Source organism: Tamandua tetradactyla, chromosome 22 (assembly GCF_023851605.1).
Source record: "Tamandua tetradactyla isolate mTamTet1 chromosome 22, mTamTet1.pri, whole genome shotgun sequence".
Taxonomy (NCBI): Eukaryota; Metazoa; Chordata; class Mammalia; order Pilosa; family Myrmecophagidae; genus Tamandua; species Tamandua tetradactyla.
In genome coordinates, this window is record NC_135348.1 from 47,052,767 (window position 1) to 47,196,945 (window position 144,179).

The 144,179-nt window shown below is 43.1% G+C and overlaps 1 protein-coding gene, 1 long non-coding RNA gene and 1 pseudogene across 5 annotated transcripts; 2 read left to right on the top strand and 1 right to left on the bottom strand.

The window, feature by feature from the left end:
• The first annotated feature begins 955 nt into the window (after positions 1-955).
• On the top strand, positions 956-29,805 carry LOC143666380 (uncharacterized). 3 transcript variants are annotated; one of them, XR_013167581.1, is made up of 5 exons: positions 956-2,832; positions 23,253-23,378; positions 26,138-26,286; positions 29,026-29,149; positions 29,371-29,805. It is a non-coding gene; the product is annotated as an uncharacterized LOC143666380 (long non-coding RNA). The 3 variants fall into 3 exon arrangements; XR_013167580.1 differs by lacking the exon at positions 956-2,832 and adding an exon at positions 16,488-19,552; XR_013167582.1 differs by lacking the exons at positions 956-2,832; positions 29,026-29,149 and adding an exon at positions 16,488-19,552.
• Positions 29,806-30,640: 835 nt separating this feature from the next.
• Positions 30,641-60,895, top strand: ANXA5 (annexin A5). Of its 2 annotated transcripts, XM_077140164.1 has the most exons (13): positions 30,641-30,783; positions 30,912-30,953; positions 47,794-47,878; positions 49,099-49,193; positions 49,456-49,569; positions 50,559-50,649; positions 52,641-52,720; positions 53,142-53,198; positions 56,295-56,388; positions 57,234-57,329; positions 58,858-58,916; positions 59,150-59,272; positions 60,384-60,895. In XM_077140164.1, the coding sequence occupies exons 2-13, from the start codon at positions 30,945-30,947 to the stop codon at positions 60,441-60,443; spliced, it is 963 nt and encodes a 320-aa protein (XP_076996279.1). In that variant the 5' UTR covers positions 30,641-30,783; positions 30,912-30,944; the 3' UTR covers positions 60,444-60,895. The 2 variants fall into 2 exon arrangements, with proteins under 2 accessions (XP_076996279.1, XP_076996280.1); XM_077140165.1 differs by lacking the exons at positions 30,641-30,783; positions 30,912-30,953 and adding an exon at positions 47,677-47,695.
• A 63,163-nt stretch (positions 60,896-124,058) lies between these two features.
• On the bottom strand, positions 124,059-132,237 carry LOC143666148 (RNA polymerase II elongation factor ELL2 pseudogene; annotated as a pseudogene).
• Positions 132,238-144,179: the final 11,942 nt, after the last annotated feature.

Sequence of the window (144,179 nt, forward strand, 5' to 3'; positions counted from 1 at the left end):
CTTGCACTGGCTGGAAATCGTTGGTCCTGGGTTTTTGGACCGGGAGAAGGGGTGTGTTCCAGGCCAAATGGCAGGGGACTAGAATACCTGCCTCCAGGGGTCTTTTGCTATGGACTGCAATGCCTCTTTTACCCTTTAAGCCTATTGGGTATTGTCAGACTCTGATTGGGGTGGTGGTGCTAGTCAGCTGGACAACAATGGGGGGCCAGCGGGCAGCTAATCCTGGTAGGTTAGTTTCTGCTCATATGCCTGGTATTTTTTCTTTAAATTCCCGCATATATGGGCCTGGGCCACAGTGCCACCTCTGCAGTAAGTAAATACTCTTCCTATAAGGGGCAAGTGAGGAGGATTGCTGCGGGGGTTGTACTGAAGGAGAGCTCAGTTGAATCGTTTTTGAAAGAGATGGTGGCTTCTAATTTCTGGAGAAGGTCTCTCCCCAAAAGGGGGTAGAGACACTCGGGCACCACAAGAAGCGAGTGGGTGACAGTTCTGTCCCCAAGGTTAGTGATCCTAGTCTTCATCCATGGGTAAGACTTTGTCTCTCCCGTTGCTGCCTGTATGGGGATTTTTTCCTTAGATCTGGGCCCTTCTGCCTGCTGGAGGACGGAGAAGGTCGCCCCAGTATCCACAAGAAACTTTATAGGCTTGCCCCCAATTTCTAATGTGACCTTGGGCTCCTGGGGGCTCAACGGAATGGAGCCCCGGCCCCATCAATTCCCCTCTTCAACTAGAACAGGGGCTGGTTTCAGTCCTTTAAGTCCTCTTTTAGGGCATTCATTTTTCCAATGTCCAGTCTCTTTGCAGTAGGCGCATTGGTTTGCACCTAGGCCCAACCTTTTCCCTTGGTCTCCCTTTCTTTTTTCAATGGTTCCCTTTCTACCTTTTGTTTTTCCTGTTCAGCCATTGTGGATATTAAAATTTTGGCTCTATTTTTTCGACTGCGTGGTCCCGGGGTCATCTCTGTTACTAAAAGCCTTTTGGGCAATCTCTATCAATTCAGACGGCACTTTATCCTCAAATCCTTGTAATTTCTGTAATTTTTTTCTTATTACAAAAATAAGGGGGCCGACTGGGTGACAAATGCTGTATTTGTGGCTCGCCTGTTTTCGGGTGCCTCTGGATCTATCGGGGTGTACAAGCGGTTTGCCTCCAGGAGGCGCTCAAGGAAAGCGGCTGGAGATTCGTCCGGCTTTTCTACGGTTTCGCTTACCTGAGACAAGTTGGTTGGTTTCTTGGCCGCTGCTCGTATTCCCCGGAGCAGAGTCTGGCGATACCGATTGAGAGCCTCCTTACCTCTATCAGTGTTGGGGTCCCATCCGGGACGGGTGGAGGGGAACACAGCCTCTAATCGGGTTGATTCAGTAGTAGGTTGTCCGTCAGGTCCAAGAATGAACTTCCTCGCCTCTCTCCTGACTCGGTCTCATTCCTCGGAGGTGACGAGGGCCTGGAGGAGCTGTTGGCAGTCATCCCAGGTGGGCTGGTGGGTAAAAAAGACAGCCTCCACCAGGGAGACGAGCCCTTGGGGCTTTTCAGAGAAAGAGGGATTCCGGTTTTTCCAGTTATACAGATCACTGGAGGAAAAGGGGACATAGACCACGAAAGGTGGGCGGTCGTCCCCCAGGGCGGGACCCACCTGCCTCAGGGGTGAAATTGGGGCCCCGGAAGTATCCAGTGATTGTAAACGAGAAGAAGGGTGGTGAGCAGAGCCTCTTCTGGTATGGGGGGGACTGAAGGTCACCTCCCGGCTATCAGAGGGGCTGGCTGCCGCCTCTTGGCCGTTTCTCCCCTCTGGCCTTAGAGGGGTGGAGGGGCTGCTGGGTATGAGGGAGGGTCTATCGAAAGCGGATCCTCCGGTGGTCCTGTCAATACTGGGACCCCGTAAGTCCTTTCTTTTCGAGAGGTTTTTATTAAGAGGGCTGTTTTGGCTCTGGGGTGGGGGTGAGGGTTCTTTTTGGGACTCCAGGCAAGACTGTAAGCATTTGGGTTTTTTTTGTTAAAATTTCAATCCAGATTAGTATATAGGGGATTTGGTCAGGGTGGTCTGGATTACCAAAAATCCAAAAATCATCCTTTGGACTGTATAAGCTATAGATAGGTCTGTGGCTCCCTCAGGAGGCCACCCAGAACCCAAAGCTGGCCACTCCCATGAGCAGAATTTTTCCAAGTTGAAGGCGCCGACAGGAGCTCCGTAGTCTCCGGCCTTCTGCTGAAATTCCTGGAAATTTGTCAAAAAACATTGAAGGGGAATACAGACAGATGAACTTGACTGACCCACGGCAATTATGACAAGAACGACAATGGATGTGACGAGACAAACAATTGAGAGGAGGGACAAAACGAGCCAAGACACACAAAAGCCTTACCTCTAACTGATTCCTAACCAGAATCCCAGGCAACGTCTTGCTCTGGGACTGACCTTGGAAGTAATGCTGCGTCCAGCCTTCCAGAGGTCCTCACTGGATCCAGTAACAGACCTGTACTCGCCGGTGAGGTTTCCAGAAACAGGTGACTCCACCAGATTTTGTATAATTTTGGAGGGTCCTGTAGGACCGACCCGGTCCCTGGTCCTTGCCTGGGGTGGAGGAACGTCTCTCTGAGGTCTTCCCCTAGGCCGGACCTCAGTTCCGGGGGCGATCCCCAGGACCTGTGGTCACCAGATGTCCCATTAGGGATGATCTTGCTGGGGCCTCCAAATGTTATGGGGCACACCGAAAGAAAGACCACATAATTCAAAACTGCAAGCCAATTTGGAGTCTTTATTAGCCGGCCGGCGACTGCCTCAGAAACCTCCGAGAAGGAAGATTCAGAGAGCAGCCCCTAGAGGTTTTTAAGGTGAGTTTATAAAGGCTAAAATTATTTGTGGTTTGCAGTTGTTAGCAAGCAAGCATAATCATAGAAGCAGAAAAATGCCGTTGTCAAAACACATTCCGTTCCCTCAGTTCCCTAACATTGGATGTTGTTTAACTCTTGGGGACATACCGCCCCAATGTTGTGGGGACTCTCCCTGCTTGGGCCTGACTGATTGCTCCTGGCCCTCCACAAAACCTAAAAGAAAAAAATCACATGTTCATTTCGATTGACGCTGAAAAAGCATTTGACAAAATTTAACATCCTTTTCTGATAAAAACACTTCAAAAGGTAGGAATTAAAGGCAATCTTCTCAAAACGATAAAAGACATATATGACAAACCCATAGCCAGTATTGTACTCAATGGTGAGAGACTGAAAACTTTCCCCCTAAGATTGGGAATGCGACAAGGATGCCCTCTGTCACTTCTATTATTCAACATTGTACTAGAAGTTCTCTGGTAGAGCAATCAGGCAGGACAAAGAAGTAAAACTTTAATTATTTGCAGATGACATGATACTAAACTTGGAAAATCTGGAGAAATTGTACTGGTTTGGAAGGATGTATATCCCCTAGAAAAGCCATGTTTTAATCAAAATCCCATTTTGTAAAGGTAGAATAATCCCTATTCAATACTGTATGTTTGAATCTGTAATTAGATCATCTCCCCGGAGATGTAACCCAATCAAGAGTGATTGTTAAATTGGATTAGGTGATGACATGTCTCCACCCATTTCAGTGGGTCTTGATTAGTTACTGGAATCCTATAAGAGAAGAAACATTTTGGAGAATGTAAGAGATTTCTGTCTACCAGCCAGCGACCTTTGGAGATGAAGAAGGAAAACGTGTCCTGGGGAGCTTCATGAAACTGGAAGCCAGGAGAGAAAGCTAGCAGATGATCCCGTGTTTGCCATGTGCCTTCCCATTTGAGAGAGAAACCCTGAACTTCATCTTGAACCAAGTTATCTTTCCCTGGATGCCTGTGATTGGATATTTCTATAGATTTATTTAATTGGGACATTTTCTCAGCCTTAGAACTGTACACTAGCAACTTATTAAATTCCCCTTTTCAAAAACCATTCATTTCTGGTATATTACATTCTGGCAGCTAGCAAACTAGAACAGAAATCTACAACAGAGTTACTTGAGCTAATAAAAAAATTCACCAAGGTGGCAGAATACAAAATAAATGTGCAAAAATCAGTAGTGTTTCTATGCACAAACAATGACCTAACTGAGGAGTCAATTAAGTAAAAAATTATGTTGAAAATAGCAACTAAAAGAATCAAGTATCTAGGAATCAACTTAACCAGGGATGTAAAGGACTTATACACAGAAAACTACATAATATTGCTAAAAGATCTCAAAGAAGATCTAAATAGGTGGAAGACACTCCCTGCTCATGTATAGGAAAGTTAAACATAGTTAAGATGTCAATCCTACCCAAACTGATCTACAGCTTGAACACAGTACCAATCAAAATTCCAACAACCTGCTTTGAAGACTTGGAAAGGCTAATTTAACAAATTCATCTAGAAGGGAAAGAGACACTGAATAGCTAAAAGCATCCTAAAAAAGAAGAACAAAGTAGAAGGATTAACACTTCCTGATTTTAAAAGTTACTATAAAGCCACAGTGGTCAAAACAGCATGGTACTGGCACAAAGACAGAAGTATTGACCAACGGAATCAAATCAAGAGTCTGGAAATAGATCATCAAATCTATAGTCAACTGATCTTCAACCAGGCCCCCAAATCCACTGAACTGGGACAAAATAGTCTTTTCAATAATTGGGCATGGGAGAACTGGATATCAATAACCAAAAGAATGAAGGAGGACCCTTACCTTACACAATATACAAAAATTAACTCAAAATGGATCAAACACCTAAATATAAGAACTAGCACCATAAAGCTTTTAGAAGAAAATGTAGTAATCTAGTAATACGAGGTAGCTTCCTAAACTTTACACCCAAAATGCAAGCAACAAAAGAAAAAATAGATAAATGGGAATGTCTCTAAATCAAATGCTTTTGTGCCGCAGAAGACTTTGTCAAAAAGGTGAAGAAGCAGCCAATTCAATGGGAGAAAATATTTGAAAATTACATCAGTTAAAGGTTTGATATCCTATATATTTAAATAAACCATACAATTCAACAACAAAAGAGCAAACAACCCAATTATAAAATGGGCTAAAGATATGAATACACATTTTCCAAAGAGCAAATACAGATGGCTAAAAAGCACATGAAGAAATGCTCATTTTCATTAGCTATAAGGGAAATGCAGATCATGACTACAATGAGATACCACCTCACACCTCTAAGAATGGCTGCTATTAAACACACAGGAAACTACAAATGTTGGAGAGGATGTGGAGAAATTGGGACACTGATGCACTGCTGGTGGGAATGTATAATGGTGCAGCCACTGTGGAAGACTGTTTGGTGGTTCCTTAGGAAACTAAATATCGAATTGCTCTATGAACTAGCAGTACCACTACTCAGTATATACCCAGAAGAGCTGAAAACAGTGACACAAACAGATATTTGCACACCGATGTTCACAGCAGCATTATTCACAGTCACTAAAAGATGGAAGCTATCCAAGTGCCCATCAGCAGATTCAAGGATTAACAAAATTTGATATATACATACGATGGAATATTATGCAGCACTAAGATGAAATGACATTCTGAAGCACATGACAAGATGGATGAGACTTGAGGACATAATGCTGGGTGAAATAAGCCAGACACAAAAGGATAGATACTGTATGGTGGTTCTCTACTGGATCTATAAGTAATATTACCATATGGAAGGTGAACATGATTGAAAGGGGTTGTATAGACCCACGTGTCCCACTGATGCACACAGTGTTTATATTAACACTATAAATATAAATAAGTTCTTGCATGAACTACTGGAAAGATATGAATCTTATACAAAGAGTGTATAAGTTAGGGTTATAGGAGGAAAACTGCTATTGCATGCTATGAGCTATGTTTAACGGGAAAACATCAACAGAACCACAGCAACACCAGGGGTAAATACTGGGTGGAGGGACAAGAGTTAAGGGGAGGTTTGCATTTTCTATTTGGTGAGGGTGTGTTTATTGGTTATCTTTCTCTTGGACACAATGAAATTATCTAAAATTGAGAGTGTTGATGCACTATTGACTTTGGACATTGCATATGATGCCCAGTGAATGGAGGTGGCTGAAGGATGCACTGCCTGAGAAGCAGATTAGCGAACAATGGTGTATACAAATGATTGAATATTGTGCTACAAAAAGGAAGGAAGTTGTGAGGCATGCAACACTGTGAATGAATCTGTGGGACATTTGGTGAGGAAAATTGAGCCAAAAGCAGAAGAGCCCATATTGCATGAACTCACTTAGAAAACACTTATAAGAAGAAGGGGCCTAGATTGTAAACTCTTACAGCAGCCACATTTAGTCCAGAGCAGTATCTGTCATCTCTGGACTTGTTATATTTCTATAACCTGGTATTTAGAGATAAGAATGAAGCCAACCAAGTCACAAATGAGGCAATTCAGAACACAGGGCTAAGGAAGATATTGTCTGTATTTTAGAACTTCACCTATTCTTTGAGACCAAAAGAAGAAAGATTTATTTTGTCTAGAATCAAAATTTTCTATAGCACATAATCTAACTCACCCTGTCTGGATAGATCATTTAAACAACCCAAACACAGGGAGCCCAGAATGAGAATGAGGGCCTTTAATCCTGTACAGATTAATGTAATGCCTGCATACATCCCAGAGTATATTAAGCAGATAATCAAAAGTATTGGCAAGATCCCTTGAGGGATGGGAGAAAAAACATGGAACTATTTAACTTCACCACGGGAGATACCCCAGATAATGCGTCAAACAGTAGCGATACCTAAATCAATAGGCCAAGTCCTTGATCTTGAGGCTGCTCTTGTGAAGCTTGTATAATTATGGAGAAGCTTGGCCTCCCTATAGGTATGCCTGAGAGTTATTTCCAGAGGACCTCTGTTGTTGCTCAGATGTGGCCTCTCTCTCTCTCTCTCTCTATGCCCAACATGATTTCACTTCTGCAAATGAAATCATCGTCCTCCCCCCTATATGGGACATGACATCCAGGGGTGAAAGTCTCCCTGGCAGCATGGGAGAGGACTCCCAGGGATGAATCCAGACCTATCACTGTGGGATCAACAATTCCATCCTGACCAAAAGGGGGAAAAGAAGTGTAACAAATAAAGTATCAGTGGCTGAGAGAGTCCAAATAGTCAAGAGGCTACTCTGCGGTCACTCTTATGCAAGTTTCAGTTAGACTTTGCTACTTATCATAGCTCGCCCAACCCCGACGCAAACCATTCCTGCCAATCCTGAAGCACACCTAGGGCAATATATAAGACTCTGCAAAGGTTCCAGGCACTAGAGTAACTTTCCAGAAACCTCCAACCTCCAGATGGCTCCCTGGTCCAGATAAGTCCTGAAATGCAGAGGGGCCAGACTCTCCACAACATCAGCTAGTCCCATCCCCTTATCCCACATTATTAACAGCCCCTTCCAACGTGAAAAAGTCATGATGGGCATAGCCCAAACACCCCTGAGGAGTGGGAGAACGATCCAAGGTGATGGTGGAGTTATACAGAGAAGGTAGGGCTTAACAAATGAGTATGATTGCTGAATCATTATACTGATATTTCTTTAGTCTCCAGAATCTTAGAGCAGCTAGAAGTAAAAACCTAAAATTGTGGAATTGTAACCGATACCAAACTCTGAAATATGCTCTGCAACTAATTGTTGCAATGTGCTTTGAAATGTATTGCTTTTTTTGTATATATATTATTTTTCACAAAAAAGAAAAAAAGGTAGATTGTGATGATAAATGCAGAGCTACATGTGATGATACTGTGAACCACTCATTTATACACTTTGGATGATTACATAGTATGTGACTATATAATAAATGTCTATAAAAATAATTTTTAAAAAGTCCCACCCACAATAGGTCTGCACCCACAGGAAGGATTAAAAGAACCTGGCATTTTCTGGAATGCATAAAGCGTCAGACCAACCCAGTATCTAAATGTGAGCTTTTGTGGACTGGAAGCAGATACACATGTTTTCTCTGCAAGCCCCTTGAGGGAAGAGCTAGCAGAGAACCTGGCCCAGCGCCTGACAGATTCCCCCCCCCACACAGCTTGTTCGGCTGTCCTTATCCGACGAGTGGATTTTCTCTGTCCCTCCTCCTGTGAGCACGGAGAGCCATCTGTTGTTTGAGTGGGCAATCACCTCTTTGTGGAACTGCGTTGGTATTTTCTCTCATAGCGAGGATGAGTCTGTGGCAGGAGAAAATGTACATTCTGGAAATAAGGTCACAGCGGGAGAGACGCAGGGAGACTCTGAGCACAGTGCTCGGACCCGGAAAGCACTCAGCCGTGTCGACGCTGCTGTGTCACTGTTAAGTAAACAGTAGTGAGCGGAACAAGGAAACATGGTAACTGTTGGCTCTTGCCTCACTTCGCGGACGTAGGCAGGGCTCTTAACACTTCTGTTTATTAAGCTAATCATTAATGAATCGATTCTAAGTCATTTCAGCAGTTCTCAGGCCCCCTGACCCTCCTGGCTGATTATTTTCTCAATGTTATCTCTTCCGTATTATCTCGATCACGCAAACAGTCTTTCTGCCAGATTCTGAAACAAGAACAGGTGCCGATTCCTCTGAAATTTAGCCACCTGTACCTGTGGTTTGATCCTCTGGGACTTTCTCCTGACTTACCTGGCGGTTCGTGGCACACAGGCGGGCTTTCTCCGCCTTGGCACTGTTCACGTTTTGGGCTGGGTAATTCTTTGTTGTGGGAGGCTGTGTTTTACCATAGTCGGGTGTTCAGCAGTTTTCCTGGTTTACCCACTCGATGCCACAACACAACTGTGCCAGCTGTGACAACCAAAAATGTTTCCAGACATTGCTGAATGTTTTCTGGAGATTTCAAAATCACCCCAGTTGAAAAACCACTACAATAAAGACAAAAGGCAAAATGATAGTTTTGACTGTTATCCCTGCAGTCGCTTCAGTGAAGTGAGATTATGTATAAATGTACACATATATATTAGAATGTATTGTATAGCTATGCTTAAAGTGTACGTTTGCAAGGTTTGTCACTATTTTATCATGGAAAGTCTGCTCCTTTTAAAATGCGGCAATCATCGGGAAATCACTCACCCTGTTGGCACACGCCGTGTCGGAACACTGCCTTCTGCTCAGAACGCACCTCACGTCCTTGTCTGTGGCAAGTTATGCCGCGGTCCTGGCACCCAGATGTCACGTCTCTTCAAAAGCATCCCGTGTGTTCCTGTGGCATTCCTACACATCTTCTCTCAGCATCTCTGCATTTCTTTGTAACTACTTAGGGGCCTGTCTCTGCCATAAGAATAGGCAGAACGTCTTCTTCATCTTCCTAGTTCCAGCCCCTGCAGGTGCCCGGCACAGGGCAGGTCCACGGGGGTGGCTGAGGGCTGGTTGCAGAGGGCAGCGTGGAGGCTGAGGGACTCCGTTTCACCCCCTTCCTCTCCGCTCTTTATTAGCTGTGTGGCCTCAGCTGAGTCCTCTCACTCCTCAGAAATTCACTTTCTTCATCCTGCAATTAAGATAATCATATTTCCAATTTGAGGGGCAGTGCTGTGATTTCAGAACACCCAGTTACTTTGATGTCTCTTGGGAATGGGATGTGCAGTGCACAGCGGGCAGTCAGGGCTGGGCCCGGGAAACCCACCCTCAGCGTTCTGCGCCCGCTCAGCCCGGCTCTGACAGCTGGTCTCCGGGCAAATTTTATGTCCTTAATCATTTGATTATGAATGCATAATTTAATAACTACTCGCATTTAAAAATATAAAACAGGACTGAGGCTTCTCTGCCCGGGGACTTTATTCAGGGCAGGAGGGAGGCCCGAGAACCAGCATTCCCGGGCCTCCTTGGTGCCGCAGGGTGGGGGTGGGGGGCTGCGACACTGGGTGTCCCCTGGGAAGCGGGCGGGGGACAGGAGGTTCAGCTGCGTCCCTGCCCCCCAGCCCCGCGCCTGCTGCCCGGAGGCCACGCCGAGCCGCGGATCCGTGCTTAATCGCTGGCTACTCGTTTCACCTCTCTGCACCTCACTTTCCTCATCTTTCCAAAACGGGAATTGCGGTCATGGGCCTATCCTACATCATTGCTTTGGAAGTGAAATGAGGTCATAAACATGACGCCATCTGCCTGGCGCACGGCGAGCGTGGCCCGCTGGCAGCTGCGCTTCGTGCACCGGGGCACGGCCCGATGCGCTCTGCGCGCCTGGGCAGCCCGTTTGCCTCCTCCCCATCGGAGGCTCCGTGCACAGAGCCACGAACCCATGTCAGCATTCCCCCAGGGTTATCAGTACACGTGTTGTTACTATCGCCTAGCGGGTGATGATAACCCGACAGTGACCACGGATTGAGCAGGTGTGCCGGCGTCCGTACACGCTGACTTCACGTCCACCGACCCTACGTGGCTTGTTCTAACCCCGGGCTCCACGTACACCAGCTCAGCAGCCGGGAGGAAGTTCGTCACCACACAGCAGAGTAGCTGAGGCACAGGTGGGCTGAGGAGCTGTGCGGAGTCCCACGGCTGGAGACTGGGGAGCCAGAATTGATGAAGGACAGGCTGCCGCTGGGGCCCCACCGCTGGGCACCCGGCCCCGCCGTCTGCTGGCCACCCCTCGGGCTGGCACACTCAATCAGCAAACGCCTGTCATACAGCCCTGTGTTATGCTCCAGCACTGAAACTCTACACCTGAACAATACTAACTTCCAGCCCCCAAACAGCGCACAATCCGTGGGAGGAGGCAGACGTGCAAACGGATGACCTCCACGCCAACAGAATTACATGTTAGATACAGTGGAAGCATCTAAGTGGCTGTAGGTGACTTTCCAGGTAATTTCCTCCAGAAGGTGAAGAGGACCCTTAAATGAACTAAGTGACCCTGCTACAGAAATGAGAACCAAGCGCTGGTTGGCTGGACTGTTGAAGGTTACCCCTGCTAAACTCAGTCCGAAACCCACCTAAACTTTATTTAGGTGCCACTGGTCACGGGGCCCTTTCTTTTACTGCCTTCATCACCTTTGTCTGAGTACTGAGCTGTGACCTCAGGCCAGGCTCACCTGTGTTCTCATTATCAATGAAACTGATAAACTGTGAAGCAGACTCTCAGCTGTTCCTAAAAAAAGAGAAAGCCGCGTGGTTTGAAGTTCGTGTTTTATGATAAGAATGTATTTTCAGTGTCAGACCTCAAGAAGGTAAACCGAAGGTGTGTTCTGAACAGGAGGAAATTAGAAAGACACACTTTAGATGAGGCCTTTTCTCTCTGAGGTCACTTTTTAGGTTGGGTGCTGGTTTTCTTTTTCTGAGTTCTGGAAAATGTGAAATGGCAAGACTTTTCTTCAGGAAACCTGCCCATTGAGCATATGTTTGTGCTTTCCCGATTTCCACTGATGGCCTAAAAGAGTTCTGTGGTTTTGCAGAAAAAGCCATTTCAGGAACGCCCGTTGTTAATGCATCTTGGCTTTCAACCAATTCGTCACTTAAGGGATGGAAAAGGGGTGTGTGCGCTCAGCATGTGACAGTGTTACTGGCTTTCCAGCGGGGAGAGAAATGAACTCCTCTAGCTTATAATATCACCATGTGCAAACCGCTCCCCGCCTAACGTCTGTGCATTTAAGGGCGACTCTTTACCCAGATCTCCTAGGTACGTGGGTTAAAATGTGTAGGGGGAATTTTAAGCTTTTAAAAAAAAATTGTGCCAGAAGCCAGAAAGAGATGATTCCAAGCCTGACGCTGCCTTCACTGTGAAAGAATGTCTGTTATTCCACAAAGAGATACTGGACTGGGATGTGGCAAGGAGACTGGAAAGAGGAAGGGGTTCTCGGGGAGAGGGGACCCCTGAGCCATGGGGTTAGGCAGAGCTGATGCTTGCTGTTGGGGCTGGAGATGCTTTGAACTGCAAAGCACTCTCAAGTTACCCAGATCAGTGCATCTCAGCAATACATCTGTCCCCCACACAGTCGAGGGGCAGGGGTGAGAAACCCAGATTGGGGTAGGGGTTGGCAGGAGAAGGGATGAGATGAGGAAGGGAAGCAAGGCAGCTTTGGGGAAGGAAACAGTGCACAGTTATAAAAACAAACAAGCAAGGTGAGTAAAACATTGCCTGCTCTGCCATGAAGACTCACCCCTGGCCTTGTGTCGATTCTGGGACCTGTGTGACCACAGCCGTCCGTCTGCATGGACGGGCTACCCTGGCTCAGAGGTGCAACATCCCCACATAACTGCTGGCCCTAACTCTGATCTTTGGGTTTTCCCAGAAAGTCCATGTGACTGCTGCTGTCCCACGGGGTCTGCTACCCCCTCCCTTGTGACTGTCTGCAAATGCATGCAGTCAGGTCTCCTCCAAGACCTCTTTCTTTCTGGGTTAAACTTCAGCTGTTCTTTTCTCACCCATCCTATGCCGTTTCATCTCAGGGGACTGGTCTGTGCCAGGCGAGGCAGGGAAGGTGAGAAACAAATCCATGAGAATCACAGTCTCGTGTGTCTACAGCCATAACACAGGAAGAAACCTCTGAGGTCGGTGTTTTGGTTTCTCGGATGTTAAAACAAACACCAGGCAATAGGTGGGCTTAAATCACACACAGGACCTTATCGGCTCCCAGATTTGAGGCCAGGAGAAGCCCAAAGTGAAGGCATCACCCAGCAGTGCTTCTCCTCGGAAGCCTGTGGCGTCCGGGCTGGCTGCTGGCGATCCTCGGCCCCGGGCTTTCCTGTGACGTGGCGGTGCCTGTGGCGGCTCTCCTGCCTTCTTTTTCTTCCAGGTTCCAGTGACTGTCAGTTTCTCGCCACTCCCTGTAGCTTTCTCTCCATGTGTCTGGATTTCATTCTGCTTATAAAGGGCCCTGATAATAGGGCGAAGGTCCTGGTTCAGCTGGGCCATTTCTCCACTACAGTAACCTCATCAGAAGGTCCTGTTTACAGTGAGTTCACCCCAGGGGAGTGGATGGAGGGAAGAACACGTTTTTCTGGAGGTACATCCAGCTTCAATCACAACACCCCGTCACTGTGCCCGCAGTCAGCTTGTTCCAACTCCATATTTACACGTGGAGAAAAGTGGAGGTTCCATGTCACGCAAGATGTTCTGTAAATTAGGACCAGAAGGGAAGTTTCTGAACACTCAGTCCAGCTGGCCATATGCCACACCAGCTTCCCAACAAACACTGTAACAGGCAACAAATTAAACAGCCCAGGATAAACTGTGGTGCAATAAAGAATCCAGCTGGCTCGTGGCCTTGCCCCTATTTCAACATACTCTGTGTCGTTTACATTTCACAGAGTAAAGTCAACCCCAAATCACTGGGACTCCTATGGATGCTTCCTAGTATTAAGATCATGAGTTTTATCATGATCTTATGATCATTATACTTATAATAATGAAACGTTCACACACATAAAAGAGTGAGGTGCTTTGTTTTTGTTGGTGGCATTTTACCTATAAAGATGTAATTCTGTGGATGCAACTTATTCCCAATGGAGGGATCTTTAGAAGATCAAATAATATTAAAGGATAAGCTTCTTTATGTAGCAACTACTTCATTTACTGTGCAGAAAGGAGAGAAAAAAAATTTAATATTAATATCAGTGTGAACGTTTGCCTAGAAATACACTAACAGTTCATGTGATATTTTTAAAAGAGACTTTCAATTTTAGAATAATTCTGGATTCATGATAACTTGCAAGATGGTACAGGGATTTCCACATATCGCACACCCAGTTTCTCCTATTATTAACACCTTACATGAGTATGAGACATGTGACACAACTGAGGAACCAATGTAAGTACACTGCTCTGAGCTAGAGTTAACACTCCATTCAGATTTCCTTAGTTTTTTACCTAAAGTCTTTTTCCTCATCCAGGACCCCACTCAGGAAGCCACATAACATTTAATCACCATGTTTCATCATGTTTAAGTCAGTTTTGGCTCTGATGGCCTCTTAGATTTTCCTCGTTTGTGATAACCGAGACAGTTTTGAATACGAGTCAGGAATTTTGTAAAATCTTTCTCAATTGGGACTTGGCTGATATTTTCTCAAGATTAGAATGGGCTTATAGAATTTTAGGGAAAAAGATCTCAGAGGTAAAGTACAATTCTCCTGAAATCATATCAACCTGACTTATCACTGTTGGTGTTCACTCTAGCCAACTTGCTGAGGCGTTTGTCAGATTTCTCCACTGGAAAGTTACCCGTTTTTTTCTCCTGTCCATGCTGTACTCCTTGGAAGGAGGTCACTCTGAGCAAGCCATGCTTTTGGAGTGGGAGTTATGCCTCCCCTCAGTCCTGGTTTGCCAGCTGCCAGAATGCAATATACCAGAAACGGAATGGCTTTAAAAGGGAATTTGGTAAGTTGCTAGTTTACAGTTGTAAGACTGAGAAAATGTCCCACTAAAAGCAGATCTACAGAAATGTCCAATCACAGGCATCCAGGGAAAGGTACCTTGGTTCAAGAAGGCTGATAAAGTCCAGGGTTCCTCTCTCAAGTGAGACAGCACATGGCAAACACAGTCACAGTTTCTCTCTTGGCTGGAAGGGGACATGGTGAGCAAGGCGTCATCTCCTCGCTTTCTCCTGGCTTCCTGTTTCATGAAACTCCTCAGGAGGCATTTTCTTTCTCCATCTCCAAAGGTTGCTGGCTTGTGGACTCTGCTTCTCGTGGCTGTATTGCTTTGCTCTCTCTGAATCTCCTGTTCTCCAAAATGTTTCTCTTGTATGGGACTTCAGAAACTAATCAAGACCCACCCAAATGGGTGGAGACATGTCGTCACCTAATCCAGTTTAACAACCACTCTCGATTAAATCACATCTCCAGGGAGATGATCTGATTACAGTTTCAAACATACAGCATTGAATAGGGATTATTCTGCCTTTATGAAATGGGATTTTGATTAAAACATGACTTTTCTAGGGGACACACATCCTCTCAAACCAGCACACCCTCCCTGAGGACGGAGTACCTACATGAATTGTTTGGAATTCTTCTCCATGGGAAATGTGTCTATTCTCTCCACTCATTTATTCAACCATTTATTTATATCACTAAGGACTCATGGATACTCTTTCATACTTTGGTAAAATACTACTTTATTTTGTTGCTCAAATTGTCCTAGCTTTGGCCCCTGGGAGCTCTTTCAGTGGTCTCCCGGGTTTCTTTGACACACCCTGTCGTTGCTGGTATTGCACTGGGTGTGGCGTTACTTGTTACTTTCTGGCACTCCGCGATGTTCCAGGATCGTATTGTAAACTTCCCTTCCAAGTCTGGAATCGGCCATTTCTCAAGGAGCTGTGGTTCCTTTTGCTGGGAATGTACTAGGAAACGAGCTCTGGGCCCTGGGTGTGCTTATCGCCGCTGGGGGTCACTGCTCTAGGTCCTCTCAGCGGACAGGACAAGGAAATATATGTAGGTGAACGAATCCATGTCACCCATGCACATATTATATACTTATTATATCTTAGCCTAGGTTATATGTATCTTACACGTGTCTATAAAAACGTCTGTATGTAACCATCCACATCTATCTAAAGCTAAACATGAATTCATACCGCCGTCTCCAACTCTAATCCATTACCACATTGATCACTCTTGTCTCCTTCCCTTGCTTACCTCCTACTCCAACAGTAAGAAATCTTTTTCCTGCCATCTGCCACCCATTATCTTAATTGTTCATTTCCAGTATACACATACAGTAGCTTCAGAATTCCTAAGCCGTATTCCTGTGGGAAAATTCTTTATCAACTAGAGTACAGTACTTATGTGTTGTTCCTTTTGTTGGTAATCTTATGGACCCCTTGCAATGCTATTCTGCTTTCTGTCTCTATGAATTTGCTCATTCTAAGTATTTCATAAAAAGAAATCATAAAATATTTGTCCTTTCAGGTCTGGCTTATTTCCCTGACCATATATCTTCAAGGTTCATACATGTCGTAGCATGTTTCAGCACTTCATTTCTTTTTATGACTGAATAATATTCCAGGATATATCACATTCGAATGTGTACCCGTTTATCTGCTGAAGGGCACTTGAGCTGCTTCCACCTTTTGGCAATTCTAAATAATGCTGCTATGAACATAGGGTTACAAATACGTGTTTGAGTCCTTGTCTTTAATTCTTTTAGATATATACTTAGAACTGGAATTGGTGGGTCATGTGGTAATTCTGAGGAAACACCAAACTGTTTTCCACAAACATCCTTGCCAGAACTTGTTATTTTCCATCTTAAAAATAATAGTCATCTAGTGGGTGTGAACCATCTATCTCTTTATGGTTCTGGTTTGCATTTCCCTAATGGCTAATGATATTGAGTATCTTTTCATATGCTTATTGACCAGCCCAGGTGGGGCTGGGCTGGGGCTGGGCTGGGCTGGGCTGGGCTGGGCTGGGCTGGGCTGGGGCTGGGCTGGGCTGGGGCTGGGCTGGGCTGGGGCTGGGGCTGGGCTGGGCTGGGCTGGGCGGGGCCAGAGTGGGGCAGTCTCCTGCTTGGGGTTGGCCGCTGCACCGCGCTTCTTGCTCGGCTCCTGGCATCCCCACCTCAAAAATTTATTTTGTAAATGTGTTGCTGCCTCCCTGGAGCTAAGCTCTGACTCTCTTTTGGAGGAATCTTCTAGGTCTGGGGGAGGCACAGAACTAAGCTGCACAACGTCTTCACAGCATTCTGCCTCAATATTTTGCTTATGCTGCTTATGCCGAATGTCCTCTCCATTTTCCTCACAATCTGGGCTTTTTTTTTTTTTTTTAACTTTTTTTATTGTATAGTATAACATATATACAAAACAAAGAAATAGAAAAGCAGTAGTTTCCAAAGCACTCTTCAACAAGCAGTTACTGAACGGATTTCAGAGTTTGTCATGGGCTGCCATATCATCCTCTCAGATTTTTTCCTTCTAGCTGCTCCAGAACATTGCAGATTAGAAGGAATAAATATATTTTTTATTATCAAAATCGCCTTTTTTTTTCTTTTTTGTGGAAAATAACATATATACAAAAAAAAAGCAATAAATTGTTCACAGCAGAACAATTAGTTGTAAAACAGATTTCAGAGTTTGGTATGAGTTACAATTCTACAAGTTTAGGTTTTTACTTCTAGTTGCTCTAAGATACTGGAGACTAAAATAAATATCAGTTTAATGATTCAGCGATCATACTCATTTGTTAAACCCTACCATCTCTGTATAACTCCACCATCACCTTTGACGTTTCTATCCCTCTCTTTAGGGGTGTTTTGGCCATGGCCATTCTTTTTCCATGTTGGAAGGGGCTGTCACTAATATGGGATAGGGGGATGGAACTATCTCGTGTTCTGGAAAGGCTGGGTCCTCTAGGTTTCAGGACCTGTCTGGTCCAGGGACCCATCTGGAGGCTGTAGGTCTCTGGAAAGTTACTCTAGTGCCTGGAACCCTTGTGGAATCTTATACATTGCCCTAGGTGCTCTTTAGGATTGGCTGAAATGGTCCTGGTTGGGGGTTGGCAGGTTATGATAGGTAACAAGGTCTAACTGAAGCTTGCTTAAGAGCAACCTCCAGAGTAGCCTCTTGACTCTATTTGAACTCTCTCTGCCACTGATACCTTTAATTACACTTTTCCCCCTTTTGATCAGGATGGAATTGTTGATCCCACGGTGCCAGGTCTGGATTCATTCCTAGGAGTCCTCTCCCACATCACCAGGGAGACTTTCACCCCTGGATATGACCTATGCTTTTGAAACTCGAAAAACAGGAATAGTTTCCTTTCTGTTGTTCTAAGCCTTCCCTGTGGCAAAGGGGATAGATTAGTCTAGCTGAAGAGGGAGGGAGTAAAATACTGGGAAGAAAAATAAGGCAAACCTTGGTTAATATTTCAAAAACATCTTTGGGTTCTTTGTGTATTCATTCAATAAACATTTACTTACTTATTGAGCTCCTAATATTATGCCAGGGAATATGCTAGAAACCAGGTTGTGATGACGAGTAAGATGCAGTCCCTACCTCAGTCACCTTTGGATCTGAGAGGGAATAGATACAGACAAGAAAAGAGGCAAGACTTCTGGCTTCAAGATTTCTGGTTAAATGTGGCAGATTAAACACGTTTCTGATCCTATCTCTCAAAATCGCCTAAAAATGACAGAAAGGTTTTGTTTTGTTTTTCAAAGGCACAAACCCATAAAGAACAAAAATGAAAACAACTGATATGAAATACTTGAAATAGGGAAGATGGCGGCAAAGGAATTTTGGAAACGAGAAAGCCGGGGGACTAACGGTAACACTGACCTACAAGCCAGGAAAACGGAAACCTACGCTGGCCGTAGGGAAAGCCGAGAAAAGGGCTGATCCAAGCCACAGACACTCAGAGGTGCTTAGAAATTAAAGTAGGGGTGCAGATGGGGCTGGAAATGAGAGGATGAGTTGCGAGTCTGCGTAAGAAATAAACTTTTACTTCCCAGGTTGGGGAGTGGTTAAGTCCTCTCTAGAAAACTAGCTAAAACCAAAAGCAAAGGGGGAAAGAAACAAGCATAATGCCCAACACTCCCTTTCTGGTCTAGCTACACTCGCCTCTTGCCATCCTGCAGCCCGGATCTTGCTGTGCAGCCCAGGTCTGTGGGTTTTAACCCCTCTGTTCTTCTCCTTTTGCCAAACCCTCTGCTCCCCGGGCCTGGATTCCAGGCCGCTGAGTCACACGCGGAGCTCAGGCTTGGCCCTGGTCCCCGCGGGCCCCTCCCGCAGCGACAGCCTCTTCCTGCTGGGGCGGGTGCGGGGCAGAACCGCCTCACAATTGGGCAGAGCTGGATGGATGCGCCCAGCCCAGGCTGATTTGAGAGCGAGGACGGGGTTTGTGGTGAGGGAAGGTAATCAATGGATATTTACTGTGATTCAGTGGCTGAGGTCTACTTTTCTCAAAGAGGTCGTTTTCTTGAAAAATATTTGGAAACATTTACTTTGATTCACTTGTGTGAGGGTGAATTTGGCCCTCTTAAAACCCTGTTCATGCCTTCCAGAGGAGTGCGGGAAAACATGATGCTATTTTGGTATTTATAGGCTTTTAAAAATGTTGTCTGTTTAAAATTGAGGTACTGTTTATATACAGTGAAGAAGCTATGTGAATTCAATGAGTTTTGATAAATAGATACATCCACATAACCCTTCACCCAAATCAAAATGTAGACCCTTCCCATCACCCCTAGAACGTTCTCGCATTTCGCCTTTCCCTCCCCGCACTTCCATTGAAAATGCTACGATATTACCACCAGACAAAGACAGTTAACTCTCCACCCAATGGCTAGAGTGACCAACCCCTGAGACGCCCTTGTCAGAGAGAACTTATCCCTAGGTGTGGCGCAGGGGAACGGATGGCCTAGAGGCCCCAAAACTTGTCTCCCCAAATCTGGGGGCCTCAGGATTTTTATGGCTCCAAACAAGGGGAGGTGGAGTTGATACCTTTACGGTTGTGAGCCCACAGAGGCCGAGGCGAGGCTGGAAGGACTCGTTAGCAGGACGCCTGTGCCCTCCCCAGCGACTCTGAGGAAGAGTCGGACGAAGGCAGGACCAGCTCTCACCATCAGAGGCCAGGAGAAAGGATGCCCAACATCCTCAGCCATCAAGGCGGCCGAACTGCAGTTCAAAGATCTCAGGTATTTCCCTCTCTCTACTCCAATCAACAAAGGAAGCAAAACGGAATATTTGTATAATGATTCAGCAACCATAATTACCCCTTACATTTTAAGGTTTCGGATGCAGTGTTCGGACTTCCTTTACTATAGCTTTGTTTCCCTGTTCTGCACGTCACAGAAATGGAATTAGATAGAATGTATCCTTTCGTGTCTCATTTCTTTTACTCAACACAGTGCTTTGAGATTACTCTACATTGTTGTTTCCTTCTTTTCTTTTGGTTTAACATTCCATTGTGCGAAAATACCACCATCTGTTTATCTGTTTCCTTTGTGATGACAATTCCAGCGGTTCCTACACATGGTCCAGAATTCAAACCCAGGTGCCCTCACGGAAGGCGAGCATTCTACACTGATCACCCTGCGTACGCACTTTTAATTTATTGTTTGGCACGGCCAGGCTCGGGGAATCGAACCCGCGTCTCTGGTAGGGCAGGCCAGAACTCTGCCACTGCACCACTGTTGTCCACCCTGCACTCATTTTTTTTATTTTTGTTTTTCATTTTTAGTGGGCAGGCTCCAGGAGTCGAGCCTGCATCTCCGGTTTGGCAGGTGAGAATCTGTGCCACCAGCCACGGCTGCACCCACTGCGCTAATTTTTAAAATGAGAAAAATCTATAGAGAGGTTTTGACTTTTTCTTTATTGTGGAGAACTTTCTTTACGAAGTCAAGATTATTATTTCTACCCGATTATCTAAAAAGCTGGTGTAGGATTCCCTTTCTGTATCCTCTGGACTATGATTCTTGGAAAGGTAGAAGTTTGAATGTCAAAGGAGCGTGTGCCTTGAGGCTTCCTCACTTCCCACTCCAAGTCTTTAAAAATCTATTAAATAATGATAGAATTTTGAAACTCTTCTTTAGTATGTCACTCTATGAAGATTGATGAGCTAATCCACTAAAAACCATCCTTTCACATAATTATTTTTACTGTTTTTCAAAATGAAACTAGAGGAAGAAAAGGCAGGACGTAGGTACTGTTCAAACGTAACTGAGGCTTTAGTTGGAATGACTGAGCACTCGAAGTGGAGCTCAGATCTAGAATTTCACTCATGTTGATCTCCAATTAGAGAGATCTAGCTCTAATTAGAAATTAGAGCTAGCTGCTCTAAGACACAGGGGATGAAAAGAAATATCGACACAATGATTCAGCAGTCACACTCGTTTGTTGGATCTTATCTTCTCTGTATAACTCCTCCTTCTCCTGTGATCTCCCTCCCAGTCTTTAGGGGTATTTGGACTGTGAGAATGGGCTGTTGATAATATGAGACGGGGGATGGAACTAGTTGATGTTCTGGAGAAGCTGGCCTCTCCGCATTTCAGGACTTACGTGGCCTAGGAGCCCATCTGGAGGTTGTAGGTTTCTGGAAAGTAATCACTTTCCAGATTGCATAAAACTGCTGTAGAATCTGAGATACAACCTTAGGTGTTCTTTAAGGGTTGGCAGGAACGGTTTTGATTGGGGTTTGGCGAACCATGGTAATTAGCAATATCTAGCTGAAAGTTGTGTTAAGAATAATCTCTTCAGTCTATTTTAACTCTCTCAGCCACTGATGCCTTATTTGTTACAATTCTTCTCCCCTATCTGGTCAGGCAGACATTGTTGATCCCACAGTGCCAGGGCCAGGCTCACCTCTGGGGTTCACATCCCATGTGGCAAAGGGGGCCTTCACCCCCGGATGTCATGTCCCACGTAGCTGGGAGGGTCATGAAAAATCCATCTATATTAAGCCATGGAGCTAACATGATCAGAATTGGTTAGAAAAAAAGTAAATCTTAAAGCAACTAGGAGGACAAATTTGAGGAAAAGTTAAGGGAGCAGTAAAAGACGATTGCAAAGGAAAAGAACCTGGGTAGAGAGGAGCTAATACAGGACCAGGAAAGGACTGTCAGGGTGTAACTCCTCAGAAGGGACATTGGGCGAGAGTGTCGTTGAAGGAAAGTGAAGGATGCAGAATTATTTCCAAGTTTCTGGCATGAGTGACTGATCAACACTGATGTCCTTAAATGAACAGGGAATATGGAAGGAAAAGCTGGCCTTAGAAGGGAGCAGAGTTCAGTTTGGGCATGCTGACTTTGGAATATGCTGGCTGAGAGATAAGCAGCAGGCAGGTGGATATGCAAGCCTTCGGCTCAGGAGAGAAGACTGAGCTGAAAATGGGCATTCTGGAGTGTGGTTTTGAAGAGTGGTTTGCAACAGGCTTGTTCAGGTTAGGTGACACAGTAACAATGTAACATGGACTTAGGGCACAGCAGGCACCCCTTTTACAGACCAATGGTTCTCAACGGAGGTGATTTTGCTCCTGTTCTGATTTGCTAAAGCTGCCAGAATGCAATATACCAGAAATGGAATGGCTTTTAAAAAAGCAATTTATTAAGTTACAAGTTTACAGTTCTAAGGCCATAAAAATGTCGAAAATAAGTAAGATACCCTGACTGAAGGAAGGCCGAGGTCTGTCGCATGGGAAGGCATGTGGCTGGTGTCTGCTGGTCCTTGTTTCTGGTTCCAATGCTTCTAGCTCCTGCTGCCAGTGGTTTCCTCTCTAAGCCTCTATGGCCTTCACTTAGCAGCTCCAGGACATAACTCTGGGTTCTGGCTTGCTGAGCATCTCAAGGGAAGGCACCTGGTGACATCTGCTGGGCTCTGCATCTCCAAATGTCCATGTCTAAGCATCCGCTCTCTCTGTTGGCACTTCAAGCATCTCCAAATGTGCCTCTGTCGGCTCTGAAGTCACTATTCTCCAACCATCCAGCTTCCTCCAACATGCTTCCCCAGTAAACTAATCAAGACCCACCTTGAAGGGGCAGAGTCACATCCGATCTAACCAAAAGGCCACACCCACAACTGGGCATGCTACATCTCCATGGAAACAATCCAATCAAAGTTTCCACTCTAAGGGTAGGTCTGCTCTCACAAGATTGGATTAGGAAAGAAAAACATGGCTTTTCTGGTGTACATAATTTCAAACCAGCACAGCTACCCAGGGTACATCTGGCAGTATGGAGACATTGTGGCTGTAATCTGTGTAACCCAGGTGTTTCCATTTGCTTGGCTGCTGAAAGCAAATACCATGAAATGGGTTGGCTTTAAGCAATGGGAGCTTATTCTCTTACAGTTTGAGGCCGTGAGAATGTTCAAGTCAAGTCCTCATCAAGGCAATGCTTTCTTTCTAAAGATCAGCTGCCAGCAATCCTTGGCTCCTCTGCCACATGGCAGGGCACATGGCAGCATCTGCTGGTTTCTCTTTCCTCTTACAGTTTTCATTGCTTTCAGCTTCTTGCCTCTGTAGCTTTCTTTTTGAACTTCATTGTCTTATAAAGGGCTCCACTAAGAAGACTAAGACCCAACCTGAATGAGATTCTAGGTTTGACCTCTGCCCAGCACCAGTGGTGCCAGTGGTAGGTTTTCACTGGAGAGATTGGCAGTGTGATTTAGGCATTGCTCAGCCTGCATGGCCACTGAGCCTGATTTCCTGCACTGATATCTTTTAATAATTTTTTTTTTGCTTAAATTAGAGTGGTTCTGCTATTTATATTTAAGGATCCTGAAAGATATATCTTAAAAAACAGGCAAACCAAAAAAATCCCTTTTAATCAAAGCTAGCTTGAGTTGGGTTTTTGTCACTTGCAACTAAGAATCCTGATGTATAAACTTTGTTAATTTAAGCTGAGTGAAGGAGCCAGTGGAAGGGAAAAGTTTAAATACAGATGACAGCAAGATCATGATCCTGGAGGATAAACCTTACAGTTTGGATAGGAAGAGGGACGTGTCTCCCTCTGATCCAGAAAGGAGGTAAGAATGGACGTGGGCAAAGGGAATTCATGGGTGTGGGATTGGAAGTTGGGGCAAATATCCTTGTTAAGTAGGAGCTAATACCAACTTTTGGGAGAAAGGGGATGGGCTACCATTTAAGAAGATCAGTCAAAGTTCAAAATAAATCTTGTGAGGGATGGAAAAAGAACTGGTAGAGGGCATGTTGAATGGTTGCTAAAAAATGCTAAGGTTGGTGGGGCCACGTTTTTGTATGGCCTATCTGGGGTGGGGTGTGGCTGTGTCCAGCTGCACTGAGCAGCCTGCCCAAGGAGCAGGTGAGGGTGGGCTGGGGGCCAGCAGGTCATGTGGATTGGAGACTAGGGTGAAAGGGTGAGGGTAATGGCAGGACGGCGACTAAAATGATTTGCTTCTTTGACCACAAACTGCATAGAGAAGAGGCTAGCGGCAGGAGAAAGGGTGGTAGGGTGGGTGAAAAGAGAAGGTCTGGCAGTTTGGATGAAGTCTAAGGGTAATCACAGCAGACTGGTGACAGAACATGGAGGAGGAAGCGGTCAGGAAATGTGAATTCGATTTTAAGATTTCAGAGCATGACAGTACGAGAGAGTGACTGTTGCACATTTTCCTCCACTATTCCTTAAGAGGCACATCCTTTTCATCCCCATCCCCAGGAAAAATCCCTCCTCTGTTTCCTTCTTCCACTGACCCTTATTCTCAGCCCATTCAAATAATAAGATTTACACAAAAGGAAAAACTAAGTGGTTGATGGGACAGGAAATACATGGAAATGATGATGGAAAGTTACCCCAGAATCTTTGACATTTTAGAGTTGAAAAACTTGATGTCACAGTTTAATCTCTTCAGATGTTGAGGAAACAGGGAACAGGAGAGATGAAAGTGTCACACCCAAGGGCATCCTCCAAGTTCTCCGCAGGTTTGAACCTGGAGGGCAGAAACCCTGACTCCCAGGACGGAGTCCTTTTCCTCACTCACCTTGCTCTCTGTTCTACAGACTTCCTGGATGGACTTGCACAAACACTGACACACACGCACACTCCTTATGAAGCTCTCTTGCTGTATTTGTTTGTAGTTTTTACACAGCCGCATCCGGAAGCCCCTGCCGCCTGCTCCCTACTCTCTCCTCCTTACTATAAGGGCAACAGAATTCTGCTGTGTCTACTCATTTGCCCCATTAGACTGAAAGCACTAATTGGGCAGGTTTCAGGTATCTATTTTTTTTAATCACTGTATCCTCAGTGCTTATCATGGGTTCTCATTCACAATAAATGTATTGAATAAATAAAGAAAAACCATAGATAAAGAAACCAGCTCTGAGAGGGTCCCAGAAGTGGGATCAGGGTTGGAGGAGGGGCTGAGAAATTGGCTGATGGGGTCAGGACTGCAAAAGTAGAACAGCGGAGGTGGAGGGCTTACTTACTTACTTAACTAATTTTTTTGAGTGGGAAGGAAGGGGCTGGACTATTAGAAAGGAAACTGAGGGTGGAACTTAGTACTCAGAGTTTTTGGAAGGAGAAAGAGGAGTGAGAAATTGAAAGCAATCTTCCTATTACTTTTAGACATTAAACAAGTCAGCTCACTTAATTCCAACCACCAACCCAAGATCAAAGGGAAAATCAAATAAATTGTCCAGAGTCACACATCTAGTTAGATCATAGAACAAAACTCTATCTACTCAGGGCAGGTTCTATCCAGAATTCAGAAACCCTAGCTGAGGATACATTTATTTTTCCAGCAAAAATTTTCTCTTACAAGGATTCCTTTTAATTCTCATACTTCCGGACAATTAGAACTATCCGCGGTTTGCAGCGAATAGCAATCTTCATTGAAAAGAAAAACAAAGTCCCAAATCCCTGTCCTCACAATACATGCATTCATTCATCAACTCACATGTTCATTCAAAACATTTTATGAGCGTGCACACTGTGTACACGTACCTGTGGGGACCCAGCACCCGTATTTCCCCATCTGGGGGGCAGGTCACTGCACGTGGCTGCCTAGATGACCAGCATGGGCAGTAAAGGACACTGGACATCCTCAGTGGGGAAAGAATGCACAAATGGCATCGTAAACAAGGCACTGAAACTCCCCTTTTCCCATCACTGCTGCCAACAAACCTCTAAACCTGTGTCGTGAGCCAGCTGGAACTCCGTTGTCACAACCTATGAAATCTCCTCATAAGCCCTTGCACTTCTCACCCACTTCTGTGAATTGCCAACTTTCACTGCCCATGGCCAGCCGCCATGGGAGATCTCCTGTTTGTAAGTCCCAATAAATGCATGTGTAACTCCGTGCCTGGAGGGTCCTTTGGTCTCAGAGCTGCCCCGGCCCACGCCCTGCAAGAGCTGGGACAGAGCAGCAGCACGTGCGGGACTGAACCAGGTGCCGGGGATTCAGGAATACTAGGAGAGACGGGCTCACTGACCTTCCAGGGTGGGCTGACTGTTTTCATTGCTCCTTTTGTTGATTGCTCTGAAAACCTTTATCAAGCCAAAAACATAACGTCTGAAAGACTCCCATGAGATCTAAATATTTACCCAAAAGCTACATTCAGGTCTCCTGCTAGGGAAGTTGTTTCCTTTTTATTGGAGCTACAAATATTGTTTTGAATAAAACAACGGAAGGACATCTAAAGCTAAAAATCTCCTGAGGAGTCTCTGCCTTTAATTTCTGGTGAGCACATGGATTCGGTAAGGGGTCATTTAGCCCTACCAGTCCATGACCGTGCTCTGAAAGTACGTCTGCATCTGTTCTTCCTCAAGAACATGTCACCACTTTAAAGGGCAAGGACGGAGAAGCACCGCATTCCAGCATCTCCATCTGTGATGTGGCGGCCATACAGAGAGACAGTGTCCTGTGGAATGCAGCCTGCCCTCAGCTTCTCATCCCCGGACTCTCAGGAGTGACCACGGTGAGGCCAGGTGGGCTACTGGGACTAAATTCCCAGTGGGGCTTCTGGAGTTCTGGGCACTGGCAGGTGGGAAGACTGGAGCCTGCCTAGGTGGGGGTGTGTGGGAGGGGGCACCTAAATTAGCTGTATTCTGAAAGGGGCCACTGATGGGAGACTGACAGGGGGAGGATGCGGGTGGCAGAGTGGTACCAGGAGCATGGGGTTGGCCCCGAGGGCTGGGGTCTGCCAGCCTGGAGAGGCGGGTGACCGGGTAGAGCTCAGATCTGAGGTGGTGGGTTTTGTTTTTGTTTTTAGCGTGAAGGTGTGGGCGGAATCACCAGAATGGGGGGAACTGAAGGTGTGGGCAGAAGTGAGAGTGTGGAAGGAGGAAGAACCGTAGGGAAGGGAACCAATCTTCCCATGACTTGTTAGTCACTTATTCAGATGAACCCATTTTATCTTAATGGCCACTTTAGGTAAGGCCCTGAGGGCCAGAAAAATCACATAACTTGTCCACGTCCCACAGATGGCATGCAGGAGGCCGAGCCACGACTTGATCCACTTCTCTGTGACTTCTCTCCAGGTCTCGTCCGGAGGGCAGAGCCTTCCCTCCCCTTTACCCCTTTACCTTACCTCCCAGGCGTTTTCCCTCCTGCCTCTGCCTCCTGCAATTCCCTTTCCTGTCTTCTTTCATTCTAGTTTAACCACGCTCTGCAACAAATATATTTATTAAATAAAATACATTTTAAAATTAGATTAGTTGAAAATTTTATGTTCCTCCTAAAACAAGACTTGAATCTCCTAAAATAAGGAGAACGATGTTGTGTACTTACTTATGCAGACTTTTACCCATCCCCTCCTCTTTATGGGTCAGTATAGTCAAGGGAAATGGTTTAACATTTCTGCCACAGGGCAATAAATAAATGATCCAGAATATTAGAGTTGAGAGATGTAAAAAGTAAAAACTGCAACACAAAAACCTCAGTGAGTTCGTTTCCTGGATGATGCACCCAAACAAACAAACAAACAAAAACACACACAAAAAACTCAGTGACTTAAAAATCAGTCGTTAGTTCTTGAATGATCCAAATAATTGAGGGAAAGAGTGAAATAGGAACAATTCTGAGTTTACAGGCAGAGTTCTCGCCTGCCATGCCGAGACCTGGGTTCAATTTCCGGTGCCTGCCCATGCAAAAAAAAAAAAGTGGATTTGTCAATCAATTTTCTGATGTTTCAAAAATTTTCCCAACGAAAATAACATTTTTGGTAGGGAAGAGACCTGATTATCTCATCAGAAAATAGATGAAATCCATTATTTGTACCTAGGAACAGAAAAACAAAGAAACCCAAATTATTTTACAATACTTATTATTAATGCAACCTAAGGATAGTAATACTGAATAAGAGGGACTTTAATTTTAAATGCATAAAGTTTAAAGAGTTAGGAGGTGACTCTGGTGCAGATTCTGAAGATAACTTTTGGACATTGATCTGGGACTTTTGTTCAAGGGTAATGGACACTTTTTGGAAGTAAAGGAGATTTCCTAGGTCCATTATCTATGCACCCCAGCAGGTAAAAATCATCTGCCATTCAAAATCCATCAATTCACAACTTTCAAAGAAGAGCCTTTATGTGACAGTCCACTCTGGCCACTTTAGAAAGTTCAATCCATATCCCCACCCGACAGAGGCACTTTCTCTTTTGATCTTGCTGTCCAGTTTCCCTTCCCCCCCCCACCTGATAAAATACCCTTTGTCAAAGCCTAATTCAAATGCCACTTCAATCCATTTTCCTACCCCTCGACTTAATATTATCAGTCTGTCCTCTGAAACAGACTGCATGGTAACTGCATTTCTTTCATGATCTCTTATTTCAGCATTTGCATACATGCTTTACCTATAATATTAAGTGCAATCTCTTACGTATGCATTTTCCACATGCTCAGTAAGCAGTTATAAAACACAATGAAATTGCATCACTTTGCAGAGAAATGTGTTCTTAAACTTAATTCACGCCTGGTGGGTGTGAGCCCATGTGAGAGGGACTTCTGATGACAGCACGATCAAAGGAGAGAGAGTCAGGTCAGGTGTGACCCACCTCCGTCAGGCCTCCATCCCATTACAGGGATCCTTTATAGGAGGATGGAATTCAGACACACAGAGAGGAAGCCATGGGAAGCCAGAAGCCGAAAGTCAGTGGAACCTGACAGAGAAGAGAGAGGGCAGGGGCCGTACGAGGGGACACAGGAGAGACCGGGATGGGCAGCAGCTGGTCCAGGGTGCCACAGTCTGTAAGAAGCATCACTCTGATGACGCCTTGATTTGGACTCCTAGTCTCAAAACTGTGGGCTGATACATTCCCACTGTTTAAGCAAACCCATTGCATGGTATTTGCTTTAGCAAAGAGGAAAGCAAAGCATACTTTCTAGGTTTTGGCTCAAGTCCTCTTGGAAAGGCAGTGTTCCCCCCCCCCCCCCCCCATTCTCTAGCACTGCTGTATTTCCTTTATAGCACATGCTACACGGGGTCTATTAGAGGTTTTTTTTATTGTCTGTCTCCCCCACAACAATAAGGGACCTGTGATGGCGGGGCTTTGTCTCATTACCCCCGTGCCCAGAACTGTTCCTGGTACCTGACAGTGTGTCATACACCAACCTGGTGTAACAAGGCCCTCGGACTAATAGTTCTGCTGTTCTCTCACTAGCTGTGGGTTCAGAGAGCAAGTCACTAACCCACGTTGGGCTTCGGTTTCCTGAACAGCCCATGTGCTGAGTATAGGATCGCTGAGGTTTTGTGAATAGAAAGAGAAGCAACCGAGAAACGCAGTTCACGTGGATGCATATGGGAAAAGAACGCTCTGAGCGGATGAAGGAAGCTGCTCTAGGTGAAGGGCAGAGAGGCCCAGGAGGGGGAGGCATGAGGCGCGTGTGAGCCTGGGAAGAGCAAAGGGCTGTGGGGTGCCCCGGGAGGGGCGCTGAAGTGGGGAGCCTGAGGCCTCGGGGGGGGGGGGCTCTGAAAGAGGGGGCTCTCCGGGAAGGGGCGGTAAAGTGAAAGCCGGAGGGAGGGTGGCAAGCTCACGTATCTGCAATTTCCCTCCCTTTCCAGAGAACCAGCACTCTGCTTCTGGGGCTGGTCAGGCCTGAGGAAGCACGTGGCTCACAGCTGAAGGCAAAAGGGCCTTTTTCTACAAAATCCACAGCTGTTCTCCACTTACCGCAGTGCTCTTCCTGATGCTGTAGGATAGCTGCCTCCAGCAGCCGTCGCCACGAGGGGCCCCTTTCTGAGACAGGATTTACCAGAAGACAGTAAGAACTGATCATCAGGCACTTTCTGGGAAAATGGACTGCACCTGCGGTTTCGGTCCCACATGGACAGTTCATCAGAACGGACCAATATTTCATCCTAGTGAAGGTCTGGCTGCCCCCCATTTTGCAGGACTCCCCTCTCCTAGGTCAAGCAGAAACTTAGCGTCACACCACCAGAAGCTCTCCCTTTCCAGCTGCTGGTGGTGCTTCCTTCCTTCTGAACCGGGGGGGGGGGGGGGGGGGGGGGGGGGCTGCCGTCCATGAACCATCCAATCCATCCCTGAGAGCCTAAATGTCATGAACCGCTCTCTTCGAAAGCCCAAGGAAGGTCAGCTCCGTCTGTCTCCTGAATCAGCCCAGCACTTTGCACTTCCCATCCTAGAGCATCTCAGGGCCTGCTGTCCCCAGCTTTTGTCCTCCGGCCTCGTCCTCTCTCCCCCACCCGCTGAGGCGCAGGACACTGGCCTTCCACCCTGGCTTTGCCGGCTGGCGGTCCCCTGCGCTGGCGCACACTCCTGTCCGCGGGCCTGGTCCAGCCTGAAGCCGGACGCCACCGCACAGCAGCGAAGCTCCAGGTTGGCCTTGCAAAGAAACCGATCGCGGGCAGGGGCCCGGCACACCCCATCTGCTCTCGGGGGTGCCGGTGAGGCGGGGCGGACTTCGGGAGAGGCCGTGGAAGTTCCCGCTTCTCCCGCCGCCGTGCGAACCGCGTGCCGACTCGCAGAGCAGCGGAGGCCGGCCGCGTCCAGGCCGCCGGGCCCCGCGGGCGTCTCGGCCACGCGCCCGCCCCACCCGGGCCCGCGGGTCCCGCCGGCACCCGCACCGCTGCGGACAGCCGAGGAGGAGGCGCGGCCCACGCAGGCGCCTGAGGCCCCCCGAGGCTCGGCCGCGGCCGGGCAGGGCCCGCGAGGGTGGGGGCGCGCGGGGCGGGGCGGGGCGCGGGGCCCGCGAGGGTGGGGGCGCGCGGGGCGGGGCGGGGCGCGGGGCGGGGCGCGGCGTCGTGGGCGGGGCGGAGCGGGGCGGGGCGCGGCGCCGTGGGGTGGGCCGAGAGCTTCCCGCGCCGCGCCCCGTCCGCTCTGCTCCCCGCGTCCCGTCCGCGTCCCGTCCGCGCCCTGTCCGCTCTGCTCCGTGTGTCCGGTCCGCGCCCCGTCCGCGCCCCGTCCGCTCTGCTCCGCGCGGCTCCCGGAGGCCGGACGCCGGGTCCCGTGTCCCGGTGAGTGCGGCCGCGCTCGCGGAGGGGCCTGCCGGGGAGGCCGAGGTGGGGCGGGCGCGCGTGGGGCGCTGGGGCGCCGCGCAGGGCCAGGGGCCGGCTCGCTCACCTGGGCTTCCGCTCTCTCGCAGCCTCGCGTCACCTCCCCCACCTGAGACGTCGCCATGGCGCAGGTAAGGCCCCCCGAGCGGCCGGGACTTCGGCTGCGCCGGCCGCGCGCGAACGCGGAGACCCGGGGGCGCGGGGAGGAGTTTGTGGAGTAGCCGAGCCCGAGCGGGGGGCCCTGGCTGCCCGGTGCCCACCGCTCCGGCGTCCTGGCGCGTCCTGGCCGTGCAGCGCCGTCGCGCAGCGCTTGGTGACGTGGCGACTCTCCGGCGCTCCCTTTTCTTCTCGTTTCCCCCCTTCTCATTTCGTTCTGTGCGTGAGTTTGCCTGAGCGGTTACCGACCTTGGAATCGGGCCGCATCCAAACCTGGATGGAAAGGGACTCCCCAGGGCCGCCTGTTCTTGGGAGAAAGAGGGAAGGCGGCTCCCGAGTGCGCAGGGAAGCTGACGTTGGAACCGGAGCGGGAGCGCTTGGGTGGGGTCCCCGAGGCCGCCGCGCCGTCTCTGTCGGCTTCCTTGGTTGTGTGGCCGAGTTTCTGCGTCCTGTGCTGCGGGGGGGCCTTGTTTCCCGGAGCGCCCCTGCAGCTCTGCACAGGCCCTGAGCCCCACTTTCCTGAAGGGGAGTGACCCTCAGCATGGGCTTTGTTTCTCCGCGCAGAGTCTTCCAGCGAAGAACTGTTTTTCTTAAGAAATGAACTTGTGGGACGATGTCTGAATTTGTCCTGGGACTGTGTCAGAGTTGATTACCTAATATTGGCTTTGGGGGCGGCGGTTTTTAAATATTTATAAAAGATGTAGAAAGAGAAAATTATTTGATTTATATAGCGGTCGTTAACAAGTTCTCCGTTACGAAATCTTTGTTAATAAAATGATCCTGTGTTTGCAAATTCCACCCCAAAACTAGTTTACAGATCTTGTCAGTGTAACTGGCTTGTCAGATTTTAGCTTATTTTTTTTAAACAAGTGTTTTACCTGGTCAAACAATGCCCTTCTCATTGGAGTTCTCTTTTTATCAGATTGATCAGAGCTGAGTAAAATTCCACAGTCCATTCCAAGACAAAATGGACAGAGTAAGATGAGTTGGTAACTTTATTAAATTTATACAGTACTTCCATTCTTACTTCCTTTTTTGCACTTAAGAAATCTTAAAGTAAAACAGTTCTCATATTACTTCAAGTGGAAACTTTGGTTTAGATTCTCTCCCATATAAAGGACACTTTTATGTGGAATTAACTTTCTTAGCCTAAAAAATATTTTTCTTCCCTTGACGTACTGTTGTGGTGATGTACATGGTGATTTAGCAGATGCCTGAGAATAATTTCATTCATCCTTGGCCATTTGCCTGTTTCTTGAATCTCTTTTGCAAGTTTACCCAGTGACTTCTGAAGTTTTTCATTCAATTCCTTTTAATTATGCAGACTGTTTGCCAAAGTTAATATTATTACTTTAAATGAACATATTTTCCAATTGTGACATTCATATTAATAATTTCAATCAATGTTAGTAGTGTAAAGGCCCTTATAGATACAAAACCTGGGAGAATTGGGAGCGTGCAGTATAAAATTATGTACCCGATCTCTATCACAATGTAATACGAGGACTGTTTTCTATCAAAACCGCAGTTTTCAGTCATCATAAAAGTTACAAGTTATGTTACAAGAGATAGTGTTGAATTTTTAAAATGCAATTAAAAAATATTTTCATTGACAGATCTTCACACACATACAGTCCATACATGGTGTACAATCAATGACTCACAATATCATCACATAGTTGTGTATTCATCACTGTGAACATTTTTTAGAACATTTGCATCACACCAGAAAAAGAAAAAGAAAAAACTAATAATCCCATATTCCTTACCTCTCCCTCTCTGACTGCTATTATTTCCATCTACCCAATTTATTTTTAAATGCAATTGTATTGAAATATATCACATACTAAATAATAATCCAAAGTATATAGTCAGTAGTTCACATATCATGATATTTTCATTCCTCCAAAAAAAAAACCAATAAAAACAAAAGTAAAAGTAAAAAAGAACACTCAAAACACCCCAAACCCCTGACCACCCTATTATTTGTGTATTTTTTGTTTTTATTTTCTTACCCATCTCTCCATACACTGGATAAAGGGAGTGTCAGCCACAAGGTTTTCACAGTCACACGGTCACAGCATAAAAGCTGTGTGGTTATACATACATCTTCAGGCATCAGGGCTACTGGATTACAATTCAACTGTTTCAGACATTTTCCTCTAATTACTCCAGTGCACCAAAAACTGAAAAGAGATATTGTTCTAGTTTGCTAGCTGCGGGAATGCAGTATACCCGAAACAGAACGGCTTTTAAAAGGGAATTTAATAAGTTGCTAGTTTACAGTTCTAAGGCTGAGAAAATGTCCCAATTAAAACAAGTCTATAGAAATGTCCAATCTAAGGCATCCAGGGAAAGATACCTTGGTTCAAGAAGGCCGATGAAGTTCAGAGTTTCTCTCTCATCTGGAAAGGCATGTGGCAAACATGGCATCATCTGCTAGCTTCTCCTGGCTTCCTGTTTCATGAAGCTCCCCAGGAGACATTTTCCTTCTTCATCTCTAAAGGTTGCTGGCTGGTGGACTCTGCTTCTGGTTGCTACATCATTCTGCTCTGCTCTCTCTGAATCTCTCATTCTCCAAAAGATTTCCTCTTGTAGAGGACTTCAGAAAACCAAGTCCCACCCAAATGGGCGGAGACACGTCTCTCTCCCCTGATCCAGCTTAACCACTCTTGATTGGGCTACATCTCCAGGGAGATGATCTAATTATAGATTCAAACATACAGTATTGAATAGGGATTAATCTGCCATTACAAAATGGAATTTTGATTAAAACATGGCTTTTCTAGGGTCCATACATCCTTTCAGACCAGCATAGGTATCCATATCATGCATAAGAATAACCTCTAGAAGGACCTATCGACTCTCTTTGAACTCTATCAGCCACTGAAACTTAATTTTGTTCCATTTCTCTTCCCCCTTCTGGTCAAGAAAGCTTCTCACTTACGTGATGCCAGGGCCAGTCTCATCCCTGGGAGTCCTGTCCCACGTTGCCAGGAGATTTATTTAAATCCTTGGGATTCATGTTCCACGTAGGGGGTTGGGCAGTGAATTCACCTGCCGATTGACTTAGATAGAGAGAGGTCATTTGAGCAATGGAAGTGGTTCTCTGGGGATGACTCTCAGGTATCGTTGTAAGTCCGCTTAGTTTATCTTTTGCCAAAATAAGTTTCATAAGGGCAAGCCCCAAGATCAAGGGGTTGGCCTGTTAAATTGGTAGTCCCCACTGCTTACAAGAATATTAGGAATTCCCCAGGTGAGGAAGTTTAATATTTCTACATTTTTCTCCAGTCCCTTGAGGGGATTTTGCAAATACTTTTTTACTCTTCTGGCCCAGGTTACTCTAGGATGTATCAGGGCATCACACTAACCTGTACAAACAACAAGATCTCACTCCCTATTCAAGGTTACTTGTAATTATGGTGTTCAAAAAAACTGACCATACACGTTAGTGTGCTACAGAAAATACAAATTTTGCACCAAATAAAAATCTCTTTCTTTGGTCTCATACAAAAGTTGAAATTTTAAAACACAGTTGCTATCATCCTTTACCCTTTAGTGTGATGTACCTCAGTCCTGACCAGATGAGTTCATCATACCCCTAGCTGAAGTCTGATCTCTTTTTCAGCTTTTTGATCATTTCCTGAATGGAGTAAAGTTGGCTTTCATAGCTGCAGAACTCTAGCTCTGAGTGTCAGGTGTCACAGACACCTGAAATTCCAGGGAGTGACCAGGTTATCCACAAAAAGCTCAGCACCTCGGAATTTATAAATAACGTTACAACTCAGGAATAGCTGTGACTGCTCTAAGAGCTTACTACCTAGGAACCTTTACAATAAGCCTCCCCCTGAAAACCTGTGTTCTTGGATCCAGTTCTCAGAGTTTGTGCGTTATAGTTAGTCCATATTAGTGAGACACTGTAACACCTGCCCTTTCATTCCTGGTCTGTTTCATTCAGCACGCTGGCCTCAAGGTCCATTCGCCTAGTTGCCTCCCCCACAGCTGCCTTCCTTGCAGCTGCTCAGCCGTCCATTGTCCGTACACACCGCTGGTTTGCCGGTCAGCGTACCCTTAGGCCACCTCGGTCCGTTCCAGTCATGAATACTGCCACCATAAAGACCAGCATGCAGGCGCCCATTCATTTCCCTGCTTTCAGGTCTCCCAAGTACACACCTAATAATGGGGTTGCAGAATCAGATGGCCACCCCGCACTTAGCCTCCTGTGGGATCCCCAGTAGCCCTAGAGAAGCTGCACCATTCTCTTTCCATACTGGCAGTGAACAGGTACATGTTTCGCGCCACATTTTCTCATGCACTTGAGTCTGTCCATCTTTAAACAGTTTTATTCGGATACCATGCAGTCCATCCTAAGTAAACAGTCATGGTTCCCAGTGTAATCGCATAGTTATGCCTTCGCCCCTACAGTCTATATGAGGACATTTCCATTTCTTCTACAAAGAAAGAAGAGGAAAAGAAAATAAATACAAATAAAGTGAGACGGAGAAACACCGCGACCGCCACGGCTTCCATGCCGCTCTCTCACTGACGTTTAGCCCTGGCGCACTGCCTTGTTACATGTGATAGAAGCACATCACGGCGCTACTGTGGACTTTAGGCCCTAGCTTGAGTTGATTGTATTTTTTCCATGTACCATTGCTGTAATGTTAACATTCATTTGTTCTCCCTCCTGTAAAAGCATCTTACGTTTGTTCATGCAGGTTTTCCGTTTTGCTGTTTAGCTGGTGCCAAATTATTTCATAGATACCAAAAATTGAGTACTTGAAAGCATGTGGACCTGTTTTCTTTGGTTTGAAATAAATCAAGAGTTGGGTGTCTTTCATTGACAGTTCATTTAATAAGTTTTAATCCATTTTAAGACTTTTATAGTTTTCATTTTCATTAAGGTGAAACTAAAATTTTAGATTTTTAGGCAGGCTGACCTTAGCTTTATTTATAATGTTTATAAAGGGTTAATATATTCAGGGCAGCAGGAGTGTCCTGAAGTCAAAATAAAACAACGTAATTTTTTTACAAGAAAACTTCGCAAACATCAGAGTTATCTCCTTGATATGTATTTAAACTGTACGAGGTTTGATTAGAAATTATTTGGTTGGCTTGAAATCGTTGTGTCATGATAGTTTCCACAGGACTTAGGCAGCCCAAGTGAATAAATAAAATGGAGATATACTCGTTCGAGAGGATTTTGATTGCATCTTTTCATGCCACTTACTACTTTTTTGTACCACTCGCTTTTAAGATTGCATCTCTGTGGTATGTGGTTCACTCTTAGACCAGGGTTACCTGTTTTCCCATAGCCTGTGGTGCTTTGAGTTAGTCTTTCCAGGTCTTGATTCTTTTGATTCTTCATTTTAAATACTGGGAGAGAACTTCATTCAAAACTGCTTTGCGAGTCACTGAGCATTTCACTGGTATTCAGCAAACTCAGTTCCCACTTCCAGCCTCCAGCGGCCCTGGGAGACCTACACAGTGGTCACGCTACTTAGAGGGGGCCGTCTGAGGTTCTCTTTTTTTTTTAACTCCTTAGACGTTTAAAATGGAAGAAGTACACCTTTTTACATCATAGATGCATTTCTGAAATAAATTTTATTCATCTAGACTATATACTATAAAATTTCACAAACATCAGTTAATTTTTTTTTTTAAATTAGTGCTCCTAAGATCTTTGCCTCATGTGTTTTTTGGACTCAACCTAATCTAGTGCATTACATATATAAACATACCAGCAATTGGTTAACCAGAAGAGATTTGTGTTCTAGTTGGCTTCATCTCTTTGGATGTCAGTTCCTAACTACTCTTTTTACTTTCCGTTTGTGCGTGCATTTGTGAATGTCTGAATCTTTCAGGTTCCAACTATGTGCCAGTTGTTGTTAGACATGGGAAATACCAAGGGAAATAGAACTAAGATACTGATAGAGCAGGTATATTGCAAACTCAAAAATTCCAAATTGGAGATTCCCATGGTGGCAGTGTGGTGTTGCATTTCTGGGGGCTCCAGAGGTGGGTGGCATGGGGGAGGGGGAAGAAAGAAAGCTGGATGTTGGAAGACTGGTTAGGAAACCATTGCAGTGATCCCAGTGAGATCGCAAGGACCAAAGCTAGGCACTGGCTGGGATTTTAGGTGGGAGGGGTTGTGGGAGAGAGTGGACAGACTTGGTGGGTCAGTGGATTAGCTTGACTTGACCAAGTGGTTGAATATGTTTTTAATTGAGAAAGGAATGCAGGTTTGAGATGGGAAAGAGGCAGTGATTTAGTAGTGGAGTGGATTTATTGAATTTAAGTTCTTTGTAAAAATTTCCAGGTATGCTGTCTAGTAAACAGCTGGTGTGTGTGATCCCTGAATCCTCTTGCCTCTCTGCGGTCAGCCATGTGTACTGCTTATCCCTTCCTAAAACTAAGAAGGGTTTGAAGCTGACACGTTCCCTACCTTTGCCTGGGGCTAGCCATGTTTGTTAAATTCCTGCCCCTCATGATGGAGAGAGTGCACAGATTCGAGAGACTGCTTTGGAGGCTGCTCTTATGTCAGCTTCAGCTAGATAATGCTCATTACCAGGGTTTGCCACCCCCACCCACTATTCCTGTCAACCCCAGAGAGCACCTGGGACTCTGTCTGAGATTCTACACGTTTCCTGCACTAAGATTGCTTCCCAGAAACCTGCAACCTCCAGGTGGTTCCGATAAGATCAGTCCTGCAGTCCAGAGAGCATCCTATCTCCAAGAAGGTCAGCTGGTTCCATCCCCCAGTCCCATATTGCCGACACCCCTTTCTGGCATGAGTGTTAGAAGGGCATGGTTCCAAATGACCCTGAAGATTGGGAGAAGGGTCAGAGGAGAAGGAGGGATTACAATAGAGGAGACAGGATTTAACAAATGAGTATAACTGCTGAGTCATTATATTGATATTTCTTCCAGTCTGAACAGATTCTGAAATCTGTTCTATAACTTCTCACAAAGTACTTAGAAATTTATTGCTGTTTGGCATATATGGCATGTTTCACAATAAAAAAGAGTTCTTTCATGAAAAGAAGAATTCCTGCCCCTTGTTTACGTACAAAAGGACATAAAGTTGGGAAAATGTATATACACTTCTTTAGTATGGGAACTCTATAAACTTGATTGCTTTTTAAAACATTGGTGTGAGTGAGTTGGTTCGGGACATAGCTTTCCAAGTGCTGTTAACGGAATGCCCAGTTGAGTGTCGGGTACGATAGCACTCGCTTCCCTTACCCGGTACCTGTTGGAGGCCCATGTCATTTGCCCAGTAACAGACTCACAGCATCACTGTTGATTGTGGGAAACTTCTAGAGTGCATGATTTAACTTTTTATTTTATTGGTCTTGGCCAAAGGATGACATTCTTAAACTGGTAGGTAGGTAGCCACAGGAGCTTTAAAGAAACGCACCAGAAAGATTTAAGTTATGTTTGTAAAACCTTGACTTAGTTGATTATAAAATCTTTCTTTTCACCCCTTTGCAGATAACTTAAAATCTTTTACAAAATTTATACTTTTCCCCCCTTACACTTTTTTTTTCTTTTGGGTGCATTGTCCGGGGATTGAACCCGGGTCTCCCACGTGTAAGGTGAGCATTCACTCATGCACCTGCCGTACACTCTTTATGTTTAAAGAAATAAAAGGTGGTGGGATAATTATGGCAAATACAAAGGAGCAGAAATAAGAAGGAGCATGAAAGCTATAGGGAGTGATAACTATAGACCAGTTAGGTTTAAGGCTTTGAACCTTAACATTCACCTTTTCTGATGGGATTGGAGTAGGAGTACAGGTCAGGGGTTGAGATCTCATCTCTGACACATGGTATGTGTTTGTGTACCCCTCAGTCCTCTTGGAGTTGTTTTCTGCTGTTTGTTTTGCAGCCCTAAGCTTAGTCATGCCACCTTGGCTTCTGTCTCGTAACCCTCTCTCCCACCTTTTGTTTATCCATTTATTTGTGGATGGACACGTGGGTTGCTTCTGTCTTCTGGCAATCGCAAATAATGCAGCTCTGAATGTTGGTGTGCAAAGATCTGTTGGAGTCCTTGCTTTCAGTTCTTTCAGGTATATCCCTAAAAGTGGGAACACTAGGGCATGTGGCTCTATACTTCATTTTCTGAAGACCCTCCAAATTGTCATGCAGTAGTGACTGCACCATTTTACAGTCCAGTTGGCAGCGAGTCTTCCTATTTCTCCACATCTTTCCAACAACTATGAATTTCCGTTTTTTTTTAATAGTAGCAGTTGTAGTGGGTGTGAAATAATATCTCATTATGGTTTTGATTTGCATTTTCCTAATGTCTTAGGATGTTGAGCACCTTTTCATGTGCTTTTTGGCCGTTTGTGATGTCTTCTTTGGAGAAATGTTCCAATCTTCCCCATCCTTCAGTTAGGTTGTTTGTCTTTGTTTTGGAATTGTAGGATTTCTGTGTATTTTCTGGATGTTAAACTCCTCTCAGAGACATGGTTTCAAAATATTTTCTCTCATTGAATAGGTTGACTTTTCATTTTCAAGATGAAGTTGTTTAATGCACAAATATTTTTAATTTTGAGGAGGTCTCATTTATTTTTACTTTTTTGGCTTGTGCTTTAAAGTCTAAAAAAGCATTGCCTAATGCAAGGTTCTGGGAAGCTTCCTACATTTTCTTTAGGAATTTTACAGTTCTGGTTCTTATATTTAGGTCTTTGAGCCATTATTTGTATATGGTGTGAGGCAAGTATCCCCCTTCATTCTTTTGCATATGGACATCCAGTTTCTCAGCACCATTTGTGAAGAGACTGTTCTTTCCCATTTGAGTGGACTTTGCACCCTTGCCAAAAAATTAGTTTGGCTATAAATGTGGGGGTTGATTTCCGAACTCTCAATTCTATTTCATTGCTCTATATGTTTGTCCTTGTGCCATTTCCATGCAGATCTAACTACTGAGGTTTTGTACGAAGTTTAAGATCATGTGTGAGTCCTCTACCTTGTCTAACTTGATTCTTCTTTTTCACAGTGACTTTGGCTGTTCAGGGCCCCGAACCCTTCCATATAAATCTGATTGGCTTTTCCATTTCTGCAAGGAGCGCTGATAGAATTTTGATTGGGATTGTATTGAATCTGTAAATTGCTTTGAGTAGAATTGATATCTTACCAATATTTAGCCTTCTAATTTATTAATATGGATTGTCCTTCCATTTATTTAGATCTTCTTTGGGTTCTTTTAGCAAAGGTTTGTAATTTTCTGTGTACAAGTCCTTTACATCCTCGGTTAGATTTTTTCGTAGATATTTGATTATTTAATTGCTATTGAAAAGTAGAGTTTTTACATTTCTTTTTCAGATTGCTCATTGCCATCTATAGAAATATTAGTGATTTTTACGTGTTGATTTTGTCCCTTGTGTTTTGCTTTTTTTTTCTTTTCTATTCGTTCCAGTAGCTTTGCTGTGAAATTTTCAGGATTTTTTATATTCAGGATCATGTAATCTGAAAATAGGGCAAGTTTCACTTCTTCCTTTCCAGTTTGGATACTCTTTTTCTTGCCTAGCTCCTTAGGTTAGAAGTTCCAGTACAGTGTTGGATGACAGTGGTGACAATGGGCATCTTTGTCTTGTTCCTGATCTTTGAGGGAAGTTTTCAGTTCTTCACCATTGAGAGTGATGTTAGTTATGGGTTTTTCAAAGATGCCATTTATCATGTTGAGGAAGTTTCCTTCTATTCCTGGTGTTCAAGAGATTTTATTAAGAAGTGTTGCTAGGTCTTGTGTAATGACTTTTCTCTATCAATTAAGATGGTCATTTGCATTCTTTCCTTTGCTCTGTTAATGTAGGATGTTACTTTCTTTGTTTTTCTTGTGTTGAACTACCTTTGCATACGTGGGATAAATCCCACTTGCTCATGGTGTATGATTCTTTTAATGTGCTTTTGGACTCGGTTTGCTAGTTTTTGGTTGAGGAGTTTTTGTGCTGTGTTCATAAGGATATTGGTCTGCAGTTTTCCTTTCTGGCCTTGGTATGAGGGTGACGTTGGCCTCATAGAATGAAATAGGGAGTGATGCGTCCTCTTCAGGTTTTGGAAGAATTTGAACATAATTGGTGTTAATTCTTCTTGGAATGTTTGGTAAAATTCCCCTGTGAAGTCATCTGATACTGAGCTTTTATTTTTTGGGAGGTTTTTGATTATTGGTTCAATCTCTTGAGCTCTTCTATTTCTTCTTGAAGTAATGTAGGTCCTGTGTGTGTTTCTAGGAATTTGTCCATTTCGTCTAGGTTATGTAGTTTGTTGGTGTACAGGTGTTCTATTGTATCTTCTTATTACTTTTTACTTCTGTGGGATTGGTAGTAATGTTCCCTTTTTCAGTTCTGGGTTTTGTTATTTGTGTCCTCTCTTTTTTCTTTCTTCTTTTCTTTTTCAATCTAGTTAAAGGTTTGTGATTTTATTGATCTTTTCACAGAAACAACTTTGGGTTTTGTTGACTATCTCTCTTTTTTTATTCTCCACCTCATTAACTCCATGCTAATTTTTATTTCCTTCCTTCTGCTTGCTTTGGGTTTAGTTTCTTCTTTTTTATAGATCCCTCAGTTTTGAGGTTAGGTCTCTGATTTGAGATCTTTCTTTAATGTAAACATTTAGAGCTGTTCTCAGTACTGCCTTTGCTGCATCCCATAAGTTTTGGTATGTTGGGTTTCCTTTTCACTTAGCTCGAGATATTTCCTGGTTTCCCTTGAGATCTCTTCTTTGAACCATAGGATGTTTAAGAGTACGTTGTTTAATTTCCACATATTTGTGAACATTCTGTCGTGGCTGGAGAAGACACATTGGGTGGTCCTGCACGGGACAGCGTCCTGCAGGCCTCTGCTCTTCTCCTGGGCTTGGGCTTGCTGGAGACCGTAGGAACTCCCCGTTCACGTTGTCAGGAGCTCCGTGACTGTCCCCTCTGTTCCCTTTGGAATAGACCTGCTCCCGTCCTGGCTTGTTTAAGTGATTTTTGCAGGTCGTCCTTCTCCCCAGGCTGCTTCCATTTAATCCTTTTTCATACCGCTCCAGCCTTCTGCAAGGGGTTTCTCTTGCCCTTTGGGAGGGCAAGCCTTAGACGGGTTCCCCAGCTCTGAGACTTCCATCTGACAGATTGTCCCTGGCATGCATACCCCCAGAGTGCACCCAGGGCCAGCTGCTGCCCGTGGGACAGAGTCGGGGAGCCACGGCCGGAGGCCAGGCTCCACTCTGCGTGGGGAGGGGCCGCCCAGCCAGGTGCCTCTTCTGTGGCCTTTGAAGGTGCAGGCTGAGGCGGGGAGGATGAAACCCACCCGCCTGTGTCACAGTTTACAGGCATCTTCTTCCTGCCCCTCCTTGGGTGCTGCTGTGTCCCCTGGGCTCTGGAGGTTCCCAGTGGTTGATTTGGACGGTTTTTGCCAGTTCAGTTGTTGTTTGCATGGAGGGACTAATTCCTGGAACTTCCTACTCCATCAAGCACAGTCCTCTCACAATTATTGTTAAGTACAGTGATTCTCAAAAAATATTTTTTGCTCATCAGAGGAACCACGCTGTCACAGAAAATGTTATGTAGATTGCTAACGCACACCTTAGTAAGAGCTTCCCTGCCCTGGCGGCAGCCTGGATGTGGGACTGTGCCCACTGGGCTTCTCCTCCCACCTTTCCAGGTTGCCCCTCTGTGCTGGAACCCGCCCTCCGAGGAGCCGGGCCGCAGAGTCACTCTGCAGCTGCTTATCAGTTGCTCTGCTTTTGGGATTTGCTTTGTGATTTCTGGCTCCAAATTAGTATTATGTGGGATGTTGTGTGTGCCTGATGAAGCATTGATTGCATAGAACTGAAAGACAGATGTAAAGGGAGCTGAGTCCTCTCTGTGCTGTGAGAAAGGCTGTCTGTCAAGTAAAGGTGAGTGGCCCAGACAGGTGTGCGTTCTCTGATCTTGATTCTCGAAGTTCGTATCTTTGTACTAGTTTCCCTTTTCTTTAGGTTCGGTGTCTTGAAATGTAACCCTTCCCTTGTTTTTTGGCTTAATTTTATTTTGGTGTGCTTAATCTTATAAAAGACCTTTTCCTTTAGAACAAGACAAACAAACAAATCCGCAGAATTATAGAGCCAGAGGAATGGGTATTTTCGAAGGTGAGAGTTGAAAGAGTGAATTACATGTTTTGACCAAGTATTGTCTCAGAATGTGTAATAATTGTCTTGGGTGAGGCGTTGGTGTCGGGATAAAGGGGATTAAAGGTGAACTGAGGATGCGTGAAGGGAGAAGCACCTAGTTGGGGGTGGAATTGACCGGAGTGATGGCTACCTTTAACTCACGTCTCCAGGGAAGCACGTTTGACTTGGGAGCAGTGGGGAGTTGCCGAAGGAAACAGGGGAAGTCCTCTGGTATGAGTCGTCTGAAGTCAGATTTGCCTGCGTGGGCGGTGATGGTGTCGGGGCGGAGTGACCAAGCAAGCGTACTGCCCTGTGACTCACGTCCGGCTTCTTGCTCCTGGTACGTGGCGTTGCAGCTGCAGCCTGGGGCTCCCCGGTCCCTCGAAAGCTCTCAGAAATGTAGCCAGCAGCTATTTCTGCTTTATTCTCAGTAGCTCAGTTCTGAGGGCACTTCTCTTGCTTCCATCTTTCACTTGGTTTCTCCCAGTCCGAGGGGTCAGGTGTCGCTTCTCTTTAAGGCAGATTTCTCCGTCCTGTTTGCCCTCCCTCCTGTTTTGCACGTCTCCCCCTACCAGCAACTTCCGCATGGCCTATAGACTGGATCAGATACATTTTTCTCCTAAAGTGGGGTGGGGACTTCTTTCATCTTTCCTTCCTGTCTGCAGTTCCCCGTTCTCCTTTCTTCACAGCCTCATTCGTCATTGGTTCTCTCAGTAGCTTGTCTCTTCGTTTGCAAACCGAGGTCTCCACTCAGTGATCTGCCCCTCCGTTCACTCTGGAGGGTTCCACAGTCGGGCTGTACCCCAGCACTCCACGCGCACGTCGGCAGAGGTCACCACGTGCCTCCTGGTTGTCCCGACGTTGGACGCTCTTTGGTTTCCCCTCTTACTTGGCTTCCCTGTGGTGTTGGACGCTGCCTTTTCTTTTCCTCCTGGAACATTTTTTCCTTAGGCTTCTGTGTCATCCCTCACTTCGGATGGGCTCCTTGCTTTTGTAGACGGCAGGGTAGCTGAGACCCACAGTTCCGCCCCCTGTGTGTCAGTCCCAGCTCTGCTGTTGTTTGCGTGCTGGTCCTGGCTGGGTTGCCGCACTTCTAGGCCGGGGTGTTCCCGTCTGCGCAGTGGGATTTCGCTGAGATGTTCGTAGAAGCAGTGCGTGGCTCAGCGCTGCACTTAGCATTTGTTAGCTGCCACTCCAGTCGCAGGTGCCTTTCCCTCTGCGCTGGCCTGTCTTTCTGCCTGATTAGTACTCCATTGTCCGGTGGCCGCCTCTCCTGCAGCCCCACCTTTGGTGTTAACTCACAAGCCTCTTCTCTTCTGTTTGCCGACAGTGGTGAAATGCAAAATCAGCCATCCGTCTAAGAAATGAACCATCCTTCCCCCCTTCAGCCCTGTTCCTGTCTGTCTTTTCCTTTCCATTCCTACCACTCTTGGCTTAAACCAGGTCTTCCTTACTTTTTCCTGTGTTAGTAGTTTTTAAATATTCATCCTGTTTCTACTCTTGCACAGCCTTTCCATTGTCTCCACTGCTGCCAGAGTAATATTACTGTCATAATTATTATTACAATAAAATTGATGTTGTCTGTCTCTGCGTACACATCCTCCCGGGGCTACCTGCTGTCTGCAGGACGTCTGCGCTCTGTAGCATGGCTTTGCAGTTCTTTGTCCCCTCACTATCCTTCCCCTTGTTTGTTTTCCTTTTCAACCTTAGCTCTTGTTCCAGTCTGTTGGAATACTTAGCACTTTGTCCGAAATAACAGATTGTTTCATTCTTCCATGTCTTAATGCACGCTGAAATAACCTCTTCCACTTCTCTCCTTTCCTGAATATGCCTCGCAGATTCACAGGCAACTTTCAAGACTTCTGCCAGTTTGACTCTTCTCTCCTGGCTGTCCCCTAACCCAGCCAGGTGACTACTCCCTTCTTTATGTGCCCATATCACCCTGTCCAGTCTCTGTGTGTACATGTTTAACTGCACTTGATTGTTTCCCTCTCATTCTCTATTTCATAGGGACCATTACTCCTTATTAGTGGTTTATGTAGTACTTGGCACATGGATAGCAACTCAAAATGGTTGTTGAGCGAGTGAATAAATGTTGAACTCCATATGTATTGTAAAAAAAGGACAAGTTTGTCCTACATTCCGTCATATAGAGAATGTGTGGTATATATTCATTTTTACAGATATGCCACTGGTGCTTAATTGATTTGAAGTATTCCTGCTAAAATAGCCAACAGTATCTACAGGGCTGATGGACAGACATTCGCTGGTCTTCACGCCCTGTGTTCTTTAGGTGGAGGGAATGGACACTAGTCTAGTTGGAGGGAATGCCCACTGGGTGAGATGACTCACCCTGGCTTAGTTTCACGACCACTCCCACGACACGGGTGGGAGGGAGGCTCTGCCTCGTTTTCCCAGTTGGCATCGTGTAGCTTGGGCAGAGGGAACGGAAGCAGCTACTGGGCGGGAGTGCAGACAGGGGCGCAGACAGGAGCCCCCTCTCTTCACCGCTTGGAAGCTGTTGTTTGGCCTCATGATCTTCGCGCTTGATCCAAGGAGCGTCATGAGCTCAGGGTTTCCCGAGGGTGTTTGGTCGCTAACTCTGCCTCGTGGCTCTGCAGAGGCCACGTTTCCAGGTTCCTATAGAGAGGAGACCTCTGAGCTGGCATGGGTGCTCACTTCTCTTTTGGTGCCGTGTCCTCTTGAAGTTCTGCAACATGGCTCTGTTGTAATTTTTTTTAATTTGGTTAATTTTGGTGTTTTAGGCAAATACGATAATTGAGGCTGAGGGAGGAATTTTTTTCCCTTGGTGACTTTGCTTTTGTCCATTCATAATAAAACATGTATGATTATAAACCAGACTTGATGTCCTCCCACCCCTTTTAGATCTTTGCTTCTCCATTTCAGATGGTAGCTAAATGGAGGTTTTGAAGAATTTCAAGGAGATTTACTGATTAAAGTAAATGTTGTGAGGATCTTAAAGCCACAACATCATATTTGTGCTTTCTCTGAGCACAAATGGAATAAATTAACGTTTATATAAAAGATAAATTTTAGGTGTTGTAGTACATGATTTAGAAGCACAGGCATTTTCGTAAGGATAGAAATTTAATGTTCAGCATTCGTAAAGCCTTGTGATTCTAAAGATCTAAATACTGTATGCTTGTATTATTAGAAATGTTAAACTAGTTTGATGATTAAAAGCACTGTATATAACTTTAGGTGGCATATCCTCGTAATACTGGAGTCATTGTGTTGAGACCACCGTTTCCTGTGTGTTTTGTGACTAAGCATTCAGTCAGTCTGCGCATGATCAATAATTAGATGGTTTCTGACTTCATCTCACACCATTATACTCGTCACTCGAAGCCCGCCTGCCTCTGTCGGATGCTATGAAACACTCAGAACTCCGTAAAACTCTCAGGGGCTCGCCAGCTCGGGGAGACGGGCTAAGGCTCACGGGCCTCCTGTTCTCTTTGCTTTGTGCTTTGCAATAGAGCTTTTTCTCTCTTAAAAAAAAAGTACTACATATATGTTAAAACAGAAAACATCATGACAAAGAATGTCTTCAGTCCACTTTTATGAAGTTCTGAGTTCAAAGATTTCTATTCTTCTGGCACTTGAACTACCAAATGTCTTTTTAGACCTTGCTGGTTATTTAAAATCCTGCGGTAAATTAGGATTTACCCAGGAGAGGGTGTCAAGGTTGAATGTGGGCTCAGCAAGCCCCGAGGTCAGAGTGGTGAGACCTCTGGGAGCCTGGAGGCGGTGCCTGGTCACGGGGGGCGGTGCCCGGTCACGGGGGGTGGTGCCCGAGCGGGAGGAGGCGGTGCCCGAGCGGGAGGAGGCGGTGCCCGGTCACGGGGGGCGGGGCCCGAGCAGGAGGAGGCGGTGCCTGGTCACAGGGGGTGGTGCCCGGTCACAGGGGGCGGTGCCCGAGCAGGAGGAGGCGGTGCCTGGTCACGGGGCGGTGCCTGGTCACAGGGGGCGGTGCCCGAGCGGGAGGAGGCGGTGCCCGAGCGGGAGGAGGCGGGGCCCGAGCAGGAGGAGGCGGTGCCCGGTCACAGGGGGTGGGGCCCGAGCGGGAGGAGGCGGGGCCCGAGCAGGAGGAGGCGGTGCCTGGTCACAGGGGGTGGTGCCCGGTCACAGGGGGCGGGGCCCGAGCGGGAGGAGGCGGTGCCCGGTCACGGGGGGCGGTGCCCGAGCAGGAGGAGGCGGTGCCTGGTCACGGGGCGGTGCCTGGTCACAGGGGGCGGTGCCCGAGCGGGAGGAGGCGGTGCCCGAGCGGGAGGAGGCGGGGCCCGGTCACAGGGGGTGGTGCCCGGCCACAGGGGGCGGTGCCCGAGCGGGAGGAGGTGGTGCCCGGTCACAGGGGGCGGTGCCCGAGCGGGAGGAGGCGGTGCCCGGTCACAGGGGGCGGTGCCCAAGTGGGAGGAGGCGGTGCCTGAGCCAAGCGGCCTTGGAGAAACCTCCCCCGTGCTAAGGCGGGCAGCAGGGTGGCTGGGGGGCAGCATTGCTCCCTCTGATCTCAGCACAGGTAGCCCCCTTCCTCTTTACCGGCCTTTACCTGATCTTCCCAAATGGTGAGTTTGCCTGAACGGCGAGTGGGGCGTGCAGCAGCTGGCTGGTGGCCTGCGATGGTTTTTGACCGTGTCACTCACCTGGCTCTTTCCTTGCTCAGGTTGTCAAGGGCACGGTGGTGGCCTTCCCGGGATTTGACGAGCGCGCTGACGCAGAAGCTCTTCGCAAGGCTATGAAGGGCCTGGGTAAACTCAGAAAATGTGAAATTTGTGTTTTCAGACAAAAAGTCATTGATTTGTAGTAAGGTTGATTTTAGAATATTTTGATCTGAAGTTTCTAGAGCGGAAAGAGGCATCAGCATATAAAAACGTATTAATGACTGTGCCGCCTAGTCTGTGTCTAGACGTGAAGAGGAGGTTAAACCCAGCTTCTTTGCTGTGGGGCGTCCCGCTTTCCCTGGGCAGCAGCCAGGGTGGTGAGCAGGCGGCCCTGGGCGCCAGCCGCTGTGCGCGTCCCTCTGCTCAGCTCACCCAGTTCTCCTGCATCTGACTCGCTTTCCCGCCCCCAGCCTCCCTTCTGGCCACTGAGAACCTTTCGTGCGAGGGTTTCCACCCCTGCTGACCTCTGCTCTCGGTGCCCCCGTGCCAGGGCCTTGTGTGGGGATTCGCCTTTTTCACGCTCAGCAGCGACCAGCCGTTCTGCATCCTGGACATCTGGGGAGGGTCCCTCTTTAGCAGGGTTAGGTGCAGGCGAGACCTTCCCTTGGTGCCCAGCAGCCTCAGCGGGCTGACCTCACGGGACCCCTTCACGTGCTCTCTGCCCCGGCTACCCTGGATTGCCTGCGTTCACGAAAGCCCTGCATTTCCCCACAGCTGAGGTTGTCCTTCCTTTCAAAAGCTCGACCTTCTTCCGTATATCGCTGCTTGTCAAATCCTTCCATCATTCAAGACAGTTCAGGTGCCAGCTTGTCCACAAAGCTGTTCCCAAACTCCCTTCCACCTCGTATCAGCTAAGGGAACCTCTGCGGGACCCCATTTGGCGCCTGGACCTGCCGATGTGCCGTAGCTCACGGTGGTGTGCTTTTGTATTTTCCATGCTGGCGTGGCTGTGCCTCGCAGCCAGGATCTGTCTTTCTCCTCTCAGTCCCTTGTAACGCCTACCACATGGTGCCCTGTCAGTCACAGTTATTTAAGTAATGACTTCTGTGAAAAACTGTGCACTCAGTTTTTAAAATGTCAGGTGTATTTTTCCATCTACTTCACTATTCATCTAATAACAAATAATGGAAATACAGCATTTTATATATTATGCGCTTAAATACATATGGTATAAATGTAATTTTATTAATGTCTTGTCATCTCATGTAGCGAGATAAGGACCCAGAGTGAGTGGGGGGCAGGTTCCAGAGGTTGGTGGGGGAGAGGGGCCGTCGGCGGTGGGAAGTAAGGGTCTCGTGTAATTGCAGGCACCGACGAGGAGGCCATCCTGACTCTGCTCACGTCCCGAAGCAATGCTCAGCGCCAGCAAATCACTGCGGCTTTTAAAACTCTGTTTGGCAGGGTAAGGCCACACTTCTCCCAGGGTGTATTGTGAGAGCGGCTGTAAATTTTAAGACTAACCTGAAATAAGTGGCTTTGCTTTAGATTTAATGTCTAGTAAAAATGATTAGCTTTCACGTCAAAAGTTCGTTCCGGGCTGCAGAGTTCCGTTAGCCCATGCGCCTTCCTCCTCCTCCTCCTCCTCGGAGATTGCACTCACGTAAAGATCGCAGGGGTCTCCTTAGCGTGCCTGCCCGGGTAACAAGTCTGCACTCTCTGGACAGGACCTTCTGGATGACCTGAAGTCAGAACTGACCGGAAAGTTTGAGAAGTTAATTGTGGCTCTGATGAAACCGTCTCACCTTTACGACGCCTATGAGCTGAAGCATGCACTCAAGGTAAAAGGATGAGTGGAAGGAAGGTTTCTGTCTTGAGGAATATTATTTTGTTTTGGTAATTGTTTCACCTTATTTTTTTATGTTTAAAAATATTTGTTTGAATTATTTTACTGAAGGTTGGTACGAAGACAGGTATGTTGGAGGCAATAAGGAGATCAGGAGAAAGAAAAAATTACGACTATATCATTGAACTGTTTATAATTGATAATGCTGGCTATTTAAAACTTTCATATTTTATGGCTTTTTATATTTTTTCATGCCTGTTTTCGATTTTGAGATGTGTTTTAAAACTGTTACAAATTAGGTATTTTATTTTTTAAAACTGAAGCTTGCATGATTGAGGAATAATATTTCCATTAAAAAGGAAAGCTTCAGGGAGAAGTTTCAAGATAAATAATGTTTTCTAATACCTTTTCCTTCTTTCCTAGTCTTCTAAACACTAAAAACCTAAATACTCACAGGAAGTAGCTGATAAACTTTCTGTAATTGCAATTGTAGCAAACAATGAAATTTGTACTCCCCAGGCTGATGTTTGGAATGTTGTACAAATATGACCGTACTGAATCTTTTGTTTAGACTTGCGGAACAGGAAATAGCTCATCCTTAACAATAAGATTTGGAAAGGGCAAGTTGAGGTTTAACAACAAGGAATTAAGCTCAGAGATTCTCACTTATGGAGTAGAAGCTCTTTCATGTCTTAGAATGTTTTACTTTTAGGCTGTTCAGAATTAAACTGATCATATTACAGATTTACACAATTATGTTGTACACACACATGCAATAAACACTTTTTTATTAGACAAAAAGGAATAAAATTGCCTTTGGAGTGAAAACTTACTTGCAATGTTAGAACTCCTGGAAAAGAAGACCAAATTATTTGGATAAAATTTATGTAGTTGTGCAAATTGGGTAAAATCTGTTCTAGGAAAATAACTTTCCTTTTAAACTTACTGACTTGACTTCTCTGTTAAAAATGAATCTCCACACAGGGAGCTGGGACAGATGAGAAAGTCCTGACCGAAATTATTGCTTCCAGGACACCTGAAGAACTGAGAGCTATAAAACAAGTTTATGAAGAAGGTAGATGTGTTAAATTGTAATTTCCCCTTCATAATCACCACCATTTCTTTCATTTCTCTAAGGCGTATCTGATATAGGAAGAAAACAATATAAGATCATTAATTGAAGGTATGAATGAATGAATGAATGAATGAGTAAGCTACATGTCAAGCTGTTTTTCTCCTTCAGGAAGGAAAAAACCTATAACTATTTTTAGTTTATAGAAGCTGCTGCTGAATACATAATTTACTTTGGCATAAGATTTGTAGTTAGTTTAGGGGTATGCAGGTTGTCTCTCTTTCATTAACTTTAAGTGGCTTTTCTTCCTTCAACAAGGTGCAGTTTTATGTTAGTAGAAATTCAGAGTTTTAAAAGTCACTTTTTTGAACCTGGGAAAAGAAATTAAATGCTTTTCTAAATCAGAGTTGATAGAAACATTTGGTTAAATGTGTGTTGTCTTAGTAAATGGCAGTGCTTGAGCGTTCTACATTCTAATTTTTCTTTTTGACATGCCTTGCTTTTTTTAAAAAGTATTTTTATTGAGGAATCTTCACACACATACATTTCATACATGGTGTACAATCAGTGGCTCATAGTGTGTTCGGCAGAGTTCTCATCATAAGAGACACGGAAGATGCATCTAACAGCTCCTGTCTATAAGTAGCGTGCTGTCTGTTTGGAGTGAATTGACTAAAAACAACTGCAACAGTTAAAGAATAATAAAATTTAAATTAAGATCAAATACCAAAAATGTTCAGTGTAAGCATTTGTTGAGAGTGAGGCAAGGTCATCGCCATGCACGTACTTAGGGAAGTCTCCGTGCTGCCATCGGACACCGGGCGTTCAAAGATAGGTGAGATTTAGGTGGGCGGGGAAGGCATTTAGGTGTGCAGGTGGGTAGGGAAGGTGTTTCGGTGAAGGGGCCCATTGGCGGCTCTGGTGTGGAAACTGGACTGAGGAGAACGTTTGGGGCATGGGGAGAGCTGAGCTTGGCAGAGGATGTCAGCAAGCCTGTCGTGGGAGAGAAATGTAATATGCGAGGTTCGGTGAGTTGTGGGATGGTTTTGTATGACCGGATTACAAGTTGGACTTGTCTCCAAGGCTTTGTGAATTGTGACTGAGCAGTGGAGTGTTGAATCAAGAGACCAGTTGGACAGCTGTTTGCTTCGGGAGGTAAACGAGGCTCTGTGTAGTTAGGTCCCAACCTGGGTGCAGAAGGGGGGAAGAGATTAGACCAGAGAGAAGAGGGGTATTTGATAGAATTTGGTGCTTAATTACATTAGGTGATGGAGTAGAGGAAGGGAAGGTTTTGTATTTGGGTACCTGGTTGAAATAAACATTTAATTTTTGGGCCTTTTAAGATAGAAGTTTCAGGCTGTTAAAGTTTGTGTGCTTTCAAATAGTGGTTAGATATTTAGCTGCCTTAGAGCGTTCCCTCCTTTCATTTGATAGCAGCTGTTTGAGTTCGTGGAACGTGCTTGCTGGCTCTGTAGGTCCATATTCTACCTTTTCCTCTGACCTGCATGTGGAAGAGGTGCAGACAGGTGGAGAGGCTTACCTTGAAATATCACCGCTGCCTCCCAGTCAGCCGTATTTGCTGGAGAGGAAAAATATCTTAGGGGAGGGAATGGCCACCACCGCAGAAAGGAGACTCAGGGCCTTAGAGGAATGTAAGACATTTGCAGGAGAGCAAAACAGAGTTTTAAGTTATTGTTTGTTGTACCTAAGAGACTTTCCAGTACCATCATGCATCTAATAACTACATTGGCTGAGAGAATTTTCAAATCACTGAATCATGATTTAGGCTTGAATCCGGTGCTTTTGGGGGACTTTAATTTGTTTTCATCCGACATCCCACTTAAAGCTCTTGTCTTCTCACAGACTGAGTAGAGAATTAATGTTAATCCAGTAAAATATTTATTCCTTTATGTGTCTTCCATTTGATTAGCGGGGGGAGGTATCTTTTTTAGCTGAATGGAACTGTAAATAAGCGTGAAATTATGCTCTTGCAGAATACGGCTCGAGCCTGGAGGACGACGTGGTAGGAGACACTTCCGGGTACTACCAGCGGATGTTGGTGGTTCTCCTTCAGGTACCGGGGAGACTACTTAGAGCTTGCCTTTAAAATCTGAAGCTGGCATGGCCGGAATCTATTGTAAAGGTCACTTTTTAATCATTTCTGGTGCTTGCTGAATTCTGACTGCAATCTCTGACAGCTCTGGCTGGAAGCGCTCATGTGTGTTTCAGAATACCAGGCTTAAACTCACAGGTGTCTTTTGGATAGCGCTGTCCTCTTCTATCTAAAGAATTTAACATCAAGAGGGTCACATTGGTTTTGGTAAGCACTATATGCGAGGGTGAAACTTAGTAGAAGTGACAGGATTTTGGAAAAATGCTGCATATTATTCCTAATAGAAAAAGCTTTAGGTACATTACCATCAGTTTGAAGCATTTTGTTTTTTTGGTTGAAAGTGGTCATGTAATTCAGTGATGTGACACCCTGTTCTTTATAGGCTAATAGAGACCCTGATGGTAGAGTTGATGAGGCCCAGGTGGAGCAAGATGCTCAGGTGAGTGCAGCCGACACGCGATGGATTTACTGTGATATGCCAGTGGGCAAAGAGCCAGTGGTATTGAAAAGTCAGGACGTGCGCTGTGGTAGCCTCTAACAGTACCCTTAACTAAGAGTCCCTTCCAAATTATAGGAGCACATAAGTAGATTTCTCTGATTTTGATTTGAATAACAAAATATTTATTTTAGCCCAAAGCTGGAATGAGATAAAATATCATTATAGTGAGTTCCACCTAGAATGATGCCTTTCTGTGATTTTTGAAACATTCACAAAACGAGGATTTAATTAAAAGGCATGTATCATTGATTCCATTGCCACTGAAACAGAAGGTCTCTTCCCAGGAGCAGATAAAGAAGAAAGAATGTTTTTGCAGTAAACGGTGTTTTATTATATAATAGATGACAGATTATTTTAGACTTAGGAAATTTCTTAGCATTTTCACTTAATAGAATTCTTAATAGAATTGTATTTTTGTTAGTTGTTTTCCAGTGACTCCCAAATCAAATTTGCTCTTACATGGCTTTTAAATCCCGATATGATCTCAGTGTAGTTTACAGAGTAATGTAATACAGGGGATAAATATTAGGAAATTTGGTAATGAAGCGATACTTGGATTCTTGGTCTAACATATCTCAGCCCTTTTTGTCTCTCTGATCATGTTTTAATTAAGAAAATACATAATTTTTATTGTCAGTCATATACCATTGAAAAAGGAAGAGCCATTTTCATGCTTCTGTCCAGCTGTTCTCTATGAAACATCCAGCGGATGTGATCTGCCTTTGCTGATAGGAAAAATGAGAGCATTATTACTTTAGGTGGGTTAATAGAATGGCTTCAGAATGCAGTTGTCGCCTAGTTGAAAGAAAAAGGAAAAAAAATAATGCTTATTGAGGGCTCAGTGTGGTATTTGATTCTTGCCTTGCTGCCGCCTTATAAAATGCCATCCTATTACATCATATTTCTGTTTAAATCATAAAAACCCTCCATAGTTCCTGCTGTCCTCAGATAAAAGTCCGAGCTCCTAATCTTCATTAACTTATGCCTCTAGTCTCTGTCCTATGTGCTCTCTCCTTGTCCCCTCGCCCATTCACCGGCCTCTTCGAGAAGCAGTCCTCAGGTGCTTTTCCGGCTGCACCCTCCAGCTCCCCAGTGAGAGCCGTGTGCCTGTCACGGGGAAGGGGAGACGTGCCACCCCGGCTTCCTGTCGCAGCCCTTGGTGCCTCGTCACAGCTGCCTTCCCAAGACACACTCACCTTTGTTTGTTGTTCAGTTTTCATCTTCAGCTCCTAATGCGTAGTTGATGTTCAGTAAATAACTGATAACTGAATGGTGCATAACTCTAAAGAAGAGGGATCATTTCCTTTTTATAGATAAGGAAACGGAGGCACAGGGATTTGAGAAACGAGCCCCTGAGCCCCCGTGAGTGTGTGGTGGAGCTGGGACTCACTCCTTCCTCGGCCTGTCTGGCTTCAAAGCTCTTTCTCTTTTGCTAAACAAAATCCTCAGTGTTCTTGGCCAGTGATCCCTCCCTGTCGCTTCTTCTGCCTTAAACAGAGGCTGGACGCACAGATCGAGCTTTCATCTGCCTTTGTGAAGGGAAGGAGCCAGAGCAGCCCTGCAGACCCCTTTTCCCAGCGTCACTGTGGGGATGGATGAGCCTTGCTCTCCAGACGTTAGCAGGGGTGGCTCTGCCTGTCCCGCGCCCCTCCTGCCCAGGCGCTCTGCGTGTCCTGGAGCGGCCAGCCCACGGGATCGGCTCTGCCGGCCCCCGATCACCATGGCCAGCCTGCCTCAGAGTGCAGGAGCTCGTCTCCCCGCAGCCGGGTGCTGAAGGGAGGCGACCGGCCAGAAAACAGCGCTTTTTTCTTCTTTTACCTCACTTTCATTGATTTCTCTCTGAGCCAGAAATTTCACTTCTCAACATAGAATGTGTCCGTGAGTCCCCTGGGGATTTTGTTATCCTGCAGACTCTGATTTGGTAAGCCTGAGTCCTGGCACCTCTCTTCCAGGGGCCGTGTGTCAGTTTTGTGTTGGGCAGCGGGCGTGACCGCTCAGTGTCCTGAGAGGGAAACTTGGTGCATCTGCGAAGTGCCTGGGGGAGTTACTCAGTGTCGCCCGCGTAGATTCCAGGCCTTCCCGAGCCCAGGAGCAGCCCAGTGTGTGGCCCTGGGTATTAGTCTCTGATTCTTTAAATCTGTTCGCGTTATTAATTAGACCTGTTGAAAAGAGTTATTCTTTCAGTGTTATGAAAAGGAACGCACAGTTGCACATTGCTCTGAGAGCAGTAGACTGTTATCACTAATGGGAATTTAAGATTTTTATTGAGAGTAGGCTGAGACAGTAAAGAGCCCTTTCATAAGCTTTTGAATTTTTTTCCCTGCTAAGTGGATTCCTTTTCTTTCAGGGGTTTGATAAGCTACAGGAGTCATCACATGGGAACTGAACATTTTGTTTACAATCCACATTACTTTTTAACATTTCTTTTACTGTGTTAAAACTGATTTTACATTCTCCTCCACCACATCCAGTCTTTGGGGAAGGAAAGTGAGAAAGAAGGGAATCAATGTTTATTGAGCACCTCTTAACAATTTTATCATCTTTTGGAAATGTGAAAACTTTTCACAGCTGACTGATGAAATCTCAGTTATAAAGAGAAAATACGGAGTTTACTTTTTATGATGTGCTGTTTACCTAGAACCAGCGGGACAGAAAACACAGGCAGCTTAGCCCCTAGACAAATTCTTTCCCAGTCTGTGCATGAGGTGTGAACAGTGAGGCAGTGGCACTTCCCCTCTCAGACCTTTGCTCCTGAAAGATTGTAAGTTATGACAGACATTTCGGGAACACTGAACCTTGCCGTTAATTATGTCCTGTTCTTCGGCTCTGACCCTTAATCTACTGTGGGGCGATTCAGTGGCAAGCTCCACAGTCGCTCCGTTCTCAGTGGGCGAAGTAAGAAACATTAGAAACAATATTAAAGTGTGAAATGATGAATCTGGTGAGTTAGTGTCCAGTGAGTGAGAAACAAGTGTGATAAGATCTAGGAACTGAGATGAACGGGTACTTCACTGACCAAGGTTGAAATGTTCACAGGCCTTATTTCAAGCTGGAGAACTGAAATGGGGGACAGATGAAGAGAAGTTTATCACCATTTTTGGAACACGAAGCACATCTCATTTGAGAAGGGGTGAGTGAAGAGATGTGTAAGGACAGATGTTTTGATTAATTTTGGAAGTTCATGAACCAGTTATGCCCAAACACCTGTCACACAGCAGGCACTTAATGAATAAATGCATGTTTGTCTTTCTTTTGGTGACCCTGAGAACACTCGGGATTCTCTTTGCTACTCTTGCAGCTGTTACAGCACTAGAGTCCTCATCCTGCCCTTGGCTATGGGAGGGTGCTGGGGAGGTGAGGGAATCGGCCTCTCAGGCGTTACTGTCATGTGCAGACCACAGACCAAGCATTTCCTCCAGGCCAGTGGAGTCCGAGTCCTTACCTCTGGTTTCCATCACACTTGGGGCATCAGCTGGGATTGAGCTCAGTGGTTAGCAGTGGAAAACTCTCCTCAGAGTAGCTTTAAAAACTAGGGTTTATTTCCGTAGGTAGGGTTTCTGTAGCTGGTTTGGCCAAGCCTGGCCGCCTTTTTTTTTTGCTTACTGTCCCAGTCACAAGATAACTGCTGTGTTGCAAACATACCAACCGTTTCCATGGAAGGAAGAAGGGGGGGGGGGTGAATTAGTCATAACTCTCACTTTTTATCAAGAAAGAGAAAGCTTTCTTAGAAACCCCTCCAGCAGGTTTCCCTTGATGTCTCCTTGGATTTAACTAGTTCCGGGGGCAGGGGAGTCAGCGAGAGCACTCAGGAGCCGTTGCCTAGCGCTGGGCACGGGACTCTAGTTAAACAGTCGGGGACCTGTCAGCGGGGAGGAAGGGGTGTTTGCCTTGGTGGGACATCAGTGGTCAGAGCAGACCCCTCCTTTGGGAAAGGGTGGCTTTGATGTACTTAAGTAGTAACCTTCATTTTTCCAGTGTTTGACAAATACATGACTATATCTGGATTTCAAATCGAGGAGTCCATTGATCGGGAGACTTCTGGGAATTTGGAGCAGCTACTCCTTGCTGTTGGTAGGTAATTTTGCAATAAATATAATATTTAGGATGATGAGAGCTAAAGTATTTTATACAGTGGAGGCAACAGCTAATAATAACCACTGATTTCTTTATGAAAAAAGGAGTTTGGCATGAAGAAAACCCCAACATTTCAATTAAAAAGATCTCTTTTGATGTTGAAAATACTTGATTTTCTGGTTAGTTCATCGAATCCAATGGAGATACTAACAGAACAGTTTAAAAATCATTTTTGAGCTGCATGAAAAATGTTACTGTTTCATTGTGAACTTGTAATGTTGTGGACAAATTTCTGATACCTCTGAAATTTTAGAATTCTTTTGAATACAGTCTTCTTGGCTTTGAGGCAGACTGAGGTATTGGCATCTAGTTTAGAAAAGAATATCTTTGATGTAATAGAGGATGTGATGATTGCTTTCATATTAAATAATTTGGAATTTTATTTTAGTTGAGTATTCAGAATGATCTGGGAACACTGGAGAGTGGTGTGTGACCAGGTGACTGTAGTATTACTTACGGTTCAAATCCAGGCAGGACCAGCAGCTGGTTCCCAGTGGTCCGAGCTGTCATTTGGATCTGAAGTGAATCTCTATCTGCTGCTGGTTCCAAGTATTGGTGTTGAGCTACAATATCTGTGCTTGTTGTTTTCTGGAGAATAAGCCAGAGACGTGCCTGAACCAACACTAAAAGTAGCCTTTCATTTAAGCTCTTATTTAAATGAACTAGGAAGCTTTTGGATAGCACTTCATTAACAGAATGCAACATAGAGATTATAATATGTTATTACTGGTGGCTGTTTTTCTTAAGCATTGGAAAAGGGAGAATTAAAAACCTCCACGATTCAAGAATTCTGTCTGAATGATATTTTGTGTAGTAAGGGATTTTCATGCGATAGATTTTCTGAAGCTAAGCAGACTGGTCTAAGCTCTCATCACCTGCGTTAGCGTCTGCATGTTTAGGAAGTTACACTTTTCTGGTCTCAGTTTACCTGCGTGTGTCTACTGAAGTGGCTGAATCTTGTGATGCCCTCCCTATGTGTATTATGGATTTTAAAGAGGAGGGAGAGAGTAACTGGATTAAGATTACAGGGGGATAATCCAAGATTTGTCAGAGATTGGATAGAATAGAGCTTTGTGTTATTTGCTTGAGGTACATGGAATGAAATCCTCCAGGGTGTTTGTAGAATTTATTTGGGACAAGGGGCTGTGGCACGATTACAACTCAGGATGCCAAACTGCCATGTCAGAAAAGTGCTCCGAGAACTCAGGGGCAAAGAAAGGACGTGGCCCTTTGCCCTACGTGCCATTCTGTGAAGAACTCAGAGCTCCGGGAAAGCTGAAGCCCGTGTCTTAGAACATACGTGGTGAGTGAGGAGGTCAGATCAGCTCGCAGCCGAGCGGTGCCTTCTCCTCTACGAACTTTTGGTGAAGCAGAGTTATAGGCATGTGGTAGGTTTGGATTTTTAATGATTTAATCCTTTTCATATCATCATAGCATCTGACCATTTTATTGTTTATTTTCTTAGTGAAATCTATTCGAAGTATACCCGCCTACCTTGCAGAAACCCTCTACTATGCTATGAAAGTAAGTGGACACCTTGAATCTTCTATCTGATCCGTCTTTCTGGTTTTCTCCATCTGTGGTCATGTTTTAGATGACAGGCTTCAGGGTTTCTTTTTTCTTTGTTGTTATTAAAACAGGTAGCTGGATTACACTGAATTGCTTGCTTGATTGATTCACTCCAGCTCAGGGGCGTTTTGATGATTATTTGAAGGTTTTGAGCAATATGCCTTTCTTTCTCTTTCTCTTTTCTAAAGGGAGCCGGGACTGATGATCATACCCTCATCCGAGTCATCGTTTCCAGGAGTGAGATTGATCTGTTCAACATTCGGAAGGAGTTCAGGAAGAATTTTGCCACCTCTCTTTATTCCATGATTAAGGTAGTACCGCTTTTCTCTGTTATGTTCAGAAAGCCAACGCTGACCAGTCTATCACATGCAAGATGTGACTGGAGAACACGATTTTTGTGTTAAGATGAAAATTCCAGTGTGATGAGTTGAGGGGTGTATCGGCCTGTGGTGTCCCCTGAGGTGGGACTGCAGCTCCCAAGGGCAGCGGCTGCGGCTCTTGAACTCGGAAGCATATTGAGCAGTGACCACAGATGCTCAGCAAACCCATGATGATGATGTATGTGTTCTTTCTTTTATCAGTTCCCGCTATCTTTGTTAGTTACTTTCTTTCTTTCACACTGCTTTTTTCTTTGTTGTATACTGTCACCTTGCCCTGGTATCTGCTCACCGTTCTTAGCTTAGGAAAGAACCAACCAAAGATCACTGTCATTTTTGCCCTTTAAAAGCAGGGGACTCTGTGGCCTATAATTAAGTTCAGGTTAAGGTGTTTGGCTTTTTCCCTTGTATTTTTGGTAAAAGGCATTGTGGGCCATGTGCAACACCTGATTTCAGTGGAGCCCGCTTTCAGTTTGCACGTGTGGTGTGGCTGGGGTGAAAGGTGCCAGCTTGTCCATGGCTCTGGGCTGGAAGCGTTAGTTCATCGTGCATGGCAGGCTGTGAGGCAAGAACAGGCACTGCGTGTCCTGCCGTTGGGCAAAGCTGTCCTCGGAGGTTAGTTCATCGTGCATGGCAGGCTGTGAGGCAGGAACAGGCACTGCGTGTCCTGCCGTTGGGCAAAGCTGTCCTCGGAGGCAGCTCCAGCTCTGACCCTTAGCCAGGCACAGGTCATAGGATAGAAGTTCAGAGTTTACGTAGGACGCTTGATCTTAGCAGGGTTGGAAAGCGACGCAGGCCCATTTCTTCGGTCTCTGGGCTGCTGGATGAAGGGTGCCAGCAGAGTCTTTGAGAGAACTGTAAAGTTAGGAAGTTAAACGTGATAGGAAACTCCCTGTCTGACGTTGCTAATGAGAAAGTCACTCACAGGTTACCCCCTTGGGAGAAAATGTCATATGAGTGCTGTTTGTTGTTAGGATTTTAGTTCTTAAAAAATGTCCTTGACTCCTTTGACTCATGGCGGTTAACCAAGAACTCGTCGTTTCAGAGCGACACATCTGGGGACTACAAGAAGGCTCTCCTGCTGCTGTGTGGAGGGGAAGACTGAGAGCCTGGTGATACCCGCTCTGCCTGCCACCGCCGCCTCTGCTCCCTCCCTTCGCACACTGCGCACTATTCATGCGCTAGTGCTTGACACGTTGCCGTATTCACACAAGCATGCTAGTGACCAAAGCGTACATGTCTTAGAAGTAAAGCGTGCCTCCGCTCTGAGATGTTCAGCTGAGCCCTTTCTGACTATGACTGTTAGACGACTCAAGTGTACTTACGTTATTAAGCCTGGAGTCTGGGCCATGCATATGCACCCTTGAGAGGGCCAACTGCTTAGCCTTTTTATACAACTTCATTTATATTAAGTTGATAACTGTGTTACCTTAATCAGAACATTAGCCTTGAAATTATGAAGTGTTATTAATCAAATTTGCTACTCAGTTAAACCTGCAAAATCATGGCAGTTGCAGTCAAAAGATTAATGAAAAATAAACATTTCCTTTCCCCTGAGTTGTGCATATGTGTATGTTTAGAACATTGATTTAACAATGATATTATCTTTTTTTCAGGCCATTCAGTTGACAGTGGTATTAGTTGAGAACTCATTTACAGCTGTCTCGTTGGGTGTTAAGCTTGAACTGCAACCCATAAACTGAATTTCTCTCCTCCAGAGAATGGGCTGAGAAAAGGCTGCAGGGCCCTGTGTTATCTGCAGCATGTTTAGTTGGGTATCAGATAAGGTGATGCTTATGGTGCTAGTTACTTAGCAGAAAAGCTGATTTTGTAACTTAACCTGAAAAATCAGTGTTACCTTTCTTTTTCCTGTTATAAACTTGTTTTCCCTATTTACCGTCTGCCACCTTCTTTGAGATAAAAAGGCAAGCAGTCGTTAAAAGATAGGAGCAGATTTTGTGCTTCTAATAGTCACCTTCCCAGTCTCTTTGGTGTGACTTTTGTTTCCGTTTTGCACTTACTCCCTTGTAGACCCTTCCCTTTGTTTTAAAGCAGAGTGATTGCCATTAGTAACACAGTATTGATGAAATGAACTATCCTCCTTTTGAAAACTTTTGGATAGTGATGATTCTTTTTCACAGCCTTATCTGCTCATCAGAATAACCAGCAGTATCTCAAGAGTTGTGTGTGTACATCTGCCACCGGATTTTTTTGAGAAGCTCCTTAGGCTGTTTTGATGTGGAGCCAGGCAGAAAATGAACTGTCTGTACTTTTTTTTTTTTTCCTTCGCGTGGGCAGGCACCAGGAATTGAACCTGGGTCTCTGGAATGGCAGGCTAGAACTCTTCCACTGAGCCACCGTGGCCCGCCCCAACTGTCTATACTTTTTAAATGAAAGCTCTTACATGATTTATTTCAGAAGTTCTCTCTCTCTCTCTCTCTCTCTTTTAATAGCACACTGGCTTTAATTATAAGCCCCGGATTATGTATTTGCCATGCTTTAAAAGAAAGTAACTAAAGAGCTTTCAAATCTGCTACATTTAACCATTTTGTGACTCTTTCTGGCACTTAATCTGAATTTATTGTGATACCAGCAAAAATGCCAACATGTTTCTTTCTTTATATGAACTAAAACACCATCAGAACACTATAAGAAAATTCAGAAGGCAAATGAAAATATTTGCATCTTAGATAATAAAGAACTTTTCTTCTTAGTATACGAATAACCCATAAATCAATAAAGGAAAACAAAACCAGTAATCCAATTAAATTTAAAAAAAAACCTGATTTTTTTTGAATATACAAAAAAGATTTGAATAGATTTAAATAGATAGTTCATACAAAAAATAAAAATAAAAATATCCCTAAACATATGAGAAGGTGCTTGGCTTCACTCATAGTACAAGAGATTCAAATTCAAGTTACACTGAGATACCATTTTTCAACTAATCAACAAAATCCAGAAAGTTGGATGACATGCCTTGTTAATGAGTTGTGGCTGGTAGGAGTGAAAGTGGTAAAACCCTATGGAGAGAAATTTGGTCAAATTATGAATGCATTTACCCACTGACCCAGCAGTAGAACTTCTGGAAATGTATCCTGTCTGCTACCTATACATTTATGAAATAATGTGTGCACAAGGTTTAATGTACCTTGTTATAGCAAAAGACTAAAAATCATCTAAGTGTCCATCATTGGAGGATGGGCTAAGTAAACTACAGTGCATGCAAATAATAGAATGTACCATAGCATAAAAACAAACGAAGAAGCTAACTCTGTGCATTTTATAGCAGTGTCTCCAGAATATACACCACTGGGAAAATAAAGGTATAAAACAGTGTCCATAATTTCCTACCTTTTGTGTATGAAAAACTAGAGGGTGAAGTAAAACATATATAATCTTACTTTATTATTTTAAATTTTTTATTGATAGATATTATGTGCTCACATACCATGTAATCATCCAAAGTGTGCAATCAGTGGTTCACAATATCATATAGCTGTGCATTTATCATCACAATTGACTTTTTTTTCTTTTTGCGAAAAATAACATACAAAAAATAAATTTCAACGCTTACTGCTACAATTGGTCGTGGAACAAATTTCAGAGTTTGGTATGGGTTACAGTTCCACAATTTTAGATTTTTACTTGTAGCTGCTCCAAAATACTGGAGACTAAAAGGAACATGAATGTAATGATGCAGCATATTATCTTACTTCTACAGAAAGACAAGCTGAAAAAATACACAGGACAGTAAAATAAGTGTTTCCCTATAGTTAGAGTCCATAGATTCGAGTTTGCCCAGGGCACACCCTGTTTTTTTGTGCCTAAAAGTAGCACCACCGTTTCCTCAAAAAATGTGCCAGTTATTGATAAATTATGTGGTCACCCAACCAATAGGGAGAATGGAATACGCAGCGGTGATGGTGGAAGTCACAGTGTGCACAATTATTGAATGGTGCTTATGTTTAAAATATGATACATTCAAAAGAGTAAAATAATATATCCAGTGGAAAAAGTTAGGGGTAGGGCATTTGTGTCAAAACTGCCATCTTGTAAAGTTGAAAGAAAAAAAGCAACACTATCATATACATTTTTCTTTAAGATACTTTCTAGATGAGATGGGTCTGAGGATCAGCTGATACTTCCCATTTCCAAAGGGCTGGAAGATTTTATAAAATGTCCCATCGCATTTCTCTGCATTCGGGCTCCGAGAATGGCAGTATTCTTTCCAAAAGTGCGTCTGTGTGTGCCCACACTTTTTTGGGATGTGTTTGAGGTTCGTACAGTTTTTGGTGTGTATGTGTCTTTAGAATGAGCTACAGTATTAGAATAGTCTTATATAGGACATTTTATACAGTCTCTTTAAAATTCATGACTCTTGCTGATGGATGTTTTGAGGTGTTAGGTGTGGTCATATTTAGACCCCCTGGGGGTGGCGAGCTGCCTCACAGTGGCACTTAGAATTCCACACTGAGCTAATTGTGGAAAACATAACCAATGCTCATTACCATTTCCTAGCACTGTATAAAGAGTGTGTGTTAGTGTGTGCAAGCGTGCACAAGCATGCTCAGTCTTCAGGCACTTATTTACTGTGCCTTCTAATTGGCCACAAATTTATTTCCAGATTCTCTCTGATGAGTACTATTGTTACTTGTATCTATTTAGATAACTTCTGTTGACTTTTCATACTAATTCTAAATTATAGAAGCAAAGCTTTCCAAACCAAAGCAATATATTTAGTTGGATTTCAGTATGGTAATAAATTCTTGAAACCCTCAATTTATGATATTAACCAACAAGTAAGAATTATGCAAATCAAGAATTAAATCCCAGTTGTGTTACATTATTTTCCTTTTGGCAAAATAATCATCTTTTTATCTTCTTAGCTGGGGCTTGTTCATGGTAGTACTAAATATAAGCAAATACTAAATTAATTCTTGCCCCCTGTACTAACCTGTAGTTAATGGAATTCCCCTTGAACTTAAAAACCATTACTGCAAGTCAGCCATCTTGCTAGGAATGAATAATATTTCTTTTATTTTAGGGCACTGGTTGTGATGGCTAATTTTGTGTCAACTTGACTAGGTTACAGCGTCTCTTGTTTGGTCAAACGCTGGCCCAGCTTTGGGGATGGAGGCATTTTGAAGATAGGATTAGCATCTGCGATCAGTGGACTTGAGAGGAGATTGTCCTCAATAATGTGAGTGAGCCTCAGTCAGTCAGAGCACAGGACAGAGGTTCCAGGAGCAAGAAGTTCTGCCTCAAGGCTATGCCATCTCCTCCTTTCTGAGCTCCCTGCCTGCTGGCTTCCCCTGAGAATTTTGAACTCAAGATTTCAACATTAATTCTTACCGGAAATACCAGCCTGTGGGCCTGCCCTGCAGAGTTCAGAATTGCCAGCTCTCACAATCACGTGAACTAGTTCCTTAAAGTAAATCTCTCAGTACAGAAATACATTATTTCTGATGGTGGTTTTCTCTGGAGAACAGAGAGACAGACCTCTACTTACAGTCTACACAATGACTGATCATACTGCCTGATTGATCATGGGACAATGCTTAGCACAGAGAAAGTTCATAGGAAATTCCTATTACTTCTGGTTCTAGGGAGAAAAGAATTTTTATCTTAAATTATGGATTCTACAAGGGGAGAAGCCGCAGGTCTTACTTCCTTTCAAGTTCCCCGTAATGGTGCTGCTCAGTGACAGGATGCTTGATTTTTGTCATGCCCAGTAGAATGACATGTTTTCTTAAAATCATGTGACCATTCAAACAAATATTTATTACATGCTATTATTAAATACCAAGCACTGGTCCAGGCGCTGGTGACCTGGCCAGGACTAGGATGAGGTAAGCTAGGGATGCAGAGGACAGAGTTAAAAGGTGTGCTCAGCGTTGTGCAAGTATCGAATTGGACCTGGGAGAGTTCCTCTAAGTTTTGTGCTGTCGTGCCTCTCTGGCCTTGCCACAGCCCTGGGATTGCTGGGGATGTAGTGGTGAACACGAAAGAGAAGTCTCAGCTTTTTTTTTAAATATGCATGGGCAGGCACCGGGAAACAAACCCAGGTCTCCAGCATGGCAGGCGAGAACTCTGCCACCGAGCCATTGAGGCCCACCGTGCCCCTGCTTTTTGGACTTCACATTCTAGAGGAGAGTCAACAATAGACACAAATACATAACCAAGAAAATGCCAGCAAATATTCAGTGGCATGCAGAGGACTCGAGGATAATCTGATAGTGAGTAGGGGCTACTTTAGGGAAAGGACCTCTCTGAAGAAGGGTCCGTTCAAGTTCTGACCAAAAGAATCTGTCCATGTGAGCGTTGAGGAGAAGAGCACGACTGCCAAGGTGTCATAGGTGTCATGAGCTTGGGGTATCAGGAAACTGGAAGGAGGTTAGTGTGGTTGAAGCCTCGTTTGCCGAGGGAAGTATCCTGGGTGCAGTCGCGCAGGATGCAGGGACTCCGTTATGTAAAGCTTTGTGCTCAGGGTAAGGTGCTTTATTCTATGTGTGGTGGGAAGCTACTGGAGAATTTTAAGCCTGATCTGGCTTGTGTTTTTAAAAAGAACAGCCTGTCTTCTGTGTAGAAAATGGATTCTTGGGGCAAAAGTGAAAAGAGATCTGGTTGGCCTTCTGAAACTGCACATGGAAGATGGTGGCGGCTTGGATTAAGGTGATACTAGTAGAAACAGAAGAAAGTGGACAGTTAAGAAATACGTTTTGAAGATTGAATCAGTCAAACTCCATGGTAGAGCGTTTGGATATGAGAGTAAGAAAGAAAGGAGCAGAGAGAAGATCTGTGTTTTTGGCCTGAGCGACTGGGTGGATGGTGTGGCCAGTGGCTGGTGTGTGAGGACTGAGGGAGAACTAGGTGTGAGAGTCGGTGACAACCATAACATGCTAAGTTCAGAATGTCTGTAGACACCCAAGTGGCGATGCTGAGTGGACAACTAGAGCTGAAAATGTGTTGTTCTGGGAGGAGCTCAGATGAGTGCATAGTTGGAATTTAAAGCCACAGAACTGATGTGGCTGCCTTGGGAAAGGAGTAGAGGACCAGTACTGAACTCTAGGATATGCCAACATTCAGAGGCTGGACAGAAAAGGAAGGACCAGCAAACAAAACAAAAGGAGAAGAGAGTGAGAGAGGGAGGAATTGTTTCAAGATGGAAAAAAAGCTCAGCAATATCAAATACTGCTGAGAAGTCAAGCAGGAGGACAGAAAAATGACCATTGACATGGAAGCGCTGGTGAGTTTGAAAAGGGAAGTCTAAGTGGAATCATAAGATTGAAACCCTGGATGGATCGAGGAGAGAAAGGAAAGTAAGGGAGTAGAAAAAAAATGAGATAGATTATTACTCGAAAGTTTGCTGGAAAGTAGAGCATGGAATAGGGCGGTAGCTGGAAGCAGAAGTGATGTTGAGAACCAAGATTTATTTAAGAAGAAAAGATGCAATTACATACTGATGTAGTTAAGAGAGAAATTGATGATGTAGAAGAAATAGGGGATAATTATAGGCACACAGATTATTGCTGACATCTGTAATATGATTATATATCAGAATTCTAGTTCTTGTGGAGACTTAAAACTAGTAAGAATAATTTAATGTTGGAAGGAATATTCAAAATTTTCTAACTTGAAATATATTTATTTATATATGAGAAAAACAGAGAGAAGCTATGATTTTCCAATTTAATGCAACTTATAAAAAGAAGATCTCGGACTTTCATTAAGCCTCTCCACAAAGAAATTGCCACCTGGGTATGAAAAAAGAAGGTTTAATTTGCATGCTAACACCAATTATCTGGTAATTGCTGCCTAACAGTAGAGCAGGACTCGAAGGCTATGTCTGAGCTCAGTGAGAAATAGAGTTATAATTAGCAGTTTCTGCCAATAGCTCAGAAGGGAAGGAGCGATTTCAGTGATTGCATGCATACCATCCGTTTACCAGTCCGGTAGAAGTAAGGTCACAGTAGGAAGGAAAACTTGTGGTTTGAAAGTTGGGGTGTGAAAGTCAATATTTCACTGCTTTCTCTCGGAAATTATCTAAAACAACAAAGAGACAAGAAACAGAAATGCAAACTGCGTTTTCAGTGCATCTAGGAGACACCTGAAGCCTTGAATAAAAACTTAATGGGGAGATGCTAAAAGTAGTTAAGTCCAAATTGGGAGAAAGCCGAGATTATACTTGGAACTGCAGATCTCAGAGAGATGGAAGAGTGCAGTTCTCTAAGCCAGAGCTTCTGTTGAGGTCCAAGTCTAAACCCTTTCCCTACTCTGGGACCAGAGGACAGAGCCTGGTGGTGTGTACTTCATTGGATCTGGTTTGAATCTGAGAAGCAGAGAAAGGTTTGAGAAGGAACCACACAGAAAAATCATATTTTTAGAGTGCAGTTAATCATCGAGATGATGGGGCTGGTGGTGGGTGGGTGAGGAGAAACTTGCGTTGTGAGCAGCCTGTCCTCATGGGCCTGGAACAGTAATAGCCAAAATAACTCAGTCAGAGAATGTGGGTCATGAAGAAAACCCCTGCTCGTCAGGAGCAAATAGAAAGGGTGACCAAACGTTTTTCTGTAAGAATACTTGGCTCTCTAGAATAAGAGTGCAAAGAAGAGACATAAGGCTTCAGAGAAGAGGTGAGAAAACAGAAGGAGATAAAGTATGAGTTGCAGCATTCATATAGGAAGAAAAAATAATAAAAATGATTCAGTCAAGAATGGCAAAAAAAGGAACAAATACTTCTGAAAACATAGTAAGGGACACAAAAGGTGTGACATGAGAAAAAAGGCACTTTAAAAAAGTGATAAGGTATTAAAAATTTATAGCTCAGATAGAAAAAATGACCTGCTATAAGCATGATTAGAAAACTTAAAGAAAACAGATACAAAATAATAAAATATATAATTCAATGTACAAAAAATTCTAAATAAATCAATAAAAATTTTATAAATGAAAACTGAATCTATAAATTGAAAGGGCAAATCAGGCCCCAGGAAAGATCAGCATGGATTAGTATATGCCAAGGCATGGCCTAGTAGAGTTACTCTGTTTCCAAAGATAAAGAAGAAACCTTTTGATAAACTGGCAAAAATGATTAGGAAATCTTAGGGGGAAAATTCAGATTAGCCTCAGACTTCTTCAAAGCTAATAAATAGTAGGGCAGCAAGTCCAAATTCTCAACGAAAGAACATGACCTAAGGCAGGCCATTTTTTTTTGTAAAGGCAAAAAAAAAAAAAGTTTGAACATGCAGTAACTCGGTATTGCTTACATGAAAACTTGAAGATGGTACTAGGAAGGTAAACTTCATCTAATCTGGTGACTAGTGGAGAAACAACATCAAAAGGACTCAGACATGGTCGAATTCAGGGAAAAAGAAACTTTAAAAGACGAAAGAGGCCTGATCAAGATGGTGGAACAAGATGCTTCAGGGGCTCTGTCCCCACACAGCAACTTTGAACAAGCAGCAAGAATTGACAGAACCATTTTCCTCAGAACTTAAGAATACAGTTGAAGGACTGCAGTGACAGGGTAAGTGCTGAGTCAAGAAAAAGTCTACTTAAAAGCATGGGTCTCCTGGTCCCCTGGCTGGCCCCTCCTCCACCCTTCATGGGCTCGCACGCACAGTGTGCAGAGCCTTAGTCCCAGATTTGGGAAGGGCAGAACAACCTTCATGCATAGTACAGGGAGTACATATGTCTGGTGCGATCTGTCTGGTGGTGGCATGAGGGACTCACCATCCCAGAACTTGCCTTGTATGGAGAAGGCAGCTCAACAAACTCTGCTACAGAATTCTGTGGGCGAGCAGTCAAGTCTTGTTGCCTGGAGCAACAGATTGCAAGCTGTAGGGCATGGAGTGTGCAATGCCTGGGACCGTGTAATGGGGGAGTCCTTGGGTCACATGTGCATTTCCGAGAGGCATGTGTAGAAAGGGGCGGGGGGCTATGTTTCGGCCTGGAACTATTCTCTAAATTCGTTGTATGAACCCTGAAGGAGATCACTTGCAGGGGTCAATTGGCAAAGTCTGGGATAGGGGTTCTTTTTCCTTGCTGGGATTCTCCTGGCATTCAAGAAAAGCAATCTCACAACACCAGCTGGACACAAGCTTCAGGAACAGATGCATCAGAGTCTAAATTTCAGTGATAGCACATTAAAATATCTGTGGTGGTTTGGAACTCCATGCGCCCAGAAAAACATGGTCTTAACTCTAATCGATTCCTGTGTGTGTATCCCTCGTAAGTACGACCTTTTGATGAGTTTACTTCAGTTGAGGTGTGGCCTACCTCAATTAGAATGAGCTGTAATCCCAGTACTAGAGTCCTTTATAAGAGGATGAAATTAAAACACAGAGAAAAGAAAGCCAAGAAGCAAGAAGTTGAAATGAACGAAACTGGAAGAGAAGCGGCAGACCAGCAGATACTTCCACGGGCTTGGCCATGTGGTAGAGGAGCCAAATTTGGCAACGTAACCAAGAGGTTAGGATTTAACAAGTGATTATGATTACTGAGTACAGATATTCAGGACTGCTTTTTTACTTTTTAGTGTATTAGAATAGCCAGAGGGAAATACCTGAAATTACGGAACTGTACCTCAGCTGCCCTAATCTTTGATAATTATTGTATAAACCTTGCAATTAGCCCCCATTTGTGCTCCCTAATCATCTTTATGATCACAAAGGACAGCCCCTAGTGTTTGTTAATGAAGGAACTTGAGTCAGCCCAGACCTAACCCATCCCAATTCCTAATCCATCTTTCTGAACAGAGATGGATCTTACCAAAATGGGTCTGCCCAGCATGTGCCATAGCTTAGACTTTAGCCTATAAGTGACCTATGCCTTATAATAATACTAAAACTCACACCCATCATCACATTGAGACTGCCATTTTCTTATGTATATTCTGTGACTAGGCATGTAATCAATCTGTGCATGTTCGATAATCAGATCACCTGTAACTATATCATCTAGAGTCATAGGTGCTGATTATCCCACCTGCCCATCTTTTGATATAAAGCTATCAGAGACACTGCAGTTCAGAGAGAACATATTTTTAGGCTGAGAGGCCATCAGCTCTCCTTTGCATGAGCAATAAACTCTTTCTCTAAAATTTTGGTGTCTCAAGAATTCATTATTTGAATGCATCAGACAGAGAACATGCTGCTTAAAAGAAAGCATAGCTTTGATGATACCTTAATTTAGACATTTTCCAGCCTCAAAACTGTAACGTAATAAAGTCCCACTGTTTAAGCCAATGCATTTCATGGTATTTTCTGGAGAAGCCTAGAAAAATAAAACAATACCACATGTCCAGCTTTCAACAAAAGATTGCAAAATGCACAAAGAAACAGGAAGCAATGGCCCAGGTAAAGAAGATTAAAGCACTGGAAACCATTAATGAAGAGCATCAGACCTGGGACATACCAGAGAAGATTTAAAAAGAAAGTTCCTAAATATGCTCAAAGACCTAAAGGAAAATATGAGTAAAGAACTAAAGGAAATCAGGAAAAAGACAAACAACCCAATTAATGAATGGGCAAAAGACACGAATATACACTTCTCAGAAAAGGAAATACAAATGGCTAAAATGCACATGAAAAGATGCTCAACTTCACAGGCTATTAGGGAAATGCACATCAAAACCACAATGAGATATCATCTGACACTCACTAGAATGGCCATTATAAAACAACAAGAGCAGAAGACGACAAGTGCTGGAGAGGATGTGGAGAAAGAGGCACAATTATCCACCAAATGTAAAATGGTACAACCACTGGAAGGCAGTTTGGCAGTTCCTCAGGAAGGTAAATATAGAATTGCCATATGATCCCGCAATCCCATTGCTAGGTGTCTGTGCTGGTTTGAAAGGATTTATGTCCCCTAGAAAAGCCATGATTTAATCCTAAGCAATCTTGTGGGAGCAACCGTTTCTCTTAATCCCTATTCAGCACTATGGGTTGGAAAATTGATTGGGTTATCTCCATGGAGATGTGACTCAATCATTGTGGGTATTAAGTTTGATTAGATAGCGATGTGACTCCACTCATTCGGGTGGGTCTTGATTAGTTTACTGGAATCCTATAAAAGAAAACATTTTGGAGAATGTGGGAGATTCTGAGAGAGCAGAATGATGCAGCCACGAGAAGCAGAGTCCACTAGCCAGCGACCTTTGGAGATGAAGAAGGAAAACACCACCTGGGGAGTTTCATGAAACAGGAAACCAGGAGAGAAAGCTAGCAGATGACGCTGTCCTTGCCATGTCCCCTTCCAGATGAGAGAGAAACTCTGACTGTATTCGCCACGTGCTTTCTCACTTGAGAGAGAAACCCTGAACTTCATCGCCTTCGTGAACCAAGGTATCTTTCTCTGGATGCCTTAGATTGGAAATTACAATAGACTTGCTTTAATTGGGACACTTTCTCGGCCTTAGAACTGTAGACTACTTATTAAATTCCCCATTTTAAAAGCCTTTCCGTTTCTGGTATATCGCATTCTGGCAGCTAGCAAACTAGAACAGTATCCATTAGAGGACATGAGGGCAAGGATATAAATGGACATTTGCACGCCAATATTTACAGAATCATTATTTACAATTGTCAAGAGATGGAAACAGCCCAAATGTCCATCAATGGATGAGTGGCTAAGCAAGCTGTGGTATATACATACAATGGAATATTCAGCAGCTGGAAGACAAAATAAATTCATGAAGCATGTAACAACATGGATAGATCCTGAGGACATTATGCTGAGTGAAATTAGCCAGAAACAAAAGGACAAATACCATATGGTCTCACTGGTATGAACTAACATTAATGAGTGAACTTGGAGAATTGAAGTTAAGAACACAGGTTACCAGGAGATAGAAATAGGGTAGAGATTGGGTAATTGGTGCTGAAGGAATATAGATTGTGCAACAGGACTGATTGCAAAAATTCAGAAATTCATAGTACCTGATTGTAACACAATAAGTACACTGAATGAAGCTGAATGTAAGTATGATAGAGGGAGAAGGGCTGCCGGGATGTATGAAGCCAGAAGGAAAGATAGAGGATAAAGACTGAGATGGTATAATTTAGGAATGCCTCGAGTGTATAATGATGGTGGTTGAATGTACAAATTAAAAAGTGTGATTTGCATGAGGAAATAAAAAGGAATGTCAGTATTGAAGGGTGTCGAAAATAGTTGGTATGTGGAAAAAAGTACGATCAAAGCAAGCTAAGGTCTGTAGTCAACGATAACACTGTAATATGCTTCCACTGAATGTAAGAAAGGCATTATGCCAAAACTAAATGTCAGCAGGTGGGGGGACTGGGAAAGGGGCATGGGTTCTTTGTGGAGGAAAATGTAATGTCTTCAGTTAGATTATGGTGGCAGCGGCAGGTCTCTACACTTAGGCTGGATTATATAATGTGTGAATAAAACTTCAAAATGAACAGAGAGCAACAAGTGCTGGAGAAAATGTGGAGAAAGAGATGCACCTATTCCTTGTTGGTAGGAAATGAGAGGTGCAGCCCCTTCGAGGGCAGTGTGCTGGTCCACAGGAGGTCGGGGTGGGGCTGCCACAGGATCCTGAAACCCCCTTGCTCAGTGTGTACCTGGAGGGGCTGAGTGTGGGGACTCAAATGGACATTTGCACACTGGTGTTCATGATCCACGATGAATGGAAGTGGCCTAAGGGTACAATGACTGAGGGATGGAAAGGGGAACGTGGCATATACAGACAATGGACCACTGAGTAGCCACAAGAAGGAGTGAAGTTGTGAGGCTGCAACTAGGTGAATGAACCTTAAAAGGACAGTATGTTGAATGAAGTGTCGGAAACAAAAATATTATCATGCCTCAATCATATGGACTAACTGTAATACAAAGATTGGAGAACTGAAGTTGAGAGCATGGGTTATCAGGTTGGGGCCTATTGTAAAGGGTCCTAGATTGTCAGCTCTCACAGCAGTCACATATATTCTGGAGTTGTAACTGCTAATTCTAAATTCTGAGAAATGGAGCTATTTGTGTATAACCTGGTTGTTCCCTGAAACTTCCAGTATTTCTGTGACACCTGAGACTCTGAGAGCTCTGAAGCTATGAAAGTCAGCAGTATTCCATACAGGAACTGTTTAAAAAGTTGAAAAAATGACCAGACATCAACTAGAGATATGAACGAAGCTGATCTGGATAGGACTAAGGTATATCAGAAGACTGGGTAAAGGATGGTATCATTTACATGTACAAATATATATATATATATGTATTTTTTTTTTTTTTTTACATGGGCAGGCACCAGGAATCGAACCCAGGTCTCTGGCATGGCAGGCGAGAACTCTGCCTCTGAGCCACCATCGCTCTGTCCTTTTCTTTTTTTGGGTGGGGGTGGGGGTGCGTGGTCCAGGAATCGAACCCGGGTCTCCTGCATGGAAGGCGAGCATTCTACCACTGAACCACCTGTGTACCTGATACCATTCATATTTTAAAACTTCGACTTCTGTGTGAGACTAAAGGGAGAGATGTTTTTTGGATGCAAAATTTCTATTTTGGGTAGTGCATTTTCTAATTTAACTTGTATGGTCAGTTTTTTTTATCCCCCCTAATTTAACTTGCATGGTCAGTTAACACCATAAGTACGTGGAATCTTGAATAGGGAATGAGATTTGGTTGGTTTGTCCAGGTTAGTGTGATGCCCTGATAAATACCAGAGTGATTTGGACAGTGAATAAGGAAGTATTTGCAAAGTCCCCTTAGGGGAATGGGGAGAAAGGGGGAAATATTCAACTTCCCCATTTGGAGAATTTCTGATATTCTCACGTGCAGTGGGGACAATCAAATCAATAGGCCAAGCCCTCAATCTTGGAATTTGCCCCTATGAAACTTATTCCTGCAAAGGATAGGCTAAGCCTACTTAAAATTAGGTCTAAAAGTCACCCCCCGAGAACCTCTTTTGTTGCTCAGATGTGGCTTCTTTATCTAAGCCAACTCAGCAGGTGAACTCACTGCCCTCCCCCTCTACGTGGGACATGACTCCCAGGGGTGTAAATCTCCCTGGCAATGTGGGACAGAAATCCTGGGATGAGATAGGACTGCCATCAAGGGACTGAGAAAACCTTCTTGACCAAAAGGGGGAAGAGAGGAATGAGAGAAAATAAAATGTCAGTGTCTGAGAGATTTCAGACAGAGTTGAGAGGTTATCCTGGACATTATTTTTACACATTGTATAGATGTCCCTTTTTAGTTTTAAGGTGTATTAGAGAGGCTGGAGGACAGTACCTGAAACTGTAGAGCTGTGTTCCAGTAGCCATATTTCTTCAAGATGACTGTATAATGATATAGCTTCTAAATTATGACTGTGTGATTGTGAAAACCGTGTGTCTGATGCTGCTTTTACCTAGGGTTTGAACAGATGAGTAAAAGATACAGATAGAAAATAAAGAAATAATAGGGAGAACAAAGATTACAATAAATTGGGTAGATGGAAATGCTAGTGGTCCAATGAGAGGGATGGGTAAAAGGTATGGTATGTATGAGTTTTTTCTTTTTTCTGTTTTTTCTCTGGAGTGATGCAGATGTTCAAAATAAATGATCGTGATGATGAATCCACAATTATGATGATATTGGGAGCCACTGATTGTATGCCATGTAGGGAATGTTAGTATGTTAAGAATGTCTATATGTTTGTATGCTGAGTTTTATCAATAAAAATATTAAAAACAATTCCCTAGAGGGGTTCAATTACAGATCGGAGCTGACAAAAGAATCAGTGAACTTCAAGGTAAGACAATGGAAATCGTTCAGCCTGAGGAGCAGAAAGAAGAAAGAATGAATGAAAGTGAACAGAGCTTGAGGAGCCTGTAGGAGACCAACGACCACACCAGTATGTGCAATGTGGGAGTCCCAGAAGCGGGGAGAGAGAGGAAGGGGCAGAGAGAATAGTCAAAGAAATAATGACTGAAAACTCCCCAAATTTAATGAAAGACGTAAACATACACATTCAATGTAACCAACAAATTCCAAACTAGAGGGCCACGGTAGCTTAGCAGGCAAGAGTGCTTACCTGCCAGGCCAGAGGACCCGGGTTCGGTTCCCGGTGCCTGCCCATGTAAAAAAAAAAAAAAAAAAAGAATAAATTCCAAACTGGAAAAACCCGAATTGGCCCATGCTGTGGCATTTTATAATCAAACTGTCAAATGTCAAAGATAAAGTGAGAATTCTGGAAGTGTCAAGAGAGAAGCAATGTGCACGTACAAAGGGTTCTCAATGAGAGCGAGTGCTGGGTTCTCACTGGAAACCACAGGAGCAAGAAGGCACCGGATGACGTATTTAAAGTGCTGAAAGCCAAAGATTTCTCGCCAAGAAGACTGTATTCAGCAAAACGGTTTTCTTAAAAGTGAGGGAGAGGTTAAGCCGTTCCCAGGTTAAAGACAGCCAAGGAGTTTGACACGACTAGCCCGGCCCTGCGAGAGATACCACAGAGAATTCTGCAAGTTGAAAGGAAAGGACAGCAGACAGTAGAGCGAAGTCGTGAAGAAATAAACATTTCTGGTGAGGACAATCACAAAGGTAAAAATAAATAACAGTACTGTTGTCGTTTTGATTTGTAACTCCACTTTTTTACTTCCTACAAGATCTAAAAGGAGATGCATGAACTGTAATGACACGAGCTACATGATGGTAAGGGGACAAAGGGTATCCCATTGAAGTTAAGTTGGTATCAAAGCAAATGAAATTGTCATTGACATAGGATGTTAAATTTAAGCCCCATGGTTACTACAAAGAAAATATCAGCAAGTATGTAAACTTGTGGATACGGAAATGAGATGCTGGTTGCCAGGGCTGGGGGTGGGAGTGGATTGATGGGAGGTAACATGTAATGTGCGTACGGCTTTGTCTGGGGAGATGGGAGGTGGTGAAACAAAACATTGATGCAAAGCTCAGGAAAACTAGTAAGAAAGAACAATAGAGACTAATTTTACTTATGATAACACAAAAAACCTACATAAATATTAACACGCAGAGCCAGGCAGGGAATTAAAAGGATAATCTCCATTACTCAGTGATGTTTTCTTCAGTACAGCAATACGATAAAGGGCACATATGAAAAACCCATAACCAGCATGGTACTCAATGGAGAGAGGCTGAAAGCTTTCCCCTAAGATCAGGAATGAGACAAGGATGCCCACTGTCACCACTATTCAACATTGTGCTAGAAGTTCTAGCTAGAGCAGTCAGGCAGGATAAAGAAATTAAAGGCATTATGCTGGTTTGAAAGGATTTGTATACCCTCGAAAAGCCATGTTTTAATCCTAATTCAGTTTTGTGGGAGCAGCAAGACTCTCTTAATCCTTATTCAGTAATGCAGATTGGAAACTTGACTGGGTTGTCTCCATGGAGATGTGACTCACCCAATTGTGGGTATGAACTTTTGAGTAGAGGAGATGTGACTCCACCCATTCGAGGTGGGTCTTGATTAGTTTACTGGAAACGTTTAAAAGAGGAAGCATTTTGGAGAAGGCTTGAGAACAGCAGAGCCACAGAGCAGAGAGCCCACACTGCACAGACCTTTGGAGATGAAGGAGAATGCCTCCGGGGGAGCTTCATGAAGTAAGAGGCCTGGAGAGGAAGGTAGCAGACATTGACAAGGTCGCCATGTGCCCTTCCAGTGGAGAGAGAAACCCTGAACTTCATGGCCTTTCTTGAGTGAAGGTGACCTCTTGTTGGTGTCTTAATTTGGACATTTTGATAGACTAGCTTTAATTGGGACATTTTCCTGGCTTTAGAACTGTAAATTAACAACTTAATACATCCCCTTTTTAAAAGCCATTCTGTTCCTTGTATAGTATATTCTGACAGCTAGCAAACTAGAACAGCATCCAAATTGGAAAGGAAGAGTAAAAGTTTCATTATTTGCAGATGACATGATACTATACTTGAAAAATCCTCAGAAATCTACAAAAAGTCACTTGAGCTAATAAATTCAGCAGGGTGGCGGGATATAAAATTAATGTGCAAAAAATCTGCAACGTTTTTATACAGAAGCAATGACCTAATTGAGGTCACTTAAGAAAAAATTTCCATTCAAAATAGCAACTAAAAGAATCAAGTACTTAGGAATGAACTTAACTAGGGATGTAAAGGACTTGTACACAGAAAATTACATAATATTACTAAAAGAAATAAAAGAAGAACTAAATAAGTGGAAAGGCACTCCCTGCTCATGGATAGGAAGGTTAAATATAGTTAAGATGTCAATTCTCCCCAAATTGATCTACAGATGCAACACATTACCAATCAAAATTCCAACAACCTATTTTGATGACTTGGAAAGGCTAGTTTCCAAATTCATCTGGAAGGGAAAGAGAACACGAATAGCTAAAAAATCCTAAAAAAGAATGAAGTGGGAGGATTAACACTCCCTGACTAAAACTTATTATAAAGCCACAGTGGTCAAAATTGTTATGGTACTGGCACAAAGATAGAAGCATTGACCAATGGAATCGAATCGTGAGTGTAGAAATAGGCCACCAAATTTATGGTCATCTGATTTTGATGAGGTCCCCAAATCCTCTGAACTGGGATAAAATAGTCTTTTCAAAAAATGGGCATGAGAGAACTGGACAGCAGTAGCCAAAAGAATGAAAGAGGACCCTTACCTTATACTCTATTCAAAAAGTAACTCAAAGTGGATCAAACACCTAAATATAAGAACTAGCACCATAAAGCTTCTAGAAGAAAATGTAGGGAAATATCTTTAAGACCTAGTAATAAGAGGTAACTTCCTAAACTTTACACTCAAAGCACAAGGAACAAAAGAAAAAATTAGATAAATGGGAACTCCTCTAAATCAAATGCTTCTGCACCTCAAAAGACTTTGTCAAAAAGATGTGGAGAGCAGCCAACTCAATGGGAGAAAATAGTTGGAAATCACACATTGGACAAAGGTTTGATATCCCATATACATAAAGAAATCATACAACTCAATAACAAAAGAACTAACAACCCAATTATAAAATGGGCTAAAGATATGAATAGGCACTTTTTTGAAGAGCAAATACACATGACTCAAAAGCACATGAAGAGATGCTCATTTTCACTTGCTATAAGGGAAATGCAGATCAAGACTACAATGAGATACCACCTCACACCTGTAAGGGCTGCTATTAAACAAACAGGTGACTACAAATGTTGGAGAAGATGTGGAGAAACTGGGACACTATGCACTGCTGGTGGGAATGTATAATGGTGCAGCCACAATGGAAGACAGTTTAGTAGTTCCTCAGAAAACTGAATATCGAGTTACCCCGTGACCCAGCAATAGCAGTACTTGGTATATACCCAGAAGAGCTGAAAGCAACGACACAGACATCTGCACACTGATGTACACAGCAGCATTATTCACAATCGCCAATAGATAGAAACAATCCAAATGCCATCACAGATGAGTGGATTAACAAAATGTGTTATATACGTGTGATGGAATATTATGCAGCAGTAAGACAAAATGACTTAGTCTTATGTGACTGAAGCACATGACAAGATGGATGATCCTTGAGAGCATAATGCTGAGCGAAATAAGCTAGAATCAAGAGATAGATACTGTATGAGTCCACTTTTATGCCTATGGTTAAGGTAAAATCAGAGGCTTATAATGCAGAATATAGGGGACTTAGAGACACACAGAAACTAGAGATGGGTGAATGGTTAGCTAATGAGGTTGAGCTCAAATGTAAGGGAACAGATGGGGTGAAGGTGGTTCTCTAGTGAGTCTAGAAGTAATATTACCATATTGAAGATGAACAAGATTGAAAGGGGTTGCGTAGACCTACATGTCCCACTGATTAACACTAGAAATATAAATTAGTTCTTGCAAGAATTACTTCAAAGATATGGTTCTTGTATAAAGAGTGTTTAAGTCCAGGATACAGGGGGAAACTGCTATTGCATACTATGGGCTGTGTTCAAAAGGAAACCATCAGCACTACCCCAGAACAGCAGAGGTAAATAATGGGGGGAGGGACAAGGGCTAAGAGGAGGTTTAGATCGCCTATTTGGCAATGGTGTGTTTATTGGTTTTCTGTCTCTTGGGAACAATGAAATTATCTAAAATTGAGAATGTTGATGGACTGTGGACTTTGGGCCCTCTCCATGATGCCTGATGAATGCAGGTGGCTGAAGGATGCACAGATGGAGATGGCGAACGATGATGTATATATCTGATTGAATATTGTGCTGCTACAAAAAGGCATGAGGTCTTGAGGCATGCAACGATGTGAATGAGCATGTGGGACATTTGGTGAGACAAAATAAGCCAGAAACAAAAGAACAGCAATGTCGTGGTCACCTTTAGAAAATAATTATAAGAAAACAGGGGCGTAGATTGTAAGCTCTTATAGCTGACACATTTAGTCCAGAGTGGTGATTATTATTTCTAGATTTTGAGAAGCTGTGTTATATATCTACAACCTGATATTTAGAGACAATGAAGCCAATCAGTTCAGGATGAAAGTAATTCAGAACACAGGGGTAAGGAAGATGTCTATATTTTAGAACCACACCTATCCTTTGAGACCAAAGGAAGACAAGTTTATTTTGTCCAGATCCTAAATTTTCTGTAGCACATAATCTAACTCAACCTATCTGGATAGATTATTTAAACAACTGAAACACAGGGAGCCCAGAATAAGAATGAGTCTTTAATCCTGTATAGCTTAATGTAATGCCTGAATACATCCTAGACTATATTAAGCAGATAATAAAAAAGTTTTGGCAAAGTCCCTTGAGGGATGGGAGAAAAAATATGGAACAATTAAACTTTATCATCAGGGAATCCCCTGATACTGTGTCAAACTTTAGGGACACCCAAATCAATAGGCCATGCCCTTGATCATGAGGCTTAATCTTGTGAAGCGTATATAGGTAGCAGAGAAGCTTAGACTACCTATACGCATGCCCAAGAGTTACTTCTGGAGGACCTCTGTTGTTGCTGAGATGTGGTCTCAGTCTCTCTAAGCCCAGTTCTGCAAGTGAAATCATTGCCCTCTCCCCTATGTGGGACATGACATCCAGGGGTAAAAGTCTCCCTGGTGGCATGGAGATGACTCCCAGGGATGACTCCAGACCTGGCACTGTGGGATCAACAATTACATCCTGCCCAGTTCTGCAAGTGAAATCATTGCCCTCTCCCCTATGTGGGACATGACATCCAGGGGTAAAAGTCTCCCTGGTGGCATGGAGATGACTCCCAGGGATGACTCCAGACCTGGCACTGTGGGATCAACAATTACATCCTGGCTAAACTGGTAAAAAAAAAAAAAGTAAATAATAAAGGATTAGTGGCAGAGAGAATTCAAATAGAGTCGAGAGGCTACTCTGGAAGTTGCTCTTACACAAGCTTCAGGTAGACCTTGCTACCTATCGTAACCTGCCAACCCCCAGCCAGAACCATTCCAGCCAGTCCTAAAGAACACCTAGGGCAATATATAAGATTCCACAAGTGTTCCAGGAACTAGAGTAACTTTCCAGAAACCTACAACCTCCAGATGGGTCCCTGGTCCAGACAAGTCCTGAAACCTAGCCCAGCCTCTCCAGAACACCAGATAGTTCCATTTCCTACCCTATATTAGTGACAGACCCTTCCAATATGAAAAATTTAGAATGACCATAACCCAAACACCACTAAATAGAGGGATGGAAAGATCAAAGGTGATGGTGGAGTTATAAAGAGAAGGTAGCTTTTAACAAATGAATATGATTGCTGAATCATTAAATTGATATATCTTTTAATCTCCAGTATCTTAGAGCAGCTGGAAGTAAAAACCTAAAATTGTGGAATTGTAACCCATACCAAACTCTAAAATCTGTTCTACAACTAATTGCTGTGCTGTACTTTGAAATTTATTGCTTTTGTGTGTATATGTTATTTTTAACAAAAAGAAGTCAATTGTGATGGTTAAAAAAATTTATTCCTTCTAGCCCTCTATATTTTGGAGCAACTAGAAGGAAGAATCTGAGGTGATGGTAAGGTAGCCCGTGACAAACTCTGAGAACTGTCCTGTAACTACTTGCTGAAGAATGCTTTGAAAACTGTTGCTTTTTTCTTTCTTTGCTTTGTATATATGTTATGTTACATAAAAAAAGAGTTAAAAAATTGGTAGAAGTTAAAATATCATGAAATAATCATTTTACTGGAAAACATAAGAGAGCTACTGAAAAAATATTACAAATAATATTAAGAATGAGTAAGATGGATGGGTACAAAATAAAAAAATTTAGAAATAGCGTCATTAGGTATACACAAAAAACTAGAAGAAATAATGGAAGAAAATATCCCATTTAGAAGAGTGATTAAAAACTGTACTAAACCCAGAAATATAATTCACAAGAAATGTGCAGTATCTACATGAAGAAGGCTTTAGGACGTTGCTAAGATGCTTGAACAAAGGAAAGGCACACTGTACTACTGGATACAATGCCTAAACGTCACAAAGAGGCCAATTTTTCCTAAGTGCATCTGTGCATTTAATGTAATCTCAATAAAATAAAATCCCAGAGAAAAATTTTTTAAGTTCATGTGGAAAAAGAGGCAAGGAAAGTTAGCCAAGGAATTTCCTTAAAAAAAATTAGGGTGCTACAAGCCTAAAAATATCAGATATTAAAGCACATTTTAAAACTGTAGTAATGAAAAATGTGTGGCACTGGTACATTAGGCAGACAAATCAATCAAATTAATAAAAATGACAGAAACAAGCCTAAATACATATGGAATTTAGTATAAGATAAAAAGCGTTTCATGTCTGTTCTAGTTTGCTAGCTGCCGGAATGCAATATACCAGAAACAGAATGGCTTTTAACAAGGGGAATTTAATGAGTTGCTGGTTTACAGTTCTAAGGCCAAGGAAATGTCCCAATTAAAACAAGTCTATAGAAATGTCCAATCTAAGGCATCCAGGGAAAGATACCTTGGTTCAAGAAGGCCGATGAAGTTCAGGGTTTCTCTCTCAAGTGAGAAGGCACATGGCGAACAGTCAGGGCTTCTCTCTCGGCTGGAAGGGCACATGGCAAATACGGCGTCATCTGCTAGCTTTCTCTCCTGGCTTCCTGTTTCATGAAGCTCCCTGGGAGGCATTTTCCTTCTTCATCTCCAAAGGTCACTGGCTGGTGGACTCTCTGCTTCATGGTGCTGCAGCGTTCTCTGCTCTCTCTGAATCTCTCATTCTCCAAAATGTTTCCTCTTTTATAGGACTTCAGAAACTAATCAAAACCCACTCAAATGGGTGGAGACATGTCATCCCCTAATCCAGTTTAACAACCATTCTTAACTAAATCACATCAACCAGGGAGATGATCTCATTACAGTTTCAAACATACAGTATTGAATAGAGATTATTCTACCTTTATGAAATGGGATTTATATTAAAACATGGCTTTTCTTAGGGGGCATGCTTCCTTTCAAACCAGCACAACGTCTATGAAGAAAAGGTAAATTATTCAATAAGCGATGCTCAAGCTTGTGTTAACCATATAAAAAATAAAGGGATCCATAACTTCCATCACACAGCGGTCAATGATCTAAATGTAAAAAAGATAACATCAAATAAATACTAAAAGAAACTCAGGTATCTGACTAGGGAAGGACTTTCTAAATGTGTTACAAAATATAGAAGCCATAAAATAAAAAGATTGATAAATTCAACTAAATAACTTAAACTTTAAGAACTGAAAGTTAGTTCATGAGTAGCCAAATCTACAGCAGACACATTTAAAAGATAGACAGTCACCTGCATAAAAATATTTGCAACTCGCAGGTGTGATTTCGCTCATATGCGAAGAGGTCCTTGAAACTGAAAGCACAAGACCGGTGACTCATGGAAAATGAGGCTTCAGGGTATGTACGATAGTTTACGGACACGGCAACACAAGTCATCTGAAGATATTTGGAAATAGGTTTAACCTCACTCATGAAGAATAATGCAAAATAAAACTATGCTGAGGTGCATTTTTTCACTTAGGAGTTGAGCAAATATCAGAAGTCGTTCATAAGGGCCTTGTTGAAAAAGTCATTGGCCTACCAGGATGCTGGCCCCGGGAACTGGGGCATCCTTTTTGCAGCTCATCTGGCGTCATCCATCCCATCTGCAAATACATGCACTCTCTGGTACGACAGGTGTATCTCTAGGAATTTGTCTTACAGACGCACACTGCATACATGAAAAGGTATTGAGGTGAGGGTATTCGTTGTAGCACTGCTTCTAATAGCAAAACACAGAACCTGCTTAAAAGTCTCTCAATAGGGGAAAAGTATTGAAGAATATTAAATGAAGAATTCAGGTTCAGAATAATGGTCATTATATGGTTAACATTTGTGTAAGTAAAGGAAAAATAAGAATTCAGAACCTGCATTTGCTGTGTAAGAATAGAATATATTTGAAGGATCCACAAGAAACTGGCAATGATGGTTTCATGTACGGAAGGAAACAGTGGATGAGGGACAGAGAGAGCAAGATGTTTAAATGTATACTATTTTAGTCTTCTGATCTGTAAATGTATAAGTTTCAAAAATATATATTAAAATTAAATTATTCGAAATTAAATAAATAAAAGCTTCGGATAATTTCTAATGGAAAAATAGAAAAGACCACATAATTGGTGTTACTAAAACACTTTCAACATAAATTGCATCAATGTGTTTGAGCATTTGATTTTTTTCTTTGCTTGATTGGGGGTTGGTCATGTTGATAAAGCTCAGGAATCGTCCATTCAGGGAAATCCTGAAGTTCACAAATGGCCGGCCCAGTTTGCAGTTATTTATTTTCTTATTTTATTTTATTTTTTAGGGTTAGGCATATTGAGGTCAAATTTACACCTCGTTACATTCATCCTTTGTAAGACTATGTTCTTTAAATTTTGACGAATCCATACCTTTGTATGCCCATCACCACAATTAAGATACAGGATATTTCTGTCACCCCAAAAATGTTTTCTTTAATCCTTTCTTATTCAATCTTTTATGCCTTTTTCCAACCTCAGGCAACTAATAATTTGGTTTTTCCTTTTCTAGAGTCTCATATTAATGGGATCATGTAGTATGTTGTCTTTTTTTTTTTTTTTAGTGTGTAGTCTTTTGAACTTTTTGAGTCTGGTCTCTTTCACGTAGCATAATATATCTGAGATTCAACCATTTTGTTGCTTGTGTTGGAGTTTGTTTCTTTTTCTTTCCTGAGTAGTATTCCATGGTATCAACTGTATGTCTATTCATTCCCTAGTTGATGGACATTAGCATCGTTTGCACTTCTGGGTGATTATTAATAAAGCCACTGTGAACATTAATGCACTTTTTATGCAGATGCATGTTTATTTCTCTTCAGTAAATACCCAACAATGGGCTTGCTGGGTTACATGGTAAGTGCATCTATAACTTTGTAAGAAACTGCTAAACTATTTTCCAAAACGACAGAGCCATTCTGCTTTCCACCAGTAATGTTCAACACACCCGTTGTTCCTCTTTCTCACTAGCAGTTGGAATTGTCAGTTAATTTTTTTGGAAATTTTGGTTCTCCTAATAGTTGTGAGGTGTATCATTAGGGCATAGTGGTATATCATTGGGTTTTAATTTACATTTCTCTAATGACTAATAAGTTTGAGCACGTTTTATGTGTACTTCGTTGATTTTTTGGGGTGAAAGATATTTTGCTCATTTAAAAAATTAAGTTGTTTTCTTATTTCTGAGATTTGAAAGTTCTTTATAGATTCTGGATACCGATTCTTTATCAAATATTTGATTTGCAAATATTTTTTCCAATCTGTTGCTTATCTTTTTCAATTTCTTAACAGTGTTCTAATCACACATGTCTTTATTTTGATAAAATCCAGTTTATCAATTTTCTCTTTGATGATTCATTCTCTTTGTGCCCTACGAAATCATTGCCTGAACAGTGGGGACAACCAAATGAATAGGACAAGCCCTTGATCTTGGGGTTTGCCAATATGAAACTTATTTCTACAAAGGATAGGCTAAGCCTACTTAAAATTATGCCTAAGAGTCACCCCTGGAGAACCTCCTTTGTTGCTCAGATGTGGCCCCGCTCTCTCTCTAAACCAACCTGGCAGGTGAACTCACTGCCCTCTGCCTTCTGTGGGACATGACTCCCACGGGTGTAAATCTCCCTGGCAACATGGGACAGGACCCCCAGGGCAGGACCCTCAGGACAGGACCCCCAGGACAGGACCCCCAGGGCAGGACCCCCAGGGCAGGACCCCCAGGACCCCCAGGGCAGGACCCCCAGGACAGGACCCCCAGGGCAGGACCCCCAGGACAGGACCCCCAGGGCAGGAACCCCAGGACAGGAACCCCAGGACCCCCAGGACAGGACCCCCAAGGCAGGACCCCCAGGACAGGACCCCCTGGAAAGGAACCCTCAGGACAGGACCCCCAGGGCAGGACCCCCAGGACAGGACCCCCAGGGCAGGACCCTCAGGACAGGACCCCCAGGGCAGGACCCCCAGGGCAGGACCCCCAGGACCCCCAGGACAGGACCCCCAGGGCAGGAACCCCAGGACAGGAACCCCAGGACCCCCAGGACAGGACCCCCAAGGCAGGACCCCCAGGACAGGACCCCCTGGAAAGGAACCCTCAGGACAGGACCCCCAGGGCAGGACCCCCAGGACAGGACCCCCAGGGCAGGACCCTCAGGACAGGACCCCCAGGGCAGGACCCCCAGGGCAGGACCCCCAGGACCCCCAGGACAGGACCCCCAGGGCAGGAACCCCAGGACAGGAACCCCAGGACCCCCAGGACAGGACCCCCAAGGCAGGACCCCCAGGACAGGACCCCCTGGAAAGGAACCCTCAGGACAGGACCCCCAGGGCAGGACCCCCAGGGCAGGAAACCTAGGACAGGACCCCCAGGACAGGACCCCCAGGGCAGGACCCCCAGGGCAGGACCCCCAGGACAGGACCCCCAGGGCAGGACCCCCAGGGCAGGACCCCCTGGCATCATGGATTGAGAAAGCCTTCTTGACCAAAAGGGGGAAAATAGAAATGAGACAAAATGATGTGTCAGTAGCTGAGAGATTTCCAACAGAGTCGAGAGGTTATCCTAGAGGTTATTCTTATACATTATATAGATACCCCCTTTTCAGTTTATGGTGTATTGGAGTGGCTGGAGGGAAGTACCTGAAACTCTTAGCTGTGTTCCAGTAGCCTAGATTCTTGAGGATGATTGTATAAAGATATAATGTTTACAATGTGACTGTGTGATTATGAAAACCTTATATCTGATTCTCCTTTCATCCAGGGTATGGACACATGAGTACAAGATATGGGAAATTAATGAATAATAGGGGGAACAAAAGGTAAAATAAATTGGGTAGATGGAAACACTACTGGTCAATGAGGGGGAGGGGAAAGGTGTATGGTATGTATGAGTTTTTTCTTTTTACATTTTATTTCATTTTTTTGGGGGGTTCTTTCTGTTTTTCTCTTTTGTTTTGTTTTTCTTTAACTTTTTAAATTATATAGTATAACATATATACAAAGAATAGAAATAAAATAGCAATAGTTTTCAAAGCACTCTTCAAAAGTGGTTGCAGGACAGATCCCAGAGTTTGTCATGAGCTGCCATACGATCCTCTCAGATTTTTCCGTCTACCTGCTCCAGAACCAAGGAGGTCTTAAATATTTTTTTTATCATCACAATAGTCTTTTTCCCTTCTTTTTTTTGTGAAAAATAACGTATATACAAAAAAGCTATAAATTTCAAAGCACAGCACCACAATTAGTTGTAGAACATATTTCAGACTTTGACATGGGTTGCAATTTCACAATTTTAGGTTTTTGCTTCTAGCTGCTCTAAAATACTGGAGACTAAAAGAGATACCAACTTAATGATTCAGCAATCATATTTATTTGTTAAATCCTATCTTTTCTGTATAACTCCACCATCACCTTTGATCTTTCCATCCCTCTCTTTAGGGGTGTTTGGGCCATGGCCATTCTACAGTTTTCATATTGGAAGGGTTTGTCACTAATGTGGGGTAGGGAGATGGAACTATCTGATGTTCTGGAGAGGCTGGGCTAGGTTTCAGGACTTATCTGGACCAGGGATCCATCTCGAGGTTGAAGGTTTCTGGATAGTTACCCAACTGCTTGGAACCTTTGTACAATCTTACATATCGCCCTAGGTGTTCTTTAGGATTGACTGGAATGGTCCTGGTTGGGGGTTGGCAGGTTATGATAGGTAGCAAGGTCTACCTGAAGCTTGTGTAAGAGCAACCTCCAGAGTAGCCTCTCAATCTTTTTATTTCTTTTTCTGGAGTGATACAAATGTTCTAAAAAATGATCATGGTACTGAATACACAGGTAGGTGATGATACTGTGAGCCATTGATTGTACACCATGTACAGAATATATGTGTGTGAAGATTTCTCAATTAAAAAATAAATAAATAAAAGAATCATCGCCTGAACCAAGGTCATAAAGATTTTCTCTCATGTATTTTCTAGAATATTTTGATTTTAGATTTTACATTTAGGTCTAAGATTCATTCCAGTTAATTTTTATATATGGTACAAGATACAGTTCAAGGTTCATTTTTGTTGGCCAGGGTCATCCAGCTGCTCCAGCTGCATTTGGGTGAAGACTGTCCCGTCTGTGTGGACGACCAGGGCACTGAGAGTGGAGACCAGCTGCACACCGTGTCCGGCCCACCTCTGGGACTCCTAGTCTGTTCTAGACGCCACGTGCATCTCCTTGAGCCAATACCACTGTCTTGATTGTCGTAGTTTTATAATAAGTTTTGAAATCTGGCAGTGATATATCCAACTCTGCTTTTCTTTTTTCAAAACTATTTTGGCTATTCTGTCTTTTTTTTTTTTTCTTTTAGACTCAGCTTTTTTATTTTTACAAAAAACCTGCTAAACGTATAGATTAACCTGAGAAGACATCTTAATTATATCAAATCTTATAATCCATGAACACAGTATGTTTCTTCATTTATGTCTTTGATTTCTCTCATTAAGTCTTTGTAATGTTGAATTTGCATATTATTTTGATAGATACTACAAGATCGTATACTATGATCTTGCCCATATTTTAAGAGAATTATATTTAGGTACTTAATGTATTTTGGTTATTATAAATGGTACGGCCTTACTGACCTCCATTTCCAATTGCTCATTTCTACTCTACAGAAATAGGATGTTTTTGTGTATTGACTTTGGGTTTGCTAGACAGACTTACTAGTAACTTCTTATAAACTCTTCAGAATTTTGTACATTAGCATTCATTTTGTCTGTGAATAGGGACAGTTTCATTTTCTCTTTTTCAATCTATGTGCCTTAATTTCTTTTTCCTGCCTATGCCTTAGCAGGACATGTAATACAATGTTAAATAAGGGTGATGAAAGCGGGCAACCGTGCTTGGTAGTTTGTGTATTTCAAAGAATTTGCCCATTTCATCTCTGTTGTTGAATTTGTTAGCGTGAAGTTGTTCATATTATTTCCTTATTAGCGTTTTAATGTCTGTAGGATCTGTTGTATCAGTCTTTTCAAAGAATCAGCTTTTCATTTCATTGATTGAGGGGCTACTGTTTTTTTCTATTTTTAATTTTATTGACATCTGATCTTATCTTTATTATTTCTAATTCTACTTACCTTGGATTTCATTTGCCCTTCTTTTCTGATTTCTTAAGGCGGAGGTTTAGTCATCTCAGGACCCTGCCTGCAAAGTCCCTTTTGCCATGTGAGGCCACACATCGATAGGTTCTGGGGCTGGGACACGGGGGTCTTTGGGGGGCAGTGATTCTGCCCGCCGTAGGTGGGGTGCTGGTTGGCAGTGTGGCCGGAAAGACGTGTTCGCAAACGTAGCCCTCCCTGTGCCGTGGACCCGCTGTCAGCGAGGCCCCTCAAGCTGCTGCTTCAGCTGCGGTGCGGCCCGGAAGAGTCCGACTGGTCTTTACGAGCAGAGTGAAAGCCATGGGAGGAGAAGCCGGTGGAAGGCAGAGAAGTCAGGGGAGGCTGCCGCGTCCACCGCCGCGCGACGGGAAACCGGGGACCAGGGACCGCTGCAGCGCACGCCAGGATGCTGCGCTCTTCTGGGGGGAAGCATCACACCATGAGCCGATGAATTCCCGTGGCCTAAACCAACCCCCTGCATGGAAACCAGAACAGATGGTTTAAGGAAAAGTGGTTTTTACAGTGTATTTATTTATTTCTCTTTGTTTGGGTGGGAACGATGATCTTTCCAGCTTTCTACACCCTTGGTGAAAGTGGAACCACCAAATAATATGACTTTAGTGAATTAATTTGGCTGACATAAGTGGGAAAAACATTTCATTACTTGATTTTGTACTCACACCTGATTTTAATGATAAAAACATCTCTGTAGACAAGTGTTTCCCTTTCTACGTGGTTTTTGAGTGTGCGCGCGCGCGTGCTCTGCAGAAGGAGCGCTGCCGACAGGTCTGCTGCAGTCTGCCTTATGCCCAGCAGGTGGTGCTGTTTGTATAAGTTTATTTTCACATCATTCAAACGATACTATTTACATCAAACTTTCTTTGCATCATCACAGGACACTGTACCCGATCTTCCTCACCTCAACACTCAGACAAAAAGCGAATCTAAAATTTAAACTTGATTACTCATTTGACACTTGCTAGCTTTAGAATCACCCAAATTTCTGGGCTGGAGACATTCTGTTTTGTTTTTGAAAGCACTGGTCCCTTCCTTCCCCACCTTGGCTGCCTAATTCCCACTCCCCTCCTGCTGCTCACCCTCAGGACAGCACGGACAAGTCTTCCTCCTCTAAGGTCTTCGGGTATTTTCTATGCGTGATGTGCATTTCTCTCTCTCTTTCCATTTTTTTAAAACTTGATGACAATTAGATATATACTCATAGGCTCACATAAAGAAAAAGATCCCCCTTTGCTGAGTGAATTTGCCACTAGGAGCTGATATTTGAAATGAAGCAATGTTTCCATGATTTAAAATCACTAATCACTACTATTATCTCCTCAGATGCAAACATCTAAAACTAACTCATCACATTTCCCACAGACAGGCTTATCTCCCAAATTCCCTGTTTTCGGTTGTGACTAAAATACAGTTTCAAAACACTGGAAATATTTGTATAGCTTCTCTTCCCTTCGTCCTTCATGTTAAATTAATTATCAAGCCCACAATTCTCCCCTCCATTATGTCCACCACCTCTCCTGTTTCCATCCCATCGCTACTGCTACTCTATTTCTGGAACAAGTGACTTCATTTGGACTACAGAAATGATTTATTTATATCAAATAAAAATGTCCTTAGTTTTACCAAGGCAATAAATACATATGCTTAGAAAGTCAAATGGTACAGTAAGCTTACAAGGAAAAGAAGGCACCCTTGTCCCCTTATTTCACCACCCCCATTCCATTTTCCCATTTGGTGGAGGGGAAGTGTTTCAGTTTGTTAAAGCTGCCAGAAATGCACCCTACCAGACGTGGGCTGGCCTTTATAAAGGGAATTTATTAAGTTACAAGTTTACAGTTCTAAGGCCATAAAAATGTTCAAACTAAGGCATCCAGGAAACAGATACCTTGACTCAAGAATGGGCTGATGATATTCAGGGTTTCTCTGTTAGCTGGGAAGGCATGTGACTGGCATCTCCTGGTCCTTTGGCTTTTGGTTTCAAACAGCTTCCCCAGGGGCATTTTCTTTTTACATCTCCAAAGGTCTCTGGCTGTGTGGGCTCTGAAGCTTTATCTAAAATGGTTCCCTCTTAAAGGACTCCAGTAAGTGACCCACCTTGAATTGGCGGAGACACATCTCCATGGAAACCACCTAATCAAAAGGTCCCACCCCAGACAATATTGAACGAGGATTAAAGAACATGGCTTTTCTGGAGTACACTAGAGTGTCAAACTGCCATGGGAGGTAAAAAACTTTTAGCATTTTTATCACTTTCCATTTTTGTTTTTTTCAGTTAATTTCATTCATATTTCTAAAGAACAAGCATAAACTTATTTTCTCACTCACCAATTTCAAAATTTTCTGTTGAATTGGTGCAATGATGGCAATTTAGCTCATTTACTTTATTCACCTTTTACCTTCTCTTCCACCCTACTCTCAGGATACTTCTGCTACTCTCTTAGCGCTGTGGAGGGTTGACATATACTCTAACAAACACACATTCTCCATTTTAGTCGGTGTCCTGGTGAGTATGAATCTCACTGTGAACAGGGCCTTTCTGAAGACGTTATCTTAGGTGTGGTCTGCTGAAGCAGGCAGGTCTCACTCCAGGCTACTGGGTGCCTTATGACGATGAGAAACCGGAAGCCAGGGTCAGAGAGGGTTGTAGGGAAAGCAGGACATCAGTGGGGACACGGAAGAGAAAGGAGAGGACATCATTATGTGACAGGAAGGCCAAGGGACCCCAAGATTGTGGCATCCAGCACAGAATGCTACGGACCTGGCCCAAGGAGAAAGCAAGTCTTGCAGCTCCTGAGACCACGAGACTATAAATATCTGTTTAAACCAACACGTTGTGTGGTATTTGCTACAGCAGCTCTGGCAAACTAGGGCAGTTCCTTTCCATGTTTACCCATAAAGCATTAAGTAATATATGTATATTTTTATTTCTCATTCCAGCAACTATAAAAGAATCTTTAGACTCCTCATTTTGAAAGATCAGTGTATTAGAGACTCTACCCTTCATCTCTCCTTTCTTCTTTCCATCTTCCTTTTATTTAATAGTCAGGGTTGAATTCTATTTACATTTTGTTCAATGATCCCATGAGATTTTCTGTGCTCTGTAAGTATATTGATTGTACAATTTGGAAATCAATTAAGGTTTGGATTATCAACTAATAATCTTATCTTGCTGCATTCTATGATTTCGTTTTCTTTCCTGTGTAGTTGCTCCTTCCACTCTCACAACACCTGCCTTTATTCTCTTCTTAAGTGTTTGTAGCATCCACACGCTGTGAGAAGCCTATGGCACTTCCCACCTGCATTAGCCCGGGTTTTCCAGGGGACAGAACCAGCAGGAGATACGTACACTCTACTGTGGGGATGGGCAGGTCCAGATTCCACAGGGCAGGCCATAGGCTGGGAATGCCAATGAAGCATTTTGATGGATTCCGCAGGAGAAGCTGGCTGGTTGAAGCAGAGATGGAAATTCTTCTTTCTGATTGTTTTCCATCAGAGACCTTCCCCTAATTGGATGAGATTTCTCTTATTGCTGAAGGCAGTCCCCGTAGTTGATTGTAGGTGTGATCAGCCATAGATGCAATCAACCGCGTGATGATTGACATCCATGAGACATCCTCACTGTAACAGTCAGGCCAGGGCTTGCTTGACCGAACAACTGGACACCATAACCCGGCCAAACTGACTGATGAACTTAACCATTTCATCATCTTTCTCCTCAGAATATCCTTCCCGGAGCTCCATCTTTGACTGGACTGCTTTCTCTCTAGGCCTGTTGTAGTGTGGTCACTCTGGGAGCCTCTCAATGCTAGTACGTGGATGGCTCTGCTCTGATGGGGGCTGCACACATACTGTAACTGTTACTGTTGGCTGGCTGCCAGAATGCGATAGACCAGAGACAGAATGGCTTTTAAAAAGGGGAATTTATTAAGTTGTAAATTTACAGTTTTAAGGACCTGAAGATGCCCAAATTAAAACAAGACTATAGAAATATCCAGGAAAAGATACTGCGCTGGTTTGAAAGGATGTATCTACCCTAGAGAAGCCATGTTTTAATCCTAATCCCATTTAGTAAAGGCAGTCGTTTCTTCTAATGCTATGAAGTACTGTATGTTTGAAACTGTAATTAGATCATCTTCCTGGAGATGTGAGTTAATCATTAGTGGTTGTTAAACTGGATTAGGTAGAGGCATGTCTCCACCCATTTGGGTGGGTCTTGATTAGTTTCTGAAGTCCTATAAAAGAGGAAACATTTTGGAGAATAAGAGATTCATAGAGAGCAAAGCAGAACGACACAGCCACGAGAAGCAGAGACGACCAGCCAGCGACCTTTGGAGATGAAGAAGGAAAATGACTCCCAGGGAACTTCATGAAACAGGAAGCCAGGAGAGGAAGCTAACAGCTGATGCCGTGTTCGCCATGTGCCCTTCCAGATGAGAGAGAAACTTTGACTGTGTTTGCCACGTGCCTTCTCACTTGAGAGAAAAACCCCGAACTTCATCGGCCTTCTTGAACCAAGGTATTTTTCCCTGGATGCCTTTGATTGGACATTTCTATAGACTTGTTTTAATTGGGGACATTTTCTCTGCCTTAGAGTTGTAAGCTAGCAACTTATAAAATTCCTTCTGTTTCTGGTATATTGCATTCTGGTAGCCAGCAAACTAGAACAGATACCTTGGTTCAAGAAGGCCAATGACTTTCAGGGTTTTTCTCTTAACTGGAAAGGCACGTGGCAAACATGGCAATGTCTGCTAGCTTTCTCTCTAGGTTTCTTATTTCATGAAGCTCCCCTGGGGGTGTTTTCCTTCTTCATCTCCAAAGGTCTCTGGCTGCATGGGCTCTGAAGCTTTTTCCGAAATGATTCCCTCTTAAAGGACTCCAGTAAGCAACTCCATCTTGAATGGGTGGAGACACATCTCCATGGAAACAATAAAAAAGCTCCCACCCAGCAATACTGAATGAGGATTAAAGAACTTGGCTTTTCTGGGGTACACACCAGTTCTGACCTAGTTCTCCTCAGATAGGTCATTGATTTTTTTTGCAGGACCTCTCATTTCCTGTTGGCTTGGGTTGGAGAGAAGAGCTGGAGGGAGGAGTGTTATAGCTCCAGGTATAGTGAATGTGGGCCCTGTCTCATCCGTAGGTCTTCAGTCAATGCTTCTGTTTTAGGCCCTGCAAACCATTCGTATTCTCCATGCTACCTGATATCTGTGAGCCGCATGCTTTTTGGGGGTGCCGCAGGACAGCCTGTCTTTCTCTTCGTTTCTGTGTATTTTTAGTTATGGCTTCACCGGTTTCCACTTCTTTCCATTTCCCAGAAGTTTGATGACTTCTCTCTTTTGTTCCCATTCTCTTTATTGAGATTTTCTTTCCTTTATTCTCATTTGAATGGAATCCAGGGCCTTTAAAAGCTTGTGCTCGATTGCCATCTTGAACCGGATGCCCTGAAATGTCCTAGGTACTGGTGCCACTTAAAGCCTCCTTAGCTTCTCTGCCGCTGTGCCTGATTTCCTTTGTCTTCTGTTCTTTCTCAGCATGGCCAATGCATTTCCTGACCTGTAGACTGAGCCCTCTTCCCGTTATGAGGTGACACAGCTTCACATAGACAGGGAACCAGTTAAACCACCTCTCTCTCCCCCTCATTGAGGATGACCATTAGTTACCCTGCTCGGCCGTGGCTGGGTGTCCTGGCCTGATATCTGGGTCCCAGATTAGCCCTCAAGTAGCTTCTTCTGCCCTGTGTATCCCAGTCTCTTAGGACATAATTCTTCCTTTGTTCTAGTTTCTAGCTACTGTGTAGAATACTTCCTGTCCTCTCAGTTGACCTTCCTTCTGTTACTCAGTCTGACTCCGGGGTCCACCCTGACCTATTGTGTTGTCTTTTGTCTCCATGTGTTTGGGCTGCTACAAAAATGCAGAAATACTTCCCACCCCACTTTTTATATCACCCTCCAACCCTGCATGTAGGTGGAGGGGGGAGCACGGAGGGTGGATGGGGGTGCCCTGGAGGGTCAACCTGGCGGGAAGGGACGCTTGGAGTGGACGAAAGTGGGGGGGGGGTCCACAGGGGGCCAGAGGGGAAGGAATCTTCTTCAGGAGCTTGGGGTGGGAACCAGAGTTTTCTGGAGTTGCCCTTTCACGTGAACCACCCACACCTGCGTGTTTTAAGGGAACTAAGCCGGACGGATCACCACAGAAGACCACAAAACACCTCCCAGGGGGATTGTGTAAGCCCCATTGGTTTACTGTGCGGTACCATGGGAGAGAGCGGTTCACAAAACGGGACTGATTTTGAAATTCCTGTCGGTATGGAAGATGGGGGAATTCAGGTTCAGATTTCATCTGATTTAAGGGAAATAGAATTGTGTGAAATTTCCACATCTGAGTGTTGTGGACCACATTTGAAACATCCACGGTTTTCAGGTTAGCTAGAGATTAGCTGAAGCTGGACGTGAAAGGAAGATTTTAAGAATCAATTTGACACCGCTGCGGAAATTTGAAGTCTGTAAGGTTCACATTTGCAAGATTATCTCCTCGGGAGCGAAGCTGCTGTTTGGGTACATTATTGGCAAGGCACACAGGTGGCCTGACGTGCCCTGGAGGTCTGCGGGTGCCTCCGCGCCCCCCACCTCCAGCCCGCCCCGCGGGGCAGCGTGGAGCAGAGGCCCGAGGCCCACGGAGGCCCCTCTGCGCCTGGGCCTGCCGTCCGCCTCGCCTTCCTCGGCTCCAAGCGTGGGACATATTTAATATACAAAAATACAAACTGGTGCCATGTTAGCCGAACATAAACAACCACGTTTTCAATTTCTCTGTTTGTAAGTGAGACATCGGGCAGAGAAGAGGAAGGGTCGCTGCTGGCTATGCAGAATCGGAGGCTGGTGCAGAGAAGGTGGCTGCACTTGGCTCTCGAGTGAGCAAACGCTGCATTTCACACAACCTCGGTGCATAAGACTGCGGCCAGCAGCGCCATCGCGGGTGAGAGTGACCTTTGCCAGCAGCGGGTCTCAGTTCAAAGTCCTTATTCCAGCCTTTAACCTTCGTTCTTGGGAAAATCACTTTCCTTTAAGGTGGTGTCAATAAACCCGATTGCATAGACTTGCTGTAAGGATTGAAGAAAAAAGTAAATGAAGCATTTATTAAAGCACTTGGAATTATGTGATAAACATTCTGTAATGGTTAGGTGAAAAATGCCAGCTGTGTAACATAAATCCTGACTCGTCAGACGCTCACCCTTACACACCTGGCCTCCCTCCCTCTCACGCGTGTGTCCCGATGGGTAGTACCCACCGGGCCATTCGGAACGGAGACCCCATTTCAGAGCTTGTCTTCCTCTCTGTCTTTGGAGTGACTCCGTTCATTTATCGGATGGGGAGAGAGGGGTCAGCACAAGTGTGGGCAATCTCAGGGACGCCCACCACCGCTGCCTTCCGCGGGCTGGAGCTGCCGGGCGTCTCGGAGGGAGGCGGGCTGATGCGTCTGCTGCGCTCAGAAGAGCAGGTGGCCCTGGCGAGCATCCGATCCGTGGCTTCCATCGTTTGACTCCATTTTCCTCCTCAGTGTTTCTGTCTCCTTCAACTCAGGAGATGTTTCCATTTATTATTAGTTACCAAGTCTAATGCTCTTTCTTTTTGAGGTTCTATTTCCTGTAGGTATTTCTTGTGTAAGCCCTTTTGTTTATGCACTTTCCTGGGAAGATTTAGCAGCAAGTTTGCTTCAAGCCTCCTGAAGAAAATTAAAGAGGAGAGAGAGATGGGCGTGGGGAAGAGGTGGAGGGAGACGAAGAGGGAGCGGCAATGAAACGTCGGATGCGGGCAAGAGCAACTTAAACAGACACTTTCATTCATTCCTCATGAAAGAATAAATGAATGCAATTGTTTTGCAGAGGAATTTAACCAAAGTATTTACACTGTTTGACATAGTAATTTCATTTTGGGAAATGACCTAAGGAAACGTTTTGAAATAAAGATAAAAATTCTCACGTATAAAAATGTTCACCATACATTATTTATAGTAGCAAATAATTTGAAATAACCTATTTATGAAAACCTTAGGATGGTGAAATAAATTGCAGTGCATACATGCACTGAAATGGTGTGCAGCCATTAGACTCATATTTTTGAACAGTTTTTGATAACATGAAAATACTTATGCTATCATGTTAGATGAAAGTAGATTATGGAATTTGGGGGACAGCATAATTCCACCATGGGAAGAAATATTCAAGAAAAATCCTGTGTATAATCCATCTATCTAATTAGAGAGAATGGATAAGTTATTACGTGGCATGCAAGGGAATATTATACAGCAATGAAAAGAGAACCATGCCAGCTACATCCAACAACGTGGATTAATCTTCCATTAATATGGCTGAGCAAAAAAATCAAGATTTAAAATACATATAGACTGCATTTAGGTAAAATTTAAAAACAAAGTTCAAATCATATTTTTTAGTGATACTGGGGTGATAAAATTGTAAAAAAAAAAAAGGAAAATAATTATAACCAAAGTTAAGTTGGTGCTTACTCATGGGGAAATAAGGATGTGATTGGGGGTGGGTAAATGGGAGTTTCTGAGGTTTTGACAGTTACATGGAGTTTGGTTTTTGTAATTATTTATTTAACCCTACATTTATATTATATTCACTTATATTCATGTTACCTTTCACAGTAAAAATATTGGAAAATACTGGAAAGAGATAAGCTAACTCATAAAAGTAATAATGTCTTAATGGTGAAATAGTAATTTATTTTTTCCTTTGTGTTTTACTCTATTTTCCAAATTTTCTACATGGTACATGCTTTCCTTTTATCATTAGAAAAATCATTCATCTAGAGACAATGAAAAAACCCTTGCTGAAATTACCTTCACACTCTTTGGCAGGTGAAAAGTAACTAGTAAAATGTTTAAAAAATAAGCCTAGGAATTTCTGTGGGATTTTAGAAGACATTTAAAGAAGGAATAGCAGGAAAAGATGGGTTTTCCTGCAGCCAGGCAGGTGTGGGGCCAGAGTGCCGGTATCCGGTTATCAGTGCCAGAGTGACCGCTGTTGCCCAGTAGACCGTTGAAACCTGAAATACACAGGCCATCCAAACTACCAGCTTATATTCTTTGGTTTCAAGTAACAGAAATGAACTCAGGCCACCTTATATAGAAAATGGATTGATTGGATGTATATTGGATATATTACTTAGTTTAACTCCAAAGTAAGCAAAATTCAGCTAAATCTGGCTTGAGAGAAATGAACATTTACTATCTCCAGTAACACGCAGTCTGGAGCTTCCAGAACTTGCTAATTCAGTGGCTCAATCAGAGGTCCAGTTTCCCAGTTTTCTGTTCTTTGTAACCATGAACCTCATGCACACATGGAGACATCGAGAGGAGAATATGGGCTTTCCCGACTCTCCCTGGACCACTCTATCCTGCGCTCTCCTCGGAAGCGTGTTCCTGCACACAGACCAGTCAGCGGTAAAGGGAGTAACTGGCTCAGGCCGTGACCACTGCTGGGGTCTGGGGAGGGATCTGGGGGCTCCTACACACATGGCTAATGGGGGCTCCTGCTACCAAGGGAGAGGTGGGCAGGGGTGGCTGCCGGATGGATCAGCACCGATTCGTCTCAAAGAAGCCAGGGGAAATCAGTGAACAACTATAACTGGTGTATGGTAGAAAAGGGCAGTTCTCACCGTAGGAATGTAGAAATAGCTCCTCCCCTTATGTATTGCCATTTCCATGACTCCATATCACCAATTCCTAATCTCTTGGTCTTTCAGTTTAAATTTACAAATATTAAGAATGATAGTATTTGTGTGGCCCAACTTGTGTTAGCTGATCACTCTTGCATCAATAAGCTAAGGCTTTGTATTAGAGTTACAAAGAACAATCAAGACCCCGTATTTTATGCATGATTTTTCTCTAAACCTCTATCTTCTCTAATTAAAAAAAAGAAGGATGAGGGCTGTTGGGCACCCAGGTCTGTAGGAAGCCGATCAAGAGGAGGTGCCTAGTACGTTAGCACTCCTTATCATCTAGTAAAGAGGAAGGTGGGAAGGGGTGTTCATTCCATGATTTATTAATTTTTTGAGTTTTTAGTACTCTTGTATATTTGGGTAACTTCCTCTCTGACACCATGTGATGCTGAGGGACTATCACTCTTCTGGCCTCATTTAACCTCCAGCCCCAGGGAGTTAATCCAAGACCCCTTTTCTCCAGACAGTGAGATTGGTTTAGAGATGGACATGAGAGTGGGCCAACACCCTTTTCAGTTTCAATACGGACCTGAGGGATGCAGTTGATATTTTCTCTGTGCTCAGATGCTTAGAGAACCACATAAACCTGTACCTGCTGGCGTTATCATCCCCACTGTGTGTGGGAGAGCTTGCGTTAGAATGAAGCCAACGTGGAAATGAGCAGAGCAGAGATATGGAGGGAGGCAGAGTCTTGATGTTTTCTGAGCAATTGGATCCATCCTTTCCTGAAGCTAGATCAAGCCTGCTTAAGCTAGTTTCTGTCACAGTAACCAAGAGTTCTGATCGATATACATCTGTTATTTCACTTTGCATCATTGCAAAAAGAAATGGAGAAAGTATGAGGTAGGGGTGATGCCAAAGGTGTGCATACAAAAAATGTATGTATAATCCATATGTATTATACATTCATACAGAACCTGTACTAATTCAGAGTTAGCCAACAGAGCCAATATATCCTACTGTGATGGTTAAGTTCATTTTATACTCCCTATGGCTAGTTCTCTTAAGGGCATAGCATCAGACATGCATGAGCTAATGTAAGCTTAACTGAGAGGGAGAAATAGAAATAAGGGTGTTCAGGTGGTTCCATACAAGATTATGGTTAAGACTTCTCAACCTTTTATGGGAGCAGAGGGGAGGTCTCTCTCAGTCCTTTCAGGTCCTGGGAATCTCATCTTAGTAAGTCTGGTTCTAATGTTCAATGGTACATGGTCCCAAATGAAGAGACGTTGATTTATTCTGAAGCTTATAGAAAAATTGGCTGTTCGAAGAGAGAATTTGTTAGTGAGGACTTGTGGTCGGAAAAATCACATCACAAATGTGACTGTTTTGATGATAACACATCTCTACAAAAGGCTCTTTCTCTCAGATTTCCTGTTGATGAGAGGCGAAACAGAATTCAAAGCCAACCAAGGTTGGCATAAAAATTTTAAAATCTGTTTCAACTTTTAATCATGTGCAAACTACTGGAGAAGCTGCAAAATTGTATTTTGCATGTTTATTCTTTAAAATATATTCAGCATTACCATATATATTATACATTCATACATAACCTTTTCTAATTCAGTTAGCCAACAGAGCCAATATATCCTACTGTGATGGTTAAGTTCATGTGTCGAGGTGGTCAGGTTGTGCTGCTCAGCTGTTTGGCCAAGCTAAACACTGGGCTAATTTTTACTGTTACTGAGAAGATATTTTATTGACTTAAATCATCAGTAAGATGATTGCATCTATGGTTGATTACATCTATAATCAACTGAGGAAATTGTCTTCAACAATGAGAGATGTCTCATCCGATCAGTTTGAGACCTTAAAAGAAGTGATGACATCAGCAGTCAGAAGGAAGAATTTCCATCTCTACTTTAGCCGGTCAGCTTCTCCTGGGGATGTCACCTGAAACCTTCACAGGAGGTCCCAGCTTGTGGCCTGTCTTACAGAATCTGAACTTCTCTATCCCACAGCCATGTGGACCAATTTCTATTTAAAAACTCATAATGTTTATGATACACATATGTCTTGCAGATTCTGTTTCCCTGCAGAACCTCGACTAATCCACCTATTCCCTACGGGGTTATGATTTAAGAGATTTTCAATATAATTCTTGTGGTGTTTGCAGTATTTGTTGACTTTAGAATTTATCTCTCAAATAAGATGTAACTCCCCTGAATTTATCTTAGTAATACACAAAGGCAGTTCTCCCAGTGATTTCATTACACAAAGATCAGCTGTAACTCATTTCTGACTTTAGAGACATCAAAATCTTCTTCTGAGTGTACAGTTTTCATTTAGTTTATCATGAAAATAATATTCTAAAATTAAAAAATAATTAGATCACTTTTTAGAGAATTGAACATATAGCAAAGGAAAAAATATCATACCATGCTAATAATGAATACGTTTGCCATACTCAAAATAGTTCTTCCTGCTCTTGGTGGCAGTCTTTGAGGGACTCCGGTGTGTAGAAACTTTCTTTCCCACTTAGTTCTGACCAAGTTAATAAATTACAACCAGAAATAATACTAAGAGACCTCAAAATTGTTTTTATTCCTGGGATAGGGGTTCTTGGTCTGCCACATGGGTTAGCTAACACAGCACCTCGGAATTAGATGGATAAACCACCTTGTCTGCAAGCCCTGGATGAAGCACGTTTTCCTCAGATGGAGCTGAGTCACTGAAGCACCAAAGAGACATGGCGCCCCTGTAGCCAAAACAAGGCCAAGGGTGGCCAGAGATGAGGATGCCCAGTTACTCTTCTGAGACGTAGCAATCGGCTAATTTCTAGACCTTTCCAGGGTCAGTGTGAGTACAGGGAAGAAGGGTGGATAAGTGAGTGCTTGGAGAAAAGCCCTCTTCATGTTAAACAGGAGTGGGAAAAGGTGTTTTCTGTGTATTTAATTAAATAACCAGAGGAGTCTAATATTTCAAAACTCATATAAATAGAACAAACCAAGAGTTGCAGTGGAGCCAGGATCATTGCTGTAACAAGATGTGTGCAGGAAGGAGGCTGCACAGCGGGGCTGAGGCTGCTCGGTTTAGAAGGGCTGACCTGCAACGTTGAGCTGTGACTGGCATTTGAGAACTTGGCTTTTGAGAGGGTTTCCATCACTCCCAGAACTGCTAAGAGTGCCTCACTGTTCCTAAACTGTTGTACAAACAATATGATTTATGCGGAATATCTGCTTTCCTTCCAGGAGTCTATAAGTTTCGTAAATGATAAGCAGAGGGTGCCCACATGACCAGCCCCCAATCACGGTCTTGGGCATGGAGTCTCAGGGCCTCTCTGGTGCAGGGCATCTCACACGTGTTGTCATCGCTTGTTGGTGGGAGAAACTAAGTGCATCCTCTGAGAGTCCATTTGGAGAGAACTCTTGAAAGCTTGTGCCTGGTTCCCTCTGGACTTCGCCCCCTGCGCCTTCATCTTTTGCTGATGTTGCAGTAATAAGTCTTAGCCTTGGGCAGGACCCCGTGCTGAGTCCTATGAGTCTTCCTAGAGATTCGATAAATTTGGGGGTGCCCTTGGGGATCCAGGAAACAACATGACCAGTGGTTTCTATTGTCCCTTTGCTTCTTGGCCATTCCCTTCATGAGAAGAACGTGATAGGAACCTTTACTACCCCAAAGTGGAAAGCAAGGCTTAAGTATCCTTAGAAGGAAACCAACATGGAGGCCATATGTCCATGGTAGATTGTATAATGTTAATTTAGCTAAGCTAGAACTGTGTTTTCCCAAATCTCCTTTCCTATATAAGGCTGGGTTAGCATGGGGCACAAGATTTGGAAGGCAGAAGCAGAACAGAAGCCACCTTGCTTTCTGTGCTTTAAAGCTTGGTTAGCGCCAGTATAGACCGTGCAGGCTGCTGTCTGTCTGCTGGCCCACCTGTGTGGTGTGGGACAGCGGCTACACCTGCAGCGACGGCAGCTCCTGCCTCATCCTCTTTCAGAGACTCCAACTTCTGGACCAGATGTGTGTTTAGCTTTACGAAAAGGCATCAGCTTGTCTTGCATGACACACCCCTCATCAAAGCTGGAGACTGGAGGTAGTAAGAGATAAGACAGGGTCAAGGCCATCCATTTGGGCCCCACTGAGCGTCGCAGGTGTTCGGGGAGGCAATCAAGCCTGGGGTCTGGGTCCAGTTCTTGCTAAGCATGCCAGGAAGACAAGACTCCATTTGCTGGGGCAAGTCTCAGGGTTGAGTGCACAGTGAGCAACTTTGAGGATGAGCTAATACGTTTCTCTGGGAAAAAGAATAAACTTGGTTATTGCTTACTATAAAAACTGAATTCTCCAAACTCTTAGCTGTGATGCAAATTCACTGTCCATGCAGCACTGGCCCCAGCCCCTCTGCATAGCCCCCAAGGACTTGGAGGGAAAAGGGAACAGAGGCGAACATAATGTCCTTGCTGCTTGCTGCACCATAAATAACAAGTGCTTCATCTCTGACCCAGGAGGCTTGTGTATTCTGCCAGCATCCACGAAACAATAAAAAGCTAACTTCTTAGCTTGTTAAATAGCATAAAATTCTAGACCTTGACAGCAGGTTATGGTTTATTCTCGTTTTCCTCATTTTCTGTCCATCTTCCCTTTCTAACTATCTGCCCTGTGGATTTCAGACTCTGTGTCAGAGCTGGACACAGAGACCATCACACAAGGTGTTTAACCAGATTCCACATTAATGAAAAGATAAATTCCTATAGTGAAGGCCTTTTTATGTGTATTTTTAAATGGTTCTGCTTCTCTGTTTAAACACTGTTACAATTTCCTCCACAACCAGCCTAATCGGTCTCCTGAAGTTCCATATTGTTATAAGTTCTCTGTAGATGTCATCTTTAATGGCTGGAGGACATTTCATATTTGGGTGTGTTAGATGGAATTTATGTACATGAATTTTGGCACAAAAATATTGGAGCAGTCAGTCTAATCAATCCAATAAGAAAAGAGATTTATGAAGTTGAATTAAATTTTTAAAATAATCATTCTCTTTCTGCAGTACTAATTTTATATAAGTATTGGAACACTTTTTTATGCACACTTCTGGAATTTCTATTTCATTTATTTAGATCTGGACAAGCTACAATACAATCTTTGGAGAGAGAAAGAACATTGCATTAAAATATTCTAGGCAGTGGGATCAAGCTATTGTTTGATAGGGAAAAGGATGCTGAAATGATGGGATAACTAAGCCAAGTTCAGTTAGGGCCTGCTATAACCTCTATTAACATTTTCATGCGTTTACTTATTATATGTGTTAATTTTAAGGTCTAGTTAACACGGAAACAAATGCAAGCCTTGGATGTAAGAGGTGCTGGTTTGAAACTATTATTTGAACAAGGTCCCCCAAAGCCTTGTACTTCTAACTCTGATACAATATTGCAGGGTGGGACTCTTTGGTTATATTGTTCCATGGAGATATAATCTACTCAATTGTGGGTGTGGCTTTTTGATTCAATGTCGCTCTGACTTTGCCATTTAAGGTGTGTCTTGATTAGTTTACTGGAGTCCTTTACTGCGGAAACATTTTGGTGAGAGTTCAGAGCCAACAGAGCCAACAGGAGACCCAGATGTCTGGAGATGCAGAGAGAAAATGCCCTGGGGAAGCTGTTTGAAAGCAGAAGTCAATGGACCAGCAAACGCCAGCTGTGCGCTTTCCCAGCTGACAGAGGCGTCCTGCACCCATCAGCCTTTCTTGAGTCCAGGTATCTTTCCCTGGATGCCTTAGGTTGGACATTTTTATGCCCTTACAACCATTAACTTATAATAAATTCCCTTTTTAAAAGCTGTTGCATTGCTGGTATATTGTATTCCAGCAGCTTTAACAAACTAAAACATAAGGCAGTAAGAAGATGGGCTTGGTGATAAATAATAGCTCCCTTCGCTTCCAATTAAAAAGTCACAAAAGCTCAGTTCATTAAATTTGCTCTTTAAAGAGAAAGAAAATCATTATTTTAGTCCCTTGGCAGTGAAAATGGGCGTTAATTTGCTCTATATATTTCTACTTTTGTGTAGGGAAACAAAAGTCCTTTTGTAATTCCCCTGACACAGTGTCCCCACCATATAAATAACTTAATCATTGTACTATAAAAATTAGAACATAAAAACACCAGTTATTTTTAAGTGAACATCATATATGAGAATAGAGTCTTACTAAATCTGGAGTTAAGTGTGTGGCCCAAGAAATGCCTTTTCAACTGGGAAAGGAAACGAAGGGAAAGAACTAGACTGAAGGATCTTTTTAAAAAATTTTTTTATTAATTTAAAAAAATTACAAGAAAGAAACACAAACATTCCCAACACATACACTCAGGAATTCACAATATCATCACATAGTTGCATATTCATCATCATGATCATTTCCCAGAACATTTGCATCAATTCAGAAATAGAAATAAAAAGACAACAGAAAAATAAAACAAAAACAGAAAAAAAAATTTTACAGGCCATACCCCTTACCCCTCCCTTTCATTGATCACTAACATTTCAAACTAAATTTATTTTAACATTAGTTTCCCCTATATTTATTTTTATTCCATATATTCTCATCTGTTGACAAGGTAGATAAAAGGAGTATTGGACACAAGGTTTTCACAATCACGCAGTCACATTATGAAAGCTCTATCATTATACAATCATCTTCAAGAAACATGGAACACAGCTCTACATTTTCAGGCAGTTCCCTCCAGCCTCTCCACTATATCTTGAATAGCAAGATGACATCTACTCAATGTGTAAGAATAACCTCCAGGATAGCCTGTCGACTCTGTTTGGAATCTCTTAGCCATTGACACTTTGTCTCATTTCACTCTTCCCCTTTTTGGTTGAGAAGGTTTTCTCAATCCCTTGATGCTAAATCTCAGCTCATTCTGGGATTTCTGTCCCACATTGCCAGAAAGATCCACACCCCTGGGAGTCATGTCCCACGTAGACAGGGGGAGGGTGGTGAGTTTGCTTGCTGTATTGGCTGGAGAGAGAGGCCACATCTGAGCAACAAAAGAGGTTCTCTTGGGGGTGACTCTTAGGCCTAATTTTAAGTAGGCTTGACCTATCCTCTGTGGGGTTAAGTTTCATATGAACAAACCCCAAGACTGGGGGCTCAGCCTATAGCTTTGGTTGTCCACACTGCTTGTGAGAATATCAAGAATTCAAATTGGGGAAGTTGAGTTTTTCCCCGTTCTCACCATTCCCCGAAGGGGACTTTGCAAATACTTCCCCACTCACTGATCATATCACTCTGGGATTCATCAGGGCATCACCTGGACAAACCAACAAAATCTCATGTCCTATACAAAGTTCCATGTATTTAAGGTGTTCAACCGACTATCTACATAAATTATATTAGGAGATGCACTAGTCAAAGTATAAATTTGTACCGAATAAACATTTTTTGCTTTAGTCTCACACATAAGTTGAAATTTTAAAATATTAATTTCCATCTATTTTCAGCACACTGTAGTAATGACATTCTTTTGTTCTTCCTCATGCAAAAACATTTTTTAAATTTGTACATTTAGTCACTATCATTATACTCTAGGCATTCCTAGATTATACCATCTCAATCTCTCAATCTTTATTGTCTATCTTTCTTAGTGATTTCATTTATGCCCCAGCCCTCCTCCCTCTATCATTCTCTTATGCAGCTTCATTCAGTGTTTTAACATAATTGTATTACAGTTAGGTAATATTGTGCTGTCCATTTTTGAGTTTTTATATTCAGTCCTGTTGCGCAATCTGTATCCCTTCAGCTCCAATTACCCAATATCTTACCCTATTTCTATCTCCTGATGGTCTCTGTTACCAACAAAATATTCAAGTTTATTCACTAATGCCAGTTCATATCAGTGAGACTATACAGTATTTGTCCTTTTGTTCCTGGCTAATCTCACTCAGCATAATGTCCTTAAGGTCCATTCATGTTGTTACATACTTCATAACTTTATTCTGTCTTAAAGTTGCATAATATTCCATCTTATGTAAATGCCACAGTTTGTTAAGCCAACTCTCTGTTGATGAACATTTTGGCTGCTTCCATCTCTTGGTAATTGTAAATAATGCTGCTATAATCATTGGTGTGTAACTGTCCATTTATGTCCTTGCCCTCATGTCCTTTGAGTAGAGATAGCATATAGATGGGTCCTGTTTTTTAATCCATTCTGCCAGATTATGTCTTTTGATTGGAGAGTTTAATCCATTAACATTCAGTGTTATTACTGCATGGGTAGTACTTTCTTCTACTATTTTGCCTTCTGGATTTATATGTCATATCTAATTTTCCTTCATTTTACCTTTACTCATAGTCTTCCTTTCTACACTCTTCTCCACACCTCTCTCTTCTGTCTTCGTATCTGTCTCTAGTGCTCCCTTTAGTATTTCTTGCAGAGCTGGTCTCTTGGTCACAAATTCTCTCAGTGATTTTTTGTCTGAAAATGTTTTAATTTCTCCCTCATTTTTGAAGGACAATTTTGCTGGATATAGAATTATAGTTTGGCAGTTTTTCTCTTTTAATAATTTAAATATATCATCCCACTATCTTCTTGCCTCCATGGTTTCAGCTGAGAGATCTGCGCATAGTCTTATTGGGCTTCCCTTGTACGTGATGTATTGCTTTTCTCTTGCTGCTTTCAAGAGTCTCTCTTTCTCTTTGACCTCTGACATTCTGATTAGTAAATGTCTTGGAGTACGTCTATTTGGATCTATTCTCTTTGGGGTATGCTGCACTTCTTGGATCTGTAATTTTAAGTCTTTCATAAGAGTTGGAAAATTTCCAGTGATAATTTCTTCCATTAGTTTTTCTCCTCCTTTTCCCCTCTCTTCTCTTTCTGGGACACCCACAACACGTATATTCATGTGCTTCATATTGTCTTTCAATTCTCTGAGTCTCTGCTCATATTTTTCCATTTTTTTCCCCTATATTTTCTTTTTCTTGCTGGATTTCAGATGTTCTGTCCTCCTGTTCATTAATCCTATGTTCTGTCTCTTGAAATCTACCATTGTAGGTTTCCATTGTTTTTTTCATCTCTTCTACCTTGCCTTTCATTCCCATGAGTTCTGTGATTTGTTTTTTCAGACTTTCAATTTCTTCTTTTTGTTCATTCCTTGCTTTCTTTATATCCTCCCTCAATTCATTGATTTGGTTTTTGATGAGGTTTTCCATGTCTGTTTGTACATTCTGAATTAATTGTTTCAGCTCCTGTAGGTCATTTGAATTGTTGGTTTGTTCCTTTGACTGGGCCATATCTTCAGTTTTCTTAGTGTGATTTGTTATATTTTGCTGGCATCTAGGCATTTAATTACCTTAATTAGTTTATTCTGGAGATTGCTTTCACTTCTTTTACCTAGTGTTTTCTTGCTGGATGAATTTGTTGTCTATCTGTTCTTTGACATTCAGTTCAGCTTTATCTGGACCTCTAGCTTCAGTTTTGTTTAACAGAGGAGAATTTTTCAGTTCTTGTTTTCTTGTTTCTTGCCCTGCTTGTATGGTGCCTTCCCCCGCCTTAGGAGGGTCTACTTAGATATTATAGACCCCAGCTGGATTTTCCCAGACCAAACTGGCCTCCTATCAGGAGGAAAGAGTCACCTGCGTTGGCTTTCCCTGAGGGAGAGACCCAGCAGGTTGAAAGACTTTCCTGTGAAGTCTCTGGACTCTTTTTCTTATCCTGCCCAGTATGTGCTGCTTGTCTGCCTGCAGGTCCCACCAGCATAGGATGATGTGGTACCTTTAACTTTGGCAGACTCTCCCTGCTGGGGGTGTGGTGGAGACAGAGGAGAGGTTGTAGGCTGGTTTTAATGGCTTCAAATTACCAAGCCCTGGGGTCTGAATTCCTTGATGGAGGGATTCCACCTGGGTGGGGCTTCACCCCTCCCCTGGGGAAGGTACAGGCTCCAGACAAGCCCCCAAAGAGCTCACTTCTGCCTATGCCTGGGGCAGTTGAAGCTTGAAAAGTCCTTCCACTGTATCCAGAGGCAGTCAAGCCTTTGTAGAAACACAGCCACAAAAACCCCTGTTTCCTTCTTTTTTATCCCCCTTTTTCTGTCAGCCCTGCCCCCTTGGCGCCGGGGCAAAAATGAGCAACCTCCGCTTTGACCAGGTTCACCTAAGCTTGGGGCCTATTTTTAGTAGTCAGAATTTGTTAATTAATTCCACAATTGGCATTTGGTTGGGCTCAGCCCCTGCTGCTGGTAAAGTCTCTTTCCTTTCCCTTCTGGGAAGCAACCATGGGGGAGGGGCGCTGGCTGCGGCAGCTTGGGGAATTCACGGTTCTGGGGGGGGCTCGCAGCCAATCCAGCTGGTCCAGACCGGGGTACGCTGTGTGTCCGGTCACTGACGTGGCCCCAGGAGCTGTTCTGCACTATTTCTGGTTATTTAGTAGTTGTTCTGGAGGACGAACTAAAATGCGCACATTGTTAAGCCACCATCTTGATCCAGAACTGCAAGATCTTTTTTTAGGGAAATAATTACAACTATCCTACTTACTGCTGTATTCATAAAACCAAAACCCATCCCTGTCACTAAGGAGATTAAAAATTATTTGCTTACTATTTTGGGTAGATGGAAATATTGGCAGTCAATGAGAGGGAGGGATTGGGGGTATGGTATGTATGAGTTTTTTCCTCTTTTCTTTTTATTTATTTTTCTGAATTGATGCAAATGTTCTAAGAAATTATCATGGTGATGATATTGTGATTTTTGATTATATACCAAGAATGGAATGATCATATGGTAAGAATGTTCATGTTTGTATTTTGTTATGTTTAAAAAAAATTTTTAAATTATTTGTTTAATAGGTGAATGAAGGATGCAGAGAGAAGAGCCAAGTTTTACCCCTAGCAGGCGCTGTTCTCCTGAGCACAGATAATACAAGGAAAGCCTGAATTTGGAGTTTAATTCCACCGGAGGAAAACTCAGTCTTCTTACACATGCTTTCTTGATATTAGCATTCAAAATTTTGATTTATTGTATTGTTGGCCAGTATAAATTCAATTAACTTTTTGAGCAAGCATGTTTGGGGAATATTTTCTAAGTCTATATATAACTGTGAATGCCTTTCTTTTGTCCTCATCCATCAGAAACAATTTGGTTTTATTTTTGTTCAAAAAGCTATATATTTGTTTTTCAGTTAGCACTGTAGAGGAAAAAGGCAATCTGTACGTGGCTTCCACATCTCCTCCTATTCCCATCAATATTGTAATTTATAAGATTTTTTCTTTATTATTTTTTTACCAAGATGTGTCTAATTATACATTTCTTTTAGTTGAATTTCCCTGGAATGAGCTTAACTATTTTAATCTGTGATCCCAAGGCTTTTTAAAAAGATGATTAGATAATTTCTCTTATACCTTTGAACATTTCCAATGGTTTTGTCTTTTTAAGGAAGAAATTATAATTATTAAATTGAATCTTTCTGTTCTGTTCTTGATTTCCATTTCTTTATCAGTTTTCCCTGTGCTTTGAGAAAACATCTCAAATTTTTCTTTTGTCTTATGTTCTCAATTACTTTGCAATTTTAATTCTGATCTTTTCTTCTTCCAACATGAATTGTGTTATTCGATGTTTACTTTCTTTTGTAATCCTCTTATCTTGTTTCTCTCCTGTTTTCCCGTTTTGTTTCAGAATGCAATTTCTCTATGCCAACGGAACCTTTTACATGGAGGTCATGACAGCTGACCTCTTATAGAGGCTACCAAAAAGGGTAATCTCATTTTCTTTTCATTTTGTCAGGCTATTATTTTCAGAAGACTGCTGAATCTTGTTCTTCCTGAAATAATTACGAAAACAAATGAAGAAATAAGAAATGTATTCCCGCAAGGAGGAATTAAGAAAACAAATTAAAGCTCCACAAAAATTGTTCCTGGCTGGAACTAACAGTGCCACCACTAGAAGATTAAGTAAACATTTTGGAAAGACTGCTTGTAGGGGTGCCTGGAAGACTCACCTGTCTCCTTACAGCCTGGCCCGAGAGACACTGTGGTGGGAGGGAGGAGAGGGCATGGATGGCATTTAGCTAATTGTGTCTGTGGCCTGGCAGGTCAGGTCTGGACTTGAGAGAGGGTGACCCCCGGAAAGCCGGCAGAACCCCCGAGGGAGGCAGGTCCATTCGCACACCTGGGAGCCAGGGCTGGGTCCCCTCCAGTGCAGGAGTTGGGGGGCAGGTGGGGGGCGCACAAGAGACAAAGGCAGACCAGCAGTGGGATGGGGGCAGAGCACGTTGCAGGAGGCTGGACGCCAGGTCCGCCGGGCCGAGCTGCGGCAGATGCTGTTGGGTCCGCGTGAGTATCGAGGGGAGGTTTTCCTTTCTAGTTTGCAGGGGCAGCACCGGGAACCGAACCCGGGAACCGCACCCGGGAACCGCACCCGGGCCTCCGGCCTGCAGGCGACAGCTCCGCGGCTGAGCCCCTGCCGTCCTCTGCAGTGGCTTTTGATGAGGGGTCGGTCCGGGTGACTGTCAGTCTCTTCACACTTTTGATTAAGTGTCTTGAGGTCTTTATTATGTCTTTTTACATGAATGCTGTGCAATAGCAGTGCAGTGTGCTGCTAATACCGTGGTAAAGGCTTTTCCTCTGCGCCCACCGCGCTGTGTGTGCGGCTGGGCTCTCTGTTTATTCCAACACATTCAGCAGCCCCTGACTTAGGATATGTTACTAATGTCTCATCCTCGTCTTCTTTTTAGAAACATTTTAAGGGCAGCATTATTAGAAAAATAGGAAAACAGAAGCAAAAGAAATGTTTTAAAAGCTTGTTCAAAATCTTATCAATCAGAATGAGCACTGTCAGCATTTTGGCACATGGCACTTTTCTTCTGAAATAACAATTCACCATTTTTTTCAATGTGAATAGTTTGGCAAAATATGCTATATGTTCAAACTGTCTTTTGTTTTTCTAAAATATGTGGAACCCTCAGTTTTGAAGTCAGTGAAACTAGATTATAACTAAAGATGGGACTAAAATTAAAAATAATTCTTACTTTCCATGGAAAACTTGAAAATATTATCATTTGATGTTTCATAGATTCAGTGAACAGTTAAATTATCACATAATTAATACATTTCTGTGGTGGGAACATAAAATATGGCTATTTTAAAAGAGCGAAAAGTCACTAGAAATCCCAGAGATAACTGCTTTTAACTTTTTGGTTTTATGACCAAAAAGCACATCTTTTTTGAATTTTTCATGTGCATGCACACGTATTTTTCACAAAATTGGTAAAAAATTTTCTCATTTCTCTACATTTTTCCCTATTAATAAATATACTTCAACCACATCACTTTCATAACTGCATGATATTCTATCATTTGGCTGTATCATAATTTGACTATAGCATCTTTACATTGTTTCTAGAATTTAGATAAGAATGCTGAGAAAGTTATTCCTTATATATGTTTGCCTTTCATCTTTCATTATTTCCTTGACAATACAGTTGGCTTCTTATATTTCTATTAGCGATGTTACAGGTTTACAGAAAATCATGCAGAGAATACAAATTTCCTGTAAACCAGCCATGCTCCCCAGTTTTCCTTATTAACTACAATAGACTGTTAAAGCGATGGAATATAGTTGTCAGAATACAGAAAGAATCTGTTTCTCTGAAGGTTCTAAGTCAAAGTGTTATCACTCACTATGTACTGAAAATTGAAAGCTACTTATTAAGTAGTATATGAGAAAGTGACAGAATAATCATCTATACAGAAGGTCAAGAAACATTTCTTGGGCTGTGAGACAATGCGGGAGGACTTTTCCCAGACAACTATTGATGTGTCCTTATAAAACATTAGCCAACTGAATCTCTGACCTTGATTTGAGTTTGATGACTCTTTAGTTATGGCAGTTTTATTGGTCAAAAGTTATTCAGGTTGCACAGTATTTAGACCGGCTTACAGATTTCAGCGTATGATTCATAGAGAAGGGAAGAAAAGGGAACACAGATCTTTAATAGAGGTCAGTTCTGGCTGAAATAAATGTATGAGATCAACTTGTTCAGCATGAGAATAAACAGCCAGGGTTTGGGATAATGTCCGATGCACTTGGCAGAACATTTCATTTCTGGGGGACTAAATTAAAAATACAGAAGCAGCAATGAACAGTGCCATATCTCAGCACGTTACCAGACATGACCCAATTTACCATTTAGAAATTAACAAACGGGAAGAAACAGAACCTGGTCTCATCCTCCGAGGCTGGAGGGGGTGCGGTGGGGTCCAAGGAGCACAGGAGCCAGTGCCGGGGTTGGGAGCAGCCTCAGCAGTGGACGAGCTTGCTCGCCGAGGTCTGGTGGAGGCAGCAGAGGGGCCGCAGGAGAGGGACACTGTGGTCAGAAGGGAAGGGGTGCCTCCCAGCAGGCATATGCAACCCATAAATGAGGAACCTTAGAGCGGCTGGTTGTTTTAAACGGCCAAGTAAGACTCGGTATCTTTACCAATGTACCCTTCCGAGGCGACCTCCCGCCCTCCTTTTACAGTAAACACAGTTCCTGGTTGCTCCCATTTCCATATGTCGAGCTCTGACCTTTCCACTGGGGTTGAAACCAGGACCCCATGTGTGCACGTGGCCGTTCCCCTGGGCCACTTTACTCCAGCCCTGCTCTTCTCTCAGCCTTTCCCCACTCAGCAAGTGACACTTTACCCATATCTAATCATTTTACACAGAACAGCCAAAGTGTTCTCTCAAAGAACAAATTATATCATGTCACTTTGCTACTTAAAACCTCCAATGGCCCTACCTGCAACTAGAATAAGATACAGTCGGTTCTGCTATAATGCTTGTTTTGAAGAAATAGGGAACAAGTTACATATAACTTGGCTTGCCAAAGCTGCTGGGATGCAGTATACCAGAAATGAGTTGGTCTTACAATGGGGATTTATTAGCTTACACATTTACAGGTCTAAGGACTTCAAAAATGTCCCAATGAAGGCATCACAGGACGATACCGTCTCTGAAGACGGGTTACCAGCGAGCTTGGGCTCCTCTGTGAGACAGCAAGGCACGTGGCGACGTCTGCTGGTCCTTCTCTCCTTGGCTTTGTCACTTCGGTTTCTTGCTTCTTCGTCTGTGGCTTTTTCTCTAAACATCTGAGTCTTTCTCAGGTTTTCAGCTCCTAGCTCCTCTGCAGCTTTTATCCTCTCATAAGGGATTCCAGTAAAGTGTTAAGACCCGCCTTGAATGGTGCAGGTTGCATCTCAATTGAAACAACCTAACCAAAAAAATCCCAGCCACAAGTGGTGTGCTCCCCAAGAATAGGCTAACTTACGAATATGCTTTTCTGGGGTTCATAAAGCCTCCAAACAGTCTGTTTCAGTTTGCTAAGGCTGCCAGAATGCCACACACCAGAGATGCATTGGCTTTTAATAAAAGGAGGTTTATTTAGTTAAAAACATATAGTTCTTCAGGGGAAAGGCAGCTAACTTTCAACTGAGGTTCTTTCGTATGTGGGAAGGCACAGGGTGATCTCTGCTGGCTTTCTCTCCAGGCCTCTGGGTTCCAACATCTTTCCCTGGGGTAATTCCTTTCTGCATCTCCAAATGCCAGGGCTGAGCTGCGAGTGCTGAGATGAGGTATGCTGAGCTTGGGCTGTGCTCTGTTGCACGCTCTCATTTAAACACCAGCCAATTAAATCAATCATTCATTGCAGCAGGCACACCTCCTAGCTAACTGCAGATGTAATCAGCAACAGATGAGGTTCACTTGCCAATGGCTCATGCCCACAGCAGCAGAACTAGGCACCTTCACCTGGCCAAGTTGACACCTGGACCTGACCACCCCACCCCAGTGTGCACTGCACTAGGTGAACGCAGAAACTGCACCCAATGAGCAGAGCAGTGAACGCACACAGGAGTGCACACACCTCAAACTCCACCAGCTACCTCACTCACCGTGTACAGTGAGCCACGCCCATCTATTTCTCGTATTAAAACTCTCCATTGGATTGCAGACACCCCTTCTTCCACCACTTCAAAATGACTCACAAGCTGCAGCCTTCTGGGGGTCCATTTCCACAAGCAAAGCTCAGGTCTTTTTAAAATAAAAGGGCCACATTTATTTTAATATTTATGTATTCCTCATTCATAAAGCGTGCAGAAATGGGGAGATTTTATTGGGTTTCTATCATTTTTTACGTGTGAAGACAAAGCTTTTGAGTGCTTTATCCTTAACCTCATTTTTTCCCCATAAGCCCTGTGGTTTTTATTATACAATTTGCATGGTGCAGTGGGTTTAAGAAATGCATGTGTTATGTTATAGCAGAAATGACTGTATGAGTTCCTGACTACAGGGCCTTCTCTAATATGACCTCAGCCTACTCTCCAACCTCATCTGGTGCCTCTCTTCCCTTATCCAACAGTGTTTCATTCACACAGGCACATTCCCACCTCAGTGTCTTTGAAATACCTGTTCCTTCTGCCTGGGACTAATTCCGCCAATTCCTCTCTGGGCTCAATCGCTTTCTTCAGGCTTCTGATGAAACTTTATATTCTCAGATTAGGCTTTTCCCAACCACTTTATCCGCAGCATAACTCCCCAATGCCCACCAACAACCGCCATATTATCTTGTTTATTAATTCATAGCATTTATCAGAATCCAAATTTATCTGAAATATTTGATTATTTTCTAATCCCACTTCTTAAAATATAAGGTACTTGAAGACATTCTTTACATCAATTGACTATAACAAGGCCAGGCAGCAGGCACTCAATAAATATTTTAAAATGAATTAATGAGGAAGAATGTTATATATTTTTTGTCCACCATTAATGCTTTTATTAAAAGCCACATATTTTCAAGCTGCAAAATATTTAATATCTTCAGAAAAAGTCATGTCAGAAAAATGTTCAAACATGTACTGTAAGTTTTCCTCCAAGCTTTCCCAAAGGGATCTGAAGCAATTTACTAGAGTTATTCAGCACCGGGGAAAGGACAATACCACACTTGGAAGAATTACTGGACGCTGGCTCTGAACTGATGCTTAAGCCAGGGAAACCAGTGGTCCACCAGTCAAAGTGTAGCTGATGGTGGTAAATGATCGTGCTGGTTTGAAACTGTTTAGGCACCCCAGAAAAGCCATATGCTTTTAATCCTAATCCAGTCTTGTGGGGCAGATCTGTTGTTCAGAGTGGAAGCTTTTGATTAGGTGTTCCCATGGAGATGTGACACACCCAAATGTGGGTGTGACCTTTGAGAAGATTATTTCCATGGAGGTGTGACTCCGCCCATTCAAAGTGGGCCTTAATTAATTTACTATTTATTATTATTATTAATTAATAAAAAACATTTTGGAGAAAGCTCACACACAGACATTTGGAGATGATTGGAGAGCTGTTAGAAGTCAGAGTCCAGCAGAAGTCGCCATGTGCATTCCCATGAGATGCCAAGCAAGCTAGAACCTGGAGAAAGCTAATGCAGAGACGCTAGGTGAGGGCCTGCAGGTGCTTGGAGAGGAAGCCGCTGGAATCAGAAGCACAAAGCGATGAACCAGGAGCAGGGATCTCAGCCATGTGCCTTCCCAGTTGACAGAGAAATCCAGGACGCCGTTAAGCCTTTCATCAGAATCAAGTTATCTTTCTTTGGATGCCTTAGTTTGGACGTTTTTATGGTCTTAGAACTGTAAACTTGTAACTTAATGAATCCCCTTTTAAAAAGCTAATCCATTTCTGGTATATTGCACTCCAGCAGTTTTAGCAAATAAAACAGTGTAAGTGGAATTTTGGCCTATATTTGCATCACACTGGGCCCAGGAGATCCACAGGCCCCTGTGGTTATTTCCTGAGATACTAAATGTACAGTTTGAATAGACTTGTCAATTGGAAGAATCAGCACACTGGTTTTCTGACCCATGAAGTAAAGACATTATGGTAAGAAGAACCACGCTGATGCCCTTGAGTCCCCCCTCCCTGCCAGGATGGAGAATCCAAAGCAGTACCACATCTCCAGAGGGATGGCAGTTTGTTGCCACTATTAAGCGCTTGTGAGATGAAGGTGTGGCACCATGAATCACATCCCTGTTTAAATTGCTTGTGTGGACTGTACAGAAGGGGAGTGGATCATGGAAAATGACTATGGAATTTCATAAATCTAAGCAGGTGTTGACTTCAGTTGCAACAGATGCGTTGTCATTGCTGAGGTAGATCCACCTTGATCCTGGCACCTGGTGTACACTTGTTCACCTAGAAACACCTTTTCCTCCATGTGAATTTGCAAGACCACAAAAGTGGTTTGCTTTTGTACGGCTGGACCAACAATTGACTTGCTCAGCCCTACTTCAGGGCTAAGTCACGTCTCTGGCTTTCTGTCACATCTTCCGCAAATGTCTTCATTGCCTTGAAATTCTAAGGAATGTCATATTTGTTCACTACGGTGATGACATTATGCTGATTGGATCATGAGCAGGAAGTAGACTGCTTTAGATGCCTAGTGAGACACATGAGAACCACACCATGGGGATTTTCAACCCCATGAAAATCCAGGGCACCATCCACTCGGGGAAATTTCTGAGACACCCTCTTAGAGGGGAAGACAAGGTTGCTGCGCCTGGCCCCTCCCACCAACAAAAGAGCCACAGTGTTGGGTGGGACTTTTTTTTTTTTGCCAAGGAGATTCACACCCCTGGAAGTCACGTCCCACATAGTGGGGAGGGCGGTGAGTTCACCTGCTGAGTTGGTTCAGGAGAGAGGCCACATCTGAGCAACAACAGAGGTTCTCTTGGAGGTGACTCTTAGGCATCATCATAGGTAGTCTTAGCTTCCCCTTTGCAGGAAAAAGTTTCATAAGGGCAAGCCCCAAGATTGGGGTGTGGCTTATTAAATTGGTAGTCTCCAATGCTTGTGAGAATGTCAAGTCTTCCCCAGATGGGGAAGTTTAATATTTTCTCCTTTCTCCCCCAGTCCCTCAAGGGAACTTTGCAAATACTTTTTTTATCTTCTGCTCAGAATATTCTGGGATGCATCAGGGCATCACATTAATTTGTACAAACCAACAAGACCTCACTCCCTATTCAAGTTTCCATGTAATTATGGCATTCAAATACGCTGACCATACAAGTTAATTTAGTGTGCTACAGAAAATACGAATTTTGCACCAAATAAACATCTCTTCCTTTGGTCTCACACAGAAGTTGGAGTTTTAAAATACAGTCAATATCGTCCTTTACTTTTTATTCTGATTTACCTCTGGCCTAACCAAATCTGCTTCATTCATATATCTAATTGAACTCTGATCACTTTTCATCCTTTTTAGCAGTTACTGTACGGGATCATGCTGACTTTCATAGCTGCAGAACTCTAGCTCTGAGTCTCAGGAGTCACAGACACCCAAACTTCCAGGGACTGACCAGGTTATACACAAAGAGCTCAGCACCTCAGAACTTAGAAATAACCATTACAACTCAGGAATAGACATGACTGCTGTAAGAGCTTACTACCTAGGAACCTTTACAGTAAGCCATCTCTTGATAGCTTATGTTTTCAAATTCAATTCTCAGAGTTTGCACATTATAATTAGTCCATATTAGTGAGGCATTATAATATCTGTCTTCTTGTTTTTGGCTTATTTCACTCATCATACTATCCTCAAGTGTCCTTCACCTAGTTGCCTGCCTCACAACTTCACGCCTTCTTGGAGTCACTCAGTCTTCCACTGAATGCGTACACAGACTTCACCCCTCCATTCATCAGTCGATGTGTCCTTAGCCACCTCCATGCATTACCAGTCATGATGACTGCCACCTTAAACGCCAGTGTGCAAATGTCCATTCATGTCCTACTTTCAGCTCTTCCAAGTATATACCTAATAACGGGGTGCAGGATCCTACGGCAATCCTATACCCAGCCTCCTGTGAAGCCACCACACCACCCTCCAGAGGGGCTGCACCTCTCACCTTCCCTACTGATAGTGAATAGGGACATCTCTCCTGCCACATTTTCTCCTGCACTCGTGTCTATGTTTTTTTTTTTTTTGTATACTGTATGCTGGGGTCACATATCATTCTTTTTCCATGTGAGTATACCGTTATGGCAGCACCGTTTGTTGAATTGTTTGCTTGCTTGTTTGTTTGGGAAGTGCATGGGCTGGGAATTGAATCTGGGTCTCCTGCATGGCAGGCAAGAATTCTACCACTGAACTATCATTGCACCCCCCTTTATATTTATTTTTAAACAGTTTTATTCATGCATCATATAATCTATCCTAAGTAAACAGTGATTCCTGATATAATCACATAGTTATGCATTCACCACCACAATCTATATGGGGACATTTCTATTTCTTCTGTAAAGAAAAGAGGAAAAAAAATGAAATAAAAAGGAGAAACAACACCGCCACCAAGAATCCCATATCCCACTCTTATATCCCCCTCTTATTGACTTTCAGCTTTGATATATTGCCTTTGTTACATTTAATTGAAACATATTACAATGTTACTGTTATCTATATACCCTATTTGCATTGATTGTATTTTTTCCATGTATCATCTCATTTTCAACACCGTGCATTGCTGACATTTATTTGTTTTCCCTCATGTCAAAATATTCTTATATTAGTACATTTAACTCTGTCATTGTCCACTCTAGGTTTCGCTAGATTATACAGACCCAGTTTTTATCCCCTATCTCTCCTTCTGTGGTCATACGTGCCCCAATCCTTTCACTTTCTACCACACTCACACTCAGCTTTGTTCCTTATACTTACAATGTTATGTTACCATCAGGTAGTTTTGTGCTGTCCATTTCTAAACCTTTGCACTCAAGCCTGCTGAGCATTCTGTACTTCAGCACCAAATGCCTAATCTCTGCCCTCTTTCTATTTCTGGATCATCTGCGTTCTCAATTTGAACTCTCAGAATTTGCTCATTAATGTTAGTTCACATTAGTGAGACCGTACAGTATTTGTCATTTTGTTTCTGGCTAATTTCCCTTAACATAATGTCCTCAAAGTCCATCCACACTGTTGCAGGCATCATGGCTTTGTTCTGATATATCCTATCTTATTATTTTCTTCTCTCATTTTACACTTACTGATAGTTTTCATTTCTACACTTTTCTCCAGTCCTGTCTTTTCCCATATGCCTGAAGTGCTGTCTTTAGTATTTCTTGTAGATTTAGGCTGTTGTTCACAGACTCTCTCAGTGTCTGTTTGTCTGAAAATACTTTAAACTCTCCCTCATTTTTGAAGGACAGTTTTGCCAGATATAGAATTCTTGGTTGGTATTTTTTCTCTTTCAGTATCTTTAATATTTCATGCCCCCACCTTCTCACCTCCATGGCTTATTCTGAGACACCCACGTATAGTTTTATTGAGCTTCCCTCATACGTGATGAACCACTTTTCTCTTGTTGCTTTTAGAGTTCTCTTTGTCTTTGACATTTGACAGTCTGATTAATAAGTATCTTGAAGTAAGCCTATTTGGATCTCTTCTGTTTGGGGTATACTGCGCTTCTTGGATCTATAATTTTATGTCTTTCATTAGAGATGGAAAATATTCAGTGATTATTTCTTCCATTATTCTTCCTGCCCCCTTTCCTCTCTCTTCTCCTTCTGGAACACCCGTAACACATACATTTGTGTGCTTCATGTTATTTGATTATTGAGACCCTGCTCAGACTTTTCCTTTCTTTTCCCTATCTGTTCTCTTGTGTGTAGGATTTCAGATATCCTGCCTTCTGGTTCATGAATTCTTTCTTGTGCCTCTTCAAATCTGCTGCTGTAAGTTGTCTTATGTTTTCATCTCTTCTGTTGTATCTTACATCCCCATAAGTTCTGCCATTTGTTTATTCAAGCTATCAAGTTCTTTATGGTCAACCAATATCTTCTTTATATCACCCACCACTTTTGCCATATCTTTTCTCAACTCACTGATTTGATTTAGCCTCTTGTTTGAGGATCTTTATTTTATTTTTATTTTTACGTGCATGGTCCAGGAAATCAAACCCAGGTCCCCTGCATGGGAGGTGAGTGTCCTACCATCCTACCACTGAACCACCTGTGCACTCCCAAGAATCTTTAATTAGCTCTTTCAACTCCTGCATCTCCTTATCCTCTTTAAAGAGTTAGTTTGTTCCTTTGACTGGGGCATATCTTTGTTTTTCCCAGTGTGACTTGTAATTTTTTACTGGTGTGTTAGGCATCTGCTTTCCTTGATTAGTTTACTCTGGAGGTCATTTTCACTCTTTTGGAAAGCTCAGGCTTTCCTTTTGGTTGACTTTGTTCTCTATCTGTTCCTTGACATTCAGTTCAACTTGCTCTAGACCTCCAGCATAGCTTCGGTTTAATTGGTCAAAAGTTTTCAGCTCTTGTTTTATTGGTTCTTGCAGGCCCTGCCCTTGCTTACCCCCCCACCCCCGAGCCTGTCTCGGGGTGGAGTCGGCACTGGGTGCCTCAGCTGGGTCTCCGTTTGTGGGTAAGCAGCTCTACTGGGTCCCTGAGGTTCTCTGTTTTGCCCTGGCCCCCCACACCGGGTTTGTTTTAGGTCACTGCTTTAGCAGTTGGGTTGTCCACATTTCTCGGCCAGCACCTGTTTGCAGGTTCCCAGACAGAGGGTCTAGGCCTGCCCAATAGTTCTGATCATTTTTTTTTTCTGAAAAAGTCCTTCCATTCTCTGCGTTTTCCGTTCTGTCCAGCTAACCGTCCTCAGAGACTGATTGCGCCGTAGCTCAGGCTTCCTGTGGCCGGGAGGAGCTGGAATTGCGGGCTTCCTGTGCCATTGTTTGACAGCCAAAACCTGGCACAGTATGGGGCTGCAGCCTTCCCTTCACTGGGGCCGAGGACTCCCCCAGCTGACCCAGTATCCAGCGACCACCAGACAGGGATCAGATTGCGGGCTGCCGGTTCTTTCAGGGATGGGGGAAGGGCCTTTGGACCCGGGGCTGGAAGTTCAGTGTCCACGCCAGACTCCGCATTCCTCACTGACCTCGGTCTTCAGATGTCCTCGCGTCCCACAGGTCCCCAGATGGTGGAGGCCTGTCTCACCACTGTGAGGCCACTGACCCTCTGTATCCCCTGTAGAAGGGATAACATCATGGTTGTGTTTCTGTGTGTGAGGCCCCGGGGAGGGGAGGGGAGGGCACTGCCGCTCTGTGCAGAGGTCTCCTGCCTGATGTTTCTCTCTTCAGTTCCTCACCTGACGGGCCCTTCTCCAGCCTGCCGCTACCTCTAGAGCCCTGGAAATTCAGAGCAGCCCATTTGTATCATTGAATCCCTGGGGAGAGATTTTCAGTAGCTGTTTATGCCGCCATGTCGATGACGTCCTCAAACACAAGCTTTTTCTTTTGCTCAACTAGTTTTTAAAAGGTGTTTTTATTGACAAATCTTCTCACACATACAGTCCACGCGTGGTGTGCAATCAGTGATTCACAATATCAGCACATAGTTGTGTATTCATCACCATGGTCACTTTTAGAACATTTGTATCACTCCAGAAGAAAAAATAAAATAAAAAAAACTCATACGTCCGATACCCCTTATCCCTCCTTCTCATTGACCCCTAGTATTTCCATCTACCCAATTTATTTTACTCCTTATTCCTCCTATTATTTATTTATTTGTCATCCATTTTCTTTACTCATCTGTCCATACCCTGGATAAAAGGAGAATCAGGCACAAGGTTTTTACAATCACAGAGTCACATTATAAAAGCTATGTCATTATACAATCATTTTCAAGAATCAAGGCTTCCCTCCAGCCACTCCAAAACACCATAAACAGAAAGAGATATCTATATAATGCCTAAGAATAACCTCCAGGATAACCTCTTGACTCTGTTTGAAATGTCTTACCCACTGAAACTTTATTTAGTCTCATTTCTCTCTTCCCCCTTTTAGTCTAGAAAGCTTTCTCAATCCTGTGACACCAGGTCCTTGCTCATTCTGGGATTTCTGTCCCACGTTGCCAGGGAGATTTACACCCCTGGGAGTTATGTCTCATGCAAGGGGTGGGCAGTGAGTTCACCTGCCGAGTTGGCTTAGAGAGAGAGGCCACATCTGAGCAACAAAAGAGGTTCTCTTGGGGTGACTCTTGGGCATAATTATAAGTAGATTCAGCCTTTCCTTTGAGGGAATAAGTTTCATAGGGGTGAGCCCCAGGATAGAGGGTTCAGCTTATTGATTAAGTTGTCCCCACTGCTTGTGAGCATTCTCCAAATGGGGAAGTTGAATAGTTTGTCTTTTCTCTTCAGTCTCCCAAGGGGACTTTGCAAATATTTCTTTATTCACTGCCCAAATTACTCTGGGATATATCAGAGCATCACACTAACCTGGACAAACAACAAGGTCTCATACTCTATTCAAGATTCCCTGTACTTCTGGTGTTCAATTAAACTGACCATACAAGTTAAATTAGGAAATACACTACTCTAAATATGAATTTTACACCGAATAAACATGTCTCCCTTTCGTCTCACACAGTTGATGTTTTAAAATATGGATGATATTATCCATATTTTCATTCATATCTCTAGTCAAAATCTGATCCCTTTTTTCAACTTTTTAAGCAGTTCATGCATGGGGTAATGCTGACTTTCATAGCTGCAAACTCCAACTCTGAGTCTCATTTGTCACATAAATACCTGAAGTTTCTGAGAATGACTAGGTTACAAATAAACAGCTCAGTATTTCAGAATTTAGAAATAACAGTTACACCTCCTGAATATATGCCATTGCTGTGAGAACTTTCAATCTAGGACCAACCTGATAACCCATGCTCTCAACTTCAGTTCACCAAGTTTTTATATTACAGTTAGTCCACATGCATGAGGCATGACAGTATTTGTCTTTTTGTTTCTGACATTTCATTCTATGTACAGTCCCCAAGTCCACACACTTCGTTGCATGTCTCACAACTTCATGCCTTCTAAACACAACTTTTTGAGGAAAAAAAATTGTTTTGAGCTATTAGATACTGGATCTCCAATATCTATCTTAAAGAATCATTTCTTATTGGCAAACACAAGTCTTAAGGGGAAAAAAGGACCAGGAAGAGCAGCTTCATAAATGCAAGGTCAGGTGCGAGGGTGGCTCAGTGGTAGAATTCTCTCTGCCATGTGGAGACCCAGGCGCGATTCCCGGCCCCTGCACTCCACACCCCCACCAAAATATTCCCACAAAAGGTGCTGCAATAACAGGGGAGTCACATGGAAAACGAATGAAGTGTGACCCCCACCACACAATGCATACACACAAAAATGCGAGGAGGCAGAGTAAAGAGAGAGAAAAATAACTCAAATGTACTAATATGGAAATTTTCAACGGGCGAAGTTTCATCTTTTTAGAATCTTAGAGACACCCATTTGGAATTTTAAATAAATAAGCTTAAGCTTACCCACATCTCCTGGTCCCAGCAGTGTTCTGGTGTCATGACTTTGCTTTTTCTTGGTCTGAGTCACCTAAATTAGTCTTTTGAAGAGAGCCAGCTTGTCATGAAGACGCTTGCGTCTGTGTTTTCCTTCATGGTAATTGGGGCTAGACTGCTTGATCTCTGGCATTCCTGTGAAACTTCATGTATATTCTGATACTCTCTTGAGTCCAGAGAAAGGCATTTTTATTGTGCATCCAGTTTGATAAATCTCCATCCTGGCATACAAGGCTCTGTACTCAGCTTTGAAGTCATCTGGTAATTTTTGCATTGTTCATAGGAGACAATAGCTATACGTTTATTAAACGTCTTGGAGCTCAGCTGTGGAAGAAGGCTCCATGAAAGCAGCACCATTCTCTTTAACTCCCTCACTGGAATTTGGGCTGAAGTGATATAGCTTGGCAATTTCCTTTTCTCTTTTAAGGCCTTTCTCTTTTTCCTCAACATTCTCAATGACATCCTTTTTTACTTGGTCCTTTTCCTTGTTTGTTTGTTTTGCATGGAGAATCGAACCCGAGTCTCTGGTATAGCAAGCGAGAACTCAGCCACTGAGCCACGGTCGCACTGCCTTTCCTTGTGTTTTTTAGATTTCTTTTTGTTCTTTCTGTGAGATAGCGAATGTTTTCTTCCATGGGCCTTGGACACTTTAGTAGAACTGAACCAGGGGTGAGGGCTCTGGAGAATTCATAGAGATGCATTTGTCTTGCTTGGCCTCATACGTGTTAGACTAAAGTTGCCAACAGGTAGGTCTTGAGCCCCCAGCCTTCTGAAGTGCTAGGGAAGTGGAGTAGGGAAGACAGGCTGAGGACAGCAGCAGTGGGAGGGTGGGGATGGCAGTGGCTGCAAGGAGAGAGGGGACCTGCAGCAGACATTTCACTGGTGGAATTCAAATGACCACTTAGTGTTGGTGGTACTCTGTCAGGTGAGGTATTCACACTTTTTTATTCTTTAAAGGATCAATGAAATCTGAATCCAAAAGCCTTCTGAGAAAGAGAAAATTCAGCATCTCTACTAGAGCATGGTGCCAGCAGCATTTTGAGATGGATTTATTGTTCTAGAGGGCACCGATTCCAATGGCTGTCTGTCCATCTTTCTGAAGCTTTTTAAAAACATAACCCTTGAAGACGTATGAGAGGCTCTGGGGTTCAGCTGACTACCTGTCACAGAATTGCTCTGAAGGAGTTCTTGTCTTTTAGCTCGACAGGATCTGCAATTGAGCAAGCAGCTCAGGTTTCGCTCTTGTACCAGTAAGGATTCACTCTTGTTAGAAATAAAGTCATACCTGAAAGGGAACAAATGTTCATTTGACTGTGGAGAAGAAAAGAATTTATTCACAATCTTGCAAGAATGTGTGCTCAGCCAGAAAAAATGATGGCTGGCATACCAAACAATGGGATGCACAGGCTTTATACACCAGCCTAGCTCGCAGGTCCCTCCCCTGTATCTCTGCTTATTGAATATTCCAGAGGTTACAGCCTATCTGGATAGTCTAACTAATTCAAATTTCCTGCCGAAGGTTCCTGCTTTTGATTATGTGTTACGTTTCAACGACCCTGGCCATTTCTTATTTAGACTTACTTTTACTTATATAAGAATTTGGCACCAATTCTAAGCTTGCATCAGAGGCTCTCCCCTTTCTCTGCCTGTGCCATCTTGTGTGAAAGCTAAACTTAATTCTATTCTTTCAAATCCACCTCTTTCTTTTTGAACTCTTTTAGTTTTCACATTTTAGTCTTTCCTCACACTTGGTGAGAGCGTTTTCACACTCTTTATCACAGGGATCTTCTTCTTGAAGGGGGCAATGGTTTTTCATGGACAGCACCACCCCTTTCCATTTCCCAAACCAGCTTTCTGACCATTACGTGAGGGGTCATCAATGCCAGAATTTTCCACCAATTCTTCCCATAAGGCCATTAGGCCTTGTAAAGCTTTGGTGATAGTTCCATCTGGGGCTGTATTTTCGGGGATAAATGTACAACAGCTCACCCCGACCACAACGCAAATGTCTCCCTTTTCAGCTAGGGCCATCCTGTTCTCCCATTCCATTCGGCTAGTGGCATCCAACTGCTCTGCTCTTCCCTTAACTGCGTTCTTGGTGTCATTGGTAAATCTTTGCTGACTAACCCACTCCACATTTTTGTTGATGGTGACCCACCAGAACAAGGATGACCCAAGTCTTGCTGCTACTTGATTCCTAGACTTAAATTCACCTGGGGTTCTTCGTGGCACCCCTTTATTGTCTAAATAAATTGATCATCGAAGGAACCAACTAAGCTTTTTCCTTGGGTTAGAACTTCCTGCTCCTTTTCAAATGCCAGGGTGAATGGGATGGCCAGTTGGACCAGAGCACAGGTCCTCTTCCTCTTCTTAGATAGTCTTGGTCAGAGGATGCCCTTTCCACAGCACCCCAAAGATCTGCTCAGGGTGTGGTTAAACTGGAGAAATTGCCAGTGCTATCTTCAGCCACATCCCATGCTTGGGTGCACGAGGCCATGGACCCAAGGTCCTGGAGTCCGTTCTGTCTAGAGAGGCAGGCAGAGGGGTTTCCTGGACTGAGGCGGGAAGCCAGCATAACCTTGACTTTTCAATCCATGACTGTAGGGAAAAGAGAGGACAACATACTAGAATTTTCATCAGGAAAAAGAAGTACATGCACTTGAGTTCCTTTTGTGTTCCTCCATACCCACTGGACAGGGTACAACAAGCACAGTGGGTTGGCCTGTTGCGTAAGCATAACAGTTGCTTTTGTTTAGACTCTCGACTATGTATTTAATCCCTTCCACCCAGGCATTCGTATCTCCATACCCTGTCTCTCTTTCTATGGTTTGCTTCAAATTTTTTTCCTTGACCCCCCTGACAATTTTAGGGTCATTCTGCATTGGGGAACTAACCTCAAACTGGGTGCCTTTTGGCCCTATTGAAGAGTTAGCTGGAGAGAGCATTGTTGGCACTGGGGAGAGAACCTGTATCCTGAACCCTCCTCATGAGGTTTGGCCTCATCCCACATATTCTATCAACTCCTGCTGCATCTCTGCTGCCACTCCCTGCTGGGTGCTTATCTGCTTCTTGATGGTTATCACCACTAGTCACACTTCAGATCTTCCTTAATAAAAGGATCCTTTAGTGGCCTCTATGTCTGTGAAATTAATCCCACGTTCATGGTCCACCCTTGACCATGATCATACATCATCCCAGGAAGGGGAAGGAGAGGGTCAATTGTAACACCTCCCTACTGATTCTGGACACAAGTACTTGCTTTCCCCACTCAATTGCTGTTGACTTGTTAAATCTCTGCATTCTATTACTTGGCAAGCATCGAACTGTGCAGTTTGTAACTGTAAACATTCACCACCAGTTTGATGGAGCTCATTTTGTCCTGAATTTGGAACATGATACTTTAGCATAATGGTTTGCATTTTTACATTGAGCTTTAAATCCCTCTATTATCTTCCTTGGTAAGACTCTCTGACCAGGGTCACTATTAACTGTGTTAGATTAAAATACAGAATCCAAATCCCAAACACAAAAACCCCTTCTACCCTCCCAACTATTGTCTCTTTAGTGTAATTTTATAGGGTCTGAAGTTGGAGTAACTTCCCAGGAATCAGACTGCGTTGTCGGGTACTTATTGTTTGGTTCAGATACTGGTCCTTTCACTTGGGTGTAGTGAATCCAGCCTTTCTCTGTCGTCCAGACGGCCATTTCAGTTGTCAACAGAACTTGATCGGGTTCTTCCCAGGCTAGTTGGAGTTTGGAATCTTTCCACAATTTGATGAGGAACTAAATTCCAGGTTGGTATTGATGGATAGCAAATTCAAGAAGTGTGGTCTGGGCCAGCAAGCCAAGGTGCCTGAGGAATGACAGAGAAGAGGACAAAGCCAGTACATAATTCTTAAGGAAGAGGCCCTTTGCAAAGTCAGCTACTGGCATGGTCTGTCCTAGAGCACAATTCACCTCTGGCTCTGGACTTGTAAAGCTCAGAACGAGTTATTTGCTGCAAACATACAAAAGAGAGACAGTCATAGGCTACATATTCTCATTTACAAGGGAGAAATTGGAAGGAACACAAGAGTCTGTCTCTGAAGTTATTTTTTCCTCCAATGTATCCCTTTTCCATTGCTCTCAGTCTCGACCGGCAGTGATTCCCTTTATACAGATCCTGCAGCACTCTTGTTGGCTTGCTATGCACTAGTCTTGGATTGTGCCCATCAGCCGGTCCCCTGGGTACTATCAAGTCCCTTCCCAATAAGCTACTCCCTGCTTCTGGGGTGTACAGCAGGGGGTTTATAATTTGGTTATCTTCCCAGCAGATATTAGTAGGTTTGAAGTGGGGGCTTTAAATCCTTTGCCTTTCACTCCTAAAACTGTGAAGGAGCTACTGGAGAATTTGATCCCCTTTGGGATATGGTTCACAAAAGATTGAGCTGCCCTACTGTCTACCAAACATGCAATTTCTCCCTAATATGGGCCCAGCTTCAGGTTTGCCAAAGGCTACCAGTGGGCTCTTGAGATGAGGAGCCTCTGACCTCCCTAATCGTCAAAATTTATCAGGTGTATCACCCAATCTTCTTTCTTTAAACTCAGTCAATCTCTTTTGAAATGACCAGGTTCCCCACAGTGATAACACGCTGCTGAGTCCTGTACCGCCCTTGCTCTTTTAACCTCTTTGGCCCAGACTGTTTCTCTATCTCGCCTCTGCCTGTTTCCTCCCTGCTTTATCTCTAATCTCTTCTTGACTATGTGGTTGACCATGCTCAACATGACTTCAGCTTGTTGCTTCTGATTTTCCTCTTCCCTTCCCACAAACATGATCTGAGACTCTCTCAGTAACTCTCCCTGTGGTTTCTCCATCCACCTATATATTTTCTGAATGTCAGGCCAAGACCCCTTTACATCCTTGGGCCATAGGACTATCAGGGTCCATCCTTGAGTATTTCCTCGCCTGGTTCCTCAGTCTTTGTAAGTAAGCAGAGGGAGTCTTGTCTAAGTTCATTCCTCAAAAATATAGTACCCAACAAGATTTTTTGCTAGAAAAGATGCATAAAATATGTGGCTCAATGTTCAAGAGATTATTTAAGGTTTTTGGTTCCAAAATGGAGTCTTCAGCTTAACCAAGAATCCCTTATGTCTCTTTTAATAATCTGACTTCTCCTTGGCTCAACTACTTGCCCCAGTAGATCAGAAAGCAGGCATCCTTCCTGCCACCTCAAATAATGCCAACATTATTGCCCAGAACTAGTTGGCAGGTCCTGTCAGGAGACACCATAATGTGTAATTCTTGCACTGACACTTTCACCAAGACTAAGCTCCTACAGGAAAATGCTCCCACATCAAGATAGTTTCATTCACCACTGCTTCACTCTTAGCAGTAGCGAGTCTGCAACTACTGGATTTGGTTAAGAGATTTAATATAGAGAAACCCAGACTCTGCATCAAATAGCCACATACCATTTTGAAATAGCTCTATTGAACCAAAGAGGCCAGAATATGCTTCTTCAAGTCCCTTTTAAGAGCTAAAAAATTTACTGGGTAGTTTAAGCTGTCTTTTTCTTAAGCCACCAAAGACTTGATTTAAGTTCTGAGATTTGGGTACAGACAATTTTATCCCCTGTATAGTGAGGTCTCTAAGATCCCTCATTTGTGCCCTGTCTTCCTGATCATTATTACTTCAACTGGGATCTACACTGGGGAGTTTTTTCTCTGCTGCCATTACTCCTTCTGTGGGCAGGTGCTGCCTCTCCCATTCTTTCATAGCCACCTCCTCACCATTCCCCTTTCCTCCCCCATAGAGAGAATATTTAGGATAGACTTAAGTTCGGACCAGGTATATAACCAGTTTGCCCTGGTCCAATAGGCATTTCTCTCAAGGAGTACAGGGACTCATCAGGTCTATGTTCTCTCACTCTTTTTTCCTCAGGGGCACCAGAAATGGGAAATTCTGTGTTTCTTTCTTACTCTGTTGCAACTCCTTCCTCAATTGTTGGTGTAACAGGTGGAGCGGTTGGCCCTGGTTGCCCCTCCAGCTCCCCGGGGGGAAAGTGGGTTAGTTCCACTGGGTCTTCGAGGTCCAACAGTCCCTGCCCCCAGAGAAGCATAGGGTAGGGGAAGGCTCAGTAAAGGACCCCAGGCTTTAGCTTCTAAAGATTTAACCTCTGGCTCTGGGGTTTTGACCTTTACAGGGTAAAGAGGGGTCGGCCTTCCCTTTAGCCGACACATGGCATAGTCAGACTTCTCTTTGGAGAAGGGCTGTTTTTCAATAACATAAAGCATGAGCTCAGCACAAATCCAATCCTCATCTGCCCTGTATTTTGGCCAGAATACATAAGATGGCACAATTCTTTCTTTGTTCTAAATATAGCCATATTTAATTATTTTCTGTTTGTCTTTTCTCTTGGTCTGATCACTATTGGCCCAATGTTCTAACATGCTCCCTATATACTATCTAGGGGAATGTTCCTGGGGAACTCTATAGGTATCCCCTTTCCTTTTTCCCTGGCCGGCTGACTGCCTCTATGGAGAATGTTTTCTGATGCAGTCAAAGCTGCCTTCAGGGTTATTCGTACCCACATTTGACAAATAGGAGTTATTGGGGGGAGGTGTCATTTTTTGGAATCTTAACAAGACTTTGGAGCCTTTGGAAGTGAATTGAAGGTTGAAAGGAATTAAATTCCTGCACCTTTCTTAGGTTTGGTGTGCCCCCTGGCACCTTGGTGAGTTTCGCAGGCAGCATGGTGATGGCGTCTGGCCACAGGTGCCAACGCAGCCTTAGCGCTGCTCTTCGCGCAGGTCCACCGCCCCCTCCATACTTTTCGACTTCCGGGGTGCCATCTTCAGGTGGGTCCCATTCTAACCTCCATTCTAGCCTCCACTGTGGCTCAGCTGCTCAGGCCTCTGCAGCTGTTCTCACCGCTGTGGCCATCCTCTGCTGACATACTTGCTAGGTGGGATTTTTTGGATTTTGGAGGCAACATCTATTTGAGTGTGTTATGCTAACTCTTAATGGATAACCAGCACAGAGGCCAATTGTGAATGGGAGACTGGAGCAAGAGAAGGCTCTGTGGCAAATCCAAGTTACAGTGAAATTTTCCAGTTAGGTGTTATGAAGCAGGAGGCCCAATGATGCTTGAAAAGCCTGTGGAAGGAAGGACACTGTATGCTAGAGGGTTGGCAAGCACCAATAGGAGGATGGTAGGGCAGGAATCTACAGTTTTGCTTTCTAATACAGATTAACTATTCTCCTTTTGAGAAATAGCACCAAATTTGCTACTGGGCCTCAGCAGAGACTTAATGTCTCACCATGGACAGCAAGTGACCAGGTACTTCCCATCATGAACAAGGCGCTCTGTGATCCGCCAAGTCATAAGTTTGGGCATGAGCAATGGCAATCTATTATCAAATAGAAATGGTACGTAAGGAATGAGACTTGAGCTAGTTTAAAACGTTCAGGAATTCGAAGCATCACCTGGATGCCTCGAATTCCTTCAACACAGTGACACTTTTCCTTTGTTTCATACCTGTGGCTTATGGAGAGTTCCTTTGGAAATCATAGCTGAGAAGTAATAAACCTTGGGCTTCATTTACGGATGGTTGGATGGGATATGCTGATGCCAATGGAAGTGAGTGTCTGCAGTGTTAAAGCAGCGGTGGCTTGAAGAACAGTGAGGAAAGAAAAGTCTCCAAATGCACAGAACTTTGAGGTTGCCTTTGGTTGTACCAATTTGTTTGCGTGTTTGAGGCCAAAATTATGTATCCGCACTGTTCCATGGGCAGTTTCTAATGGTTTGGCTGGATGGTCAGAGACTTGGAAGGAATAGATTAGATGACTGAAGGTAAGGAAGTCTGGAGAGGAGACATATGTATTAATCTTTAAGAACAGGCAAGGTATTTGTGTCCCATCTGAATTCTAATCAAAGAGAATCAACTGCAGAGGAGGTCCTTAATAGTTAGCTGAGCAAAATGATGCATTCTCTGGGTTCCAGTCAGGTTCTACCCCCAACCACTCCAGTGTTTACATACTAAGCACATGTATAGAGAGATTCACAGGCTCAGCAGCATGAACTCCCCTCCATGAGGTTACTGCTTCTGCTGAGTGTGTCACCTGACCACGGAAGAGACCAACACTGAGTCCCTGACTAGGGGCAGCTCAGCTGTCACCTGGTGGCTCATCCTTAACCTCATGGTTAGGGGACAGTTTTGACTTTACTTGAATACACATGTATTCTGGTGTGGATTGGTTTTTCCAGCCCAAAATGGACATAGATTACTCCATACAACATCTGGGTTACTGTCGTATTCTGTCCAACATTCTTCTGACAAGGATCTAATTTCATAGAAATCTAAGTGTGTGAACATGGGCTCATACCTATGAAATTGGCTAGTCTTCATCCTATCACCCAGAGCAGTTGGCCAATAGAATAGTGGATAGCTTACCAAAGACTCAGCTATGGTCCTAGTTGGGAGACATCAGGTTGAAAAGATCGTGATTCTCTCGTATCAGATGCAGTAGATGCAGTGAATCGTCAGCCAGCATATGGAGCTGATGTGGTCTTGATCCCCAAGAGGGACATAATGGTTTCCCTGAAGCTGAAGTGAGACTGCCACCTGGTCATTTGGGGGCCACATGCCACCAAACAGCTCAAGAAGCAGATTACTGTACTGGTTGGGGAAACTGACCCTGATTACTAAGGGAAACTGGGTTCCTGCAGTACAAAAAGGCAAAGAGGAATATGTTTGGAATGCAGGAGACCTTCTAAGTTTCTTCTTAGTACTTCCTTGTCCAATAGTAAAGGTTAATAGAAAATTAGAGCAATGAAAAGAGATAGGACCACCAAAGATTTAGAACTTTAAAAAATGAAGGCATGGTTGGCGATGCCAGGCAGAAGACCAGAATGGCTGTTATTAACAGAATAAACAGGACGGGATGTAGAAGAAGGTTGTAAATGTCAACAATGGCCACGTGGCCACTGCAGCTATGTAGTGCACATATTACATACATGTATATAAAATGTGTGTACTTATACATACATAATACAAAGTATATATACTTATACATACATACATACATACATATATATACTTTTCTTCTCTATTTTCATTTTCCTTACAAACTCATACAAGTGTTTTGGAAGAAAATCCTACAACTTTGTCTTTAGATAATAGAAAATTCACGTGTGGCTGTGACTGAATTTGAGATGTAATTAATGTGGCTCAGAGATGAATATTTGACTTATCTCCCAGAAATGTATACAATGATTATTGGGACTTTGCATCCTCATATTTTGAGAAGAGGGTAAGAATGCTTTCATTTATCCTAAGGATAGTTCCATCATGTTAGGTTCAGATTTAGGGTTCTTTTTGTTACATGGAAGTTCAAATACATGTAGCAAGAGTGTGATGGATGCTGGATAGTCCAAGGGATAGATTTTGCCAGTTATTAAACTATCGTGTCTCAGGTCCAAACCCACCCTTTATATTTTACGTTGTAATGTCAGGGCTGGGCTCTGAAAGACACTTTTTTTTTTTCTTTGTCAGTAGTGTCCCTGATAGACCCAGAAATGGTCACTAGAGAGGACTACAATGCTGAAAAAGAAAGAAGACAGGAGACCCTTCCTACTGTGACAACTTGGTCTCCCGTCAGCATCACATCAGACTCATCTCATCAACACAACGGTGACACTGCACTCCTATAGCAACAGTTGAATCCGGGTTGAAGATTTTCTGCCTTTTGCAGACCCCATGGTGTCCCTCAGAGACACCAGCAGCAGACAGGCAGCGGCCCTCTGAGAAGTCTGTCCCTGCTCTGTGAGGTGTGTCCGTGCTCAGAGACACCTGCACCAGCGCAGCTGTGTACGTGTCTCAAAGTTCTAGGCTTTAATAGTCCCAACTTTTCCACTTCTCCTAACCCTAGAGGTGGTAGCTGATTGCTGCAGGTGCTAACTCATAGCACCTTACTTTCCTTAAATTTAAACAATTTTTAGTTTCCTAGTTCATAATTCTTTTACCTATTTTAATCTTTGTATTAAATTATTTATGTTAAGATGATGTGATTTTAGTCTCTTAAACAAAGATCTATGCACAGTATAAAAATTGAACTCACTGAATTTAACACTGAACATGCATCTATTTTTAAACTCAGAAAACTTAATCGATCAGTTCTTGTGAATTCACATTATTCACAAACCATTTGTTAGTCTTTGTGCATGCATCTTCCACTGTTATTCCCTTGGAGACATTCTATTCATTATCACCTGGTTTCTAAGCAAGAGAGAATTTTAATTGACTCATTCGGTCTGAAGTTTTTCTCTTCAACCCTTCAGATTTTCCAAACAGGATCATTCGGATGAATGGAATTAAATTCAGGCATATGCTGACTTAGGTCGAGCAAGAAACAAACAAATCTAATGTATTTCTGGACTTTGCTTTTGTTCCCACTCTTTGGATCAAATAGAATAAAATGTATAAGTTACTTTCAAGAGGTCAGGCTAACTGAAAGCTGTGTTTGAAACTCAAGGACAAATGAAATTTTTAATATTTGCTTCACCTCAATCAGCACTGTTAAAATGAGAAAACCAAGGCACACATAAAGATGAGTCCTCAGAGCTGGTTCTCCTGATGGTGGGTAGGGGAGCCTGGGACTTAAGCTGACTCCCAGTTCACCCCACGCCACGGACTCTGGCATTGAGGCTAATTTTACTCCCCTCGGAATTGGTGGGCGGAGGTTGTGGACACGCTATTTGACTTGAGGCTATGAGTAAGAATTGTCAGTGACTTGTCTGTGGCATAGGAAGGGCAGCGTTAGCAAGGTTCGCCAATGGATGGACGGCGTCAGAACTTCCATAACTGTGCTGTGTAGTCCCCTGGGAAAATTTCTTTGGCAGCTTTCCAATATCAGCTTGTGCGCATCAGGCCCTCCAGATCCAGTGGCTGCTGGGGCACCAAGATAGGAAATGACCACAACTTCCATGGAATTTGCGCTCAAAGGGTCCTATATTTCATCATGGGTAGCAGCTGTCAACATCAAGTTTGTCCTGTGAATTTGCTGACTCATCTTTTAAAATTATGACAGACAACTGAATATGTGACAGGAGAAAAGGGTCGCTATGTGTTTCTACCCTTCCTTGCTTCTCACCTTTTCCCATCATTTGTCTTGGAAGAGTTTTGTTTATATCAGCCCGACTCTGAACTTTTGTGAAGCAGAATCAGGAAAATGGGGATGTGGAAAAAGAATTGGAGAATCTGGGATAACCAAGGAGAGTAGAAGCAATATTTTAAAAAGATGCTCTGGCTGCAACTAGAAAGTCCTTGGGTTTTGTTATAAGAGGGTTCAGAGGTGCTGTGGAGTGAGGCACAGTTGGGAGGAAAGGAAATGGACATTTTTTTTGCCTGGGCAGGCACTGGGAAATGAACCCAGGAAGTGGACTTTTGAAAAGCATTCTGTGGATTATAAATTTGACTTTGTCTCATGTGCTAAGAGAAAGTTTGTAAGTATGTGAATTCCTTTTAAAATACGTTTGGTTTCTGGACTGTGGTTTGATATGTTTGAAAATGCTGGCGAAAGGATGTTTTCTTGTAGTTCTTTTGCTTCCCTACCTCATCTGCAGTACTCTGGGAAGCAGGGCTCCATGGAATCAACAGATAATGATTGTATGTGTGAGACACAGAGCTAGGATTTGTGTTCTTAAGCAGCAACTTTGTTCCTTCGAGGCAGCGACAATGAGTTGTTCACCTTTAATGTCTAATACCTAGCACAGTGCCTGCCTATAGTAGATATTTAATAAAACTTTGAGGAGGCTGCATGGGTGGCTCGGTGGTAGAATGCTTTTGCCTTCCATGCGGGAGACTGGGGTTCGAGTCCTGAACCATGCACCCCCCCCCAAAAAAACGACTTTGAGTGAATATTATCAGCAGGTTTGAAAATTTCATATTTTATTGATTTAGAATAGTAATATTTAACATTTTGAAATAAATGAATAATGTTGTCTATCTCAATTCAGGTTTTCCTTCATGTCTATTCATGGAAACTGCACAGGAGGCCAAAGATCAGAAAACAAAAGGTCAGAAGGACCCTAGTTTATTCCCTTCTCTATTCAATAGCAGATTCCTTCCACCTTACTCAACATTTCTTTATTTTATGAATAACTCATGCATTAGGTGACAGCAGAGTTTCACCCTGTGCAAAAGTCCAATTGCAACTGGGTAACGCTTACTACCCTGGCATTTACTTGAAAGGTGCTATTTAAACAACAGTATTTAAATCACTTTACACAGGCCAATTCAAAGTGCATACCCCAAAATCAATTTTGTGCTATGCCTGCCATTTTATCTGTGGGAATCCTAGGAGAAATACGGTGCTGTTAACCTGTTTTCATATTTTAAATAAATAAAGAAAAGACAAGTTACTGTGTGGGGCCAGAAGAAATTACTGAAAATGGTATTTAATTGACCTACTAGAAAAATAAGAATTTGAAGAGAATTACATTGTTTCGAACATAACAATTCCTTCAAATGACTGTTTTGTAGGTAAAGTGGAGGTGCGGAGTAGGGAAAGATTGGGGCAGACAGCTGCGAATCTGAAGCGATCACACCTAAATCCTATATTCTGTTCGTAGCTTGTTGCACAGCCATTATCCAGATACACTTAGATGAAGAGTCTATTTTAGGGTAAAGAGTAAAGTTATTGATTGCTGTGAATTGATAATCTATGAAAAATAAGCCGGGAGAAGGTAAATGGCGAGCCAGCCAGGGATGGAATAGTTCCGGAACAATAAGAAAGAGAGGCAATAACCAACTTTAAAGGAGAAATAAAAGATTGAGCTTGTTCCAGTGTGGACACAGTGAGATTACCGGGTAGAAATAACTGCCACGCTGACAACTGGTTGGCTATATGCCTCAGCAGCTGGACCAGAAGGACCCTGGGCTTGCTGGGCCATGCTTGGTCCACGCAGAGCCCTTAAAATGTCCTTGAAGAGGCCTCAGTTGATGATTCAAGAGTCTTAGTAGAGCATAAGGGAGCAACCTTTTTTAAATTCTCTGAAATTCCCATGAAGACTTAGATGAAATGGTTTTCCTTTGGGTCTTCTATATTGAACATCAGAGTAGATGCCAGGCACGCAGAAAGGAGTGCTGCTAAAATTGGCCAAAAAGAAAAACATGCTTGATTCAACTAATACATTTTGGATATGTTGAAATTTTAGTTAAATTCCATAGGTCCTTCTGTTTTTATAAGTGAGCTCTGTTTTTCTTAACATTTTTTTTTTATTAGAGAAGTTGTAAGTTTACACAAAATCATGCAGAAAATAAAGAGTTCCCTATACCACTCACATGATTTTCCCTATTATTAACAATTTAATTATTAACAATTTAACAAAGGGTGGTGCTTTGTTAGAATTGATGAAACAATATTGTAATTGTACTATTAACTATAGTGCATGGTTTACATTACGGCTCACAATTTGTGTTGTACAAACCTATAATTTTTTAAAAACATCTTTATTCTACTACATATGTACAACTGAAATTTCCTCCTTTTAGCCACATTCAAAAATACAATACAATGGTGTTGATTATCTTCATATTGTTGTACTTTCATCACCACCATCCATTACCAAAACTTCCCATCACCTCAAATCGAAACTCTGTACAATTTAGCCGTGAAATCCATTCCCTCCCTCACTGGTCCCTGGTAACCTGTGTTCTAGTTTATTCAAAATGAATTTGCTTATTCTAATTATTTCCTATCAGTGAGATCATAAAATATTTGCCCTTTTGTGTCTGGCTTATTGCTTTCCACGTGATGCTTTCAAGGGTCATCCATGTTGTCACAGTATCAGAACTTCATTCTTCTTTACAGCAGAATAATACCCCACGGGATGTATAGACCACATTTTGTTTATCCCTTCATCTGTTGATGCACACTTGGGTTGCACCCATCTTTTTGCAATTGTGAACAATGATGCTAGGAACACTGGTGTGCAAATATCTGTTTGGCAGCTTGCTTTCAAATCTTTTGGGTATTGGGAACTGGGATTGCTGGTTCTGTACTTCTGAGGAACCACCAAACTGAGAAATATTTGTTTAAGTCTTTTGCCCATTTTTAATTAGGCTGTTTGCCTTTTGGTTGTTGAGTTGTAGGATTTCTTTTTATTTTCTGGTTATTAAACCCTTATCAGGTACGTGGTTTCCACATATTTTCTTCCATTCTGTAGGTTATCTTTTTATTTTCATGATAAAGTCCTTTGATGCACAATATTTTTTTTTATTTTGATGAGGTTCCATTTATCTATTTTTTATTATGTTTTTTGTGTTATAGATATGAAGTTTAAGAATCGACTGCCTAACAAAAGTTCCTAAAGATGCTTTTATATGTTTTTTTTAATGAGTTTTGTAGCTTTGCTTCTTACATTTAGGTCTTTGATCCATTCTGAGTGGATTTTTGAATATAGTGTGAGGTAGAGTTTCTCCTTTCCTAAAAATGGAGACCAGTTTTCCAGCACCATTTGTTCATGGGATTATCTTTCCCAAATTGTGTGTACTTGATATCTTTGTTGGGAGAGAGAGGGAGAGAGAGAGAGAGAGAACAGAAAGATCAAATAATACAGGGAAAACTGGTTAATTATATGGAATAGAATATCTGATATACCACATATAAAGATACACCTCAAGGTCAACTAAAAACCTATATGTGGAGGCAAAATTATAAATTTAGCAAGAAAATATGTTGGAGATTAACTTTGCCAACTAGAAGCAAGAACAAAAAGGATTTACTCAACAAAACTTTAAAAACATATTTACAAATTTAATTAAATAAAAATTAAAGCTTTTTTATTATTTTTTTATTTTTACAATGACGGACAGGTGCTAAGCAACTGAATGGACAGATCTTAAAATAAGAGTAGATATTTTGAATATATAAAACTGAGAAGGAATTAATATTTAAAATATATAAGGACCTCCTGCAACACAAGCAAATGAAAAAGAAACAAGTAATAAGAAAGAAAGAAAAAAAAAATCAGAGCAGAAATCAACGAAATAAGAAACAGCAAAACAATGAAAGGTCATGAGACTCTTTTGGGCGTGATGGATATATGCACTGCCTTGATTGTGATGACATCACATGTATAGACATGTTAATTCTTATTACATTGTACACTTTCAATAGGTGCAGTTTATTGTATGTCAATTATACCTTTAAAAAGATGTTCAAAGATAAAGCTGGACAGTGTCAAATGTTGATGGGACATACAGGGATCCGTACACACGGGTGGTGGCAGTGTAGACCAGGACAGGCCTTCTAGAAAGCAATATGGCCGCAGTTGGTCATGTTAAATATAGACAAACCCCACGATGCAGCAATTCTGCTCCTAGGTCTGTGTCCCCCAAACCTGTCTACATAGATTTTGAAGGGGACGTGTTGGAGGATGTTCATTGTAGCACTATTTCTGGTGTTGGGGAGTCAGTGGAAACATGGTGATCGTCATTGGGAGATGTGATGGATGCATACTAGGAATACTATTCAGTGGTTGGAAGTAACGGATTAAGTGTGGACATAATAAAATGGATGGACTTTAAAGGATGGCATTAAGTGAAAAAAGAAACATATGTGTGTGGTTATATGCATATGAATCTATGTATGCATGTATTGTGTAGCTCCAATAGTAATTTACAGAAAATAAACGCACACTTATCAAAACAACTTTATATATTTGGCTAGAACACGAAGACATACTTTAAATTCAATAGAAAGTTTGTCTACAGGAGGGGTGAAGGATTAGGATTGGGAAATATGTTTAAAAGAAAATAGGTGTTTTGTTTGTCTATTTGTTATAACCTCTATCTCAGGACTGTTAGGGAAACCAGAGTGGTTTTAAATTCTATGATGTTTCAAATTTCCTGAGATGTAATTTGATATGACAAATTGCTTGCCTGTGGGGATTCAGCTCCTTTTTCCCTACTCATCATTTTTAATTGATGAATTTGGTCAGAAAGAACTCATCAACACATTTAACTCTGAAATGAGGTCTTAAAAATAGAGTCCTTTCTTTTTTTAAAAAAGTTGTCTTAATCCTATTGATTTCCATGCTTAGGTATCCTGGGTTTGACCTGAGCAGAAGGTTCAATTTTTGAGCTGTATTCTGATAATAGACTCACTGATTCAAGCAATATCTGTTGAGCATTATGTATCTGTGACGGTAACAGGTGATAAGGACACAAAATGAATCAGAAGGAGTCTGATGTCAATTACTTTACCATCTTCAGGAACAGGGCAAGTGTAACAAATAAGTCCTGTAAAATGTTGGAAGTTCTGTGACAGGAGTCCACATGGGGTCGTGTGGCAGAAGGAAAGAGTTTGTCTATTCTAAGGGGAAGAGGAGGAAGGTGGGGTCTAGACAAAGCTGCAGTGACCTGACTACAAGTGAGCAGAGCCTTGAAATCGAAGTGAATTTTCGTCAGGCAGCTAAAGGTGGAGGGTGCATGCAAGGAGGCTGACAGCCCCATGAGCATCAGCAGTATAATGAGCTGGGGGAGGTGAAAGTGTCCAGGTAGATTCGGAACAAAAAGTGTGACAAGAGGTGAGACTGGGGACCAGGAGCTCCCACGTTGCCATATAAGCCTCATGCTTGTTCTATTGTCTCCTTTGTCTTTTCTCCCACTTTGTTCTTTCAGTTCCTTTTCCTTGTATCAAACAGCATTCTAATTTTTCTAACAATGTTCCAAAAGACTTCTCTATTTTTGCTGTAGAAGTTGATTAAATTCTCTCTTACAATCTTGAGTATACAGAAAGATGTTTGCACTTGATTACAAACCAAAAAATGCATTTCTTCAAATTTATTTTAAATTAGAATTAATGGGTAATGTATGATAGGTAATGTTCAGTCTGATTGTCAATGCCATTATAACACATACAGCTACTTAAATTGTTTATGTGTTTTTGAATTAGTCATCAAGTATAAATACACTGAAAATTGTCACCATTTTCATATTAATTTTTACACCATTCAACTTTTCTGTTTGCTTGATTGCTATTATGGAGGCTTTTTGTATGAGGAATAAGAAGAATTATTTCGCAGCTGCTAGTTGCTCGCTAAGGTTTAAATTCTCTGGTGCAGATGTCCCAAGTTATTTGGGTAGTCTTCTAGTTTGAAAGCTGCCAGAATGCAATATACCAGAAACAGAATGGCTTTTAAAAAGGGGAACTTATTAAGTTGCAAGTTTATAGTTCTAAGGCCATGAAAAAATGTCCAAATTAAAGCAAGTCTATAAAAATGTCCAATCTAAGGTGCGCAGGAGAAGATACCTAGGATTAAGGCGGCCGATGACGTTCAGGGTTTCTCTCTCAGCTGGAAAGGCACATGGCGAGATCTGCTGACTTTCTCTTCAATGGCTTCCTCAAGGCTCTATTGGTTCTGGGGGCTCTGAAGCTTTTCCCAAAATGGTCCCTCTTAAAGGGCTCCAGTGAGCACCCCCACCTTGAATGGGTGGAGACATCTCCATGGAAACCACCTAATCGAAAGTTACCACCCACAATTGGGTGGATCACATCTCCGTGGAAACAGTCAAAAAGCTCCCACCGGCAATACTGAATGAGGATTAAAGGACATGGCTCTCTGTAGTACATGACAGATTCAAACCAGCACAGGTAGCATTATGAGAAATCTTTAAAAATAGCATATATTGTTTTTTTAATCTGTTAGTGATCATTATTTCCCCTTGGATTAAAATTTTGCTTAGATTATTAACGATAGTTTTATTTTCGTAAACTCCCACATAGTGGAATTTATCTGTGTAGTGTCGTATATTCTCATTTGTTCCTTCTCATTGGCGAGTTGTTTCCCACTGCATAAATAGCCCGCAGCTTACGTACGCATTCTACTGTAGAGGCGTGGTTGGGCTGTTTTCATTTCTTGTCAATTAAAAACGTACCGACCTATTAATAGTTTGGCTGTAACAACACTCTAGCTTCAGGTGTGTGCTCCCTCCCAGGAAAAGTGTCATTTGCAGTGTAAAAGCTAATAGCCAACAAGGGGAACTGTGGGTTTCTGTTGTCAGGCACCATCCTTAGTGGCAAAACAGCAAGGATTAGATACCTTGCAAAATTCTTCCTCAAATTTATAGCCTAATTTAAGCATTGCCAACCATACTAAATATACATGAAAACAGAGAAATGACCAAATCATGGTGCTTCCTTCCATTCGGTAAATTAGAGAAAGTACTGACTACCTTCTCAATGTAGTGTAATTTCCCCGCCTAAATCAAGACTCTCTACTCTGATCTTTAAAACCACCCCAGAGTGGTTGGGAGGCTGTAGTGGGCTTGCAACATATAATGGGCTTAGGTAACTGAGGAATTAGGGTGTGAGGGATGATTTTGATTACTGAATCATTATATGGATATTCCTTTTTGCTTTCTGGTATATTGGAGTAGACAGAGGGAAATTACTGAAATCTCTAACTTGTAATCCAGCTGCCTGATCTCTGATAGTGTTGTACAGCCCTTATCTTCTGCCCCTGTGTTGTAAAAACCTTGTGTTAACCTTTGTTTGCACCCATTTATCCAGTTTTTCAACTTTAGAGTCTTGTAATCACTAACAATCTCCCTTAATGTTTATTCACGAAGGGTCTTGGGTCCACCCAGAACTAACCACCCCAAGTCCAAAGTTATCCTGACAACCAAGACTGGATCTGACCCCAGTGGGCCCGCCTGACATGTGTAGTAGCTTAGAATTTGATCTACATGTCACCTAGACCCTATGCCGCCATTTTCTCTCATACCTTCAGCAACTCAGCATGTGATCAATCTGTGCGTGCTCAACGATCAGATCACTTCTAATTACACCATCTAGGCCATTGTGCTCATTATCCTAAACCCTGACCCTCTTTTTTTCCAATAAAAATACCTGAATTACTGCAGTCCTGCAAGACAGATTTTGGGCCATTAGGCTGTCTGCTCTCCTGTTATGCACCTGGTATAAACTCTTTTTCTCTTTGGAAACCGGGTGTCTCAGAAACCAGTTATTGAGCTCATTGTGCAAAAGAATGCACAGCCTTTGTCCGGCGACACTTACAGTGATTAAGCAGGAACACGTGTGAGCTATTACAGTAGGGTGGGTGCTGGGGGAGAGAGGCCTGGGATCGCTTGAATACAAAATGTTGAGCCATTTCTAATTTGCTCAGCTAAAGAGTCTATTTTCAACTCACGTTACAATCTCCAAACCCCTGCTAAAAGGTGTTTAAAACTAGTTTCCTTTCCACAGAGATGGAGATTATACAGGAGGGAATTTAGCTGGGAAAAGCCTGCAGGTGCAGGACAGGTTTAAGGAAGATACGGAAAGTGGCAATAAAGTGGGAGGCAGGAACGACGCACTTTTTAGAACATACCGGAAGGAAGGTAAGTCTGTTTTGTTTTTGCCTAAACAGAACCTATTATCTATATAATAGGTAGTATTATATAGATAATAGTAATAATATAATAATATAATAATAATATATATTATCTATATAATAGGTAGCTAACTAACTACCTCGGGATGTGGAATGAATGGGAGCAAAGCTTTCTGCAGAAAATCTTTTGATAAATGCTGGCTATGCAACTACTTTTGGTGTGAGCATAAAAACAACAACTAAAACTGTCACAACGGGGCCCTGAAGCAAGAAATAGATGGTCCCACTACAAATAGGAGAGTTCCCAGGATGAGGCGAAGAATTTCCTTAATCATACTGATTAAGAATCATCACCATGAAGAGCAAAGAGAAAGGGACTTTCACAATACCTCGTTTGGAGTCCATAATTATTCTCTGATGGAGAGAAGAACTAGAGTCAACACTTGCAGGGGTAATTCAGCTGCCTCTGAATCAAGAAGCAGCTCAGCCTTCACTTTTTGGCTTATATATGAGGTTTCAGGCTCTCAGAATCTGTGGTGGCCCAGATATCTCTGCGTACACAAATACATGACGTGGTGTGCTGGACACATTAATCTGCAATTCTCTCATAATTAAACGTCACAATACAGCTCTAGAGAAAGGCAGCTTTCTCTCAGCAGTGCTGGAACAATGCTGGTTGGAAATGAGGGACGTTTAAAAAAATAGACATCTATAAATTGGCATAATGTCAAAGGTAAAATAACC

Coding starts and splice junctions, on each gene's coding strand:
- ANXA5 (XM_077140164.1), top strand. Junction 47,879..49,098: donor CAAGGCTATGAAGGGCCTGG/GTAAACTCAGAA, acceptor GTGTAATTGCAG/GCACCGACGAGGAGGCCATC. Junction 56,389..57,233: donor CACATCTCATTTGAGAAGGG/GTGAGTGAAGAG, acceptor TCATTTTTCCAG/TGTTTGACAAATACATGACT.